This window comes from Hemitrygon akajei, chromosome 10 (assembly GCF_048418815.1).
Source record: "Hemitrygon akajei chromosome 10, sHemAka1.3, whole genome shotgun sequence".
Classification (NCBI taxonomy): Eukaryota; Metazoa; Chordata; class Chondrichthyes; order Myliobatiformes; family Dasyatidae; genus Hemitrygon; species Hemitrygon akajei.
This window is the reverse complement of record NC_133133.1, coordinates 21349944-21494122: the sequence shown is the minus strand read 5'-3', so window position 1 is coordinate 21494122 and position 144179 is coordinate 21349944. Positions and strand designations below refer to the sequence as shown.

The 144179-nt window shown below is 41.7% G+C and overlaps 1 protein-coding gene across 1 annotated transcript; it reads right to left on the bottom strand.

The window, feature by feature from the left end:
- Positions 1-51249: 51249 nt before the first annotated feature.
- eda2r (ectodysplasin A2 receptor) lies at positions 51250-122355 on the bottom strand. The gene is made up of 11 exons (XM_073057892.1): positions 122339-122355; positions 107477-107551; positions 100017-100127; positions 91083-91261; positions 86343-86428; positions 77061-77225; positions 74582-74722; positions 71043-71142; positions 61248-61737; positions 57120-57154; positions 51250-52147 (listed from the first exon to the last, which is right to left on the bottom strand). Exons 2-10 carry the CDS (start codon positions 107513-107515, stop codon positions 57131-57133), a joined length of 1335 nt encoding a protein of 444 aa, XP_072913993.1. The 5' UTR covers positions 107516-107551; positions 122339-122355; the 3' UTR covers positions 51250-52147; positions 57120-57130.
- Between the last annotated feature and the right edge of the window lie 21824 nt (positions 122356-144179).

Sequence of the window (144179 nt, the reverse complement as noted above, 5' to 3'; positions counted from 1 at the left end):
AATACCCAATCATGATTTAAAGAAGTAGACCTTCATCTCTGCCCAATCTGCCTCCATCAGCAGCACCCCAAAACATTTACATTCCAAAAAATGCCCAGATAGCCCACCAGAAGCTATATTAAGGAGACAAAGAAATGGCACAGAATTGGTGCCAAGCCAGGAAACAATATTCTCTCCAAGTCCTCAAAGTAACATAATCACAAATTTACAGCCACCCAAATATATACCCTTTAACTGGATTGCTTACACTTTCAGGAATTCGATCACCACTTCATTGAAATTTATTGGAATCTATGCCAACCTTATACCGGGCAGTATATCAGGTCACCATGGACTAGATAGGCTGAATGGCCCTTTTCTATGCTGTAGTGCTTTATGACTCATGTATTTTTATTATCGTTGCGAGAGGACAGCCTGTCATTGAATTTCGCTATTTATTCTAGTTGCATGCTCCCATCCATTTGACATGATTTGATTGGAACCTAGTCTCTCTGCAATTTAAAATTAGTTACAATCATATTCTCTTTTGGCAAACGTTTTTGTGCAATTTATTGATTGGTTGAGCCATCCTTCATTGATGCTTGCATTTAAGGTGAAAGGCTGCCAGTCCAAAGATTATCAGGACATGTTTATTACAGAGAGAGGTGAGATGAACTGCCAAGGGCAGTGGTGGAGGCAAATAAGATAGAGCCAATTATGAGGCTCTTAAATGGGCACAGGGATGTGCAGTAAATAGAGGAATATGGATATTGTGCAAGTCGTGGACTTGTTGTGTACCATTGTGCTGAGATGATGCATGGTCAAAAAAAGGTGCGAGAGATTGTTTTGAACATTTTTATTGTGATCACTAGACCCTGTGGGACATTGATAATGTAGAATAGTGCAAGCCCGGTTCATGGGTTCATTGGTGACATCAACAGCAAGGTTTTGTTGCGCGGACAAAGCCCACATGACTCGGAGTCACCTGTTGGGGGTCGCTGGCAAAGGAGACAGTGAAGCCACTGGATTGGGCCTGGTTACTCCCGTCAATGCTGCCCTCCAGTCTTCACTCGATGGAAGAACAAACTGCAACAGGTCAACTAAAGTACTTGGAGTGTATTATCGTTTTTTTCTCTTTGTGACTGTAGTTCTTTTGAAACAGCACATGTGTTATTTGTGCTATGTGCTATGTGCAGTGTGCTGTTGGTTATGTGCTTTGCACTTTGGCCCTGGAAGGACACTATTTCTTTTGGCTATATTCATGTATTGTTAACAATAACTAAACATTAATCTTGAAATTTGAAACTTGGACTTGAACTAGAAATTCAAAGCTCAAAGTAGGTTTATTATCAAAGTAGGTATATATCACCACATACAACCCTGAGATTCATTTTCTTGTGGGCATTCACAGTAGAACAAAGAAATACAATAGAATCAATAAAAACCTGCACACAAAGACTGACGAACAACCAATGTACAAAGATAAGCTGTGTAAATGCAAAAGAACAAATAATAATTAATCAATTAATTAATACACATGAGTTGTAGAGTCATCAAACTTGAGTCCGTAGGTTATGGAATCAGCTCAGTGTGGAGGTGAGTGAAGTTATCCATGCTTGTTTAGGACTCCGATGGTTGAAGGATAATAACTGTTCCTGAATCTGGTGGTATGGGACCTAAGGCTCCTCTACCTCTTTCCTGATGGCAGTAGTGAGAAGAGAGGGATTAGACTAGTTAGGCATTTAATTACCAGCTGAACTAGTTTGACACAACATCATTGGCTGGTCCTGGGCTGTGCTGTTTTATGCTCGAAGAATGAGAATTAGATTTTTCTATTCTCCCCAGAGTTCTGCTGCCTCTGTGAAGTAAGAAGGGAAAATTGTTGTGTCTATGCACAACCATGTATCAACTAAATAAAAGCAGGCACACAGGAGATGGCTTTAACTGGTGTATTCACATTGCAGAGAGAGAGAGAGAACAATGCGCATGTGTAGACAACAGTACATGCACAGACAACAGATCAATATGTAGTGCTGGAGGAAGTCATTGCTCGAAAGGAAATACATCCATTTATTACACTTCCTCCCCCTTTAGATTAATGTAACATAAAACCATATATGTACAAAAGATTCAATTTCCTTTTCATAAACCCATATTCCAAATAAACATGCTTTCACGATAATAGCCCATGACTAACTTCACAGTTTTAAAGGTTCAGTTTTTGAGTGGCACTCTGTTTTTTCAGGATAGTGCCTCTGTACCTGTGGAGTATCATTAGGTTCGGTAGGTGTCTTGTCAACGATAACATTTTCATCACACCTCTGGACCTGTGGAGTAGCATCAGGTTTGGCAGGTGTCTTGTCAACGATAACGTTCTCATCACACCTCTGGACCTGTGGAGTGGCATTAGGTTTGGCAGGTGTCTTGTCAACGATAACATTCTCATCACACCTCTGGACCTGTGGAGTGGCATTAGGTTTGGCAGGTGTCTTGTCAACGATAACATTCTCATCACACCTCTGGACCTGTGGAGTAGCATTAGGGTTGGCAGGTGTCTTGTCAACGATAACGTTCTCATCACACCTCTGGACCTGTGGAGTAGCATTAGGTTCGGTAGGTGGCTTGTCTAAGACAACATTCTTGGTTTCCAGTGTCATGTTGCTGTTAGTGAAATGATCATCACTGAGGTAAGTCCGGGGACTGTAATGCATCCGTCTTATTGGACACAGTCAACTCAGGTGCGTTCTTCGGTTGAACATCCAGTACTTGGTCCACATGATGACTCCATGTCTAATCTCAACATCCACTCTGTACATCAGTGGTCCAGTTCTTGTAGCTATCTTACAAGACTACATGACATCCACTGGTCTTTTCAGTAATCACATGCTAGGACTTCCTGTCCAAACTCAAAGCTCCTTACTGCTTCACTTGGCAACTAGCTGAACTGTTTATTCAGTACTTCCATACATAGTTCTGGTCTCAGGAGGTCTGTGTGAGATCTCAGATTCATGCTCATGAACAGCATTGCCAGTGTTTGACTTGTCATCGCATGAACAGAGTTCCAATACTCAAAAAGGAAGCTGTCCACCTTGTGCTGCAGAGAAACGTCCTCCTTGTCCATTGCTTTAATGAACTTCTTGAAGGTTTGGATAAAACTTTCAGCTAACCCATTTGTCACTGGGTGTTTAAGAGCTGACTTGAAATGTCTGATGCCATTTTTCTTCGTGAACAATCAGAATTTTTCTGATGTGTATTGTGGTCCATTGTCACTCACAATTTGTTCTGGTAAGCCATTTCTGGTGAAGGTGGTCCTCAGAGCAAAGACAGCCTTTGCTGAGGTGGTTGACTTCATTGGTATAATCGCTGGTCACTTCGAAAGACAATCCACAGCATTCAGAAACATGAAGCTCATGAGTAGCCCTAGAGCTGGGTCACAGTATGAAGCATTTTCTTCTTCAGTTGCCAACAGCAGAAGATATGTCAAGCCATCAGCATTGCTGTGTTGTTTGGTACCCTTGAACTCTATGTCAAAAGAGTGGGCTTCTTAGAATAATGTCCAATGTTGTAACTGGGCCATCAACACAGGAATTCCCTTCCTAGGTTTAAAAATGGACATTTTTCTGAAAGTAGCCTTGCCATCTTGAGAAGTAAAGCACAATATTTGTAGCCTTATGCTTTGCTGGTGTAATTGTATAAACTAAAATCATTTTTCTTTTTCTCTGTTGATAGCATACTTTAATAAATGCAGAGTTTATAATCTCCAGTCCTCCTTGAATGGACTGTCAATGAATGCAACAATCTCCAAGAGCTGGAAGGGGAGAAAATAGCTTTAGAATGATCAGTATGGTCATTACCAATCAGGCAGCGACGTCTGTTTCAAGCACTTTCTGATAGTGGAATTTCTGATTTCTGTTCAAGGAGTTGTCACTAAAATGGCAGCTGGATATTGGGAAAAGAAGATTTATATTACAAATCAGTTAAGATGAAAACTGCTTTGGTAACTTACAAACTGTTTGGATTGCTGCAGTTTAACAAGCAATTTCATATTCCCTAAAGAGCTTATGCCAGAAATGAGTTTGGAAAGAAGAAAATAAATCAATGCTGGCCTGAACTCCCCTTCTATACATGTCATCCATATTCATTAGTTTCTCCATCTTTCAAATATTTATCTACCTCCACCTGAAACATATCTGATGAACTAGCCTTTAGCACCTGCTGAGGATTCTAGAGCTTCTAAAAAACTAGCTTTAGCTTTAAATGAAGTAACACATAGGAATTGCTGGAGAAACTCAGCAGGTCAGGCAGCATCTATGGAAAACAATAAACGGTCAGCGTTTCGGGCTGACACCCTTCTTCAGGACTGGAAAGGAAAAGGGAAGATGCCAGAATAAAAAAGTGGGGAAGGAGAATAGTTCGAAGGTGATAGATGAAGCCAGATGGATAGGAATGATAAAGAACTGGAGGAAAGCATTTGATAGGAGAGGAGAGTGGATCAGAGGAGAAAGAGGAGGAAGGGACCCACGGGAGGGGATAGGCAGGTGAGAAAAGGTAAAAGGCCAGAGAGAGAAGCCAATGTGATGGCATGAATATCGATTTCTCCTTCTGGTAAAAAAAAAATCCCTCCTTTGCCTATCTTCTTCTATTCCCCAGTCTAGCCTCTTACCTCTTCCCACCTGCCTATCTTCTCCTTTTTATTCTGGCATCTTCCTCTTTCCTTCCAGTACTGACAAAGCGTCTCATCCCAAACACCAACTGTTTATTCGTTTCCACAGATGCTGCGTGACCTGCTGAGTTCCTCCAGCATTGTGTGTGAGTGGATTTGCAGCATCTGCAGAATTTCTTGCGTTTATGATTTTCAGCTCTAGGTGACCAGTTCTTTACTTTGTAACAATGATCCCTTGTTTGTGACTCCTCCCGGTAAAATCATCTCAACATCTACCCTATCCAGCTCCTTCTTCTTAACTCAACCTGTCTATGTAGCTTCTCTTAATTGGACAGACCTCCCATCCCAGGAATAAACCTGGTGAATCCTGTTTGGATTAGGTCCAATAATACTGTATTAATGTTTAGGTAAGGTCTAAAACTGTGCCCAGTACTCTAGGTGTAGGTTTGCCAACACTTAGGACAACTGTATCAAAACTTCCCTACTCTTACAAGCCAACCCCTTCTCAACAAAGGCCAAAATTTCAAATTGCCTTTGAAGAAATGTTAACTTTACATATGTAGCCTTGCATCCACCTCAGAGGAAAGCATCTTCTGAAGAGGCAGTAACCTCTACAGTACATTCATCAGCCACTCTGCTCTTAAGAGATTTACAACTTGGGAGTAGGTCTGAGTTTTTTTTTCATCTTTTTGAAGGATTGGCTATGCTGCATGTTTATTTGGTGAAGCTAAAAACTGCATTGGTGTTTGTGATTTTATTTATTTATGTTTAGAGATACTGCGTGGTAGTAGGCTTTTCCTGCCCAATAGGCCCGCACCACCCAATTCCACTCATGTGACCAATTAAACATCCTCAACTGTACATCTTTGGGACATAGAAAGAAACCAGAGCATACAGAGGAAACCCATACAGTCATGAGAGGAACATACAAACTCCTGACAATAGTGGTGGGAATCAAATCTGGGTCACTGCCGCAGCACTACTCTACTGCACCACGTTATAGCTGGAGATACAACTTTCACCATGGGACCAGCTTTGGCACAAATTATGTAAAAGCACAAAATATGCACAAAGGATGTTTCCAAAGGATATAACAATCATAGGACATTCCTTCTTCTTCAATTCCACAGTTTGGCCCTCCTGTTACCACCTCTCCTCACCTGCCCATCACCTCCCCTGGTGCCCCTTGTCCTTCACTTTCTCCCATGGCCTACTCTCCTCTTCTATCATATTCCTTCTTCTGCAGACCTGTACCTTTTTCATCCATCATCTCCAAGCTTGTACCCCTTCCCCTTCTCCCACCTTCTTATTCTGGCATCTTCCTGCTTCCTTTCCAGTCTTGAGGAAACATTGACTGTTCATTTCACTTCTCACCTATCACCTCCAGTCTTCTTACTTTATCTCCCTTCCCCCACCCACTAACATTCCCACTCACCTGGTTTCACCTATCATCTTCTAGCTTGCACTTCTTCCCTTCCCCCCAACCTTTGTGTTTTTCTTTCTTTCCCCTTCCTTTTTGGCCCTGTTGAAAGGTCTGGCCCAATACTTTGACTCTTGATTCATTTCCACAGATGCCGCCTGACCTGTTGAGCTCCTGCAGGTACTTATCCTTGCAAGCAGAACAAGTGCCCCTATGCCTCCCACCTCACTACCATTCAAGGCCCCAAACAGTCCTTCCAGGTGAGGTGAAACTTCACCTGTGAGTCTGTTGGGGTCATCTACAGTATCCAGTGCTCCCGGTGCGGCCCCCTGTATATTGGTGAGACCGATAGATTGTGAGACCGCTTCACCGAGCACCAACACTCCGTCTGCTGGAAGAAGCGGGATCTCCCGGTGGCCACCCATTTTAATTCCACTTCCTGTCCCCATTCCGACATGTCAGTCCATGGCCTCCTCTACTGTCATGAGGAGGCCACAATCACGTTAAAGGAGCAGCTCCTCATATTCATTTTGGGTAGCTACCAACCTGGTGGAATGAACATCAATTTTTCGACCTTGCAATAATGCCCCACCTTCATCATTCCCCATTCCCATTTCCCTCTCTCATCTTATCTCCTTACCTGCCCATCACCTCCCTCTGGTGCTCCTCCCACTTTCTTTCTTCTGTGTCCTTCTGTCCTTTCCTATCGATTCCCCCTTCTCCAGCCCTGTATCTCTTTCACCAATCTACGTCCCAGCTCTTTACTTCATCACTCTCCCCCCTCCCAGTGTCACCTATTACCTTCTGTCCCTCCCTCCCCTCCCCCCACATTCTTACTCTGACTCCTTATTTTTTAATCAAAGTTCCACATTTCAGGAAATTCATTGTCCTGGTGAAGGGTCATGGTCTGAAATATTGAATGTATTCTTTTCTGTTGATGCTGCCTGGCCAGCTGAGTTCCTCCAGCATTTTGTGTGTGTTGCGTAGGACAAACTTCCTTCTAAAACAGAAGTACTGAAGACTCTGACTATTCAAGAAACAACAATGAAATTCCCAAAATGTGGAACTTGGATTAAATGAATGAGTTGCCAATCTACCTGATATTCTTAGTCCATTAAGAATTGGCCATCCATTCCCAAATCAAGGAAAATCTTCAAAATCTATATCCTTATTTTAACTTTTGAATGGCAAATGCAGCTGAAAGACAGGTACTATAGCTGTTGTTAATTTTTTAATGAAGTAAACTCAGGGAAAAAAATAACCTGAGTAGTGAACATCCAAATCATCTAATGTTAAAAAAAACTTTCTGATTCAGACTAAAAGTTAATGGTCAATCTTAGATACTGAAACTTACACCAAAAGGATTCTGTATGTGCTGAAAATCCAGAGTAACTCATACAAAATGCCGGAGGAATTTAGCAGGTCAGGCAACATTGATGGAGAGGAATAAACAGTCGAAGTATTGGGCCACACCCTTCAGCAGGACTGAAAAGGAAGGGGAACGAAACCAGAATACCAAACTGGGGGAGGGGAGGGGCAGGCAGAGTACAGGCCAGAAAGTGGTAGGTGAGCCCAGGAGAGGGAGAAGGTAGGCAGGTAGGGGAGGGGGGAATGTAGTAAGAAGCTGGGAGGTGATAGATGGAAAAGGTAAAGGGTTAAAGACTGAGGGTGGCCTCATTGTGGCAGTAGAGAAAGCCATGGACTGACAGGATGGATGCTTTGTAACAAGCTCTTCAGGCCTATGCAGGAAGTTGGAGAGCTTTGGGCTCCAAGGTTTTCAGAGCACCGGATTGTTTAATTGTTATGAGAGTCGTTAATTGTTTAGAGTTCCTTGTGTTTTTCCTCAAGGTGACTCAATCTTTATAATATGGTCACCTGGTACCTTCTGTTTAAATTTGTAAAATTTATTTTAATAAGCCCAGGGATTCCATGTTACTTATGTTGCCTATATTACTTAGAGCTAATCGTGGGGTTCTAGTTTTGAGAATGTTACGTCTTGTGGTGTCACTCAGCCAAGTCACTGATGTTCCGTTGGAATTTTTATGAATAATCTCTCGTCAATGTCTCTACATCAGAGACCTCTACATCATTTTCATTCTCTCACTGTTACAGGTGGAAGTTCCCACTTGCTTCAAAAAGGCAACAATTATACCAGTGTCTAAGAAGAATAATGTGGGCTTCGTTAATGACTATCGCCCGGTAGCACTCACATCGACAGTGATGAAATGCTTTGAGAGGTTAGTCATGACTAAACTGAACTCCTGCCTCAGCAAGGACCTGGACCCATTGTAATTTGCCTATTACCACAATAGGTCAACAGCAGACACAATCTCAATGGCTCTCCACATGGATTTAGACCACCTAGACAACACAAACACCTACGTCAGGATGCTGTTCATCGACTATAGCTCATCATTTAATACCATCATTCCCGCAATCCTGATTGAGAAGTTGCAGAACCTGGGCCTCTGTACCTCCCTCTGCAACTGGATCCTCAAATTCCTAACCGGAAGACAACAGTCTGTGTGGATTGTTGATAACATATCCTTCTCGCTGACGATCAACACTGGCACACCTGAGGGGTGTGTGCTTAGCCCACTGCTCTATTCTCTATATACACATGACTGTGTGGCTAGGCATAGCTCAAGTACCATCTATAAATTTGCTGACGATACAACCATTGTTGGTAGAATCTCGGGTGGTGACGAGAGGGTGTACAGGAGTGAGATATGCCAACTAGTGGAGTGGTGCTGCAATAACAACCTGGCACTCAACGTCAGTAAGACAAAAGAGCTGATTGTGGACTTCAGGAAGGGTAAGATGACGGAACACATACCAATCCTCATAGAGGGATCAGAAGCGGAGAGAGCGAGCAGCTTCAAGTTCCTAGATGTCAAGATCTCTGAGGATCTAACCTGGTCCCAACATATCGATGTAGTTACAAAGAAGACAAGACAGCGGCTGTACTTTATTAGGAGTTAGAAGAGATTTGGCATGTCAACAAATACACTCAAAAACTTCTATAGTTGTACCGTGGAGAGCATTCTGACAGGCTGCATCACTGTCTGGTATGGAGGGACTACTGCAAAGCGGCTGCAGAGGGTTGTAAATCTAGTCAGCTCCATCTTGGGCACTAGCCCACAAAGTACCCAGGACATCTTTAGGGAGCAGTGTCTCAGAAAGGCAGCATCCATTATTAAGGACCTCCAGCACCCAGGGCATGCCCTTTTCTCACTGTTACCATCAGGTAGGAGATACAGAAGCCTGAAGGCACACACTCAGCGATTCAGGAACAGCTTCTTCTCCTCTGCCATCCGATTCCTAAATGGACATTAAAACTTTGGACACTACCTCACTTTTTTAAAATATACAGTGGTTCTGTTTTTTGCACTTTCTTAAATCTATTCAATATAAGTAATTGATTTACTTATTTATTTATTTTTTAATTTCATCTATTATTTCTCTGCTAGATTATGTATTGAATTGAACTGCTGCTGCTAAGTTAACAAATTTCACGTCACATGCTGGTGATAATAAACCTGATTCTGATTCTGACTCTGACTGTCTTTCCTATGCACCTGAGTTCTGACATTGCCAGGGCACATCACGACACTCTTAGATACTAATTAACATAGAAACATAGAAAACCTATAGCACAATACAGGCCCGTCGGCCCACAAAGTTGTGCTGAACATGTCCCTACCTTAGAAATTACCCAGGCTTATCCATAGCCCTCTATTTTTCTAAGCTCCATGTACCTATCCAAAAGTCTCTTAAAAGACCCTATCGTAGTCAGCAGGAGACGCTCATGGAGTGAGCACTGTTTCAGATTTGCTCCATAACCTTTACTTTTCTTAACCTATGTTCGCCCTTATTTAACTTACTTTTACCCACACCAAAAGATTCTTGCTACTTTTTTGGACTTATCTTTTAGAGTTTATTGTGAATTTTTGAAGAAATGAATACAAAAATGGCTCTTAGATCTAAAGGGTGAGAACCTGGGAAGGATCCTAATGGGAACGGGAAGAAGAAAAAGACTGATCCTAAGCGCACTGAATTGACTTACAAAATATTATTGGAGGTTTTAAATGAAAAATTTGAAGAACAACAACAAATTTTTAAACAAGATATAAAGGCTTTTCAAGATTATATGGATAAGACGGATTCAGTAGTTAACCAGCAGCAAGTTCTAATCGCAACTTTGCAAGAGGACGCTCGGAAGCAAGACTTGATAATTGAAAAACTGGAGCAGAAATTACTTTCGACGATTAAACAGGTGGAAACACTTAAAGCCAAGAGTGTCGACTTTGAGAATCGGTCCAGAAGACAGAACTTATGCATACTTGGTCTCCCGGAAGGTATTGAACAAGGGGACCCCTCGAAGTACTTTGCTCAATTTTTAAAGGATGCGTTCCCTTCTGTATTCCCAGACAGTCCTCTGTTACTTGATCGCGCTCACAGAATTATGCGTCGATCACCAAGTGCTTCAGCTAAACCACCGGTTGTAATTGTCCGATTTCACTATGTGCATGTTAAAGAGCAACTTATTCGTGTGGCTCGGCGTGTAGGGATGGTCAAATTTCAAGATCACAATTTTCGATTAGTGGAAGATTTTAGTCCAGAAGTAATGAAGGCAAGGCTTCTTTTTAAACCTCTGATGTCCGAATGTTATGAGAAAAATCTAAAACCTGCACTCTTATACCCTGCGAAGCTCAGAATCTCGCCTCCCAATGCATCACGGCGTGTTTTCCTTTCTACATCTGAAGCGAGGAGCTTTCTGAATGAGAACTTCCCTACTGCTACAGATTCTCATCTCTAATAAATGAGTGATTTTGATCGTGCAAGATGGTTTTTGTTTCCAAAACCAGATTTTGTTTCTGGCTGTTGGTGTAGGTTTACTCTATATTTTATATTCTAATTAAAGTTTTTTTTTCGACATACTAATCTTTTTATTTTACTTACTTCAACCACTGTACTTTATCTTTGGTCATTGTTATTAATCCTTCGAAGGTGAATTTTTTTTTTGCTAAGATGGTGGTTTCTTCTCTAAAATATTTTTGGCTTTTTTTTTGATTTCGCCATTTTTTTCCTCTCGTCTTCTTCCTATAATGCATTTCTTATCACAGTTTAAATTTTTTTGGTTTGTTTGGGTTTTAACCCGATTTATAAGTTACTAGTGATTATATTCTTTTTGCTTTTTGTACTACCAATTATATTAAGAAGTTTGGTTTTAGTGTAGTGATTATTATTTCTTTAGAGTTTGGGTGGATCTTTTTTTTTTAATCCTTTATATACGGAGTTGTCTTCTGCTGATATGAGGGTAGATTTAGTTTCATCTCTCCTTTTTCCCAGCCTTTTCCTGGCTGGGGTGGTCTTTTTTTTTTCCTTTTGGGTGGGGGGTGGAGTTTTTTTTCTAAATCTTATGTTCTTTTTCTCTTTTTTCTTTTTTTGTTTTTTTTCCTTATTAGTTATTAGATTATTAGATTAGTTTTTTTACATAATTTTTTTCTTTTTCTTTTTTCTGTTTTTTTTTAATATATATTATGATATACCTAGGTTTGCCTTGTTTATTTGTAAATTGTATCGTCCATGATTTGGGAATACTTATTTATACTGTAACCATTGCTTATGTATTCTTTCATGTTCAGTTGAAATGTGTATATTTGTAATCCCATTATCTATGTATCAATTTTATTTTGTTGATATTAATAATAATAATAATAAAAAGATTGAAAAAGAAAAAGAAAAGATCCTATCGTATCTGCCTCCACCACTTTTGCCTGCAGCCCATTCCACACACTCACCACTCTCTGAGTAAAAAGCTTACCCCCGACATCTCCTCTGTTACTACTCCCCAGCACCTTAAACCTGTGTCCCCTTGTGGCACCCACTTCAGCCCTGGGAAAAAGCCTCTGACTATCCACACTCACAACATCTCATACACCTCTGTCAGGTCACCTCTCATCCACCGTTGTTCCAAGGAGAAAAGGCCGAGTTCACTCAACCTATCCTCATGTTCCCTAATTTAGGGAAAAACAGTCTAAAACCGGTGACAGACAGTTGGAATTCTCACCCAAAGAGAGACAAATTAATTTTGAAGCAGAGATTAATGGATTTTGCTAACCACTTGAATTGAGAAAAACAGGACAAAAGTGAAGTTGAATTACAAACTGCCAAGTTCCCACCAAAAATCTCAGAAGGTTTAAGACACGAAATGGAAAAATATGCTCTTATATACAATATGAGGGTGGTAGATGGATGGGAAGAATATAAACACAAGAGATTCTGCCAGTGCTGGATTCAAGCAAACAGTTTAATAGCTTTTGCATCTTAGCTGATAACAAGTTAGATTATTGGTGGAGCACACACAAAGTGCTGTAGGAACTCAGCAGGTCAGGCAGCACCTATGGAGAGGAATAAAGATGAAGATTCTCAGTCCAAAACATCAACTCTTTATTGCTCTCTGTAGATGCTGCATGATCTGTTGAGTACCTCCACCATTTTGTGTGTGTTCCACCAATAATATAATCTGTTATCAACTGAGATCTAGAAGGTTTTAAGCTGTTTGATTGATTTAATTGATTCAAATGGTTCAAGATGCATTTATTGATTAATAATCATTTAGCTAGCATCTTTAACAAAGCCAACTTGTACTTAAACAGCCTTTTCAGCGTAGTAAACCGGTTCCAGAACACTTCACAGAAAAACTCTCAAGTAAGTTTCTTTAGCCAGAGGATAGTGAATCTGTGGAGGCCAGGTCACTGGGTACATTTAAGTTCACAGTTGATAGGCTCTTGATTAGCCAGGATGTGAAAGGTTACGGGGAGAAGGTACAAGAATGGAGTTGAGAGGGAAATGGATCAGCCATAACAAAATGGCAGACAATAAGCCTATATGATATATGGAAAACTTTGACACCAGGATATTTAAGGAAATGCAGGAGTAGATGGGAAAATACACGCTGGTTAAAGAGACAGCCTGTGGAGATACAGAGAAGGGATTCCCAACTTTGACACACTTGTAGATGAGTTCATTACTATCAGTGACGGGGCAATTGAAAGCAGGAATGATCAAAGAAGGCAAATGCTGTGGATGATGACTATGGTTTAAAATCAGCTGGTATTTGTACAAATCTCATCCAATTTAGCCAAGAAGAATGATTGCATTTCAAGACCTATAAAGTAGTATATTTTGAAGGAAGCAATTTGTAATCTGATTTCAATTTATTCTTTCTCAGGGGCTTTGCACTATTCATTATTTTGCCAATATCTCCCTAATCCTGTCCTATATTTTATCTGTCAATAGCTCAGAAGCATTGAGCTGGAACAAGAAAAGCCTTTTTTCATGGTGTCAAAAAGCAGAAGAAAGAGACTAAAAATCTGAAATAAGAACAGAAAGTGCTGGAAATTCTGAGCCATCAGGAAGCATCTGTGGAGATAGAAAGGGAATTGATATCTCAGAGACCTGATGACAGAACATTAACTCTGTTTCTCTCACCCTATCTGTGATATGACAATTGAGTACTTCTAGCATCTCAGATTTTATGGGGTAATTTCTTTTGTTTATTTGCAAAGGAAGGTAAACATGATCAGTGAAATATACATTCTTCAATAAGCACCAAACAGGTGATGGAGGAACTCAGCAGGTCAGATCTCAGATTTCTGAGGTAGATTTACTTAGCACAGCTTCATTGATACATACAGTATAAATGTGTCATGTGCTTTAACAACTAACACATCCAAAGTTGTGCTGGGGGCAGTCCGCAAGTGTTGCTACACATTCTGGCACCAACATACCGGAGCAGGCCCATAATGCTCAGTTAGAACAACAGAGAACACAACAAAACAGACCATGCCAAGCAACAAAACAACTCCAGCAAAACAAACCCCATTTGTCCTTCCCACCAACCTATGCAAATGCACAGACCTCCAACCCCAGGAAAGACTGTCTTTGGTTTCCAGGGGAGGGGAGTAGGGTGGAGCAAGAGCTGGTGGATGATAGGTGGATCCAGATGAGGGCAGTGATAGGTGGAGGAGGGCAAGAAGCTCCAATAATCAGGTTGCTCTCTCCAACCTGGACAAAGCTACTCCAGTGTTCGTCCCTACTGTGTTAATCCTGGGATTCTTCCATCACATAATGAGATAAAGTAACCTGATAGGTTGCATTTCAACCTTATGTGGCCACTGCTCTGCTCTGGACTATTGAAACCTGAGAACAGTAATAATCGCTGCCCAGTCCACCAGAGGTTCATCACTTCCTTCTATCCAGTCCATCTTCAAGGTGAATATCATCAGCAAAGCTAATATTATCATTAAGAAACAGCTTCTGCTCCTCTACCATCAGATTTCTGAATGGACAATGATCTGTTACGTATGTGCCAGAACTCTGAGGGGCCGAAGGGTACAAAGTCGCCCCCTCCTTCTTGAGAATCACAAGATCACTATTAATTTGGGTCTTGGACCCAGGAAATGAGAGAGAATCCTCAAGGTTTTGGAATGTGTCCTGGCCCCTCAGCAAGACAAAGCCACGGATAACGGCCATTGTCTCTTGGAGACGGAATTGTGTATTGAGTGCTGTACTATTCATTGAAGCCCTCAGGGGATGACCAGAGTGGGCTGGTTGAGGGATTGCATCATCCCAACCTGATTGACATCTGAGACCCCGTGACTAAGGATAAAAGAGGGTCTGGGGAACAACCCCTTCAGACGCACCAGGAGAAACGTATGAGACCGGTGGGGACTTGTGTGTGTGTGTCCATCCTTGCCCGGATGACAAGTCCTCCACGGAACGGCCTCGCTAAAGGACGAATACGGGTCAAGATCAGATCAAGGAAAGCCGGCAAGTTTCTTTTCTCAAAATCTCTCTCTCTCCAACAATTGCAAACCCAGCTGAAGCCAGCAAACCAAAAGGCTGCAGCCTGCATGAACTGAGTGACTTTTATATTTCCATCGGACAATACATTTCCCCTAGACAACGATAGAGCTATTTCTTATTGATTATTATTATACCCGCACTTTCAGATTTAGTATTGACGATGTATATTATCTGTATGTTTGCATTGATATTATTTTTGTGTCTTTTTACTAATAAATACTGTTAAAAATAGTATCAGACTTCAACGAACCTCTCCATCTTTGCTGGTAAGTGACCCAGTTACGGGGTTTGTAACAGATCCAACCCATGAACACTACTTCACTATATATGGTCTCTATTAACAATACTTACTTAATTTAATTTTAAATGTTACATAATGTCATTTATTTATTTAATATTATATGTGAGTGTGGGTGTGTGTGTGTGTGTGTATATATTTCTTACTGTAAGTTATAGTATTCTTTATATATTGCTCTGTACTGCTCCAACAAAACAGATAATTGTATGACACATATGAGTGATATTAAACCTGATTCTGATTCTGAAGGAGGCCTGCCACCCTGGACTTGCCATTTTTTCTTTTCAACCTTCTAGAAGAAGACATCAGAGCTGAAAAGACTGGACAACCAGAATGAAGAACAGCTTCTTCCCCACTACTAGCAGACTTCTGAAGCAATTACCTCTTTTACAGCCCCTTCCCAGGGGTGCAGCCACATTCTCAAACCTTTATTTCCACTTCTTCCAGTTTCTGTCTTCTTCCCCTTCCTTTCCAAACCAGATTAAGGGTCTCAGACTGAAACAGCAACTGTTTATCCCTCTTCATAGATGCTGCCGGACTGGTTCAATTCTTCCAGCATCTTGTGTGTGTTACTCTGGATTTCCAACATCGACAGAATCTCTTGTGTGTCTGCTTCTTCTGTTATACCACTTTAGCATTTCATTTTGGACTGTCTCGGTTTGCAGTACTATACTTTGCACTATTCCACTGCCTTGCGCTTGTTACTGTATTTATCACTGTACTGATTATTGCCAATGCATACTGTTCAGACTGAGAGTTACACATGAACAAGAAATGTTTGGTTTCCACTCTCCTTTCCTCTTTGGATCTGGCTAATTCAAAGTTCAACTTCAAAGTAAAATTTATTATCAAAGTTCATATACAAGGGGTGATTGATAGTTCGTGGCCTAAGGTAGAAGGAGATGAGTTATACAGCTCTCGTTACATGCACATGCAATTCAACTCTGAGTGATTATGCAGAAAGTTTAAAGTTAGTAACTCATCTCCTTCTGCCTTAGGCCACAAACTTATCAATCACCCCTGCTGTGGACACTTTCTGGAGGTCCAAGATCCGTATGCTCCACGACCGCTGGTCTAAGTGTGTAAATGTAGGAGGGGACTATGTTGAAAAATAAATGTGCTAGGTTTTCTAAAATTGACTCCTTCTACCTTAGGCCACGGACTTGTCAATCACCCCTCGTATATTATCATATACTATCTTGAGATTCATTTTCTTGGAGGCCTTTGCAGGAAAATAAAGAACTATAAAAGAATTTATGAAAAACTATGCATAAGCAAAGACTGACAAACAACCAATTTGCAAAAAAAAAACAAATTGTGCAAATAAAATAAATAATACTTAGGACATGAGTTGTAGAGTTCTTGAAAGTGAGTCTATAGTTTGTTGAATCAGTTTAGATGTTCAGGCGAGTGAATGGTTCACAATGGTTCAGGAGCCTGATGGTTGAAGGGTAATAATGGCTCCTAAACTTAGTGATGTGCGGCCTCAGGTTCCTGTACCTCCTTCCTGATGGTAGTAGCAAGAAGACAGCATGGCCTGGTAGGGGTCTTTGGTGATGGATGCTGCATTCTTGTGGCGGCACTCTATGTAGATGTGCACAGTGATGGGGAGGTCTTTGTCTATGATGGACTGGGCTGTATCCACCACTTTCTGCAGCCCTTTCCATCCCTGGGCATTGGTGTTTCCACACCAGGCTGTGATGCAACCAGTTAAAAGGTGGACCATGCACCACCGTGTCCAGGCTAATACCTATACCCAGTACGAGTATAGGTGGAAACCCGAGATAGAGTCCCTTCATAAGTGAGTCTAGTTTTGAAGTTTTAAAGCTCAATTTTTTAATTTCAAGTACCACAGTAAAGACATTTTACTCACTGCATTAATTAAGTTAATGGTTCCAAATGCTGTACTTTAGAAGCAATTACTTTTTAGATAAAGTAAAATTACATTTATTTGTCACATGTACATCGAAACATTCAGTGAATTGCATCATTTGTGTCACCGCTTGCGATGCGTTGGGCCAGCCTGTAACTGTTGCCACACTCACAGTGCCAACAGAGAATGTGCAAAACTTACTAACCCTGACCCTAACATCTTTGAAACGTAGGAGGAAACCAGAGCACCCAGAGGAAACCCACGCAGTTACTGGGAGAAAGTAGAAACTTCTTACAGGCAGCAGCAGGAACCAAACCCCAATCTTACAGCCAGTGCTGTAAAGCATTGTACTAACAATGATACAATAAGGTCTTTTAAGAGGCTCCTGGATAGTTACACGGAGCTTAGAAAACTAGAGGGCTATGGGTAACCTGAGGTAATTTCTAAAGTAAGTACATGTTTGGCACAGCATTGTGGGCAGAAGGGCCTGTATTGTGCTGGAGGTTTTCTATGCTCTAACGGCTACATTATCATCCTGCCCCATGTAGTTGTCGGATAGTTACTGATAATCACTGAAGGGGAGAAATCGTTTGAAAAGGTTGTTTAGAGTTGCTTGAGTAAAAAGCATTTAATGCAAGACCTAAAACATACCTTTATCTAATGCACAAATGCAACAAGAAAAATAATTTTGCTTTCTTTCTTTATAGTTAATCTTTGAAGTCATAAGTTAACACATGTCCCAGCATTGACTGTTGTGGCACTAAGAGAGGTTCCCCACCTGGTGGGGGTGGGGTGTCCATGGACCCCTAGATTAAAGGTAGGAGTCCATGGCATGAAAAAGGTTGGGAACCCCTGCACTAAGGCAAAAGTTATGGAACTACCACTAGTTTAGTTAACTAAATCATTCATCACACTGAGTTCAGGATGGTATTTCTACTGTTTAGATGCTGGCCACCTCTGTAACATCCAAACACATCACCTTTCAGTCAGAGTCACACCACAGGCTCTTTAATCCACCAAAGCTGTGCCATTCCCACCACTGTCTGTGAGGAATTTGTACATTCTCCCCGTGACCACGTGGGTTTCCTTCAGGTGATCTGGTTTCATCCCACTTTCCAAAGATGTACTGGTTGGTAGGTTAATTGGTCATTGTAAATTGTCTCATGATTAGGCTAGATTTAAATCAGAGGTTGTAATGCGGTGCGGCTTGAAGAGCAGAAGGCCCTGTTCTGCGCTGTATCTTGTTACGTACCCCGTAACTGGGTCACTTACCAGCAAAGATAGAGAGGTCCGTTGAAGTCTGATGGTACTATTTTTAACAGTATTTATTGATAAAATACACAAAAATAATATCAATGCAAACATACAGATAATATACGTCGTCAATACTAAATCTAAAAGCGCGGGTATAATAATAATCAATAAGAAATAGCTCTATCGTTGTCTAGGGGATAATGTATTGTCCGATGGAAATATAAAAGTCACTTTAGTTCAGTCAAGCTGTAGGCTGCAGCCTTTGGTTGGAGAGAAAGACGGGTTAAAACTTGCCCATTCCTTTTATGATGTCAATCCTTCGAGAGTCGTTGGGCGACTGATTTCCCCTTCGAGGTTAGCTAAAGCCGTGCTTCCGTGGCAAGACCCACCAATTCCGAGGCAAATGGAAAAGGACGCACATGGGCTGGTTCCACTGGCTTTCGCTGTTACGCTGTTACAGGAGTTCTAGCATTTCTTCTGGTGCGTCTGAAGGGGCTGTTCCCCAGACCCTCTTTTATCCTGACTCACAGGGTCTCAAATGTCAATCAGGTTGGGATGATGCAATCCCTCCACCATCCCCCCCTCGGTTCATTGCCTGGGGGCTTTGATGCATCGTACAGGATTCAATACACAATCCCGTCTCCAAGAGACAATAGCCGTTATCCATGGTTCCGCCTTTCGGAGGCCAGGACACATTCCAAACTCTTTGTGGATTCTGCATGTCTTTCTCTCATTTCCTGGGTCTCCTGAACTGACTTAATAGTGATCTTGCAATTCTCAAAAAGGAGGGGGCCACGGACGTAACAATCTCAATAAATTAATAAAATAAAAATCATCGAACACCCTTTTACAATAATTCTACCCTAATGCATTTTATTCTTTTCCCTTACCACACAAGTGATTTACTGTAGAAAATTAATCCACCAACTCATATATCCTTGGGATGTGTGAGCAAACAACGCCATGCTGAGAAAACTCATGTAATCATTGGAAGAACATGCAGACTCCACATAGACAGCACAGAGGTCAGGATTGAACCCAGTCGCTGGAATGTGAGGCAAGAGTTCTGCCAGCTGCACCATCACTGATTAAGACTGGATTAGGAGCCGCTTTATTTGTCACATGTAGATCAAAACATCGAAGCACACAGTGAAATGCGTCATTTGTATCAATGACCAAAACATACGGAGGACTGTGCTGGGGGCAGCCTACAAGCGTCACAATGTTTGCGGCGCTAACATAGAATGCCCACAGTTTACTAGCCCGAGTTGGTACATATTTGGAATGTGGGAGGAAAACAAAGCACCAAGAGGACACCCATGCTTTCACCAGGAGAACATGCAAGCTGTTTATGAACAGCGACAGGAATTGAACCCTGATCATGATCGCTGGCAGTGTAAAGTGTTACACTAACTGCTATGGTACTGTGCCACCAACAGCCCTTCACCAATTCCAAACGCACCTCTAAGATGGTGTTAGTCTATATGTTAATGGTTTGAGCTCCATCATCACAGTTACTTCCCATTTTTGTCCTTTCTAACTCCAACTCATTTGAAATTGGTAATTTGTAGTGGTCTATTATTGTCACACGTACTAAAATACAACGAAAAGCCTTTGCTTGCATTTCGTCTGGACAGATCATTGCGTACTGCAGGTAAATAATCAAGGTAGTTCAAAGGAAACCCAAGCAAAAAGCAGAATATGACGAAGTCTGCAGATGCTGGAAATCCAAAGCAACACACAAAAATTGATAGAGGAACTCAGGTCAGGCAGCATCTATGGAAATGAATAGGGCTGATACCCTTCTTTGGGACTGAGGAAGAAGGGGGAAGATGCCAGAATAAAAATATAGGGGGAGGAGTGTGGTGAACTACATATACCTGTCTGGACACGCCCCCCCGCTGACTGCTCCTGTGGCTCCTCCCACAGACCCCGGTATAAAGGCGATTGGAGCCTGGGCCCTGCCCTCAGTCTCTCAGGATGTAGTACGGTGGTCAATTGCTGCTTGTTCTTTCTTCCAACCAATAAAAGCCTATATCTCGCCTCACGTCTCGGAGAGTTATTGATGGTGCATCAAGGAGAAAAGGCTAGCTGAAAGGTGATAAGTGAAGCCAGGCAGGCGTGAAAGGTTAAGGACTTGAGAAGAAGGAATCTGATAGGAGCAGGAGAGTAGTCAAAGGGAAAGAGGAGGGGACCCAGGAGGAAGTGATAGGCAGGTGAGAAGAGGTAAAAAGGTCAGAGTGAGGAATAGAGGAAATGGGGTGGGAAGAGGTGGAATTTGTTTACTGGAAGGAGAACTCGGTATTCATGGCATCAAGGTTGGAGCTACCCAGATGGAATACAAGGTGTTGCTCATCCACCCTGAGGGTGACCTCATCCTGGCACAAGAGGAGGCCATGGACCGACGTGTCGGAAAGGAATGGGAATCAGAATTAAAATGCTTGGCCACCGGGAAGTTCCACTTGTAACGGATGGTGCAGAGGTGCTCAATGAAGTGGTCCCCTAAATTATAACAGGGCTCTCCAGTGTAGAGGAGGCTGTCTTGCAAGCACCGGACACAGTAGGTAACCCCACCAGATTCTCAGGTGAGCGTTGTCTCACCTGGAAGGACTGCCTGGGCCCCAAATGGTGGTGAGGGAAGAAGTGTATGGGTAGATGTAGCACTTCGGCCACTTGCAGGAAGGAGTCCTGGGAGAGAGATTTGTGGGGAGGGTTGAATGGACATCCCCGAGGGAGAGATCCCTTCAGAAAATGGAGCAGGGCTGAAGTAAAGTTTTGTGGTATGATCCCTTTGGAGATGGCAGAGGTTGCGGAGGATAGTGTGTTGGATGTGGAAGCTGATGGGTGATAGGAAAGGACAAGGGGAACTCTAACACTGTTAAGGCTGCGGCAAGATGGGGTGAGTGTGAATGGACAAGAAATGGAGGATATGTGGATGAGAGCAGCATCAGTAGTGGAGTGAGGGAAACCCCGGTGTTTAAAGAAGGAGGTCATCCCTGATGTCCTGGAATGGAAAGCTACCTCCTACCTGTTGTTCAGGTGAAGAAACTGAGAAAGGGGAAAAGTAGATTTACAGGAGATAGGGTGAGAAGAGCTTAGTCGAGATAACCACGAGAATCAGTAGGTTTATAAAAGATGTTGGTTGACAGTTTGTCTCCAGAGATGGAGACAGAGAGATTGAGAAAGGGAAGGGAGGTGTCAGAGAAGGACCAAATGTATTTAAGGGCAGTTTGGAAATAGAGGCAAAGTTGATAAATTTGATAAAGTCAGCATGCGTGCATGAAGCAGCACCAATGCATTTGTCAATGTAGCGGCAGAGGAGCTGGGGAGTATAACTAGGGAAGGCTTCAAGCATGGACTGTTCTATGTAGCTAATGAAAAGGCAGGCATAGCTAGTGTCCTTGTGATTGCCCATGGCTACTCCTCAACTTTGGAAATACAGTGGGACAATTACAGAGAAAGTGCAAGGCTGACAACAAAGTCTGATAACCTCAGGATCAAAATTGCCTTTGACCCTGATGGTCCACATTCTCAAGACACTGTACCTTCACTCAAGCTTGTATATGTTTGCACGAGTTAAGGTTGCCTGACTGGATGGGAAACTTGGAAGCAAAAATACTGCATTAACACTTAATAGAAGTGCTACATTTACATCCAGATTTATCACACTTTGTAGGAACTCTTCCCCCCTGAGTTCCCATAAGTTAGGACAATTTATATCAGTGCCAATGGTTTACTTAATGTACATTTCGAAACTTCAATTAGATCTTCATTTCAGCTTGCACACTTTTTATGCCATTTATCATAATTATTTTGGGTGCCATCCTGTGAATCTAATTATCTTTTTGTTTTCTTTGACTTCTGTCTGGGAATATGGAAAGCTTCACTTTGCCAATCCATATCCAGCCAATAGCTTAAACAGATTCAACAGAAGATTCATTACCACATTTTTCTTCTCTAACACATCATAAATAAGACCTGAAATGCCATTTTGTTTCTGACTTTTCTCCTCTGGACTCCTCCCATTAGACCTGATGTCAATATTTTCCGTCTCCGTTGCCAATTTTACTGTCATGGATATTACCATTGTATGCTGCTTTGCCCAAACATACAATTACACAATTATCGCTGTTGGACATAATTTGTCAAGCATCTGCATATTTTCTAATTGATTTTGTGGAGTTGTACATTGCTGGCAAGGGCAACATTTAATTTTGGGTTTAATTGCTCTTGGACAGTGTGGCTTATAGGTAATTCCAAAAAGGAGATGCTTTGGACCTGAAGTTGCAACTGGGTTAAATCAGGTAAGGACTACAGCATTCCTTCCCTATGAAGAAAATAAATTCTGAACAATTCTTTAGACCTTTGTTGGTGTTTGTATTGTTTCATTATCATTATCACTGAAACACAATTTCCAAGTTTAAGTTCTATGTATTTTAATTAACTGATTTTAAACCTCCTGTTGCTATGATACAATAGAAAATAGAACAAGAGAGCACAGGGACAGGCTGTCTGGCCCACAACATTGTGCTGAAACAAATTAAATTAGTAATCAAAAGACTAACTAAACAAATCGCTTCTACCGACATAATGTTCATTTCCTTCCACGTTTCTCATATTCATGTGCCTATCTAAATGTCTCTTAAAAGTCTCTAATGAATCTGCATCTGGCCAGGCTCCACATTTCAGGCACCACCATAATCTGTGTAAACAACTAGCCATCACATCTCCTTTGAAAATAACCCCTCTCACCTTAAATGCATGCTCGCTGGTAATTGACACTTCAGCTCTGGGAAAAAGATACTGTCTGTGCCTCTGATAATCTTATAAACTTCCATCAGATCTCCCCTCAGCCTCCACTAGTCCAGAGAAAACATCCACTTATTATAGCACATGCCTTCTAATCCTGGCAACATCCTGTTAAACCTTTTAGACCATAAGGCAATAAGATATAGGACAGGATTAGGCCATTTAGCTCATCGAGTCTGCTCCACTATTTCATCATGGCTGATCCAATATTCCTCTCAGTCCCAATCTTCTGCCTTCTTCCTGTATCCCTTCATGCCCTGACCAGTCAAGAATCTATCAACCACTGCTTTAAATATACATAAAGATGTCATCTCCACAGCTACCCGTTACAAAGAATTCCACAGCTTCACCACTCTCTGGCTAAAGAAATTCTTCCTCCTCATCCCCATTGTAAAAGACATCCCTTTATTCTGGGGTTGTAGACTCTCCCACCAAAGGAAGCATCCTATCCACATTGACTCTATCAAGGCCTTTCACTACTATTTGGTTTCAATGAGATCACCCCTCTTTCTTCTGAATTCCAGTGAATACAGGCCCAGAGCCATCAAATGTTCTTCATATGACAAGCCATTCAATCTTGGACTCATTTTTGTGAGCTTTCATTGAACTCTGTCCAGTTTCAGCACATCCTTTCTAAGATAAGGGGCCCAAAACTAATCACAATGCTCCATGTGAGACCTCACCAATGCTTTGTAAAGTCTCAAGATTACATCCTTGCTTTTATATTCTAGTCCTCTTGAAATGAATGCTAAACATGTATTTGCCTTCCTCACCACAGTCTCAACCTGCAAATTAACCTTTAGGGAATCCTGCACAAGGACTCCCAAATCACTTTGCACCTTAGTTTTTTGTACTTTCTCTCAATTTAGAAAATAGTCAACCCTTTTATTTCTTCTACATGTGCATGACAATATATTCCGCAACACCATAATCCATCTGCCACTTCTTTGCCTATTCTCCTAATCTGTCTAAGTTCTTCTATAGCCACTCTACTTCTTCAAAATGACTTGCCCTTATACCTGTCATCATATCTTCTGCAAAATTTGTAACAAAGCCACCAATTCCATCATTCAGATCATTGAGATATATCATAAAAAGCATCAGTGGTGACCCCTGTGGAACACCACTAATCACCAGCCAGAAAAGGCTCCCTTTATTCCCACTCTTTGCTTCCTGCCAATCAGCCACTGCTTTATCCATGCTAGAATCTTTCCTATTATACCACAGACTCGTAGCTTGTTAGACAGCATCATGTGTGGCACTTTGTCAAAGGACACCCGAAAATCCAAGTACACAACATCAACCAATTAGTCTATCTTGCTTCTATTTCTGTGGTTCAGGAACCTCCCCCTCCTCCCCAGGTTAATGGTAAGTCTCAATGGCATAAAAATGGTTGGGAACTCCTGCTCTAGATACTGTTTGCAAAAATAATAGATGCAAAATAAATAATAGAAAATATCATCTAAGCAACACACACAAAACGCTGGTGGAACCCAGCAGGCCAGGCAGCATCTATAAGAAGCACTGTTGACATTTCAGGCCGAGACCCTTCGTCAGGACACTATCATCTAATCATCTAAACTAGTTCTAGAATCATAGAGTCATACAGTACAAAAACATAGAAACAGGCCTTTCACCCATCTGGTCCATGCCAAACTATTATTCTGCCTGGTCCCATCAACCTGCACCTGGACCATAGCCTTCCATACCCCTCCTATCCTTGTACCTACACAAATATCTCTTAAATGTCAGCGGAGTTTAGGAGGATGCTGTTGGAAACAGCTTTATTTCTATCCTTAATATCTCTTTTTTTTTTCCTTTCAAGGTTCTTTTGAAGAGCCTGGCCTGGAGTTGCACGCTGAATTTGTTTTTTTGCGGAAGAGGAACCATCTGTCAGGGACTCACGACCGGCCGCTTTTCGATATGCCAAGGACTCGGCCTGGAAGACTAGTGAACCTTCAGGGTGCTGGATTTCCGTGGCTCTGGAGACAGGCTGATTCGAGGGCAGTGCTTCCACCTGATTGCCGCGGGAGACGGAAGATCGAAAGCAGTGAGCTGACTGCTGGCGGTGTGCCCAGGGACCCGAGTTCTTTGGGTCCAGAGCTCGGAAAAAGTGACGCAACAGAACTTATAACACCATAAATCAGCGAGTTGTTTTGTTATGTCTCCCCTCTTGCTGTAAAATGGGGACACTTTTTCCCTTACTAGGGAGAGAGAAAGCCTCTGGTATGTTGAATACCTGGTGATTGAGTAGTCTTTGGGGTACTGCAAGCCTGTGTCTTTGTTGATGCCTTGCTGCACACTTAGGTGCTCGGTGGGGGGGGGTGCCAATGCTTTTTTGCTGGTGGAGAGGGGGGTCATTGCTTTGCTGCTGATTATACATGGGAGGGGGGAGCTGGGAGGCTTTGGGGTTCTAACATTTAATGGTCACTCATTCTTTGTGACATTCCTCTGTTTTCGTGGATGGTTGCAAAGAAAAAGAATTTCAGGATTGTATACATATATTGCCTACATTTCTCTGACATTAAATGTCCCTATTGAAATGCTGAAGCCAAACCTGCATCCACCACTTCCACTGGCAGCTCGTTTCACCCTCTGAATGAAAAAGTTCCCACTCATGTTCCCCTTAAACATTTCACCTTTCCATGACTTCAAGTTCTAGTGTCACCCAACCTCAGTGGGAAAAGCCTGCTTGCATTTGCCCTGTCTACAGCATTCCCCTCATAATTTTGTATACTACTCTCAAATCTCCCTCATTCTCCTACACTCTAGGTATAAAGACCTAACCTATTTAACCTTCCCTGATAACTCAAGTCCTGGTAAATTTTATCTGCACTCTTTCAGTTTCATAAATATCTTTCCTGCCATTTTCAAGGAATCCTCTGAAATCTTAGACTAGTAAATAACAATTATGCTACAGTGCCCTTACTTTCTCTTTGACTTCTTCTACAGTTTCCCTTTCTTCCTCTTTTATGTTCCTAATTTGACACTACGCACAAATTCCTGTATTACCTCTACTATGGTTGCTGCAGCTCTATAAAACCCTGGTTAGACCACATTTGGAATATTGTCACAAACAAGAGAAAATCTGCAGATGCTGGAAATCCGAGCAACACACACTAAATTCTGGAGGACCTCAGCAGGCCAGGCAGCGTCTAGGAAAAGAGTACAGTCGACATTTTGGGCATAAGAGAAAATGGCGGCGTGACGGCAGCGCAAGTGGCCACTCCAGGAATGAATATCTGTTATCTGTAAGTAGGGGCCATGCACAATCATGATTTGATGGGGATGGACGTGAAAAGCACGGAGGAACATCTGGTGAAGCTTCTGACATGCCTGTTTCACTGCCGCTGCTACAGTGCAATCAAAAAATCTCCAGAGGGTAAGGCCCCGAATCCTTGGCTTTGCCTGTTGCTTGGCAGCCGGGGCCAGTGTCGAAGTACTCGGCAGAGATGGTGCTCGGTGTCGGAGGGCTGGTCGGAGGCTTGAAGTTTTTCGGAAGGACACAGAGTTGGCTTTAGTCGGATGCTTCCAGAGGCTGCATCGGGAAGCTTTGCAGCACTGGAGGTTCATGGCAGGAAGAGTTTTTCTTCCTTCTACCGTCTGCGTGAGATGATGGGCTATCGAGGACTTTGAGACTTTTTACCGTGCCCATGGTCCGCCCTTATCAAATTACGGCATTGCTTTGCACTGTTGTAACTAAATGTTATAATTATGTGGTTTTTGTAAGTTAATCTTGGTCTGTCTTGTGTTTTTGTGATATCATACTGGAGGAACATTGTATCATTTCTTAATGCATGCATTACAAAATGACAACAAATGAGGACTGAGTGTCCTCACAATCTAATACATTGACTGCCCTCTTTTCCTTGGAATATAGTACTGTGTTCAGTTCTGATCACCTCATTACAGGAAGGATGTGGGAGCTTTAGAGAGGGTGCAAAGGAAATTTACCAGGATGCTTCTTAGATTGGTGAGCAAGTCCTATGAGGATAGGAGGAACGTGGAACCCTTAGAGTAGGTGCAGAGGAGATTTACCAGGATGCTGCCTGGATTAGAATACATGACTTATGAGGAAAGGTTGAGCGAGCTAGGGATTTCCTCTTTGGAGCAAAGAACAGTGTGAGGTGACTTGATAGAGATGTACAAGATGATAAGAGGCATACATCGAGAGAACAGCCAGAGACCTTTTCCCAGGGAAGAAATGGCTAATAAAGAGAGTATAATTTTAAGGTGAAAAGTATAGGGGGGTCAGAGGTACATTCTTCTGACAGAGAGTGAAAGATTCTTGGAACATTCTGCCAGGGTGGTGGTGGAGGAAGATACACTAGGGACATTTAAAAAACTCTAAGATAGGTATGGATGATAGAAAAATGGAGGGTTATGTAGGAAGGAAGGGCTAGATTGAGCTTACAGTAGGTTAAAAGATTGGCACAACATCATGGGCCGTGGAGCCTGGACTATGCTGTAATGTTCTATGCTCTATAACAAAGCTTCACTAGAATGACCCTTGATAGTACTTGAACAGCTGGTGACGAGTTGGCATCTTGAGTCAGAATAGTGATGGTACACCCTTTTCATGGGATTATGTATGAAAAGTTTTCTAAAACAAAACTGTTTCAAAGAAGAAAACAATAAAAAAATCACCCAGAAAAGACTGATTATCCTATTATAATATTATAAAGAGCAGATGCTGTTTAATTAACTTGATCAACTTCAACAAGCATAATGGCAACACAGGGTTTATGGCATATTTGGCTGAATGTCAACCACAAGTGTTGCAGTGATATTCTATACCAGTGACATTATTGTGCTATGCAGTGAACAAACCAGTACACAATGCTCAAGATGCTGTTCAGTCACCGTTATTTTGACAGAGCGAAAGTTGATGTGCTAGCTATCCACCGATCCATTTTAATGCAATCTTATTGCATTATAATAATGGGAAGTGAAACACTAGATTTCCCCTCTGCACCTTTTAAATCTTTTCACAGGCTAATGCATTAAACGTTTCAATATTTTTTCCCTCTATTCAAATTATTCAAACTTCAGCTAAACAGTTGACAAGTGTCTAAAGTGGTACATCTTAAGGACATATTCACTTAAAAGACTCACAAAAGCTGTTATCAGGCATTTGTTGACAATTTTTCCCAGTTATAATGGAGGCTGGCTGAACAAGACACATCATGACAATATAATTATATCTATTGTTCTCAATTCTCCTCTTGTTCCTTTTGACCTGCAACCTACATATTTTTCTTTGCCCCATAATTTCTCTGATGAAACTAAGACATTACAATCTGGAATCAAAATAACCTATTGCACAAGAGGACTTGTTTGGTACATATGTCCATACAAGCCAAAAGAGATCTATTACTCATTTCACTCTCTGGCTCGCAGTTGTACTCTTATCAGCTGCAACATGTAAATACATTTTAAATGTGATGAGGATTTCTGCTACAATCATATTTACGGGAAGATAGTTCCAGATCCGATCATCATCCAGGAACTCTTCACATCCATCATGAGCTACCAAAAAGAAATTTACAAGTCAGTCAAACAGCCAAAGTTTTCAGATAAGATCTCCAACTCTCGTGAATTATCCAAAATCAACAATAAAAATAAAAGGTGCAGGAAACATTCAACAGGTCACATGGCATCTATGGAAAGAGAAACAGAGTTTACATCTCAGCTCAAATACTTCATCAGAAATGAGGTTAGTATGTTGTAATGTGAACAAAGTCACCAGGGAGTCACAGCTAGTAGTCTTTATTCGGGACACACACACACACACACGCTGGCAGCCTTTAAAGTCAAAAGAGAGAGAGAGAGATAGACAGACACAAAGACAGAGAATGAGACAGAGTGAGACAGGGGTAGAGACAGAGACTCCCCGAGCCTAAATTGCAGCATATTTTTATATGTTAAAGAACAAAAGTAACAGGACAATTTCTATAGTTACAATGCCCTCATAATGCTTCTTTTGAGTTGCATGTAGTTTTCTGGCCTGGATCTTCCCAGAAACCACATCCAAAATGAGTGTTAATTACTGCGGTCTTCCAGTCATATACATGCAATGGAACATTGATTGCATTCATGCATATGCATACATATATTAGTTACAGCAACTGGGTGTTTCCTGGTCTGCAACTTACAGTTCTGAACTGCATTTTGAACTCAATCCACAATCCATATTCAGGTCTGAAAACTAGTTGCTGAAGTTAACATTTGCTATAGTCAGAGGCTTTTTCCCAGAGCTGAAATGGCTAGCACGAGAGGACATAGTTTTAAGGTGTTTGGAGGTAGATACAGAGGTGATGTCAGGGGTAAGATTTTTATGCAGTGAGTGGTGAGTGCGTGGAATGGGCTGCCGGTGATGGTGGTGGAGGTGGATACGATAGGGTCTTTTAAGAAACTCCTGGACAGGTACATGGAGCTCAGAAAAATAGAGGGCTAGGGTAATCCTAGGTAATTTCTAAGGTAATGACATGTTCGGCACAGCTTTGTGGGACGAAGGGTCTGTATTGAGCTGTAGATTTTCTAATCTATGTTTCTATATCCTAACTCTAGAATACAACCTAACAGTAAGTTTTCAGTTTTAATGAAGGGTATTGGACCTGAAACATTAACTCTATTCTTCTTTCCACACACACATTGCCTGACCTGCCTAGTGTTTACAATATTTTCCGGTTATGCATATTTCAGATTTCCAGTCTCTGCCATTTTCTTTTTGATTTTTAATTATCCTAAATCTGTCTTATCAATACCTACCAGGGTTAATAGGTTCCTTGTGTTTGTGCTATTTAGGTGTCAATTAAATCTCCACACAAGCCTCTTCTGTTCCAAACTGAACAACCTTAGCTTGGACAGAAAACACTCCAGCTTTGCAAGTCTCCTCTTAACTTTCTCTCATGTTATAACATCTTGACAACATCACAGCAGGTCTCACTTCCAACAGTCCAAAATAAAGATAGCTTTATAACTTAAGCATGGCTGGACTTAATCACTTTTAATACTCTAAATCAATATTGGTACTGCTTTCTGCAATCAGTGATGCTGTAGAGGCTTTCATCATAAATTCTGGCACAGGGATTAGAGCTACCTGTGTTCCAGAAGGCACTGTTTGTTAAAACTTCTCTATCATGAAGCAAACAAAGTTCAAGGAATAAGCCTCACAGATATAATTCAGGATCAGGAACTGGAAAAAATGTTCGGCGGAAGACAATGGCTGAGAAACAATCATTGCCGTCATTAATTCAAACGAGAGGACATGATTTGAGAGTTAGGGGGCAAAAGTTTAAGGGAAACACGAGGGGGTATTTCTTTACTCAGAGAGTGATAGCTGTGTGGAATGAGCTTCCTGTAGAAGTAGTAGAGGCCAGTTCAGTTGTGTCATTTAAGGTAAAATTGGATAGGTATATGGACAGGAAAGGAGTGGAGGGTTATGGGCTGAGTGCGGGTAGGTGGGACTAGGTGAGATTAAGAGTTCGGCATGGACTAAGAGGGCCGGAATGGCCTGTTTCGATGCTGTAATTGTTATATGGTTATATATGGTTATAAGGCACAGGAATAGAATTAAGTCATTCAGCTAAACGAGTCTGCACCATTATTTCATCATGGCTGATTTATTATCTCTCTCACCCTATTTTCATGCCTTCTCCCTTTTCCTTCGACACCTTTACTAATCAAGAATCTTTCAACCTTTGCTTTAAATATGCCCAATGATGGCCTCCGCAGGTGTCTGTGTCAATGAATTCCACAGATCCATTACCTCGGGCTAAAGAAATTTCTTCTCATCTCTGTTCTAAAGGGGTGTCTTTCTATTCTGAGGCTGTGCCCTCTGGTCCTAGACTCCCTGACTATTGGAAACATCATCTCCACATCCCCTCTACCTAGACCTTCAATAAGTTTCAATAAGATCCTTCCTTGTTCTTCTAAGCTCCTGTGAGTGCAGAACCAGAGCCACCAAATGCTCCTCAAACATTAACCCTTTCATTCCCAGGATCATTCTTGAGCACCTCTGATGCCAGCACATTCATTCTTGGATAAGGGACACCAAACTGCTCACCACACTCGAAGTATAGAAACAGAATCAGAATCCAATTTAATATTGCTGGCAGATGACATGTGTTATTTTGCTGCAATGCATAATAATAAATACTATAAATCACAATAGGAAGAAGATAGCAAAATATAAATTTAAAAAGTAGAGCAAAAAGAGAGGGAAAAATGCTGAGATAGTGTCCGTGGCTTCTTTCAGAAATCTATTGGTGGAGGGGAAGAAACTTTACGTGAAGTGTTGAATGCATGTCTTCAGACCCCTATACCTCCACCTTGATGGTAGCAATGAGCAGAGGGCATGTCCTGGGTGATGGTGGTTCTTAATGATGGATGCCACTTTCTTGAGGTATTGCCTTCTGAAGGTGTTCTGGGTGCTGGGGAGGCTAGTGCCCATGATGAAGCTGGCAGAAGTTACAACTTTCTGCAGCTTTTTCTGGTCGTGTGCATTGGCCTCTCCATACCAGACAGTCATCATCGTAGTTTGTCACACCAAACAGTCAGCCGTTCTTGTCTGGCACGTGGTGTCAGGATTGGTCTCCTTTCGGATTAATCGGGTCACGATATGAATGTTCCTGACTCGACCCTTGATTTTTACGAGGCCAAGTGGCTAGCTCGGCGCTCAACCCGGCACGGATGGAAAGCGTGCCTGGGCGGGGGCCGACTGGGTTGAAACTCAGGAGCCTTCGCTTCCGATGTCCGGTGCTGATGCCACTGCGCCACTGGCCGGCTAATACCAGACACTGATGCCACCAGTTAGAATACTCTCCATGATACATCTGTAGAAATTTGTGATTGTCTTTGGTGACATGCCAATTCTCCTCAAACTCCTCGTGAAATAAAGCTGTTATTGTACTTTCTTTGTAACTGCATCAATATGTTGGGCCCAGGACTGATCCTCAGAGAAGCTGACATCCAAGAACTTGGAACTGCTCACCCTTTCTCCTTCTGATCTTTTGTTGAGGACTGCTGTGTGTTCCCTTCTTGAAATCCTTCTTGAGTTGTGTCATAGAAATATAGAAAACCTACAGCACAATACAGGCCCTTCGGCCCTCAAAGTTGTGCTGAACATGTCCCTACCTTAGAAATTACTGGGCTTACCCACAGCCCTCTATTTTACAAAGCTCCATGTACCTATCCAAAAGTCTCTTAAAAGACCCTATCGTATCCGCCTCCACCACCGTTGTCGGCAGCCCATTCTACGCACTCACCACTCTCTGAGTAAAAAACTTACCTCTGACATCTCCTCTGTACCTACTGCCAAGCACCTTAAACCTGCGTCCTCTTGTGGCAACCACTTCAGCCCTGGGAAAAAGCCTGGGAAAATTTTTAGATGGTGTTTGAGCTGTGCCTAGCCACACTTTATCTAGAGAGAGTAGAGTAGTGGACTAAGCATGTGTCCTTGAAGAGCACCAGTGATAATTGTCAGCGAGGAGAACATGTTATTTTCAAAGATTCAAAGTACGTTTATTATCAAAGTGCGTAGGCAGTATACAACCCTGAAATTCATTTCTGATCCGCACAGACTGTGGTCTCCCATTGAGGAAGAAATTCCGTGTGCCCCTGCCACCCATACAGTACCTACACATGCGCACATACATACATTAGCCGTTTTTTTCTCTCATGACAAGGCCTCCACATCTTTTCCTACACAGAGATTGTTGAGGCTTTAGAAAGAAGAAGTTCACCAGGACATTCCCTGGCTTTACCGGTTGTTTCCTGCGGAGCATCAAGGGCTGAGAGCAGAACTGACAGAAGTTTATGAAATTATGAGAGACACAGAGAGGATAGATATTAGAGGTCAGAATTTTTAACTAGACTGGAAATGTCATATACTAGAGGGTGTAGGTTTAAAGGTGAGAAGGGAGACATTTAATGGAGAGGTGCGAGGCCTTTTTATTCCCAAGCCTGAAGCATGCCTGCCCTGTGAGCTGGTGCTGTCAAATATAGGACCAACTTTTAAGAAGCATTTAGAGGGACACATGAGCAGTCAGATGACCGAGGGATATACAGGCAGAAGGGATTAATCAGGCTGGAATCATGATTAATACAGACATTGTGGGCTGAAGGGTCTATTCCAGTGCTGTACTGTCCTATGTTCACACACAGTCACACTCTTTCTGTTGGTCTCCACTGGGTGGTGCCAGTGCAGCAATTACCAAGGAAGTTAAACAATCTTCCTCAAGGAAACAGTAATTTACGTTGGCACTCAAATGGGGCCAGATCTGAGAAAGAAGTGTCTTGAGTTTTCTCTCGAGCTAGCTTCCAGAGAAATTGCAACTAGTACACTGTATGAGCCAGCCAGCACTGTCAGAAAGATTTCCATAGTACAAATACTTTACCATAGTCAGCATGGAACTTTTCTGTGTTACACTGCCCTGCCAGAATTTACCAGGTAACATTCTCCATTATGAAAGCAAATACTTCACTTTCCTGGCAGGAAAGCTGCTCTGTCTGTAATGCAATGAGAAACACAGTACAATGTTACAGAGTGACAATGAAGCACCCGTGCAGCGCAATGATGCATTACAGCTTGCATCGCACCAGGTGTGAACCAAACGGAAACCCAAAGTCCAACCGCACTGGGTTTAAGATCAGCTAATTCCTTTCAACCATTCAGTTCTTGAACTAACCAGCACAATCCCAATCACAAAAGTTTAGCAACGCTATGACCATTCTGATCACTGAAGAGAAAATCACAGTTGCTCAAAACAGAAGGGAAAGAAGTGCTGGGATCCTTGTTATTCATTATTTTTAGAAACAATTTGGATGCAAATATAGAAGGCTTGATCACGTTGTAGAACATTGGGAGGTATTTTTGACAGTGAGGAAGGTTAGCGTAGATTACAGGGGGATTTTGATCAGTTTGGGAAGTGACCCAAGGAGTGGAAAATGGATTTTAGTACAGGTATGTGGGAGGTGATGCATCTTGAAAAGTCAAACCAGTGTGGGACATACACTATGAAAGGTAGGAAACAAAGGACAATACCGGAACAGAGGAACTTAGGAGTACAAGTATGTAGCTCATTGAAAGCTGCATCAGATGCACGGTAGGCAGGGTGGTGAAAACAGTGCTTACTGCGCTGGCTTTTACTAGTCAAGGCATTCATTATGACATGGTTGTAAGTCAGCGGGAAGAACAAATCTGAAGTACTGTGTACAAATTTGGTTGATATGTTGTAGGAATGATGTAGTTAAATTGAAAAGAGTGCAGAAGAGGTATTGCCAGGGCTAGAGGGCCTGAGTTCTTATAAGAGGTTATCCAGGTTACAGCTTTATTCCTTGGAGAAAGATGGGTGACCTTACAAAAATGCTTAATATTATTAGAGACAGGGATAAGATGGATGGCAGCAGTCATTCCCCAAAGCATTCCACTCAGAACTTTGCCATATTTTTTGAGGAATGGTCTAAGGGTCACTATTTATGCATCCCAGCCTACTGCACAGAAACAGCACTGGGGGATCACAAATAAGTCTGCTTTTTTAAAGACTAAATCTGATGCTAGTGTAGTGGTTATCACATCATTTTGCAGCACCAGCGATCACCAATCTGGGCTCAATTCCCACCCATAAGGAGTTTGTACGTTCTCCCCATGACTGTGTGGGTTTCCCCCGAGTGCTCTGGTTTCCTCCCACATTCCAAGGGTTAGGGTTAGTAAGCTGCATGCATGCTATGTTGGTCTGGAGAGCTCGGCAACATTTGCAGGCCCAGTACAATACTTGGTGATTTGATTTGACGCAAATGACACATTTCATTCGATGTCTCAATGTTTCGATGTACATGTGACAAATAAAGATTAGCCATGCAAAAACCCTAAGTAGAATTTTAAAATTCCTAGATAATAAATTCTCAAGTTTGTCAAATATTTAATTTCCAGGTGTTATATCAACTTCACAGTGACAAGTTATGCACTGATTACAAAATTTACCTCAGACACAGAACCTGCAGAAAATTTGTAACTTATGAGGAGAGAGAGGGAAAAATCACAAACAAAAGCATTCTGCTGCATTGCACCAATCACTACCTTCTAGATTTAAATATTATTCTGTGAAATCAAACCCAGCAGAAAAATTCTGTTTGAATATGTTGCCTTTGGAGAAAAATGAGCTGCTATTTACCTGACAGCTTGGGCATGTTTGGAATGTATTAACATAATTCAGTGGCCAGTTTATTAGGCACACTTGTACACCAGCTCTTTAACGCAAATATTTAATCAGTCAATCATGTGGCAGCAAATCAATGCATAATAGGATGAGGACATAGTCAAGAGCTTAAGTTATTGTTCCAGACCAAACATGTGAATGGGGAGAAATGTTTTTTAAGTGACTTTGACCCTGGAATGGTTGTTGGTGCCAGATAGGGTAGTTTGAGTATTTCAAAATCTGCTGATTTCCTGGGTTTGCATGCACAACAATCTCCAGAGTTTACAGAGAATGGTGTGAAAGACAAAGACATCCACTGAGCAGCATTTCTGTGGGTGAAAATGCCTTGTTAATGACAGAGGTCAGAGGAGAGTGGCCAGACTGATTCAAGCTAACAGGAAGACGACAATAACCCAAATAACAACTGTGGCATACAGGAGAGCATCTCTGACTGCACCAAGGTCAAACTTTGAAGTGGATGGGCTACAGCAGCAGAACACCATGAGCATGCACTCAGTGGCCACTTTATTGAGGTGCCTAATAAAGTTGTTATTGAGCGTACTTTAGAGCCGGAAAATGACATTGAAATTTGCCACTTACTAAACGGTGACTACACTTGAAATAGGTATAATAAGTCTTGTAATTCCACAGACAACTGCCACCGCTCAGTCACCAACACAAGACGTCAGCCTTTCTATCATATGTACGAAGAGTGAGCCAAAACAAACCTCCAGCCTATTATATGTGATATATTTCTGTTAGAGAACCCATGGGTGGTCAAAGATGAGCTTGCAACTGGGACTATGATTCAGACTCATCAAGAGATTAGATTAAACAGCAATCTCCCTTGGATATGTGACACAGAAGGTGAAGAGGGAAGGTTCAGATTCAGATTCAGAATAATTTATCACTTGGACATGGAAGCATACAGTGAAATGTATTGTTTGCATTAACTGGGAGCAGCCTGCCCTACATGTCCTGGCACCTCTCCTACATCCCTGTCTCTAAACCCCAACATGATCTCCAATTCCCCTCTCTGTCTCCCAAACCATCCCTAACTGCCACAATCCTGACAGAGAACACAGCTTGGAGCCATCTTGACCAGAAGGTTCAGCCATAATTTGAACTCCTTAACATCGTCTGAGTACTGGCAGCTTGGTTCCTACAATAGGTAGGACAGCGGTAAATGTTTTGGAGGATGGATGAACTGTGGGCAGAGCTAGATCACCAACTGCCTCACACATGAAGAGGAACATTCAGAAGATAATTTGAAGGGTGTTTGGGAGCGTATCATAGAAAAAAAAGGTAGCCCAGATTAGGAGGAGCCTATATTTGCTGTCCTTCACTTCCAATAATAATATCCATTAAGTGACCTCTTTTGCTCTTTGATTCTCTCACCTGCTCAGACCATTCTGGGTAGGGGGGGAAGATAGGAAGATGGAGAGGGGAGTAAGAAGTGAAAATGATGCAAGAAGCTGGTGGGTGACAAGTGGAAGAGGCAAGGAACTGACCAAAATGGAATTCCCTCCCACCTAGATTCACCTCCTCTCACTGCCTCCACCCTTTTAATCTGGCTTCTGCCCTCTTCCTTTCCAGTATTGATGAAAGTCTCGGCCCAAAACATCGACTGTCATCTTCCCTCCTTAGATATTGCCTGACCTGCTAAGTTCCTCCAGTGATTTCTGTGTGTTGATCCATTCCAGCATCTGCTGTCTCTCTGTGTCTCCAGGATGAAATTAAAGTGTTTGTATTTTGTAACCTTTTGGAATGTAAATTCCATCTTGATTTTACTTGGCACCTGAACAGTATTAGTTTAGTTCCAGCTCTCTCTGGCAGATGGAAGACCTGTTAAGTGTTACCACTTTAGTTCCTTTATAATAAGGTGCTGTAAAGAATGTACATTTATGAAGTACAATAATCGTCCAGTACAGACCCACCCAGCAAAAAAAATGTAAAATCTGATAAAAGATCTAATTGACAGCTTCCGTACTGATTGAGCTAATAGAGTTCTCACAAACTGAATTATTAATTTGAAGAGATTACAGAAGTCCAAGATTCCTCTCCATTTTGGATCAGGTTAACAGCCAGCTGAAATACATTATCAATTATTACCTCTGCTTTAGGGCGAGTCCCAAGACCCGATTGTATTAAGAAAGAATATGGTTGTCAGAGAGGGCAATGCCAACAGGCTCCATGTTCATAGTCAAATGTATTTATTTCACTCACTTTACAGACTTGTGCACACAAAGAACAGTAACTCCAGCTAACAACTGGAAAGCTTGCCAGAATACAAACGGCTTCATTCAATAGGAGTCTGAGAGTTATAGTTCAACAATTTGGAAAACATGATTAAGACAGTGAACCGAGATTAAGGCAGTGACATTCACAGCATGTCCAATCTTCCAACAAAAGGTAACAAATCCAGCATCCCTCAGACACTTCTTGAGCAAATGCAGAAGTCCATTGCCCCTGCCTTGGTGGTCATAGATCAGAAGTTCCTCAAACACAAAGACACAGAGATAAGAACAGAAAATGCTTCAAGTACTCAGAAAGTCTGATAACATTTGTGCATTGAGAAATAGTGTTAATGTTTCATATTGAAGACATTTATTTGCAATTATGAAAAGGCAGAAATTATACTTAGAATATAGAACAGTCCAATACATTATGGGCCCTTTGTCCCACAATGTTGTACTAACCTTTTAACCCACTCCAAGATCAATCTTCTCTCCTATACAGCCCATAGCCCTCCATTGTATATCCCCTAAACTTTCCTCCACTTCTCTACGCATCTTAAAATGATAACGTTTTGTGGCAGCAGTACAATGCAATACAAAAAATTACTACAGTACGGTGCAAACATTTTAGGCACCCTAGCTATATATCTGCATGCCTAAGACTTTTGTATAGTTCTGTATTTCTCTTATAATCTTATACACCTCTATCAAGTCACCTCTCATCTCCTTCACTCCAAAGACCAAAACAGCAGCCGACTCATCCTTTCCTTATAAAATGCACTCTCTAATCCAGGCAACATGCTGGTAAATGCCCTTTGCACATTGTCTAAAACTTCAACATTCTTCCTATAAAGAGGCAACCAGAAATTAAATCTTGATTTAAGTTGCAGAGGTGGGAGGGTTGGAATGCCTGTGATAGGTTGTTGATACCAGATTTGAGAGGGTGGTGGAAGTTTATTAATCACAGCTGATCCAACCACCATCATTGGGCTACCGAGGATAAGTAAGTGGGCACACATCCACAAAATGTAGTACGCTATGAGAAAATGACAATAGTCTATTTTGGCAAAAACAATAAAGAGCAGCATATTTTCTAAACGATGACAGATTGCAGAACGCTGAGATTAAAGGAATCTGTGGAATGGAGTGCATGATTCACCAAAGGCAAGTATGCAGTTTTACAAATAATTAGGAGAACTAAAGGAATTTTTAGGGAACGTGAATAAAAGACATGGGTAGAATAGCAATGGCGGAATGGGTTGAGGAGATGGTTACCCTTACTCCTGCATTAGACACTAATGGTTATTTTGTAAACAGGAGATAAAGAAAAACAGGGATACACCTGATTGGGAGGTGAGATGCAGTTCCCAGGAATCATTAGAAGAGTTAGTTACAGGGCTGATAATGAGATTTGAGGACCCGAGTTATAGGGAAAGGTTGAATAGGTTAGCACTTTATTCCCTGAACCATAGGAGAACGAGAGGTGACTCCATAAAGGTATACAAAATTATAATGGGTATAGGTGGGTAAATGCAAGCAAGCTTTTTCCACTCCACTTAGGTGAGATGAGGACTGGAGGTCATGGGTTAAAGGTGATATATTTAAGTGGAACATGAGTGGGAACTTCTTCACTCAAAGGGTGGTGATAGTGTGGAATGAGCTGCCTATAGAAGTGATGGATGTGGGTTCAATTTCAATATTTAAGAAAAGCTTGGATAAGTTTATGGATGGGAGGGGTATGGAGGGGTATTTTCCAGGTGAAGGTCAATGGGACTAGGCAGAATAATAGTTTGGCACAAATTAGATAGGTGAAGGGCCAGTTCCTGTGCTGCAGTACTCTTTGACTCTATGAATGGAAGAGAATGAGGTGAGAGAGGTCATAGTGGGTGTGAGATTCAGGGTGCACTGAATGCAGTACACTAAAGGGACGTGAAAGCCTTAGAGAGGGTGCAGAGGAAATTTACCAGCATTGGAGAAAACATCTAATGAGGAAAAGTTGAGTGAGCTTGGACTTTTCCTTTGAAATGAAGGAGGATGAGAGATGACTTGATAGAGGTGTTTAAGATAGATACAGGCATAGCTTAAGTGGAGAGTCAGCGGCTTTTCCCAAGATGGCAATGGCTGTGCAGTTGAATTATCCCTTTACTTGGTAAATGCACTTACGTCCCAGGAAGTGATACAAGGTAAGTTTTGTATCTCCTTGGGGTGCATGGGAAGATAGGATATCGGCATTATGAAAAATTAACCAGAGCATCACAAGATCAATGTGATGGTGGCATCTTATTGAAGGAGATGGAAATTACAGAACTGATATGTTGGAAGGGTGAAAGGAATCCCATCACAGCTGTCAGGCCATAAGACACAGGAGCAGAATTATACCATTCAGTGCAATGAGTCTGTCCGCCTTTTGATCAGGGCTGATTTAAAGTTCGAAGTTCAAATGATCAAAGTAAGTTTTCTGAATACAACATTGAGATTCATCTTCTTGCAAGCAGCCGCAGAACAAAGAAACACAATAAAACCCACACAACAGAAACTATCAAATACCCAATGAGCAAAAAAAGGACAAATCATGCAAACAATAAAAAAAATGCATGCAGGATATTAACCGTAGAATCCCTTAAGTAAGTCCACAGCACAGTTCAATGCTCAACTTCCACTCAACCCCATTCAACTGCCTTCTCCCCAGATCAGAACTTTTAATGCCCTTGCTAATCAAGATCCTACCATCCACCAATTTTAAAATACCCAATGGCCTGTCCTCCGCAGCCACTTGTGGCAATGATTTTCACAGATTCACCATCATCTGGATAATTAAATTTCTTCTCATCTCTGTTATAAAGGAACATTGCTCTATTCTGAGGCCATGCCCTTTGGTCCTAGACTCTCCCACGACAGGAAACATCCTCTGCACATTCACTCTATCTAGGCCTTTCATATTAGGATGGGAGGAAACCAATAACCTCATGCAGCAGGAAACAGGCCCTTTGGCCCATCTTATCTATGCTGGTCAGAACACCCAACTAAACTACTTACCTTTTCTGCAGTTATGTGCGGCTCTGTCCAAGCTGTTGTGTATTTCAGCCTCTCGTTGTTCAATTTCAGATGTTCTGCATCTGCATTTGTTTACATTTCAATAAATAAACAATTTCAAGTTAGAAAGAGATTACTTGGATGGCATCCTGCATTTGAAACCTGCTACTTTTGTTCTTTCAGGCAGCATAGTTATAGGATTGGGAGGTAATTGTATCCTGTGCTGGGAATCATAATTAGAGACCGAATCAGTAATAAATCTTCTCACCCAGAAAACTGAAGATGCAAACACTAATCCTGAAAAAAATGTATGGAAGAATTAAACTGAACAGACAATTTCAGGGCAATGCTGAATGAACAGAGAAGAGCGACTTGGGATAGCTCCAGTGGAAATTGATGCAGACTTAATAGATTGAATGTCCTCTTTTTCTTAACTTTCCTTTTTTTTTAAAAGTCATAATAACTTGGTAATGATTTATTATTGTCACAAAAGATTCTTGCAAATTTCTGCAGATGTACAATAAAGAACATTCTGACTAGTGGTATCACTGCCTAGTAAGAAATCTCCAATGCAAGAGGCTGCAGCGGGTTGTAGATTCAGCCAGATGCATCATGGGAACAATCCTCTCTGTCATCAAGGACATCTGCAAGATGTTCGTCAAGAAGACAATATCCATCTTCAAAGGCCTTCAGCATCTGGGGCATGCACTCTTTGTGCCATCAGAGAGAAGACACAGGGGCTTAAAGATATATACACTCACCATCTTAATAACAGCTTCTTCTCCTCTGCCATCAGATTTCTGTACAGTCCAGGATTCTGCCTTCTTCCTGTAACATTTGATGCTCTTTCAAATTGAGAACCTACCAACCTCCACTTTAAATATAGCCAACAAGTTGGGCTCCACAGCCATCTGTGGCAATGAATTACACAGATTCCTCCTCATCTCTGTTCTAAAGGGATGTCCTTGCATTATGAGACTGTGCCCTCTGGTCATAGAATCCTCACTATAGAAACCATCCTCACCACTTTACCTTGGCCTTTCAATATTTAATAAGTTTAGGATGGGAGGAGACCAGAAATCTCATGCAGTATGTAAACAGGTATTTTAATAGTTGGTAGTGTTCTATAAATTAATTTATTTGAAGTACAAGCTAGGTGCCTGAATTGATCTGGCAGCCTATTTTTACTGCATTAATTAGTTCATTATTATAAACATACCCAGTTCTTGAACTCACTGTGAGCCAGAATTAGCAGGACTTGTCTCCTACTCCAGAGAGAAAGAAAATGCTTAAGGGTTCAACAGCAAATGATCACACATCTTTAAACTGTAAATTGCAGAACTCAATTTATTTCCATTGGGGAAAATAAGTTATTGCAGATTTTTTTTTCATTGAGAAGAACATAGAAGAAGAAGACATGCATGAATTGGATTGTTTACCTAAGATTGGAAGGGCAGTTTCAGAATCAACAGGAGCTGAAGTTTCAAGCAACAGATTTTGTGAAGAGTCATTGATACACAGAATAATCTTTCTTAATTGGCTAGTTACATATGTATCAATTAGCACTTTTAAAAATAGGCCTGGTTGAATATCTGGTTAGGAATGGGGCTGAGATTTCAAAAACAAGCACAGATATCAAATGTTGAGTGGAATGTGATGGCCGTTGGCTCCTGGGAACACACAGGAGCTTGACAGGTGGAGGGGCTTTTGCTTGTTTCATGTCAGCATAAGCAATCTTGGACCTTACAAACATATAATGAGGAGCAGGATTAGTCACATCATTCACCATTTAATCAAATCATGGCTGCTCTGATCAAAGTTTTTGTTGTTGCCTGCTTATAGTATCTTCATTACATACATTCCCATCCATCATCATCGGCTAATATAACAACCATATCTCCAGTGCCTTCACACAAGTAATTCTATATAACTTGCAAAATTACTGGCTGATCTCTCAAAGTTTCCAAGCAAGTTGATAGGGTACATAAAAAGGCATATGGCGTGTTTGCCTTCATTAGTTGGCTGATTGAGTTCAAAAGCCATGAGGTAATGTTGCATCTCTATAAAAGTCCGGGTAGACCACAGTTGGAATATTGTGTTCATTTCTGGTTGCCTTATTATAGCAAGGATGTGGAAGCTTTAGAGAAGGTGCAGAGGAGTTTACCAGGATGCTGCCTAGATTAGATGTCTTATGAGGATAGGCTGAGTGAGCTTTTGTCTTTGGAATGAATATGAGAGGGAACTTGACAGGAGTGTGTTAGACAATAAATGACATAGATTGAGTGAACAGCCAGAGACATTCCCAGAGTCCAGATGACTAAAACGAGGGGGCATAACTTTAAGGTGATTGGAGGAAAGTATATGGAGGACATTAGAGGGAGGTTGTTTTTTTTTTCCATAGAGAGTTGTAAGTGTGTAGAAAGTACTTCCAGGAGTGGTGGTAAAGGCAGATACCTTAGGGACATTTAAGAGACTTTTAGATAGGCACATGGATGAAAGTAAAATGGAGGAATATTTGGGAGAGAAGGGTTAGATTGATCTTAGAGTAGGTTAAAAAGTTGCCTAACATTATGGGCCAAATGGTCTATACTGTGCTGTTGTGTTCTATGTTTTATGTTCTAAATATAGAGGATCCGGTCTATATCCCTATTTCATATTACTGCTTACTTTACAACAACCAGAAAAGAACTATCTTTTTCCCATTTTCTCATTCCTGTTAGCCAACTCATCATTCATTCATGCCTATATGTTACCTTCTAAACCATAAGCTTTTCTTTTCAGCAATAACCTTGGGTACGATACCTTATCAAAGACTTTTGGAAGTCTCAATATGGTAACCTCACCAGTTCACCTTCATCTAAAATACATGTTTCTCCTTCAGAGATTGCCAGTAAGATACACAAATATGAATCCCCTATCACTATAGCATGTTGACTTTGACTGTTTCCTGAGAGTCACATTACTAAATCTCGATTAATAATCTCTTGCATTTTCTCCATGACAAATGTTAAGTTTACTGGTTTAGACCATAAGATCATAAGAGACAAGAGTGAAGCTATGCCATTCAGCCCATTGAGTCTGCTCTGCCAAACCCATTCTCCTGCCTTCTCCGTGTAATCTTTGATACTCTTACTATAAGCAAGAACCATTCAACCTCCATTTTAAATACACCTAATGACCTGATCTGCACAGCCATCTCTGGCAATGAATTCCACAGATTCACCACCTTCTGGCAAAAGAAACTCCTCTTTAGCTCTGTTTTAAAGGGGCAATCTTGTATTTTGAGGCTGTGCCCTTTGGTTCTAGACTGCCCAATAAAGCAGAAATTTTTGATTTGTTTGTAGCACAAAATTTGATTTCAGAGCAATGTTTGTGGAGTAATATTTGATCTGATCACCCTGCTAAAAGGTAATGCTCTTTTAATTTGAACATGGTTTCATTACCCAGTGCAATCAGATGTGCTGATTGAGAATATATGAGGTAGGTTCACTATTTAGAAATGCCAATAACCCAGGACTTTTGGAAAATTCTCCAAAAGGTCAGGCAGTATCTGTGGGGAGAGAAAAAGAGCCCACATTTGAACCTGAAACATCAACTTTTCACAGGTGCCAACTAACCTGCTGAGATTTCTAGACTTTTCACTTGATCTACATAAAACAACATAAGAAAAAGCCAAGAGAAGTTGCTCAAAATTACATTAATCAAACAGTTTTAGGCATTTGTGTGTTTCTAGAGTTTTAATTCCTCAGAGAAACAATGTTTAATTACACAGCAAATTAGAATGCTGATCAGGTGGAATTAAGTCCTCACCTGAAGATAATTAAGTAAAATTTCTGGAACAGGGAAATTGGTGAAAATTGGCTTGTTGCATAAATCAACCGACTACTGTGTTGTGGAGCTATTTGAATCAGAATGAGGATCAAAAGTGATAAAATTATACAACACTGAAAATAGAGCCTTCAGCCCTACCTACTCTACTAAACAAATTGCTTAACTGAGCTCATCCCGGTGTGCCACGTTTGGCCAATTCCACCTCTAAACTTTTCCTATGGTAGTAATTAGAAGAGGACATATCCTAGGTGGCGGAGGACCTTAACGGTGGATGTTGTCTTTTTAAGACACCACTCATTGAAGATGTCCTGGACACTATAGAGCATAGTGCCCTTGATGGAGCTGACTAATTTTACCACTCTCTGCAGCTTACTTCAATCCTGTGCAATAGCTAACCCCTCCCCCCCACTACCAGAGGGTGCTGCAGCCAGTTAGAATGCTCTCTACTGTACATCTGTAGAAATTTGTGAGTCGTTTCGGTGACATACCAAATCTCCTTAAACTTCTAAAGAAATATACCATTGTCTTCTTTATGGCTACATCAATATGTTGGGTCCAGGTTAGGTCCTAAAAGATACTGACACCCATGGATTTGAAATTGCTCACTCTCTCCACTTCTCATCCTCCTATAAGGACTGTGTGTTCCCTTGCCTTGCCCTTTCTGAAGTCCACATCAGTTCTTTGGTCTTACTGACGCTGAGTCTTACTATTGCTTCCTCTGGAAGCTTGCTCCACACACTCACCTTCCTTCATATGAAAGACTTGCTTGTCAGGTTCTGTTTAGATTTTTTCCTCTCACTTTAAACCTATACCATCTAGTTTAGAACTCCCATACCTTGGAGACAGTGTCTCAGAGTTATAGAACTGATTTCTGCAGGAACGGACTTCTACCTGATGTCTGCAGCAAGAAATGACTGGTGACGATCTCTGATGATGGATGCTGCTTGCTATGACAGTGTTTCATGCAGATGTGCTCAATGGTTGGGAGGGCTTTACCCATGATGAACTGTGTGGCGTTGCTTCCAAAGTAAATCTTTGGAACATAATACTGAAGTAGAATAAGATTAATCTATTCTCTCTTAGAGTAACAGAGTCTGCTATTTTTATCCAGTCAGTGCAGAAGTGGCCATTTTAACAATAAACTTCTAACTCACAACTAAACACACATCCTGAGTCAGTAGCACAGAGCTTGGCAGCTGTCCATTACGAGCTGGTTATATAACAGCAGCTCATCTTTAAATATTGTCTCTTCATTATTCACTCCAGAACAGAAAAGAAAGCTGGAGCTGCCAGCTTCAAACAAAGCCTACAAATCTCTGATCAAACAGCTGCAGAAGATCATTAACATCAGAAGGCAATTCCATCGATAATTGCATCTTGAATAGCTCATAGGATCTAAATCCTTGTACTTTGTGAGATTTCATTCACACAGGAAAACAAGTACACTGGATCTGATCTTCACAAGAATTCTGAAACACAAGGAAACATGCTATCAGCTGAAAACAATTTTTGGATGGATACGTGTTTGCTCCATTTTTCCACTTGACCTTGCCCTCTGGGTTTCACATATGCTCCAAAGAACTATCCCTCGCACACTGGAAAATTGGACCATATCATCCAGCAGTACAGCACGTAGATGGAAAAGTGTTTAGATTTGATCCCTGCTTGGCTAAGCATTCATCTGGCTACACTCAGAAGTAGAAATATTAAACATGATACCCACTTGAAGCCATACAGCATATGGATCTACATCTGTGTGGATAACAGCCGAGAATAAGATTGGGCTCAGTTCTGCAAGGTTTATGACTAAGTATCACTCCTTTCTCGAATCCAAGCTTACACATGCAAAACACTGAATTGGACTCATAGAGTACTCCAGCACAGAAACAGGCCAGTCATTCCATTCAATCTATGCTGACCTGACCTTCTGCATATTCCCATCTACTGCAACTGGACTATACACTCCTAAACCCCTCTCATCCATGTACCTATCCAAACTTCTCTTAAATGTTACAATTAAATCCGCAACTACTGTTAGAGTAATTTTTGGGTTTAACACATTTTCATTTAGCAAATGACTTCATCCACCAATCCTGAAATCTGAATATAAATTGCAGCTCTAAGCAAGAGGTTCCTAAAAGCCTTGAAACTCAGACCAGACATTGCTGATTAAAATTCATTTAGGTGTCTGTGGTGTGAGTGCGAATTGGAAGGCATGACGTTTGTGTGTAGTTTCAAAGAAAGCATTGTGAATGCATTGTAATTATGGAATTGTCCTATGATGTTTAGCACACCAATATCGAGCCCCATGTTGGCCAGGCAGACCTTTCAACGGAAAAGGCCTCATTATGATGCCTGCTGTATCTTGTTTTGTCGAATAAAGAGGCAGCTTCATAATCTACCAGTACTTTTCTCCGGTGACATCATTCACACAACAACCACCACCACTTCTGCTGACAGCTTTTTCCTCTGAGCAAAGAGGTTTTCTCTTGCATAGCCCTTAAATATTTCACCTTTCACCCTAATGAGCCAACCTGAGGGGAAAAATATAACCACAATATTCTGCAGATGCTGGAAATCCAGAGCAGAACACCCAGAATGCTGAAGGAACTCAGCAGGTCAGGCAGCATCTGTAGAGAGCATTAAACAGTCCCTTCATCCTCACCTCAAAACTTATCAGAGGGAAGGTCATTGCCTGAAACATCAACCACACTGGATTTCCAGCATCTGCAGAATCTCTCATGTTTGTGTTTATGATTTGCTGCGCCACTGTGAAGTCTCTTCAAGGTATGCCTACCATGAAGAAGCTTAAATCCAGATGCAGGGTCTTGGTCCAAAACATCGACTGCAAATTGTTACGTTGTGGTAGCGCAAACACTCGAGTATGATGTTCTCCAAAGGGATTGTCTATTAATGGGTTCTCAGAAGGTTGATCTGGGAGCCACATATTGCTGAGTGTTAGGATGGATTCTCTTAATGGAGGATGTCTGTGCATGACTGATCCAAAGAGACACCACACGGTCTTTGACAGATTAGGGTCAGGGTCCAGTGGCATGGAATGCAAGATGACCGTGGACCTTTCTCTGCCATTGTGATGTGTCATCATCTTCTGCTAGCTCCACCAATGAGGTATTGAGTGGATCATTCTCTGTCTGGAACTTCCCCTTTGACCTTACCCCCATGGGTGACCCTAGCAGGAGCTAAGTGCGAGATGGTTAAACTCCAGACAGCTCAGCTATTGGGATCGCAGGAATACACAAGCCTCTCCACCACAACAAAGTGACAATCTTTGGAGTAGTGTTATATATTGTGCAACTTGAATATAACATTCCAGCTCCTGTAGTCAATGTCCCAATGCCTATTTGTTACTTGCTTCAGAGAGATTTTTATTTATTCATTTCAGGGATGTGGGCAATGTCAATATTTACTGCCCTCCCCAGTAGCCTATCTTCCGTGGATAACTTGGAGTCCAAGAAACTTCCATAATTCTGAGTTTCTGTGGACAAATTGAGACAAACAAAATGTGAAATTGGACAGAGAAATGTTTTTTGTTGTTGCCTGAATACAGGAAGAGAAACCTTACCATCTCAACACCCCTCGAGCCACACGCTGTCCTCGATAACTTGCGGCCACTGGGACTGCAAAGAGACCCAAATATGAAATACTTCCCAACAAGAACCTCAGATGTCCAAGTTGACCATCATCTTAGATATATTGTTCAAAACGAAAAGAGCTGGTCATTGACTTCAGAAAGGGAAGGGGATGTACATGCTCATTTCTACAACGGCATTGAGACCGAGATAGTTGAAAGGTTCAATTTTCAGAATCAGAATAAGAATCAGGTTTAATATCACTGTCATATTTCATGAAATGTGTTGTTTTGCAGCAGTAGTGCAGTTCAATACATGAAAAACTATAAATTACAAATATATATAAATTAATTAACTAGTGCAAATAGAGAGCAAAGATAGTGAGGTAGTTCTCATAGTGTATGAATATCACTAACAGCTTGTCTGGTCCAGTCACATTGACATCACAGCCAAGAGAGTTCACAACACCTCTATTTTGTCAGAAGGCTAAAGAAATTTGTCATGTCCTCATCAACTGTTACTAATTTGTATCGACACACAGAAAACATTCTAAATGGATGCTTAGAACAGTAACTGCTCTGCAAATAATCACAAGAAACTGCTGAGATTTATGGATACAGCTCAGTACATCACAGGAGCTGGCCTCCCCTCTGTCTATGGTTCTCACTGCCTCAGTTAAGCAGCCAGCATAATCAAAGACCCACACCTCCTGGATATTCTCTCCTTTCCCCACTTTCATCAAGCAGAGGATACAAAAGCCTGAAAGGATAGAATACCAGGCTGAAGGACAGCTATGATCCCTTGTTATCAGACACTTGAACAATAAGAAGGACTTTCGGCCTCATAATCTACATTGTCATGATCTTGCACTTCATCATTGACCCGCAAGGCACACTTCCATAAGTTTTTACACTTTATGCAGCCCTGTCATTCTTTTACCTTATTCGAGCTCAAAGCACCATGTAGAGGTTTGATCTGTATAAACATTATGCAAGACAGATTAATAGTTCGGTACAGACTAGATGGGCCGAAAGGCCTGTTTCTGTGTGGTAGTGTTCCATGACTTTACAAACATTGTATTCTATCTTGGTGAATGTGACAATGTTTCTAGTGGGCTGCATAGCCAACTCCAGACTCCATACTAATAACCAATAACTTGAAGAGATTTCAAGGAAGCTTTACATAGATGAAAGGTCATCATCTTGAAATGTTAACTCTATCTTCAAAGATGCAGCTCGACCTACAAAGCATGTACCGCTTTTATTTCATATTTCCAGCATCTGTTGTACTTTTTTTTCGTTTTACATCAGAATCAGGTTTTACATCACTGGATTTTGTTGAAATTTGTTGATTTGTGACAGATGTACAGTGCAATATATAAAAGTATAAATACAATAAGAAATTATATATATGTATATATACACATACATACATTAAAAATTGAATAAGCAGTGCAAAACAAAAGCAAAAAATAATTGAGGTAGTGTTCATGGGTCAGTTTACTGTCCATTCAGAAATCTGATGGCAGAGAGGAAAAGGTTGTTCCTAAAACATAGCGCATGTTTCTTCAGGCTCCTGTACCACCTCCTGATAATAGAAATGAGAAGACGGTATATCCTGGGTGAAGAGGACATCGCCTTTTGAAGATGTCCTCAATGTTGGGGAGGTTAGTGCCCATGATGGGACTCACTATTCATCTCTTCCTTCAACTCTATTCAGGGCCCCAAACAGTCCATCCAGATGAGGCAATATTTCACTTGTGAATCTACTGGGGCTGTTTATTGTTTCTGGTGCTCCCAATGTGACCCCCTCCTACAACGGAGAGACCTATCATAAATCACGAGACCGCTTCGTCAAGCACCTTAGCGCCATCTGCCAAAAGCAGACCTTCCTGCTAGCCAAACACTTTGATTCCGATTCCCATTCCCTTTACACCATGTAGGTCCATTGCCTCCTCTTTTGCTAAGATGAGGCCACCCTCAGGTTGGAGGAGCAACACCTTATGTTCTGTCTAGGTAGCCTCCAACTTGATGGCATGAGCACTGATTTCTCCTTCCAATAAAAAAAACAACTTTCCTACCCTTCCCCTCTTCTTCTATTCCCTACTCCGGTCTCTTACCTCTTCCCACCTGTCTATCACCTCCTTGTAGGTCCTCACCTCCTCTTCTTTCTCTGCCCACTCTCCTCTCCTATCAGATTTCTTCCTCTCCAACCCTTTACCCTATCATCTTCTAGCTATCCTCTTTCCTCTTCCCCCAACCTTTTTATTCTGGCATCCTCCTTCCTTTCCAGTCCTGAAGACGGGTCTTGGCCTGAAACGTCGACTGTTTATTCATTTCCATACATGTTGCCTGATCTGCTGAGTTCCTCCAGCATTTGTGTATGTCACTTTGGATTTCCAGCGTCTGCAGAATTTCTCGTGTTTATGATTTACAACCCTCTGCAGCTTTTTCCAATCCCGTGCAATAGCCCCTCCATACCATACAGTGACTCAACCAGTTAGAATGCCTCCACTGTATTTCTGTAGAAATTTGCTGGAAAAGACTGCCAGTCATTGATACCTCACAGTCACCATCACTGATCTGAGAAAGAAAATATGACTTTATTTTTAAAAAAAAGCTGATTTAATTAAATGCCCCAGTCATCAAACTAGGATTCAACTTGTTTTACTTATTCTCTTGATAACCAGTCCAAAAGCACAGTACTACCATTCCATAACCAAATTAATAATGTTGGGGACATTATTAAGCTATTAATTGTAGAATAAGCACTTAGTGAGCAATAAATTAGAAGCTTAAAAATAAACAGACACCAACTCCAACAGTTGGCTACCTGGAGAAAACAGCTTGTTTAGTGGGTTGGGAAGGCTAGAAGTTCAAAAGTGGAGGTATAGAATGGGAGATGAACCTGGATCCTATTTGTTTTGAGTGTGGAAGGACAGCTGCTTGAGGACCTGAGTGAGGTTGAAAAATGTACTCCATTGGCCCAAGCTCTTCTCACACCTTTCAGAGCCCTGATACTAGGTGCTGGAGGCTTTGATAAATGATAAGATCTCCCTCCTGACTGTGCTCTGAGTCCACTCTTCCTTTGCTTATAGGAAAATTAAACATTAAACATCTTACATCAACATCAGTAACTATAGTTTTGTTCAAAAAAGTTGAATATCCAGATAAGTGTTTTTAGTCTTTAATGTTAGTGTAAAGTTATTGAAATAATTTGCAAAAATGGAATATCAGCACACAAACAAATAAACAGTCAGTTCAATGCAAGAAACTTATAGTAGAAGATGACAGAATATAAAATTCCACAGGGTTAAATCACAGTATTGAGTTCATTTCTTTCCTGAATGCCCTGCAAAATATTTCAGACATTTTCTTTAATGGTTAAATGTTTTTCCCAATTTCCCCCAGAAGATAACTCATCTTACGTTTTCACCTTAAGGCTAGTGGGAATAATGGCTCGCTGATTGCTTCTTGAGCCCTTGCTCAGCTGCTGCTATTACAGGTATTTATTATGTAGTATTACTGGGCTACTGGCAATGAATACCAGCAATATGTAGAGAACTGAAGTTCCACATCTTCCAGAAAGTAATCTCGTTACTGAAAAGTATCACAGGAATAGCAGAGACAAGAATTGTTCCTCAGTAACAAAGTTGGATTGTCTAAATGGTCCTCATGCCCCTTTTTGAGATTGCAACCAGATTTTGTATCACTGGTCCTCAAATCTATTAGGCTTCATTACCTCACCATTCTAGAGAAAAACTTAAACCCATCCCAAATAACTACAAATTAATTGGTCCAATCAATGTCCATTAATTATGTTCCACTGATGGAGTTGCCAAGATGATCCAAATGTCACATCACTGTAGTGGCTGAAGGGTCTTCAAGGGATCCGGCACCAATGTCAGAGTACAATAGTCAAGGTAGCTAAAGAGGCTCAGTTCCCTTCCTGTCATTCTCCATCTTTCTATGAGATTCCTGTTTTCTAAATGCCTCTTCCCCTTCAGGCTCAATGCGGAAAATTCCATCTTGAGTACTCAACCTTCCCACAATCTCCGCAGGAGCTAAATGCACACACCTGGAACAGCTAGAAAAGGTGAAAAGCTCGCATTAAAATTAGGAAATGGTGATAATTTAACATTACAATTAAGAAAAAAAAAATTACTGTAACTAAATTACACTAATCAAACATTCAAGTTAGCCCCCCCACCCCCTACCTCTATTACCTCAACCACTGCACTGTAAACACTTTAAACCACTGTTTATAAAGCTGTTTATATTATAAATGTGTTGGCACGTGGCCTAGTGGGCAAGGCATCAGACTAGTAACCTGAAGGTCACTGGTTCGAGCTTCAGCTGAGGCAGCGTGTTGTGTCCTTGAGCAAGGCACTTAACAACACATTGCTCTGCGACGTCACCGGTGCCAAGCTGCATGGGTCCTAGTGCCCTTCCCTTGGACAACATCGGTGGCGTGGAGAGGGGAAGGCCTGCAGCTTGGGCAACTGCCGGTCTCCCATACAACCCTGCCCAGGCCTGCCCCCTGGAAACTCCAGGCGCAGATCCATGGGTTTCTCAAGACCGACGGATGCCACCACCACATATTATAAATACAAGCTGGTATTTATGTGTTTATGCATATTTTATTCCATATCCATACTTCTGACATTATTATACAATTACTTATTCTTTATCATTAATGTTAGTATCAATGTTGCTTTCCTGTTGCACGTCTTGCTAATACATGGCAGCAAATTCCTAACACGTGAATGTACGTGGCAAATAAAGTTGATTCTTGATAAAGTATTTTTGTTCTGATGCAAGCTGATCCCATCGTCATGAAGCCAGAGACAGTTAGCCTTTCTCCTTTACTCTTTGAGGTGTATTTCTCATTAAGCTACTCCCAAATTAATGCATCCTTTACAACTTGTATTTCTCCTCAGCACCACTGAATCCTGTTCCATCTATGCTTTCTTCATTCCACCTCGCACCCAGATCTAGTATCTAATATCGCTGCAGATCTACCACTATAAATATCCTCTGACAATCATTTTTCAATGTAAAACCACTTGCTCATTAAAGATTAGCTTTGTTTGTCAAATGCATATCTAAAGATCAATGAATACAATGAAACGCGTCATTTGTGCCAACGACCAGCACATCTGAGGACGTGCTGGGGGCAGCCCGCAAGTGCTGTTAACATAGCATGTTCACAACTTAGTAGCCCTAACCAGTTTGTCTTTGGAATGTGGGAAGAAACCAGACCTCCCAAAGGAAACTCCTGTGGTCACATATTGTGCTGTGCTAACCACGTATCCACTGAATCAAAGTTGTTTTCCGAGTAGTTTTCAGCTAGACTTGTATTATTAAGGGAGTTTACCTATGAGTAATCATTTGTCATTGGGAAATTAGTCTATGTGGAGTTCGATAGAATATTTTGAAAATCCACTTGGTGGCCACTTTATTAAGTGCACCAGCTTGTTAATACAAATATCTAATCACCTAATCATGTGGCAGCAATTCAATGCATAAAAATATGTAGACATAGTTAGGGGGTTCAGTTATTGTTGAGACCAAACATCAGAACGGGGAAGAAATGTGACTTTGACCATGGTACCAGACGGGGAGGTTTGAGTATCTCAAAAACTGTGAGCAGCTGTTCTGGGGCTGAAAATACCTTGTTAACGAGAGAGGTCAGAGGAGAATGGCCAAACTGCTTCAAACTGACAGTAACTCAAATAAACATGCATTACAACAGTGGTGTACCAAAGAGCATTTTTGAACGCACGACACATGAAACCTTGAAGTGGATGTGCTACTGCAGCAGAAGACCACGGACATGCATAGGGGCCACTCTATTATAGTTGTAAGGTAGCCACTGAGTGAATGCTTATATAACACGCAGGGAGGCTGTTGAGTAGACAAAGAGGTTTGGCTGCATGAAACAATGCAAAGAACAAAACGCTGGAGGAACTCAGCAGGTCAGGCAGCAACTCTGGAAATGAATCAACAGTCAATATTTCAGGCCAAGACCCTTCTTCAGGACTGGAAAGGAAAGGGAAAGATGCCAGAATAAAAAGGTGAGAGGAGAGGAAGGAGGACAGCTAGGTGATAGGTGAAGCCAGGTGGGTAGGAAAAATAAAAGGGCCGAGAGGAAGGAATCTGAGAGGGGAGGAGAGTGGACCATAAGAGAAAGGAAAGGAGGAGAGGACCCAGGGGAGGTCATAGGCAAGTGGGAAGTAAGAGGCCAGAGCGGGAACAGAAGAAGAGGGAAGGGGAATAGTTTTTTAACCGGAGAGATCGATATTCATGCCATCAGGATGGAGGATACCCAGACAGAATATAAGGTGTTGCTCCTCCACCCTGAGAGTGGCCTCACCTTGGCATAAGAAGCAGCCATGGATTAAGACTTTAGAATGAAAATGGGAATGGGAATGGGAATTGGAATTAAAATGTTTGGCAATCGGAAGTACCACCTTTGGAGAATGGAGCAGTGGTGCTAGATGAAGCTGTCCCTTAATACAAGGTATTGTGTAAAATAGAAAGGTGGACATATGCATTGCTTACCTATCATGCAGTTTACCTTCTCCTTCATTCTCCCACAAAACTGGCCTGACCCTCCACCCCAGTTACTGTTTTAGCATATTCTTCTGGGTGTGCTATGATATTCTGGGCCAAGAGTCAGCAATACATAATCACAATTTATAAATTTGATAATTGGTGTCACTTCCAGAATTTGAATTCGAGTTAGATTACAGGAAATCTCAATACATGGAAGTTCTGTATTGCAGAAGGCAGCTTAAAAATATCCAGTTCATTGTTATATAGAAGTTAATTATATTGTTTGTAGACTTTGATTCTGACCCAACAACTTGCCCTTAATCAATTCTTCCAAAACATGAAGCAACTGATCAATTATCTCTTGGCTTTTTGTTGGGTATCTCTGGCACTAAATAATTGATGCAGTATTTCAACACAAGTTACAAGCAACTGGAAATATCCTATTAACTTTTGTGTGATATACGCATAGAAGAAACAATAAATCTTACTAAAAACTCTCCAAAGAGATATGGCTCATTTGATTTCCCAGCTGCATGAATACTGCAAACATTACATGCCTCCTGATTTAATAAAAGGAGCTTGCATTCAAGTATTAAATATCATGGATCAAAAGTTAGGAGGAGTGGTGGTTTTAAGGTGGGTCCTAACCATTCAAAGATGAGTGAAAAAACAAAGGAAATACACAGTTGGGGAGTTAATAAGAATATTCAGAGTACAACATAGCAGGTTAAAGAGAATCAGGGAGTAATTTTAAACACAAAGATACCTATTATAAAGACAGATACCAACGTAGACTAGTAATGACAAGAGTGATATATGCTCGATACTTGTGTAATGCAAGACTCAGGCAGCAGCATTGTGAATAGACTGAAGTTTACTTTGGATCGAGGGTGGGTGTCTAGCCAGGAGACCTTTCAAATAATTTACTTATGGAAGAAATAAAATTCTGGATGAAGCTTTTGAGTATAGACAGGCTGTGTTATAGACAGAAGCATGTGTTGTTAGGGTGGTAGAAGTGAGAAAAGCTCATCTTGAAATGGACAGAAGGTCAGAAAATCAATTGTGAAGAACCTGGTTTGGTCTAAACCTCAGACTAGGAAGGATGAGAGCGGCAGGAGGGCAAGGAGTTTATGTCAGGGGTTGAAGATGATGGATTTCCAGTGATCAGGCAGAATAATTGAAAATTCAGGAGAAGGTATATCCTCCTTCAATAGCATCGCAACAAATGGCCTCCTCAAAGAGGTGTTTTATTGCCAATTAAAGTGGTCATTATTTTAATTGGTGTAGAAGAAATGAAAGCACAATGGAGAAGATAGTTATCTCCAGCTCCAATTAAAATCAACCATGGCATTTGAGTACCAGTCAAATATTTTGGACCAAAATCCAGTCAGTGAAGGGCAAAAACAAAAGGTGTGTGACAATGTGCCCTCTGTCCCTTGACATTTATCACACATTGGCGAGGCAGAAGGGTAAATCCTGTGCAACCTGAGTTTAGAATAATGAAGATGGTGGACAACTTCAAACTGGATCAGTTGGTGTCTACTATTAACAAAGCAAGCCTGTATCAGAGACAAACTCTTGTCCCAGGCAGCCTCAGATAATTCAATGCCCAATTCCTCTCTCCAGGCCTCCCTGATCTTCACAGTAGAGGTTATAGTACAACCATCAAACAAATGTACAAACTTAGAAACGAGATGCTTGGAGTCAGGAGGGTTCTTTAAAATATCAAAAAATATATGCCTCCCTGGTACTATTTGACTGGCACGCAAAGGCCTATAAAAGATTCTTCCCCTTGGAAGCTGGACTCGCCATCTTTGGCTGTTCCCAATCCACTCTATGCTTCCCTACAGCCATACAACAGTCTCTGATGCTGGGGATGACTGTTGCCAAAAGACTTATTTTGAGGGAATGGAAATCACCCTCTCCCCCTTCTTTCCGGAATTGGATGACTGACATGATCTCAGTCATAGAGATGGAGAGACTCAGGTTCTTGAGAACCAATTCAATTATAAAATTATATAATTAAAATTGTAAAATTTCAGGCGATCTGGGATCCATTTCTTGCCTACCTAGACGAGGCCGGGGGCAGATGAACAATTTCCCCCCAGCTAATCTCTCACGGTCCTCATTCGAGACTTAATGTTTAGCATTTTTGAGCACTCTGTACACCACGCATCCCTCTAATGTTATGTCCCTTTTTTCTTTTTTCTTGCTTATTTTATTTTTATACATGCCTGACCTTATATGTTCCTGTAGATTTTATTGATTTTTGAAAACAAAGTATTTAAAAGAAAAAAAAAATCAACCATGGCAGTTCAATATTGATTATCAGGAGGAAAATGCAGATGTACATTGTTTCTTTTTGTAGAGACAGCAATTTCCAAAAAATATTTCACTCTGTTGACCATCCAAAAAGAGAATCAATTCAGAAAAGAATCCACAAAGGTAGGTAAAGTGGTAAATATTGCAGAGACTGGGGGAGGGACAAAGGAAAGACTTACCTTGAGTAGGTTCATGGGTTTTTCAAATCAGGCATCTAATAAGAAAAGATGTACATTAGCTGGACAGACTGAATCAAATGGTACAAATCCACAAAAGGATGCATACGCACATTCTAGAAAAAGATATTCTTCAAGATTCTAGAACTGGTAGCAGGCTGCACAATGTGGCTTTTGATCTTTTGGCAAGGCGGTGACCAGCTCTAGAATCTTGAAGAATATCTATCACAGTAACCTTATCATAAAAAGGAACAGGTGATCACACAGATATCGCAGAACACAAGGTTCAAATATCTGGGACATCTACATAAAGCACCATGAATCTGGGCCTAATTGAAACCAAGGAATTTCACCAGAACACAGATGAAATAATAGTTCAGACGAAGGTTCTCAGACTGAAACATCAACTGTTCATTCCTTTTTATAGATTATGCCTGACTTGCCAAGTTCTTTCAGTATATTCTGTGTGTTGCTCTGAATTTCCAGTATCTACAGAATCTCCCATGTTTAAAATGAAACAGTTTGATCAATATCCTCAAGTGCCCAATTCAACTTTGGAGATCAGAAGGATCTGCAGTTTTATGCTTGTGTTTCTCTATAAGTGGGGAAAAAAAACACCTTTGGTTTTCAGTATTAAATCCTTGCATAGATTTTGACTGTAGGGTGCATTCAGCTCTACAAATCTAGTTCCACTAAAGTCAATAACCAGTTGAGCATAAAAGATACAATTTAATTCTAAGTGGACTGTTCTGTTTGGTGTTCAGGCTGACAGTTAAATGTAAAACTAACCTTAAATAATTGACCTGTTTAACACATTTTGTGGCGTCTTAGTCTGTGCATTTAGATGCCTTGTCCTCTAGTTTACAATGTTGTCTACACTTCTGAACCACTTAGCACTTCAGGATCTCCTGATGTCATAAAAACTCTCCTTAAGAATGTCAATCTTTTCTTTCCTTACCTACAACTAGGCAGCTTACTTCAGGAAACCCTCGACACTAGATACAAAAGCAATATAAAATAGGTTCATGAGAAAAAATAATTTCACTCTGAAGTCTGAAATTTTCCAAAAGTAATTGCAAAAACAAAACCAAGTTCATAACCACAGATAAATTGAAACAAGTGGTGAAAATACACAGCAAATAGAGATCCAACTACTGATTACAAGTGGGAGCAGAGACTGATTAAGTCTTGGACGATGGTCCAAAGTGAATTTCTGATGTAATTCTACTGATCAGCTGCTAGAATGAAAAGGTTGTCCGTATGAATGGTGAGCTAGGGAAGATGGTGATGCTGGTGTTATGCAAGCTGGTCCTGGGGATCACTTCAGAAGCCACATTTTAGCCCAGAGTCTATCCCATAGGCTTTAAAGAGGAACGAGAGAGAGAAAATTGGACCACAACAACTGTGCACTGGGTGTAGCCATCAGAAGTCTCACAATGACCTAATCCTCCAGTAGCAATGGAGGAACAAAGGAAAATTCAGAGAAAACAAATGGTCATAGCATCTTTTATGAAGTTAAAGGGCAGTGAAAGTAAAATGGAAATAACCAGAGAGAAAGAAAATTGCTGGTCTGAGGTGAGAGAACTCTCAGTTAACAGATTGTTGCTTGGCAACGTGTGCAAAATGCCGGAGGGACTCAGCAGGTCAGGCAGCGTCTATGGAAAAGAGTACGGTCACCGTTTCCGGAGGGACTCAGCAGGTCAGGCAGCGTCTATGGAAAAGAGTACGGTCAACGTTTCCGGAGGGACTCAGCAGGTCAGGCAGCGTCTATGGAAAAGAGTACGGTCACCGTTTCCGGAGGGACTCAGCAGGTCAGGCAGCGTCTATGGAAAAGAGTACGGTCACCGTTTCCGGAGGGACTCAGCAGGTCAGGCAGCGTCTATGGAAAAGAGTACGGTCAACGTTTCCGGAGGGACTCAGCAGGTCAGGCAGCGTCTATGGAAAAGAGTACGGTCAACGTTTCCGGAGGGACTCAGCAGGTCAGGCAGCATCCATGGAAGTGAGCAGTCAATGCTTCAGGCCAAGACCCTGCTTCAGGACTGGAAAGGAAGGGGGAAGATGCCAAAATGAAAAGGTGGCAGGGGCAGAGGAAGAAAGATAACTAGAAGGTAATAGGTGAAGCCAGGCAAAGAGTTGAAGATGAAGGAACCTGAAAGGAGAGGAGACTGGATCATAGGAGAACGGGCACTGAATCATTTTCCCACTAAGTGCCATTTGGAGATGTCCAGTTACTCAGATGCCTATGAGACCATGACCTTTGCAGGTCTCCCATACATCACACACAAAGCCAGTTTGACTTATTTTTGCTCTAAGCAACACAGGTCACTGCAGTTCCATATACTTAGAAGGGCTTGGAATTGGTGCCACTCCTAGTGAACATAAATCTCATGATCAACAGTTTCCTAATGTAACAAGTTTGGGCTGTCGACCAAGTTCCATGACAGCATGACTCAGAGTGCTACAAGGACAAAGAGTATGTGAAAGGAAGCATCACATGTTAATGCAAAAATACAAGAGCAACGGAAATAAAGAAAAACTCTTTCAGCTTTCCAGGAGATGAGGTACGAAGTGTGTTATCGTTGGTTATTTTAAAACAGGTAACACAGCCAAGAGAAGAAAACTCAAAGTTAAAAGCAAAACACTCCAGGGTCTCAACGATACACTATTTGATCCTGTTCTGTTGAACTCTTTAAATTATGTTTTTATATTTCAAATAAAACATTAATGACCTGAGCTCTCTGCTATAATTGATAATTTCAAAGCCCATTGAGTTGCAGTCTTCCTAAAAATACAAGATGGAATCACAGAATACGATCATCAAAACAAATCTCTATAATTACAAATATTTAATTTGACTTGCTATTAATGTAATTAATACCCCTAGTTATAAATAACTGGAAATTGAGCTATTTATTTTTCAAGTGCTGGATTTCTATATAATGAAGACACAATTTGAACTTATTTGTCATTGTAATAACCTCCTCATATTTGACTGATTAAAGTGGTACCACTTATCAGACACTTATTGAAAGAGTTAATTGATACACCATTAGTTGACTTTGAGTAAAGACCTTTCCTTAGTAAAAGATCTTCTTATGAGAAAATGAGGACCTGAGGTAGAATAGTGTGGCAGGATCTCAAAACTAACAAAAATCATTGAATTCCATTTAAAGATAAATAATCTGAGATTGCATCATCAGGCTCTGTACATGCCTGAACAGCCCCACACACTAAGCAAGGAAACCTGACCAGCAAAAACCAGGCCCAACCAGGGAAGAGCAATGGGGGCAAGGATAAAGGAGGATGTTTCCTTCGAGAAAGGAGGAGCATGTAGAATGTGAAACTTTGCAACTTCTGGACACAAGTTGTGATTGTACTCTGTTAATTCTGCTTGGCTATTTGTGGGTCTGAGCACTCCATGGGGCTCAGCTTAACAATCGGTCACTTGCAGATTTGTACTCTTTCCTCTGCCCCACAACTTCTCACTCTAGCTTCTGCCTCCTTCCAGAACCAATTAAGAGAATCGACCCGAAACTTTGGCTGTTTTGATACCTGACTTGTTGGGTTCCTCCAAAATTTTGAGTGCTGATGCCAAGGTTGCTAACCCTAATGCTAAGAATCTCTTTCTAGTGCATTCAGCAACGCCAAAATAATTACAGATGTCTTCCAAACAGCAGGAACGTGTACACTTGTATTCCTTTATACACATCTCCTCTGTTGTCTGGTTGTGAACACCCACATCACATTGCCATACCCTTCATAATCAACATTCTGCATCTTAAAAGAGAAAATTTGCTGTTAAGAATGTGAAAATGCTAATCAACAAACATCCTTTCTTGTTTTACATTTTCAAATGTTTTCAAGTGTTTATTAACGCACATGAATGCTTAAAAACATAGCATATTTGATTTATTTGTGTTGGTTATGTGGAAGGAAGCCTTGGTGATACAAGTGATTTTTGTGTTTTCCGCAGTAAGTCCCCCACCTTTTTTCGCTCAGCATAGTATTTGCCCATTTCTCACTTGGAGAAAGGAAGAAGGAAGGTAAAAGGGCAAAGAGAAACAAGTTTCCAATCATTTCCAAATGTGCCTGAGACATTAACCAATCATTTTAATTGAAACAATTGCTCACCCGGTTATTCCCAGTGGATGGACCGTAAAGCTGAACGTTACCACTTCTAACACTGTGGCATTCCTCTGATCTGCTCTCGCTACGCTTCCACACCCACGGCTCCTTTACACTAGGATCGGCTGTAACGCTACCGGAGGCTATATTAGGCCTTGAGGGCTGGTAGTGTGCTGCAGTCTCATGGGCCACGACAGTGCATTCATCTTGCACATCTGCCACATACTCCTGTAGGTCCAGCTCAGTGCATTCAACCGGGACGTGCTGCAGTCTGCTTTGGTACCTTGAGGCGCAATGCACCAGAGTGGTGCTGTAGCCTTCGCCCACAGGCAGAATACTGACACTTTCATCGCATTCCAGGAGGAATGTGCCATCTAGTCCACCATTTGAAGATCTTGGGGTTGGACAATCACTGCAGCTGGTTGCTTGGACCAGAGGTTGGCCTTCGGGAGAACCGTGTGGAAAGGAGCTAGGGAATGTAGCACATGTAACGGTGCTGTAAAAACCAAAAAAAAAGGTTATTAATAAATAATTACCAACAAAATCTTACTCAGTGACCACTTTGTTAGGTACCTGTGCTTGTTAATGCAAATATCAAATCAGACAATAACGTGGCAGCAACTCAAAGCATAAAATCATGCAGATATGCAGACACGTTATCACAGAAATGGCGGAGGATTCCATGCACTGCCTTCTGAATACTATCAGATGAAGTTGCATGCAGAACTAGTATTCTGCTTTCCATCAGCTCACTGAAAATGGGGGGCTGTTTTCCAGATCGAAGAGTAACCATTAATGCAGCAAGAACCAGGGATTTTCTTGCTCTGCATGGACTAACACGTGGCCACACTGACATTTCACCTGTCGTGTTTAGCAGCATCGTAAGTGGCACCTTGTCAAAAGCCTTCTGAAAATCCAAATAACCAATATCCACTGACTCTCCTTTATCTATCTTGCCTATTATTTCCTCAAATAATTCCAATAGCTTCGTCAGGCAAGATCTCCACAAAGAAAACTATGCTGTCTTTGGTCTATTTTATCAAAGTAGTCTAAAACTTCACCCTTAATAATGGAATCTAAAATATTACCATCTATTGAAGCCATGGAACTATCTGGTTAAATCACATCCATTCTTTCAAAAGCATGCATGCTGCGGAGGACACAGGTAAGAATGCGCCATTCTGAGAGTCCAAAGCAGAGGTGGATAGAATCTCGGTTTCAACGTAGTGAGGACAGAGTGTGAGAAGAGGTTGATGAGCTAGAAATCAGCAGAAACCCCAGAGGGAGAGCAGCAAGAAGTTCCGACTGCCATTTATCTCTCCCCTCATGGCTCCCATTCTTAACTGCTTTACTTACCATAGTCCACCACTGGTGGCCCTTTGTGTTCCACTTTATCTCCCTCCGTTAGCTTCTCCACTTTCCCCTTACAGCACCATCTTCTCTTCTCAATTCGGCCATTGGGGAAGAGATACAGCTGCCTGAATTCATACACTCAACGTTTTAGAAACTGATTCTTCCCTTCCACCATCAGATTTCTGAACAGTCCGTGAGCCCATGAATCGTTATTTTGCTCTCTTTTTGTCCTACTTATTCTTTATATTTTTCTTATTGTAACTTATAGTATTGTTATGTATTACACTGTACTGCTGTCACAAAACAAATTTCATGATAATAAGCTGGATTCTCTTTCTCCATATTTTCTCTCTTTCTCTGTCTCCATCTATCATTTACCTGCAATAGTCTCCCAACTCCACGCCTCCTCCTTTTCCCTAATGACACAATTGGTCTGTCACCTTGTACTCCCCTCCTTAGTCCACCAGTCACCTCAGACTCCTTTCTCACTCCCTTTCTCCTCTTTATACTAGCCACCTTTCCTCCCCAACCTCAGCCCTGTTGCAGGTTTTCACCCGAAACATCGGCAATTCCTTTCCTCATACAGGTGCTACTCAACCCGTTGAGTTCCTCCAGCAGATTACTTGTTGATAGTGAGGAAAAACTAAAGCAATTATTTTTAAGTTCAGAAAGAAGGGGTTATAATCGAGGAGTTATGGTACTGTAGTAATATTAAAAACAATAGCATGATCATTGTTTGCTCTGGCAACCTAATGCTGATTTTTATTTCTGTACCTGCATTAGGGAAACAGATAAAGTATTATGCAGACTTTGTTTTGATGTGAACAGGTTCTAGGTAGTTGCCTGGAGCCCAAGGGGCTGGATATTCCAAAAGGTTCACATGAAATCTGTTTTGAGTAGCATGAGGTTACACACAAAAGCAACATTCTACTAACCACATGCACAGACCAGTTAATCTGCTGTTGAATGGAATTTAAAATAGGGCAAGCAAAGGTCAACAATACTCTGATTACTTTTGTTGAAACAACTGGAGTGTATAATTCCAGAGTCTGCTTGCTTGAAGTTAATCAAATGTTAAATTTCACCTGTTAATTCTTTGTGGCTTTTGTGATATTCCTGATACCAAGTCCAAAAGTACTGTATGACCACTTCATTTTCTTCTCCGTTGAAGGCCATTGACTAAATTATGGCAAACAGGATTGGTATAGATGGGTACTTGATGGTTAGCATGATAAAGTAGGCTATGGGGTCTATTACTGTGCGCTATGATATTAAAATAGAAAAAAAACCTCTTCTTCCTGCTTTGTCCTGCTGTCCTAGTGACCCCATAACAAAAAAATGAGATCCATGATTCACCTGACTGCCAAAGTAACTTTTCCCAATGTTAACAAGTTAAAATAGTGGGGAGTTGTCATTAACTTCAAAATGTCTTGACTAAACTAGCAAAATGCTTACAGATACCACTTGGAGACCCACTGTAACTTGCTCCTGATGGGCACTACATATGTGGCTGTCAGCACAGAGGGGTAGGAGACACTGCAGATGCTGGAATCTGGAGCAGCAAACAATCTGCTGCCAAGGTTTCAAGTTAAAACCACAGGGTTTTGATGGAAAATATTAAAGATTCCTTTCTTCCCACAGATGTTGCTGAACCTGCTGAGATCCCCCAGCACATTGTTTGTTACAACAGCTCAGAATCAGATTTAATATTTTAAAAAAATCAGAAATAAGTAAGACTGCAAGATCTAGGAGCAGAAATAGGCCATTTAGCCCATTGAGTCTGCTCCACCATTTCATCATGGCTGATCCAAATTTCCTCTTAGCCCCAATCTGCTGCTTTCTCCACGTATCCTTTCATGTCCTGACCAATCAAGAATCTTTCAACTTCTGCCTTAAATATACATAAAGGATTGGCTCAACAGCAGCCTGGGGCAAAAAATTCCACAGATTCACCACTCTGGCTAAAGAAATTCCTCCTCACCTCCGTTCTAAAAGGATACCTCTCTATTCTGAGGCTGTGTCCTCTGGTCTTGGACTCTCCCACCATAGGAAACATCCTCTCCACATCCACTCTATCAACATTTCTATAGGTTTCAGTGAGGTCAGCCCTCATTCTTCCGAATTTCATTTAATACAGGCCCGGAGCCATCAAACACTCTTCATATGACAAGCCATTCAGTCCTGGAATCATTTTTGTGTACCTCCTTTGAGCCCTCTCCAGTTTCAAAACATGCTTTCTAAGATAAAGGCCCCAAAACTGCTCACAATGCTCCAAGTGAGGTCTAACCAGTGCCTCAAAGTTTCAACATTACATCCTTCCTTTTATATTCTAGTCCTCTTGAAACGAATGCTAACTTTGCATTTGTCTTCGTCACCACAGACTTAACTTGCAAATTAACCTCAAACAAGAAAAAAATCTGCAGATGTTGGAATTCCAACAATATACACAAAATGCTGGAGGAACTCAGCAGGCCAGGCAGCATCTATGGAAATAAGTACAGTCAACGTTTTGGGCCGAAACCCTTCGGCAGGACTGGAGAAAAAAACGCTGAGGAATAGACTTAAAGGTGGGAGGAGGGGGAGAGAGAACTACCAGGTGATAGGTGAAACCTGGAGTGGGGGGGGGATGAAGTAAAGAGCTGGGAAGTTGATTGGTGAGATGAGGTGAGAAAGGAAAAGTGGGGTGGGAAAAGAGTATTTGAGGGGCATTTACCAGAAATTTGTGAAATCAATGCTCATGCCATGAATTTGGAGGTTACCCAAACAGAACATAAAATGCTGCTCTTCCAACCCAAGTGTGGCCTAATCATAACAGTGGAGGAGGCCATAGATGGACATATTGGAATGGGAAGTGGAATTAAAATGGGTGACCACTGGGAGATCTCGTTTGTTCTGTCTGCCAGAAAGTTTGATAGAGTGGATGTGGAGAGAATATTTCCTATGGTGGGAGACTCTAAGACCTGAGGACAGAGCCTCAGAATTGAGGGTCGCCCTTTTAGAATGGAGGAGGAAATTCTTTAGCCAGAGGGTAGCGAATCTGTGGAATTCTTTGCAAGTATCCAGAATGAATCCACAATTCACTTTTTACCAACAGAGCAATGCCACCCCATCTGCATTCCTGACTATCCTTTCAATACAATGTGTATCCTTGGGCATTAAGATCCCAGCTAGAATCTTTCAGCCATGATTCAGTGATTCCTAATACGTCATACCTGGCAATCTGCAACTGAGCTGCCAGTTCATCTGAATACTGCACGCATTCAGATACACCACCTTCAATCCTGTATTCCCACTTTTCTATTTTGTCACACCATGCTCAAACTTTTGATTCCTAACCTTGTTTGAGATCTTACCAACATCTGCCTCTGAAACCTCTCCACTATCTGTTCTGGCAGTCTGGTTCCCATCTTCCTGTAACGCTAGTTTAAACCCCACCATGAAGCATCAATAAAGTAGTGAGGTAGTGCTTTGCAGGTGCAGCAGGCTTTCAAGAAGGCAAATAGAATGTTGGCCTTCATTGCTAGAGTGATTGAATTTAAGAGCAGGGAGGTTATGCTACAACTGTACTGGGTACTTGTGAGGTCGCACCTGGAGTACTACGTGCAGTTCTGGTCTCCTTACTTGAGGACGGATATACTGGCTTTGGAGGTGATTCACCAGGTTGATTCCAGAGATGAGGGGACTTTAGACTATGAGGAGAGATTGAGTCGCCTAGGACTGTACTCCCTGGAATTCAGAAGAATGAGAGGAGATTTTATTGAAACATAAAATTAGGGAAGGGATAGGTAAGATAGAGGCAGGAAAGTTGTTTCCACTGGTAGGTGAGACTAGAACTAAGGGACATAACCTCAAGATTCAGGGGAGTAGATTTAACATGGAGATGAGGAGGAACTGCTTTTCCCAGAGTGGTGAATCTGTGGGATTCTCTGCCCAATGAAGCGGTGAAGGTTACCTCGGTAGATATATTTAAGACAAGGTTGGATAGATCTTTGCATAGTAGGGGAATTAAGTGTTTTGGGGGAAAAGGCAGGTAGGTGGAGATAAGATCAGCCATGATCTTATTGAATGGCGGAGCAGGCTTGACGGGCCGGATGGCCGATTCCTGCTCCTATTTCTTAGGTTGTTCTTATGTTCATAGGTTCAATGTCCATTTAGAAATCAGAATGTAGAGGGGAAGAAGCTGTTCCTGAAATGCTGAGGGTTCACCTTCAGGCTTCCGTATCTCATTCCTGACGGTAACAGTGTGAAGGGGGCATGTCCTGGATGGTGGAGAAGTGGCTGTACTTAGCCATAATGCTCCCTACCTTCCTCCAAAAGCTAACATTTAAATTTATACCTCATTCTTCATGAGGCCTTACCAATAGAACCCCATCACAATCTGGCTCGGTGCCTTCAGAATCATAAATAAATCTTGGTAGGGCACTAAGTCAAAATAGAAGAAACAGAATTCTTCAGAATATGACCCTGTCAATTACATTCATGTAGCTATCTTCAGGTAAAAATCACACTGTAACCTGTGGGGTCAGTGTGAAGGCACCAAATAAAGAAAGCCTCAAAATGGCACCAAGCTGTGACCTCCGCTAAGTCGCAGCTCAGATGTAGTTGTTTTTAAATTGTTTTTTTCAGGTTTATAAAGATGGTTTTGGAGGCAGAGAGGGAAGTTAGTGTTCAGGATAGGGTTTAAGGACAAGTCTGTGGGGGAATTAGAGGTCAGACAGAGTCCAAGTTTCCACTCCATGCTCGAAGACCAGTGATGCTGACATGGCTTATCTGCGGTCAGATGTCTTCTGTTGGCCCAGCAGAGAGCAGAAAAAGGCCCCGTGAGGTTAGTGAATGGTCGGCGTTCCAGAGTCAGAGTTTCTCATGGCCAAGAGAAGTAAGTTCTGATGCCCCCCCCACCCCCCCCCCCCCCGGTTCATGACTCAGTGAGACTGGAGTTTAATGCCTAGTGTTCAGTGAATCGAGGCCCGAGGGTCAAATCGGAAAGTCCAGAGGTCAAGGCCCATTGGACGGAGCCGAGTCCGTGAATCTCTACAAGTCCACTGGGAAAGTCAACACCCAATGTCAGTGAACCCAAGTTTGAGTCTGCTGGAGACTGGTAGCCTGTCCTGGGGTGAGAAGACTGTGTGCGTGGGTGAGAGGGATGAACATACCCTGTTCTGCTGTTGTTTTATTGCTTTCTGTAGATGGAGTTTGTCAGCCTGGGAAGGCAGTCCATCTAAGAGAGGGAAAACTCTGATTTCAAACCTCCGCTGCCTTGTGGCCATACCCACTCATGGGAAAGGCTCTGGGAGTAAACCCTGAGGACAAATCTGGAGCTGGAGTCCATAAGGCAGTCCGATGTTGTCTTCAGCCTCACTCTGGCAACTCCTGTGACGTCACTGGTGCCAAGCTCCCTTGCCCTTCCCTAGGGGTGGCGTGGAGAGGGGAGAATTGCTGCTTGGTCAACTGCCAGTCTTCCATATAACCTGCACAATGGAGATGCAAGACTTTCCAGGCGCAGATCCATGGTCTCGCAAGACTAACGGATGCCATCATCATTATTGCTTGCTGTGTTGGGCCTTGTTCTGCTGAGCAACGTTGATAAGCTAATTTGGCATCGGAATGCGTGGCAACATTTGCAGGCTGCCCCCAGCACACCCTTATGCATGGTGGTTGTTAACGCCAATGGCACAGTTCACTGCATGTTTTGTTAGACACGTGACAAGTAAACTTGAATCTTTAAAATGGGTGAGAGGATGTTACAGACTGGTGCTTGTGTAGAGCTTGCAGCTGTACACTCAAGCCTCTGCCTGCCTTCAAAAGAGGGATTCCTATACTTTCCCTGCCCCATCCTCTTCCAGGCTCAGACTGAATCTCACTGCCAACAATAATCCATGTGAAGGATCCTGCTCCTCCCTCTTATTCATGGACCATTTTCTATGGAACTCCTGGGGTAGGAATGCCTGCCAATGGGAACTGCTATCCCAGCCCTTCCCCCCCCCACCCCATTAAAGTACACAACCTGAGAAGAACAAGGTGCCGTTGCTTATAAGGAAGCTGTTGAGAGGATTAGCTTTATTTGTCAAATGGACATTGAAATGTTGAACTATACAGAGAAATCAAATCAGCAAGGATTGTGCTGGGCAGCCTGCAAGGGTGGCCATGCCACTGGTGCCACCCAGAACTCACTAACCCTGCCATATGGTCTTTGGAAAGCGGGAGGAAGTGGGAGCATGTGGAGGAAATCAAAGAGGTCATGAAGAGAACATACATACTCCTTACAGACAGCAGCGAGGATTGAACCCCATTCGGTGATCACTGGCGCTCTAAAGCGAAGCACTAACCGCTACACTGCCATGCTTGGTGTTGGGTCTCCTCTTGTTTCCCATCAGTCTCTCACAAGAGCTTCTGGTGGAGGACATTTATATGATACGGAATACCAAGCCACATGCTCAAAGTACATCATTACATCATGGAAAGAGTTCAGAAAAGGTTGACGAGGATGTTGCCATGACTCCAGCGAAAATCAGAATCAGGTTCAATATCACCGTGGTGAAAGTTGTTGTTTGCAGCATTAGTACAGTGCGATTCATAAGAAAAACTATACTTTACAGCAAGAAATACAAATATATATAGTGCTAAAAGAGAGCCAAAAAATAGTGAGGTACTTTTCATGGGCTGGTTCATTAGCCATTCAGAAATCTGATGGTAGAGGTTAGGACTTTATCCCTTGAAGCGAAGGAGACAGAGGTATGATTTTATGGAGGTGTATAAGATCATGAGGGGCATAGAAAGGGTGAATGCACACAATCATTTTCTCCGAAGGAAAGGACCAAAAACTAGAGGACATTGGTTTAAGGTGAGAGGGGTAAAATTTACAAGGGAGCTAAGAGGTAATTTCTTCAGAGAGTTGTACATATCTGGAATGAGCTGTCAGCTTTGAGGACCTAACGAGCACAGTGGATAGAGGGGAACAGATGGACGTTATTTACTTGGATTTCCAGAAGGCGTTCAATAAAGAGCAGCATAAAAGACTTATCCATAAGGATGCACAGAGTTAGCATGGATAAAGGATTGGTTAACTAATAGAAAGCAGAGAGTTGGGATACATGGGTGTTACTCTGGTTGGCAATCAGTGGTGAGCGGTGTGCTGCAGGAGTCGATGCTGGGCCTGCAACTGTTCACAATATACAATAACGATGTGGAAGAGGGGACCGAGTGTAGTGTATCTAAGTTTGCTGATGACACTAAATTGAGTGGAAAAGCAAATTGTGCGGAAGATGCAAAGTGTCTGTAGGGAGATATGGATAGGCTAGGTGAGTGGCCAAGGGTCTGGCAGATACAGTACAATGTTGGTATATGCGAGGTCATCCACTTTGGTAGGAAAAATGGAAGATCAGATTATTATTTAAATGGTAAAAAATTGCAGCATGCTGCTGTGCAGAGGGACTTGGGAGTGCTTGTGCATGAATCACAAAAGATTGGTTTGCAGGTACAGGAGGCTATCAAGAAGGCAAATGGAATGTTGCAGAGGGATTGAGTTTACAAGCAGGGAGGTTATACCACATCTGTACAGGGTACTGGTAATTAAGGGTTATGGGGAAAAGGCAGGCAGGTGGAGATGAGTCCATGGACAGATCAGCCATTATCTTATTGAATGGTGGAGCAAGCTCGACAGGCCAGAAGGGCTATTCCTGCTCTTATTTCTTATTTCAATAAAAGCATTACAAATACATTTGGACAGTTAATTAGATAAGAAGAGCTAAAGAGATATGGGTCAAATGCTGGCAAATGGGACTAGCTTCAATGAACACTTTGGTCGGCATGCTCCAGTTGGACCAAAGGGCATGGTTTCAAATTGTTTGATTCTTTACGCCACAGCATTGTGCACAACGAGATCCATTGAAAGGTAGTTATCACTAATCCAAGTTATTTATAGAATAACTTATTAAGGCAAACTCAATACTGGGTGCCACAATAGTGTAGTGGTTAATATAATGCTTTTATAGTTCAGGGCATCGAAGTTCGGAGTACAATTCCAGCTTCCTCTGTAATGAGTTTGTGATATACATGGGTTTCCTCCTGGTGCTCTGGTTTCCTCCCACAGTCAAATGACATACCAGATGACAGGTTAATTGGTCATTGTAAACTGTCCTGTGATTAGGCTATGGTTAAATAAATGGGTTGCTGGGCCAGAAGGTTTGTTCTGCACAGTATCTCTAAATAAGTAAACCACTGGAAGATTAGCATTCGATTAACCTGGGAAACATGTTGACAGAAATTTAATTGTGTTACTGCTCTAATTGGGAAAATCAGGTTTTCAAAATTCCATTTATCACCACCTAATCACTTCCATAGACTAAGTTAATATTTCACCAATCACTGTGGTTAATATAATCACCACTGGCCCCCAGCTCCTTACACACACCAGATGACCACCTGTTTGTACCTTGTTACCAAGTTTACCTTCTGTCCTGGTCATCCGATCCCGATGGACACAGATAGGTCACGAAACACGATCTCAAGGTAAGTGGTGCATCTTCAGGCTGAACCACATCAGCTGGCCCTAAGTACAAGGACAGCAAAAATGACTTGTGGAAGTGAAATGACTGGTTTTATCTGCTCCTGGTAACCAGTAAATCAAACTTTGTTGCAGTTCATTTGGAGAAGAAAGTAAACGCTACTCATTCCTTACTAAATTTCTTTCTTTAAAAGACTGATCATTATCCAGACCAGAAATTCAACCCTGTAGTGTAATATTTTCAAGCATGTCATAATAGAAATCTGTAAAGTGACCAAGTGGAGCTATATTTGGCAGGTACTTTGGGAATGATTAAGGTAGCCATTGTACATACAATAGTTACTCAGTAAATTACAATGATGTGGAGTAATGTGCATTGCTATTATGAAACTATACCATTAAAGCACATGAGTGATACAGCCAATAACTAAAGAGCATGCTTCAACTAAAGGCCGAAGAGTTCTCCTGCAAAAATGGGAGGACCTTTTCCAGTCCCTGAGACAAAGAGATGATTTCGTTCTTCCTGAGGTAGATAAAACAAAGACATTTAAAATCCATCCATGGATAGGGAAGGTTTAGAGCAGGAGCTTCCAACCCTTTCTTATGCCAAGGACCCCTACCATTAACTGAGGGGTCCACGGACCCCAAGTTGGAACCCCTGGTTTAGAGGGATACAGTCTAAATGCACGAAAATGGGGACTAGCTTGGTATAGATGAAAGGGGCCGAGAGGCCTGTTTCATCCTGCATTATTCCACAATTCTACGATTGATAGCCAATATCCCACTTTCAATTAGAGTGCATTTTGCCCATCTCCATGGCAACCTACCACTTTGGGCCAAGTCTGTACCAAAGCAGTACCACAGCTTTAAGTGGCAATCCTAATGGAAACTTCTACTTTAAGATCTCATACCAAAGAAATTACACTGCAAATTTTGCACAAAAGGCCCTAGCTCATAATCATAAATTCATAATGCATTGTACATTATGTGTATTAAAATCTAATCTCCACAAAGCTTTACATAAAACCTAACAGGTTAATTGGTCACATGGTGTAATTGCGAGCTCATTGGGTCAGAAGGGCCAGTTACTGTGTTCTATCTCAAAAAAAATGTGAAGAACAATGTTAGTTCAAAGTATGTTTTTGTAGACGCGGAAGAATTTCTATCATTTAGAACATAAAAAATAAGAGTAGGCTATATTGCCCCTCAAGTTCACACTACAATCAAATACAATCACGACTTGTAGGATCTTTGATCTCTGTTCTACTTTCCTGCTTATCCCTCAAATCCTCTGCAGTGAATATACTCAATCGCTTGGCATCCTAAACTCTTTAGGAAAGGTTTACAACCCTGAGAGAAGAAATTAGTCTGCAGCTCAGTCTTAAACATGTGCTAATTTATCCAGAGGTAATTTCCCCAGGGGTGTATGGGGCATCAAAGGACCGGTAGTACCTCTGGTGAAGAGGCTTGTTGTGTTTATTCTGGGGCAGATCAATCACCTTTCCGCTAGTCTGTACTCTCAGCTCTTACCTGGGGCTCCAAGTAGCTGTTTGCATGTGACAGTGGCCACACCCCGGTACACCACTTTAAACTTTGACACACTTTCCAATTTTCATTCTCCATGTTCTTGCAACCAAGGCCAATATTCCACTTCACTCCCAAATATACTGCTGTTGCTGTTCTACCTGAGTATGGCCTCATCATGACAGTGGAGGAGGCTATGGATTGACATATCGGAATCGGCATCACAACAGTTGAGGAGGCCATTCCCATACTTCAACCCACGGCCTCCTCTACTGTTGCAATGAGGCCACGCTCAGGTTGGAGGAACAACAGCTTATATTCCATCTGGGTAGCCTCCAACTTGATAGCATGAACATTGATTTCTCAAGCTTCCCTCTTATGTGGGAAGTTCTCCTCCCTCTGGTGTTCCCCCCCTTTTCTTTCTTCCATGGCCTTCTGTCCTCTTCTATCAGACTCCCCTTCTCCAGTCATCTCTTTCACCAATCAACTGCCCAGCTCTTTACTTCATCTCTCTCCCTCACAGTTTCACCCTTCACCTTGTGTTTCTCTCTTCCCTCCTCACCTTTTAAATCTACTCCTTTTTTTTCTCCAGTCCCGCCGAAGGGTGTTGGCCTGAAACTTCTGTCTGGCCTGCTGAGTTCCTCCAGCATTTTGTGTGTGTAACTTTTAAAATATGTTTTGATTTACATTTCCATATCCATATGTAAATACCAATCTCACTATATTCGAGATTTATTTTTCATGGCCTGTAAACTGACCACCCGATCTAATTCTCTTTCAGTTAGATACACAGCTAAGAATTTAGTCTTGCAGTGGCATACTCTACACCTCAGACAACTCCTACCATTCTTACATCTAAACGATACAGTGTACTCTCTTCAGCACCATGTCAAACTATCCTTTATACAGTTTGCTTCAGCTGAGAATGCATTTCATTTGAGCTAGAAGCCCCAAAGATTAGACTTCTCCTCACTTTTAACTTTTAGCATAGTACTGAACTGTACTGCAGTTCTAGAATTGCCAGCCATCGAATCTGAAGTCAAACTGAGCTTCCAATAAATATTAAGGCCCCATGAAGTTATATAGCAGCAGGAGATTTTCTCATGACCTGATGAAAAATCAACTTCCTTTAACAAGCAGATTGACTTCATTCATACCATTTTCTATCAATTAGGAGCACGCTGTGCACAGCTTGACTGCAACATTTACTTGTGTGCAAGCCAGCAGCTGAGAGATGAAGAAACAATCCACATTGGACACAAATTACTGTTAAATTATTTCTCTTGTTTGCATGTTGTGCAAAATGTAAGCACATATCCAATGGTATATCAAGCATAATACCCACTGCATAATGTTGTTCTGTCTCATCCAGTATGAATTTCCATGCATCTTTTGTATCCTGACTGACACTTATATTAACAAATTATTTTGTTGAAACGCACAAGATTCTAGGAAAGTTTGACAGTGTAGGTGCCAAGACATCATTATCTTTGCTGTGGAGAGAAAAATCAGGGAGCAGAGTTCTAGAGCCAGAAATTAAAAAGGAGTTTCTACACTCTGAGTATGCTGAATCTTTAGAATTCTCTGCATGGGTTCCTAACCTTCCTAATGGGCCAACACCATTAAGCAAGGGGTCCATGGACCCCAGGTTGGGAACCCTGCCACAGCAACAAGCTGTGGAAACTGTCATGAACTTATTCCAGACAGTGGTTAATACATCTTGAACTCTAAGGAAATCAAGGGATCTGGAATGTGGCAGGAAAATGGGAAAGTCATTGACTTTAGTGAACACAAAGTCGTAACCTAACCTTAAACTCTACTATTGTTTTTCTTTTGAGCGTTGGATTTGGGCTCATTGGTAAAGCCAGCACTTATTGCTCATCCCTGTGTTCCCCTACAATGATATAGTGTCAGCTTTTATGCCATTGCAGTCACAGTTTTCATAATGGGCTTCTCTTACCGGGAGATTGTAGCGAATTATTCACAGCATCGGCATTCTGACAGTACTTCACCAATCCTTCAGTGCTTGTGTTACCCAACTGTCCCTCAGAAGACAAAGACTCCACTCTGGCTCGCTCATGCATGGGGGGCCTCTGAAGTCCTACAAGAAGAAGTGTGAGTGAATGAACTTTGTTGAGGAAGGACAGTGACATAGATGCATCTAGCTAAAATTCCAATATACGTCATCAGAAGAAAAGTGTTTCTTTAACATTACATTAAACTCATTAAACTTAATAGAAGGGTTCAATGCACTTCATAGGAGAAGACCACCTCATTTATAAAATTACTTTCTCCACAGCTGGACAGTTCTAATTGCTTTATAGGTAATGAGAAAATTTCAATTGTAGTGGCTGCTCTGTCCAAAAAAGCGGCTGAAAAGAAGACTAAAATATAAAGAGTGCAATGGGTCGGCATGGCTATGCAGTGGCCAGAATAGCGTTTTAATGTACCAATTGAATTTCTGCCGCTGTTTGTAGTAAGTTTACATGTTCTCCCCCGACCCGTGGGTTTCCCCCAAGTGCTCCAGTTCTCCCCCCACATTCCAAATGCGTTAGAGTTAGTAAGTTGGTACCAGAAGCACGGCAACATTTTCAGGCTGTCCCCATCTCACCCCGAAACGTCGACAGTGCTTCTCCTATAGATGCTGCCTGGCCTGCTGTGTTCCACCAGCATTTTGTGCGTGTTGTTGGAATTTCCAGCATCTGCAGATTTCCTCGTGCATCCTCGGACTGTGTTGGTCACCGATGCAAACTACACATTTCACTATGTTTCAACGTACATGTGACAAATAATCTCGTCTCTCTGATATATTCTGCACTGTAAATGCTGGAAACAGGAATCAGCTACATCACTGTCACCGGAATGAACATATTAGAATTAGGTATCAGTGTCTGATGAGGAAAAGCACGCAATTCAGCATTAAAACTAAGGTCTTTAGAAATTTATTCTCTCAGAAGGTAGTGGGTCTCTGGAATTCTCTGCCACTGAGAGTAGTAATCTGGCCAGATCTTAAGAAATACTTAAGGAAGAGATAATTAAATATCTGAAAGAATAAGAAATTGAGGGCAAAGGAGTTAAGGCTACCATGCTCAGCCAAATATTAAACTGCTGAGCAGGGTTGAGGGATGATAGCCTACTTTTCTTGTGTTTTTGAGACTGTTGCTCTAACAGGAGTTGGAATGTTATTTTTAAGTTACATAAGTTGGTGAGTCTAAATTTGGATTATTGTGTGTAGATCTGGTCACCAATCCACAGCAAAGATATCAATAACCTCAAAGTAGTAGAGAGAAAATTTACAAAGATGTTACCGGGACTTGATAACATGAATTTAATCCAGGCAAGAGTGAGGTTTTACACTTTGGGAGGACAAACCAGGGTAGAACCAACATTGTGAATGGTAGGGCACTGATGAGTGCCGTAGAATAAAGGGACCTGGGAAGACAGATCCATAATTCATTGACAGTAACTTCACAGGAAGATGAACGTGTAAAAGAGAGTTTTCGGTGCATTAGCCTTCATAAATTTGGGCATTAAGTATACGAGTTGGGATGTTATGTTGATGTTGCAGAAGATTTTGGTGAGGCTGAATTTGGAGTATTGCTTGCGATTCTGTCATAGAGGAAAAGTATCAACTGGAAAGAGCACAGAGAAAATTTACAAAGATGTACTGGGACTTGATGACCTGAGTTACAGAGAAAGTATGATTGGTTAGGACTCAATTTTCCCCCTTGGAGCATAGGAGAATGATGGGAGATTTGATAGTGACATTCAAAATTATGAGGTAAATAGATAGATTGAAAGCATGCAGGCTTTGTCCCCTCTGGTAGGGTGAGACTAAAACTAGAGGCCAGAGGTTTAGGGTGAAGAGTGAAATATTTAAAGGGAATCTGTGCAGGAAGTTCTTCACTCAGAGGGTGGTGTGAGTGTGGAATGAGCTGCCAGTGGTAGAGTTCAACTGCAACAATTAGGAGGAGTTTGGAAAGCTACATGGATGAGAGGGGTTTGGAGGAATATGGTTTGGGTGCAGGTAAGTGGGACTAGGCAGAACATGAGGCTGGCCTGGACTGAATGGGCCGAAGGGTCTGTTTCCACTCTGTAGTGCTCTATGACTCTACCTAGCAGGACAAGCGAACATGACAGCACAGTGGTTACTGTAACACTTCACAGTGCCAGCAATTGCAGTTCAATTCCCTTCACTGTCTGTAAGGAATTTGCACGTTCTCTCTGTGACATGTGGGTTTCCTCAGGTTGCATTGTTTCTGCCCACATTCCAAAGACATGTGGCTTAGGGTTAATGAGTAATGGGCACATTATTTAGTGCCAAAAGCATACATGCAGGCTGCCCCCAGCATGTCCTCAGACTGTGTTGGTCATTGATGCAAATTATGCACTGCACTGGATGTTTCAATATATGTGAGACCAATAAAACTTTAAGTTACCATTGCTCTGCTTTTCTGCAATCAACCGTCGGCAGTAGATGAAACAGAGAAGTAGCGCAGCCAGTAGGACTGTCGTCAGGGCACTGCAGATCACAGCAACGAGGGCAGTGTCATATGGGGGAGAGGCAGAGCTCAGAACCCTCACCACATTTGTTCTGGAGGTACCTGGGAAGCAACAGAGGAAGAGGATGCCGTAAAACTCCTGCGCAATGCAGACATTCTATTCTTGGGTTGAAGATCCATCCCAGCACAGATAACAAGCAGTTCACCAAACTTCCATGACTTTGCTGATCAGCTGCTGTCCATGAAATCGCAGGGGTACATTGCTGGCACGCTGGACCCTTTCCAGGTACACCCCAGCACTTGGAGAATGCAGCATTCACAACTTAAGTACAGACATAGCATAACATTGTGATCCTGCACTCGCTCCTCAATGCTGTCAGATAAACTTGCATGCAACACTTGCATTCTACTTTTATTAGTTCACTGAAAGGACAGAGGTGTTTTCCAGTTCAAAGTGTAACCGTCAGTACAGCAAGAACTGGGGAATTCCTTGTTCTGCATGGACTAACACATCACCACACTACTTCATCCAAAGGTGAATTATTGACCAGGATTATTTTAAAGCCAGCTTCCATCATATTTTATGTTATTTATTTATTTTGAAATACATTATGGAACATGCCCTTCTGACCCAATGAGCCACATCACCCAGTAACCCACCTATTAACCCCAGTCTAATCATAGGACAACTTACAATGACCAATTAACCTACTAACTGGTTCGTCTTTCGACTGTGGAAGGAATCCAGGGCATCCGGAAGAAACATACGTTTCATGGAAGGACATACAAACTTCTTACAGACTGTGTCAGAAATGAACTCTGAACTCCAATGCCCCAAGCTGTGGTGGTGTTCTGCTAACCGCTATGCTACTATGGCACCCATTTTAGAACCTAAAATTGGGATTAATTCCCAGTCAGTAGAGAAACATTATGACCACTTTAATCACTTAGCACTACAATGCACTTTCATTCTAATTGGTATAGAGTCAAGAGTGTCATGGAAAACTATAGCACAAAGAAAGGCCTTTCGAAACACGTAGTCTATGTGGAAGCATTTAAACTGCCTAGTCTCGTTGACCTGCATTTTGACCATACCCCTCCCATCCTTCACATACCCAAACTTCTCTTAAACCTTGAAATCAAGACGACATCCACCACTTGCGCTAGCAGTCCATTCCACACTCAATTCACTCTTTGAGTGAAGTTGTTTCCCTTCATGTTCCCCCAAAGCATTACACCTTTCACCCTTAACCCATGACCTCTAAAGTCTCACCCAAACTCTGGAAAAAGCCTGCTTGCCTTCACCCTATCTACACCCTTCATAATTTTGTTTCCCTCTTTCAAATCTCCCCTTAATCTTTTACGTCCTAGGGAATAAAGTTCTCACCTACTCAATCTCTCCTTATAAGTCAGGTCCTCTAGTCCCTGCAACATCCTTGTGAATTTTCTCTATACCTTTCTTGTAGGTAGGTGACCAATTTATCCTACAATACTCCAAATCAGGCTTCACCGACATCTTGCACAACTTCAACATAACATCCCAAATCCTGTACTCAATATACCAAGGCCAATATGCCAAAAGCTTTCTTTATGACTATCTACCTGTGATGACACTTATGATGAACTATGCGAATTGTGTTGTGAAAGTGTATAATTTGTGTCCAATGTATGTTTTCTTGTGAATGCTGCTTATATGATGCTATGTGCATGTGAGGCCGCTGCAAGATCATTTTTCAGTGCACCTATGCATACACGTACTTCTGCATATAACAAACTCGACACTGATTTTTAATTCTGTGCAACACTGATGGAGTACAATTCTTGTCACTGCATTACAGGCAGGATGTGTTGGCTTTGAAGAGGGTGCAGCTGAGGTTCACTAGCGTGTTGTTTGAACATAGACCATAGAACATAGAATAGTACAGCACATTACAGGCCCTTCGGCCCACAATGTTGTGCCAACCCTCAAACCCTGCCTCCCATATAACTCCCCACCTTAAATTCCTCCATATACCTGTCAGGTAGTCTCTTAAACTTCACTAGTGCATCTGCCTCCACCACTGACTCACCCAATGCATTCCACGCACCAACCACTCTCTGAGTGAAAAACCTTCCTCTAATATCCCCCTTGAACTTCCCTCCCCTTACCTTAAAGCCATATCCTATTGTACTGAGCAGTGGTGCCCTGGGGAAGCGGCGCTGGCTGTCCACTCTATCTATTCCTCTTAATATCTTGTACACCTCTATCATGTCTCCTCTCATCCTCCTTCTCTCCAAAGAGTAAAGCCCTAGCTTCCTTAATCTCTGATCATAATCCATACTCTCTAAACCAGGCAGCATCCTGGTAAATCTCCTCTGTACCCTTTCCAATGCTTCCACATCCTTCCTATAGTGAGGCGATCAGAACTGGACACAGTACTCCAAGTGTGACCTAACTAGAGTTTTATAGAGCTGCACCATATAACTGTTTGGATTAGGTAGAGTTAGTTGCAAGGAGAGATTGGACAAATTTGGATCATTTTCACTGGAACATAGGAGTCTGAGGGGCAGCCTAAAAGAAACATATAAAATTACACTGGACAACAAATTTTTTCAGTAGTGTTGCTTCCTCAGAATTTTTTTTTGTTTATGATACTCTGCTTGAAGATGAACACAAATATAATTTCAAACTACTTGTATCATGTAGGATTTTGGAGAAACAACAAATTAACTTTTATTGAATATAATGTGTTTAATTGTATAATGGTGTTGATGCTTTGCAATAGTTCAACTATGTTAAAAATACTTTGTTAATGATTTTCATTTGTACTCAGTGTCTGAGACTTCTCGCTTAAGTGTCCAACAATAATTCGCTAGCATTGATGGATTCCAGTTGTCCTGGTATCTTTCCTCCATGACCACAATGTCCTGGTGAAAGCTTTCACCATGCTCGTCACTAACAGCACCAAGATTTGCAGGGAAGAAGTCTAACTGGGAATGCAGAAAATGAATTTGTAGTGACATGTTACATTTCATGGTTTTATGTGCTTGAAGCACGCTTTCAACCAGCTGCATGTAGCTTGGTGATCTGTAGATGCCGAGAAAAATTTCAACAACTTCCTTGAATGCCTTCCATGTGATTTTCTCCAGTCCCACTAGAAATTCTTCAAATTGCCTGTCACTGATGACCTGTTTGATTTGTGGACCAACAAAAATGCTTTCCTTAATCTTGGCATCAGCTATTCTGGGAAGCATCTATCTCAAATATCGAAATCCTTCATAGAAATTTTTGTGCCTGGTGACAGCAAATTCCATCGTTACAGTCCTGAACCCAATAATTATTACTAAAATCTGTCCTGCCATGTAGCAGCCACGCCACCTAAGCATGCCTGGACAAGATAGAAAACTTTCCCAGCTTACATTTTAATTGACTTGAATTATGAATTGAAATAATAAACATAAGTGATTTCAAAAAATGGTGCATGTTAGGGAAATTTCATGATCAGTAGCCCAAAATTCATAAGATACACCTAAAGGTATTAAGGAAGCAAAATCTTTGTTGTCCAGTGTTATGAGAGGCATAAAAAAGTCAAATATTAGAGGGCATAGTTTTAAGATGAGAGGGGAAATGTGGGTCCCTTGAGCTTGCTGCCAAGTGAGAAGTAGTAGAAATAGATATAATCCCAACATTTTAGAAACATTCAGACAGACACACAAGGCGGCAAGGAATAGAGGAGCAAAAACCTCTTGCAGATGGGGTTAGTCAGATTGGGATCGTAGTTGGCACAGACATGGTGGTCCATAGAATTTGCCCCTGTACCACACTAACAAACCTGTGTTCTAACAACAGAAAACAAGATCATTAGACCACAAGATATAGGAGCAGAATTAGGCCATTTGGCTCAGCCATTTCATTGTTCTCCCACTCAGCCCCAATCTCTTGTCTTCGCCCTGCATCTCTTCAAGCTCTGACTAATCAAGAATCTATCAAACTCTGCCTTAAATATACCCAGTGACTTGGCCTCCACAGCTGCCTGTGGCAATGAATTCCTTAGATTCACCACTGATGATAGGTGGTTATGGAGAAGTACAGAATTGATCCAGTAGCCCATGGATTCAGTGATTCAGGACATTGAGAGGGGGAACGGAAAGGTGATGATCTTTTTTAAAAATGTACATAAATTCATCTTTTACGAAGTGTGGAATTTAAAAGCAAAAAAAAAAACACCCTGTAATTTTTGTTTGTACCCTTCAGCTTCCTTTCAGAACATCCTTAAACACTGTTCAGTAATGAAGTGCTTTGAGCGCAGGGAACACTGCAGAAAACCACCACGTAGAAAATAGCCTCGCAAAAGCACTAACACGACAATGATCTGACAATCAATGACAATAATCTGTCCTACAAATGGTGACAAGAGGTTAAATATTGGCCAGAATACTTTGGATAAAACCCTTTGTTCTTTGAAATAATGCCTTGAAATAAATGATCAGTTTCTCAGCTTACACCCAAAAAAAACAGCATTATTCAACTACGTACCACTCCCTCAAAGCCAGCATGGATTATAATGCTCAGACTGGAGGGGTCTCAAACACAGAACCTGTAGGTTTAAACTCAACGTGAATGCAAATGAGCCACAGCTGACGGTATGTAATTGATACTACAGTCAAAGAACAGATCTCTCACTATGCACACAATTTCATGTTGGAATAAGAGTGTGCACATTGATATTCTCCCTGAAAGATTAAGTCACACAACTAAAGTCTAGAATAAGAAACAAAAAAAAACACACAGATGGTACAACTCGGAGATATTTTCTGCTTTTGTTAAGAACTGGTATGCTTCTGTAGACAGCACTAAGGTACTTTGCTGAATTAACTTTTATCTTGATTTAATCATTATTTATACATGGGACAGTATAAATCATCTGATTCAGACCTGCTATGAGTCAATATCATTCATTGTACCTTTCATCATCTCACTCAACCCCAAAGCCATTCTTTTTCCTTAAAGTTCAGAAGGAAAATATTTTCTTTCGAAGATTAAATGGGAGGTTTGCAGACAATTCCTTATCCAAATTAAAATCTACTCATACGAGTATTTGATGAGTGCCTCATCATAAAACAAAACTGGGAAACAGAGTATATTTGCCCTCCACGGTTACAGAAACTTAATGGCCTCATTGCACGCCATTAATTTCTATTGGCTAGAACTTAATTTACCCAATTCTTTTTTCTTGAAGTCACACAATTGAAAAATCAAGTCTCCCCAGAGATAATAAGGGCAAAATTGACAGAGGTATACAAAATTATGAGGTGCATAGATAGGGTAAATGCAAGCAAGCTTTTTCCATTATGGTTGGATGAGACTAAAACTACAAGGGTGATGGGTTAAGGGTGAAAGGTGAAATATTTAAGGGGCAAATGAGGGAAAGCTTCTTCACTCAGAGGGTGGAGAGGGTATGGAATGAGCTGCCAATGGAAGTGGTGGATACAGGTTTGTTTCCAACATTTAAGAGAAATTTAGCCAGGTACATGGAGGGGAGGGGCTTGGAACACTATGCTCTGGGTGTAGGTCAATGGAATTAGGCAGAAAAATTGTTCAGCATGGACTAGATGGGCTGAAGGGCCTGTTCCTGTTCTGTAGTGCTGAATAACTCTGTGACAACCACCTTTTACCTGTCATTTTGCACTACAGGGACAATTTATAACCCAGGCCCGAAGTCTAAAAACAGTAACAGAATGTGCCCCAGAACTGGGCTTCAGGTTAGTTAGCTTAGTTAATTAGTTTATTTTATCATCAGGGTGCAATACAGTCCCTTGCTTGCATGAGTGAACAGTATACATGGTGATGAAAAAAATCCAACAATAAATATAGCGATCAGCACAAATGTGTGGGAAACAGTATGGGGAGGTTAAATACAAAGTACATTGCACACTTGGCAATAAAGAGCAGGAAAAGCATAAAAGGTCAACACAACAGCCCATACCCGAGTCCACAGGAGATGTCAGGATTCAAAAAGTTACAAGTGGTGCGTGGGAGGTGGGGGCAACTATTCAGCAAACGGTCTGGGGAATATCTCTACCATTACTAAGGTACAGTAGTTAAAATACAAAAAAAGGTGTGTGTCTGTTGAAAGTACTGTTGTAGTGTAAATAAAACTCTTGGATTTAGAGAAAGGAAATACATGAAGGGCAAGTCATTGCCGCATGGCATAGTCACATGGAATGTTGCTCTGGGACAATGGAAGTCAGAGATGCTTCCGGTGCTCATGACGACATTTCCAATAGTGGGTGATTCTAGGACCAGGTAGCACAGCTCCAGAATACAACGATGACCCTTGAGAACAGAGATAGGAGGGATTTTTTTTAGCCATTGCCACAGATGGCTGTAGTGGCCAATTGGTTGGGTATATTTGAAACGGAGGTTGATAGGTTCTTGATTAGTCAGGCATCAAAAGTTACAGTGGGAAGGCAGGAGAATGCAAGTGAGAAGGTTAACAAATCAGCCAAGTTTGGGTGGTGGAACAGACGCAATAGGCTGATTGGCCTTATTCTGTTCCTTTGTCTTATGGTCTAATGGTTAACATACATGCAGCCATGATGTCTGCTCTGTAGAAATGGAACTGTGGCTGGAGTGAATGTGGAGCAACGACAGAGCAAGGCAAGCCAATTTAGAAAAGAGGTTAAGAAAGGGAACAAGAGATTGCCGGGAAGAGAGGAATGCAATAGCTAGTACAGGAAACCCCAAGGGGCATCTCCCTCTCAGGCAAGTCCACCATTTTGGGCCTCATTGTGGGGAAGACGTCTTCTCAAGGAAGTGGACCACGGGTGTTGGGCTGAAGAGGAAGGTAGGAAAAAGAGTGGGGTTTCAAAGATAAGGGAACAAATAGATGTTTGGGAAAGGATGTCCTGGCAAAGTTACAGAACATTCTGGAAGAAGGTGAGGTATCCTTGGTCATGATACATATTGATATGGGGGAAGGCAGGGGAGTAGGATCGAGAGGGAAAATAAATCAGGCATGATTGAATGGCAGAGCAGGTTTGATGGGCCAAATGGCAAAATTCTGCTCCTATGTCTTATGGATGAACAACTTAGATGAAAAAAGCGATGAGGTCACACAGACTGAATATAAGTTAAGAGATAATTTTTTTAAAATCCTCAAAAGATAGCTATCTCAGTTGCTTTCATGCCTCCTATATCCATGTGTAAGTGGGTATAGGAGGATGAAGAAAATGACTGTGGCAAGAGAGAGGGTGTGGGAGGATGGGATTTAGATTCCTGAGGCAATCTGGGGGAAGTGGAACCTGTACTAACTGGACAAATTTACACCTAGGTTGGTCTATTCCCTCTGCCATTGCTCTGGGTTAACTTGGACCACATTGTCCCAGTATTATACACAGCTTTACATGCATACTTTCAGTGCTGGATTAGAGGTAAATGCTTACCTAAGTCTTAGCAACCCCTCACTCATGCCTATTCCAAATCCCTCTTTTCTGACTGGTGGTGCTCCATTTCTAATTTGCTGTCTTCATCCAACCTATTCTCCCCAGCCTCCAATCCCTTTCCCCCACCATTGCTCTTACCAAACACTCCAGTCCTCATCTCTCCCCTCCCTTCACGACACACAAACATGTGCCAAGGTGCCCTCTCAGAATGTCGTGGCGTGTCCAACGAGGACCACACTGCACAACTTTAAACGCAAAACCGTGCAACACCTGACTTCCTGTGACAGACACCCGACACAGTGATACAACCACACTCTTTACCCCATCTCATCCAACCTCGTCCACCCATTTGACTGCTTTGGAGCATTCTGGTCATAAAGAACACCATTCAGAAGCAAAGATAGACTGAGCTGCAAATTTGGCAAAAAATTATCTTCAAAGATAACACAGCACTGAATATTTGTTGTCTGTCTGGAGATTATCTGCCTTACTTATATAGTATTTTTTCTCCTGCACTGACATACATTATCACTGTACAACCTGTTCCGAGTTCTCTGCCAATACCATTCTATTAATAGTCATTGTGAAACATATGATAGTGATTTTCAGTTACTGTCTGTGGGGATATGACCTGACCTGTGCTTGACTCCTCCCTAAAATAAGGACTGAGATCAGAAGGCTGAAATGTGGGGGTGGGGGAGCGTGGTGGGTGTCTATGAACCCAGATGAGGTACTCCACCTGTCCTACGGCACCTAGAATATGTCTCGTAGTGTGCACGGCCCAAAATCTCCAGGAAATGAAAATGTTCCACTGCTGGCAACCCAGGAGAACATTCATTCGGTTTTCCTTTTGGCTACACTTCTTTAGTCCATTTGTGGAACTAGAATAAGAGTACTAGGGTGTGGAAACAGCCCTTCATGTCCTGGTTGTCCATCCAAGTTAGTCCCCTTTGTCTGCATCTGGCCTATATCCCTCAAAGCCTCTCCTATCTGTGTATCAGTCCAATTGTATTTAAGTGTTACTAATGTACTGTATCTGCCTCAATCACTTCCTCTGGCATCTCATTCAATTTACTGACCACCCTCTGGGAGAAGAAGTTGCCCCTTGACCCTTTTAAATCTTTCCTCCCTGACCTTAAATCTAAGCCCTTTAGTATTGGATTCCCTTTCTCTGAGAAAAAGACCGTGTGAATTAACCCTGTCTGAGCCCTTCATGATTTGATACACCTCTACAAGGTCAGCCCCTCCATCTCCCACACTCCAAGAAGCAAAGTGCTAACCTGCTCAACCTCTCCATATACAGTAACTCGGGCAATTTTTAGATAGAAACAGATTGGAGACGGAAGTGGATGTGGAGAGGATGTTTCCTATAGTTTGGGGAGTCCAGGACCTGAATACAGAGATAAGGAGGAATTTCTTCAGCCAGAGGGTAGTGAATCTGTTGGATTCATTGGCAGCTATGGAGGCCAAATCTCTGGGTATGTTTAAGGCAGAGGTTGATATGATCTTGATTAATAAGGATGTCAAACGTTATGGAGAGAAGGTAGGAGAATGAGATTGAGAGGGATAGTAAATCAGTCATGATGGAATGGCAGAGCAGACTTAATGGGCTGAATGGCCTAAATCTGCTTTCACATTTTATGGTCTTATGGACCAGATACCCAACAGGTGTGGAAGAAATAGGATTATTGGGTCAATAATGGTGGCAGAATGAGCAAATGAATTAACTATATATTCTCGAACTATGCATAGTCTCGAGCCCAGTTTGAAATCTGCAGAGAAGCAGGCACCTACACTGGGATTGACCGGGACTGACTGGGTCACTGCAGGGAATGCATTCTGTGTCCAGCAATCCTCCAAGCCGGGTTTTCCTGTAGAATCTGGAAAAGTATAAAGGAGAAGATTAATTGAGGACCTGAAGACCAATAGCAAACAGGACTGCAGAAGAGGAATGATGATCGGCATAGTTCTAAAAAAAAGCGCCAATAAAAGTGCATTTATGATTTCACCACACATGAATCTCATAGCACTTTTCCTGTGGATGCACATTCAACATTGCAGGATCAGAGTTTTCCCCTCCACCACAGATTTCTGAATGGCCCATGAACACTACCTCACTAATTGCTCTCTTTGGCTTGATTAATTTATTTACTTACTTACTTAATTCATTCATGCGGGATGTGCCGTGTCGTATGACGTGAGCAATCACGGTCTTTCCATGACCATGAATGATTTGGCAAATGTTTCTACAGAAGTGGTTTGCCACTGTGACCCCAGCCATTATCAATACCCTTCGGAGATTGCCTGCCTGGTGTCAGTAGCTGCACAACCAGGACTTGTGATAGGCACCTGCTGCTCATATGACCATCCACCACCTGCTCCCGTGCTTCACGTGACCCTAATCAGGCGAGGTCAGGGAAGGGCTCAGGAAGTGCTGCACTTTGCCCAAGGTGTGACCTGCAGGCTAGCGGACGGAAAGAGTGCCTTACACCTCCACCTTGCCAGCCCACTCACTTATATACACCAGGGGCAATTTACAGTGGCCCATTAACCTATAATACTCCCCGTTTTTTGAATACGGGAGGAAACTGGAGAACTGGGAGACAACCCACAGAGGAGACCATATAAACTCTATATATAGACAGTAATGGAGGTTAGGATTGAAAACAGTTCGCTAGAGCTGGGAGGCAGCAGCCCTACAAGCTGTGTCCCTGAGAAAGAGTACCACTAACTCTGGTTATGCGATAGCTGACCCTGATCACGGGGATAAGCATGTGCTACACCTTGCCCAAGGGTGACCTGCAGGCTCACGGAAGGAAGGAGCCTCTTACACCTCCTTTGGTCAAGACGCATCTCTACCCCACCATCCTTTACTTACTTATATATCTTTTTTTTATTCATTTGCATGCTTGCTGGTTATTTATTCTTGTAACCTATAGTAATTTTATCTGCAATGCCCTGTACTGCTGTTGCAGAACAACATATTTCATGACATATGCCAGTGATATTAAACCTGATTCTGATTGTGATTCTGACATTTACAAAATGATGCGAAGAACTCCTGCTGTTTCACAGTCAGTACAGAGCGTAGGAATGCTACCCAGTTGTAACCTGATACTGGGGAAGACCTGGAAACAGAGACAGTGCTAAAGGAAAAGGATATGTATGTTGACAGTTAACCTACCGCTCTTGGTTAACTGTCAACATATATATCCCTTTCAAGCTCTAAATGTGCATTCTCCCATTTGTAATAAGGTAATTGCTGTCTTGTAACAAGCCTGAAGTATTGATGGCTCTCCAAGTGCACAAGCTGCCTATGAAATTCACTGCTTCATAATCTAAATGAGTAAACCGTCTCGCTGTTGTCAGTGAAACTGTTGCCATAAAATAACGACATGTCTTTGAGTCATAGAGTCAGAGCTGTCCAGCACAGAAATGGGTCATACTGCCCCAATGTACATGCAGACCATTTTACTCATGTACACTAATCCTATTTAAAGAGAAATGTTAGCTTTATTTGTCAAATGCACATTGAAACACTATTACAGTGAAATGTATCATTTTGCACCACAGCGAATCAAATCGAACCAGCCCATTAATGCAAGTATCTAATCAGCCAGTCATGTGGCAACAATTCAATGCATTAAAGCCTACAGACATGATCAAGAAGTTCAGTTATTGTTCAGGCCAAACTTCGGAATGGGGAAGAAATGTGATCCAAGTGACCTTGAGCATGGAATGATTGTTGGTGCCAGATGGAAACAGCTGATTTCTTAGGATTTTTAAGCATGACAGTCTCTAGAGTTTACAGAGAATGGTGTGAAAACAATCCAGTGAGTGGCAGTTCTGTGCGCGAAAATGCCATGTTGAGAGGTCAAGGGAAAATGCCCAGGTGAGTTCAAGCTGACAGGAAGGTGACAGTAACTCAGACACCCGCACCACAACAATGGTGTGCAGCAGAGCATTCCTGAATCCACATTAAATCAAAGCTTGAAGTAGATGGGCTATAGCAGCAGAAGATCACTTTATTAGGTCCAGGAGTCCACTGAGTGCATGTCCCTTGTAATTTTGCGTGCCTCTGTCAGGTCACTCTTCAGCCTCCTTTGTTCCAGGTAAAACACAAGAACATCAGAAAGTAAGATCAGGAGCAGGTGACTTAGCCCTTTACGCTTTCCCCTCAGTACTCAGTATGAGCTTGGCCAATCAATGCAGGCCTCAACTCGGGCCTGTCCCTTCTGGTACCTCATCTTTAGCTAAGATGCAAAAATTACTGCCAGAGCCCCATCCACCTCCTCCCTTTCTCCTATAGCGACCTTGGACAGATCTTGGAATATTCAGTATAGTGACTGACACTCCAGTTCAGAAGGTGGCGGTAATGGGAGGGGAGGAGGGGAGCAGGGGAGGCACCCCTCCCCCCAAGGCAGCGGACACTCTGTCTGGCTAAAGCTGAGGTGAAGTTGACACTGGCCAGAGACACCACATGCAAAGCTGCGGGGCCCAATAATATACCAGGTCAGGTTCTGAAAAAACTGCGCAGCCTAGCTGATAAAGGTGCAGACAGACATATTCAACATTTCTTCGGGACAATCCATTGTCCCCTCGATTTTCAAGTTGGCAGCCATCATTCCAGTGCCAAGGAAGGCCACAGTAACCTGCCTAAATGACTATCGTCTGGTAACATTAACATCAACCATTATGAAATGCTTTGAGCAGCTGGTCATGGAGCACATTAAAGCCCTTCTCCTGGCTACAGTGGACCCTTTCCAGTTTGCTTATCTCTGGAATCGATCCACTGATGACGCAGTAGCCTGTGCCTTCCACTCTGTCCTGTCTTGTATGCCAGACTGCTGTTTATAGTCTTCAGTTCGGTGTTCAACACCATCATACCCCAGAAACTGGTGGGGAAACTGTCCGTGCTGGGTTTCAACTGCTACCTCTGCAATTGGATACTGGACTTCTTAACAGTAAGGCAACAGCCAGTATGCGAGGGCAGGAATGTCTCTCATCTTATTATGCTGAGCACTGGCGATCCCCAAGGCTGTAAGCTCATCTGCTACTAAAGCAATGACTGTGTCGCAGGATCCAGCTCAAACCGCGTCATCAAGTTTGACGACCTTGTTGAGAACAATGACGAGATGGCATATAGAGAGGAGTGAAGTGGCTGGTGAATTGGTGAGGGGAGAACAGCCTAAGCCTACACGTGAAGAAGATAAACCATTGTGGACTTCAGGGAAGTGTGGATGAACCACACCCCCCTCTACAAATACTTGGCTCCTCTGTAGAGGGAGTTAAGTGCACCAAGTTCACAGCATGGATGGCCTCACCTGGTTCCTTAATATCATCTTCCTGATAAAGAAGGCACAGTGTCACTTCCACTTCCTAAGAAGATGGAGGCAAGCAAGGATGTCCCCATTTTACAGGAGCACCATTGAGAACATCCTGACAAGTTGCATCTCCATCTGGTATAGGAGCAGTTGAGCATCAGATCTGAAGTCCCTACAAAGGACTGTGAGAACAGCTGAGAGGATTTTAAGGTTCTCCCTACCATCCATTGGGGACATTTATCAGAAGTGTTGCATACACAGGACCCTTAGTGTTATTAAGGATCTCACCCATCCATCCAGCATCCTCTTTGACTTTCTACCATCAGGCAGGAGACTCCGGTGCATAAAAACAAGAATGGTCACGATAAGAAAATACTTCTTTCCCCAGACCATTAGGCTTCCGAACTCCCATCCGTATTGTATTCAAAGTGTCACTAGTTAATCTGTTACATACCTTACAATATTTAATATTAATGCACTTTTGTTTATCTGTTTGTAGATTTTATCCTTACTGTCATAAATTATTGTATGTTATGTGTACTACTGTGCTTTTCACCTTGGTTTGAAAAATCATTATCTCCATTCTATATACAGTGCCTATAAAAAGTATTTACTCCCTTTGGAAGTTTTCGTGTTGTATTGTTTTTAAGTGGCCATGTCAGAGTCCAGACTTCGATTCAATTGAGAACTTGTGGCTGAACTTGAAAAGGACTGTTCACTCATGATCCCCATGCAATCTGACAGAGCTTGAGCAGTTTTGTAAAGAAGAATGGGGAAAAACTGCAGTATCCAGATGTGCAAAGCTGATAGAGACCAATCCACACAGACTTAAGGCTGTAATTGCTGCCAAAGGTGCAGCTACTAAATACTGACTTGAAGGGGGTTGAGCAATAATGCAATTAATTGTTTAGTAATTGTAATAAATTTGGATCACCTTGTAGAGATCTGTTTTCACTTTCACTTTTTCTGTTGATCAGTGTCAAAAAAAGTCAAATTAAATCCACTGTGATTCCATATTGTAAAACAATAAAACATGAAAACTTCTGGGGGGGGGGGGGCAAATACTTTTTATATTTTAAGTTAAATGACAATAACTTGACTTGATGGAACATATCAGTGATAAATCCTCATTATTTTTGAAACTCTGGTTTCAATAACATTGGTGTATCAAGGGAAATGCACATCAGTTGAAAAACCCCAGCACACTTACCCAGGCAAGCATTTCCCGCACACAGCATTACTAGAGACTGTGCAATTCACTTCCTGAAATCGATTCACAAGGGAGCAAGAGAGACACCGTTTGCACTTCTGCCGTCCCCAACCTTCCTTGTACCTGTTGGGTCTGCAGGCCACACACTGAGCATCAGCCCCAACTCCAAAACCGCAGTCCTGCAACAAGTGGACAATTGCAGAAAGGTTACGGTACGGACAAAGGTCATTCACTGTAGTGTCTTTATGCTACTCTGTGCTTGTCCATATCTCCTACCAACTTCTCATAGCCCTGCAATATATATATATTTCTTATTTCAAAAACATATCCACCTCTTTTTGAAATTGAGAATTGCATCAGCCTAACATCCCCTGGCAAAGTTGTCCATATACTAAGTATCCAATGTATTAAAAGTGCTTGTTCTCACATCTCTTTGAGTTGTTTCACTGGTTACATTCACTCCATTTCCTCTGCTTTTTTTATATCAAAAGAAATAGGAGCAGAATGAGGCCAAGCAGCCATTATAGTCTTCTCCGCCATTCGATCATGGCTGATTCTTCATCCCTCTCAATGCCATTTTCCTGCTTCCTTTCAGTAATTTTTGATGCCCTGACCAAACAATAAGCTGTCAACTTCAACTTTATACAGTATATACCCAATGACTTGGGCTCCAGGATGTCTGGGGCATAGCGTTCCACAAATCCACCATCCTCTGGTTAAAGGAATTCTTCCTCATCTCTGTTCTAAAGGTAAATCTTTGAATTTTAATGTCCAATAGTGATGGAGTCTCGGGAAAGAAGGCACCCTGATGAAGGCACCCTCTTCGCATTCTCTATGTCGGCCTTTCAATTTTCAATAGGTTTCAAAAAGGCCCCCCTCATTCGCAGAATGATCAGTTTGCTTGTAATTGTCACCCTCTAGACCAGTGGTTCCCAACCTTTTATATGCCATGAACCCCTACCAACAGGATGGAAATCACTTCTCTGGATTCTTGACAATCAGTACCTTCATGCCTTTAAGTATTTTCAAAAAAGATTTATGAGAATATTCTCAGGACTCAAGGCAAGGACTTTATTCCCTGTACTTTGGGAGACCTAGATTATAAATGTCTCTAAACATTATGAAGGGTGAAGAGATGAGATATGAGATAGGGTGAAAGCACAGAGTCTTTCTCCCCCAGGGATATGGAACAAGCATCTCAGGCACGTAGTTTTAAGGTGAGAAGGGAAACAATAGGGGCTGAGGAGCAATTTCATCATGCATATGGTGATATGCGCCAATGCAACAAGTTGTCATGGGACGTGATAAAGGCAAGTATAATAATAACGTTTAAAAAGCATTTGGCTAGGAAAGGTTTAAAGGAATGCATTCAACTGCAAGCAGATAGGACTAGCTTTAGGGCCTTATTCTGTGTTGTATTGATTTATGACCCTACATACCTTTGTTTGATCCCCTCTCTGCCTCTACAATTTCAAGGAAAACAACATAACTTCTTTCAATGTTCTTCATCTCTGGAGTAATGATAATAAATCTCTTCTGAATCTTCTCTATAGCTCTTGCACCTTTTCTAGAGTAAACTCAGAGAGCATATGTAACATGAAGAGGAAACCCACACCGCTGCAGACAAGGCTATTATTGCAGGAAAGCTGATTGGATGCAGACATCTGGTTGGATTCCATCCTACTCAGCCAATTGTAAATGTTTTGTATGCTCTGCACGACAACCAAGAGAGAGAAGGCAGCTTTGATCTCAGGTCTGGTTACTTAATGAGCAGAGTACCCTAACAGATGCACAGAACCAACCTTTTGGTGCCCAAGCCTCAACCCCTCCAAATGTGCTGCTGCTATTGTCAAACTATATAGTTACCAATGGTGTCAAAATGGTTGTTGAGATGCATCTGGTGTGGTAGTGTAGTGGGCAGTGCTTGTGGCTCTCACTTTCAGTTTCCACAGCTGGCTAGCAGTCTTGCTGAATGTGTAAGTCTCTCCCTACCAGTACATAGCCTCTCCATCTCTCCAACAGCAAGGCTCATGTGCCTCCTCCCTGGCAACACACAGAAACTGAACTCCTTTCAGACTCGGGCTGAACTACAGAGGACGGGAAGGAGGTCTGGCCCCTGCACACATAGCACGCAGGCCCACCGGTGTGTGTGCACACACACTGGTGCTCATGAACCACATCCCCAGCTATGGGTAAACAGACCCACTGCCTTGTGTGCCACCTCAGGAGAGACAATGGCTACCAGACAGCAAATCCAAAGTGGAGCCCCTAAGGCAGTTGGACATCATTCAACATCCGTCCGGCAGCTCCTGCAGCCAAGCTGGAACCGAACGTATTGCTTCATAAGCTTTCCTTTAGACTACACTGGTGAGGCCGAAAGGCGAAAGGTGAGGCTTTTCAGGATCTCCATACCTTCCGCCCAGGCTTGTGATGATGATGATCATAACTTATTGTCCTTCCAGACAGATGGATGATAACCAACCTATAGTTACCAATGCTGTAACACCATAAGACATAGGAAAAGAATTAGGCCATTCAGCATAAAGAGTCTGCTCCACCATTCCTGACTGATTTATTACCCCTCTGAACTCCATTCTGCCTTCTCCCCTAACCTTTGATACCCTGACAAATTAAGAACCTATCAAACTCCATTTTAAATACCCACTGATTTGGCCTCCCTCTCCACAACTGACGGTGGCAATGAATTCCAAAAACTCTATTCTGAGGATGCACCCTCCGGTTCTAGACTTCTCCTCTGTAGGAAGCATCCTCACCACATCCACTCTATCTGGGCCTTTCAATATCCAAAAGGTTTTAATGAGATCCCCCCTCATTTTTCTAAACTCCAGCAAGTACAGACTCAGGGCCATCAAATGCTACCTACACATTAACCCTTTCATTCTGGAATCATTCTCAGGAAAGTTCCCTGGACTGTCTCCAACGCCAGCAATTTTTTTTCTTAGATAACATCATCATTACATGCTGTGTTGTATGACATGGGTGATCATGATCCCATGACCATGATTGTTCTGGGCAAACATCTCTACAGAAATGGTTTGCCATTGACTTCTTCTGGGCAGTGTCTTTACATGATGGGTGACCTCAGCCATTATCAATACGCTTCAGAGATTGTCTGCCTGGCATCAATGTTCACATAACCTGGACTTACTAGATAAGTGGCCCAAGTGTAGTTTGACCAATGCCTTACAAAGCCTCAGCATTATATCCTTGCTGTTATATTCTAGTCCACTCGAAATGAATGTTAACATTGCATTTACCATCATTACCAATGACTCAACCTGCAAGTTAATCTTTATAGAATCCTGCACTAGGACTCCCAAGTCCCTCTGAACCTCTGATTTTTTTTTTTTAAACTTTCTTCCTGTTTAGAAAATAGTCCATGCCTTTGTTCCTTCTACCAAAGTGCATGACCAAATACTTCACTACGCTACATTCCAATCTGCCACTTGCCCATTTTCTCAATCTGTCCAAGCTCTTCTGCAAATTCCCTGCTTCATCAACACTACCTGACCCTCCACCTATCTTTGTAGCATCCACAAATTTGGGCACAGAGCCAACAATTATGTCCTCCAAATCACTGTAATATAACGTGAAAACAGCGGTCCCAATACTGACCAATGTGCACCAGTACTAGACGTTGGCAGCCACCCAGAAAAAGCCCCTTTTATTCCCACTCTTTGACTCCTGCCTTCAGACAATCTTCTATTCATGTTAGAATCTTTCCAATAATCCCATGGGCTCTTATCTTGTTAAGCAGACTCATGTGCAGCATCTTGTCAAAGGGCTTGTGAAAATCCATGTAAACAACATCCACTGAATCTCTTTTGTCAATACTGCCTGCTATCCTGCAAAGAATTCCAACAGATTTATCAGGCAAGATTTTCACTTGAGGTGAACATGCTGACTTTAGCCTATTTTACCAAGTGTCTCTAAGTACCCCAAAACCTCATCCTTTATAATGGACTCCAAAAGCTTCCCAACCACTTAACTCAGATTTACTGGGCTATAATTTCCTTTCTTCTGTCTTCCTCCCTTCCTCCAGAGGGAGTGGCATTTGCAATCTTCTAATCCACTGAAAACATTCCAGTATGTAGTTTCTCCCCTCCTTCCGCTCCCCCACCTTTTTATTCGGGCATCTTCCCCCCCTCCTCTCAGTCCCGAAGAAGAGTCTCAGCCCAAAACATCGACCGTTGGTTCGCTTGTTCTCTTCCATTGTTGCTCCTGGCCTGCTGAGTTCTCCCAGCACTTTGTGTGCGTTGCTTTGAATTTCCAGAAGCGACAGACTTTCTTGTGCATATGATCATTACTAATGCCTCAACAATCTCTTAAGCTATCTTTTTCAGTATCCCTGGAGTATAGTCCATCTGGTCCAGGTGGCTTATCTACCTTCAGATCTTTCAGCTTCGCAAGCACTTTCTCCTTTGTTATAGCAACTACACTCACTTCTGCCCCCTGATACACTCACATTTCTGCCATACTGTTAGTGTATTCCACCGTGATGTGACATAAAATACTCATTAAGTTTGTCCGTCATTTCTTTGTCCCAAATTACACCTCTCCAATGTCAGTTTCCAGTGGTCTGATAACTGCTCTCGTCTCTCTTTAGCTCTTTACATATCTGAAGAAACATTTGGTATCGTCTTTTATATAATTGGCTACCTTACTTCCTTACTTCAATATTTCTTTCCTTACAGGTTTTTTTTACTTGCTTTCTGTTGGTTTTAAAAAGCTTCTCAATCTTCTAACTTGCCACTAATTTTTGCTATGTCATATACCCACTTTTTTGTTTTTATGCTGTATTTGTCTCTCCTTGTCAGCCATAGTTGTGTCATTCTCTAATTAGAATACTTCTTCACTGTTAGAGATGTATCAATTCTGAATATCTACCAGCCATTGTTATTCTACCTTCATCCCTGCTAGAATTCTCTTTCAATCAGCTCTGGCCAGCTCCTCTCTCATGCCTCTGTAATTCCCTTTTCTCCACTGTAACATCGATACATCTGACTTTATCTTTCCCCTCTCAAACTGTAGGATAAATTCTATCATATTATGATCACTGACCCCTAAGAGTTCCTTTACCTCAAGCTCCCTAATCAAATCAGGTTTATTACACAACACCCAATCCAGAATTGTCTTTCCCCTAATGGGCTCTACCACAAGCTGCACTAAAAAGGCATCTTGTAGACAGTCCAGAAATACTCTCCCTTGGGATCCAGCACTAATCCGATTTCCCAATCCATATGCATATTGAAATGCACCATGATTATTGTAACATTGCCCTTTTTACATACCTTTTCTATTTCCTGTTGTAATTTGTATCACACATCCTTGGCTGCTGTTCAAAGCCCTTTATATAACTTCCATCAGGGTCTTTTTACCCTTGCGGTTTCTTAACACTACTCACAAGGATTCTACATCTTCTGATCCTGTGCCAATTCTTTCTAATGATTTGATTTCAATTTTTTACCAGCAGAGTCACTGCACCCCATACGATACAACACTTAGGATCCCAACTATGATCTTCTTTCAGCTATGACTCAGTGAGGCCCACAACGTCATACCCGCCAATCTCTAACTGCACTAGAAGATCATCTACCTTATTCTGTATACCGTGTACAATCAAATATATCCTCTTCAGTCCTGCATTCCTTGTCCTTTTCCATTTTACCCCCATGCTACAATGTAGTTCATTCCACTGACTAAAATTTTGCCCTACCATCTGCCTTCTTCACAGTCTTATTAGCTGCTTAAATACCAACTGCCCATCCTTAGCTCTATCACATTGGTACCGATCCCCCTGCCAAATTAGTTTAAACCCTCCCCAAAACATCTAGCAAACCTTCCTGCAAGGATGTTGATCCCCCTCTGTTTCAGATGCCACCTGTTCTTTTTGTACAGGTCATACCTTTCCCAGAAGAGCTCCCAATGATCCAGAAATCTGAAACATTGCCCCTTGCTCCAGTTCCTGAGCCATACATTCATCTGCCAAATCATCCTATTCTTACACTCCCTGTGCTTCAGTACCCTCAATGTTAAACAGGAGTAATTGCTGGAGATAAAGAATGAGGCAGAGGCATTATCAAATTAATATTCGCAAGCTGCCAGAGTGCCACTGGGTTTCTGGCAATATTTGAGCAACCTGTGCATTGTGTAATAAATTCAATGCCCCAAAATTGCCAACATTTACTCCCATTGATGTGAGGAAGCTTGTGATCCAAGGGAGTCATGTGAAGTTGGAGAAATTCCAAGCATCTCCACAGACAAGTCCACCATGGCCACTTTGAACGGCAGAGCACAGTTTGCCTCAGAACCCAATGTATTCCTACCAAGTTCAACTGATGTACATTCAACAACCCCATTCATTTGTACAGAGAGGAATGTCAATGAGGGAGAGATACAAGTTCCAATTAACATTCAGCTTGTTGAAGGAATTGACTTGATTTGAAAATATGCAAATTTTAAGTGTTTCAAGTGCTGTATTTTAATTGCCAAATTCATGCAGTTAATTTGTATTTAAAGAAAGATTAGCTTTATTTGTCACATGTACATTGAAACATCAAAACATACAGTGAAATGTGTTGTTTGTGTCAAATCAAATCAGCGAAGTTTGTGTATGGGGCAGTCCACAACTGTCACCGTGCTTCCAGTGCCATCATTATAGACACGCAACCTGCTAACCCTAACCATACATCTTTGGAATGTATAAGAAAGCTGGAGCAACCAGTGGAAACCCACAGGTCACAGTGAGAACGTCCAAACTCCTTGCAGATTGTGGCTGGAATTGAACTCCAATCGACGATCACTGGCACCCACCAAAATTGAACATTTGCCAACAATATGTTGGGTGGACCACTAACTCTGAAAATACAGTGGATTCTGATTCATTGGAACATCAGTAAATCAGGGCAGCCAATTTTTTGGGACAACTCTTCAAAGAACAAAAACTAATCAAGAAAACATTTGGGACTCCTTTTGTTTATTTGGGACATAATGCTGCTTAATTGGGGCAGGAAATTGTTGCCAAACAGTTTATAACTAGTGTCAGTCATGTTCACCCCTGTAGCTGTTAGAAACTGCACTCTTAGAGTGAACAGTTTTTAAATACTGTCGGTTATGTGTTGGTGTTCAAAAAGAATAATCAGTGAATTTTGTCACTGATAGTTAGCAAGAAATAAATAGTAAGACAATTCAGAACTTTTGCTCATTGTGGTTCAAGACTTGAAGATGCCAAAAACAGCTAGAGTGAAAATGAAATTATTTCACTACTTCAACAAGTTAGAAACTATGAAGAATTTAAAGGTATCGACTATCATCTTGAGTGTTACAATGAATATAAAGATTTGGAGGATACAATCATCAAAAAGATTGTATGAAGGCAGTTCATTATCTGCTCCAGATGTCTACACTGATTAAGTTCATTTACTGTCAATCAAAAGGTGACTTATCTACCTTCAGACCTTTCAGTTTCCCAAGAATCTTCTCTCCAGTAATAGTAACTTCAAATGCTTCATGACACCTGACACCTGGAACTTCCACCATGCTACTCATGTCTTCCACAGTGAAGACTGATGCAAAATTCTTAATCAGTTCGTCTGACATTTCCTTGTTCCCGATATCCACTCCTGCCTCTCTTTTACACTTTATGTATCTAAAGAATCTTTTGGTATCCTTTTTAATATTACTGTCTATCTTAGTTTCGTATTCCATCTTTACCTTCTTAATGATTTATTTACAAACGTTTGTAGTTGCCTTCTGTTGGTTTTTAATAACTTTCCAATCTAACTTCCCACTAATATTTGTACTATTATGTACCCACTCTTTGGCTTTTATGTTAGCTTCGACTTCTCTTATTAGCCACAGTTGTGTTATCTTGCCTTTAGAATTCTTCTTCCTCAATGGAAAGTATATATCCTGTGCCTTCCAAGTTGCTTCCAGAAATTCCAGCTGCTCTGCCGTCATTCCTGCCAGTGTTCCTTTCCAATCAATTCTGGCCAACTCCTCCCTCATGCCTTGGTAATTCCCTTTACTCCACTGTAATACTGATACATTTGACTTTAGCTTCACCTTCTCAAATTTCAGGGTGAATTTGACCATATTATGATCACTTGCCCCCAAGGGTTCTTTTACCTTAAGGTCTTTAACCAATTCTGGTTCATTGCACAACACCCAATTCAGAATAGTTGATCTTCTAGTATGCTTAACCACGAGCTGCTCTAAAAAGCCACCTCGTCGGTACTCTTGAAATTCCCTTTCCTGTAATCCAGCACCAATCTGATTTTCCCAATCTACCCACATATTGAAGTCCTCCATGACTATTGTAATATTGCCCTCTGGCATACATCTTCTATCTCTCATTGTAATTTGTAGACCACATCTTTACTAATGTTTCGGAGTCTGTATACAACTCCCATCAGTGTTTTTATACCCTTGCAGTTCCCTAGCTCTATCTACAATGATTCACCAGTCAAGTCAGAACTCTCCTTCCTTACTGAGATTCTCATCCCAGTTCCTTCATAATATAGGCAGTCACCAAACCACTTGCTGCCAATTCTAAGCCGATATATCAATTTATTTTATTGGTTCTTAGAAAAACTTTAGAATTGATCATGTCAATGCAGTAAAGGAATAAAGATTCGTATATCAAAGGGTTTTCTCACCATAAGTAGTTCACACTTTGGAGTCAGAAACACAGTTAACGGTTCAAGACAATGGCTTTCCTATCAGAATTGATATGAGCAGCCATTTCAAATCATTGACCTGAATTTTTTTTGTTGTGTTGCCCTGTACTCGCAAGCTTGACCTGGTGAGCATTTTTGGCATTTTTGGCTGCTAATTTTAGATCACCACTTCTGCAGTACATTTTGCAACCCTTGCAGAGTGGACACATTGCAAGCTCCCTGGACAGCTGCATACCTTCGACACTTCTTGTCCTGGTCCACACTCCTTACACAATTTGCAGTTTCTGTCGACATCCACGTACTCATTCTCCTGGCAAGTATTCAAGCTCGCAAAGACATTGAGTAGCTGGAGAAGAAGTCAAAAAGAGATAGATTATGCATGTTTTAACTTTGTACTTTGTACAGGTACTTCCTTGGCACACAGCTAGTACTCATGAACTAAGAGTCTGATCATTTCACTGTTTTTTTTAAATGTTGTTTTAACATATTTACACAGGGACTGTATCAATAAGAACAAAACACTTCTTTCAGGTGATGACAGCTCCAATTACATTAATACCAAGTTGTGGCAGTTCTGACGTGGGGTGAAAATATACGAGCAGCTCTGACAAACCCTCAATAGAATAAAAGAGCTCTCAAATGAAAGGTTAACCAAATAGTCTGGGCAGTCATAAATCCAGCTGTTCTGTGGGTAAACTCAAGGAAACAGTCCAGGCCTGGTCCAATCCTGGTGCGTACATTTCCAATCCCAGAACGGCATTTTGGCAAGGTTCAAAACCCGCACTGAACGAAACTCAATGCTCCATTTTTCTATGCCTGTGCTCAGCAGAAACTCTTTGCACGGAGAAGGTCAAAATGACAGCCAGGTGTCAGTGTGCCCCTGTCATCATGAAACAATGCTCCTCCAGCCCCAATCCGGGGATAGTGAAGTTCACATCCACACCAGCGATGACAGCTCCAGTAATAACAGGTAGTGTTAGTTACCGGATTAACAGCCAAACTCTGGAGCACTGGTCCAAATAAAGGAGTGTGAATTCCCTCCCAGGGTAACTAAGGGTTTTAAATTCAAGTACAGGGAAACTGTATAATTCAGCATCATGTTCAGCACAGCCACTGAGGACTGAAAACCTCTTCCTGTACTGTATTGTCCTATTCTATACAAGCCATTCTCTGCAATAGTTGCACAGACAATTGGTGCTGAGACAATAGAAGTGTTGTGTTTTCTCTTGGAAAAGTGATTTCATTCCTCAATGTTGGCATGCAGCACAATTATATAGATTGTGCCATTCAGACAATGCTCTTACTTTGGTTATATGTATATTATATGGTTAGTTTTAGTGTGCAAGTCCCTCAACACGTTGGATGATGTGTGCAGTGTGTACTTGACAGATTATCCAGTAAATCAGTACTTCCTAACCAAGTGTATGTTTTTAATTTTATAATTTTATTTTATTGTTTTAGTGGTGCTATGACGTTTATGAACCCTGTCGAAGTTTCTCTATTTTTGCACAAGTATGACCTAAAATATGATCAGATCTTCATGCAAGACCTAAAACTAGATAACACAAAACACATTATACTCATTCATTTATTGTGAAAAATGATCCAATATAACACGTATTTGTTGGAAAAAGTATGTGAAACTCTGGGGCAATGCCTTCTAGTAAAGCTATTTGGAGTCAGATGTCTAGCTCTACTGTATGTTATCCCGTGTGACATCTCACAGTTGTGACGAAAACACAGCAGGAGAGGCAAAATTCAAACCAGGCTGAAGCATAGAGGGATGAAGCCTCCTTTACCTATCATCTTGTTAGCGAATGTGCAGTCACTGGGATAAAAAAGATTGATCATCTCATGTCAAGGCTACTGTATCAGAGGCAAATGAGATCAATCTCAATTGTTTGTTACACTGAAACTTGGTTAAATGTGGATACACTGGATGCAGTGATATGACCAGAATGTTTTAGTTTTCAGAATGGATCGAACCGTGAATTCCTGTAAGGAAAGAGGTGGCGGTATATGCTTTTTAATCTGTTCCTGTTGGTGCATGGACATTGGTGTTATGTCAACTTCTTGCTCCTCTGATTTAGAAATTCTAACGATTAAATGTAGACCATTTTATTTGCCTCAGGAGTTCTCAGCTGTGACCCTGTCTGCAGTTTCAATACCACCAACAGCCGATTAAAGCAAGCACTCGAGAAACTGCACAATGTTGTCTGTAAACAAGAAACAGCTCATTCTGACACATTTCAAATTATAGATGGCGACTTTAAACAGGCCCATTTGAAGAAAACGCTGCTCAATTATCACCAGCATGTAACCTGTAACACCAGAGGTCCCAACACACTAGACCACTGCTACACCATGATAATGAATGCCTATCATTCCTTCCCAAGACCGCATTTTGGCAAGTCGTATCATTTGGCTGTACTCCTACTACCTGCATACAGAATGAGCCTGAAGAGCAAGGTTCCAGAGAGCAAGACAATTAAGAGGTGGTCATGGAAGGCTGAGAAATGGTTACAGGATTGCCTCGAATCAGTGGACTGGGCTGTGTTCAAGAACTCATCTGAGTATCTGAATGACCACAAGGGTTCTGTGTGTCCCCACAAAATCATTCAGGGTTTTCCCCCAATCAGAAGCCCTGGATGAACAATGAAATCCGGAATCTGCTGAGAGCCAGATCAGAGGCATTCAAGTCTGGAGATCAAGAATGCTACAAGAAGTGCAGGTATGATCTCCTGAAAGTCATCTCTCAGGCAAAGTGGGGATTCTGGACTAGACTGGAATCAACGAAGGATGTTTGAAAGCTCTGGTATGGTTTGAATGCCACACCCTCCCACAAAGCTAATTCTTGTGACATTGGGGACAGAAGAGCTTCACGTAGATGAGCCCAGTGCCTTCTATGCTCACTTTGATCCCCAGTACTGGACGGAACTATCACCACCCCCATATCTCCTGATGATTCTTTCGTCTTAGTATCTGAAGTGACGAGCAGTCTGCCTTCAAGAGAGCAAATCCAAGGAAAGCAACTGGTCCAGATGGAGTACCTGGGTGAGTACTGAAGACCTGTGCCAACCAACTGAACTGGCTGGTGTATTCACTGACATCTTCACCCTCTTGCTCTGGCTACGTGTGGTACCCACCTGCTTCAAGGAGGATTCAGTTGTACCGGTGTCCAAGAAGAGCGTGGTAACCCACGAACATCTGGACAGCAAAAATGCATACATCAGGATGCTCTTCATTCATTAGAGCTCAGCATATAACACATCATCCCCTCAAAACTAATCAGTAAACTCCAAGACCTAGGCCTCAATGCCCCCATGTGCAATTGGATCCAGGATTTCCCCATTTGTACACCCAGTCAGTTCAGATTGGCAAAAACGTCTCCTCTACAAATTCCATCAGCACAGGAGCACCACAGGGATGTGTACTTCGCCGCCTGCTGTACTCGCTTTACACCCATGATTGTGTGGCTCAGCACAGATCCAACACCACATCCAAGTTTGCTGATGACACCACTGTTGTAGCCTGTATCGAAGATGGTGATGAATTAGCAGACAGGAGGGAGTTTGGTGTCTTAACAACAACTTCTCACTCAATATCAGCAAGATCAAGAAACTGACTGTAGACTTCAGGAGAGGGAAACCAGACAGAGGTCCATGAGCCAGTAATCACCGGAGGATCAGAGGTGGAGCTGGTCAGTAACTTTAAATTCCTGGGTGTCACTATCTCAGAGGGCCTGTCCTGAGTGCATCATATACAGAAAAAATATAATTGTGAAGAAAGCAAGACAGCACCTCTATTTCCTCAAGAGTCTGCAAAGGTTTGGCATGTCATCAAAAACCTTGACAAACTTCTATAGATGTGTGGCAGCAAGTGTGCTAACAGGCTGCCTTACGGTCTGATATGGGAACGCCAATGCCTTTAAGCAGAAAATCCTACAAAGGTAGTGGAATTAGCCCAGTACATCACAGGTAAAACCCTCCCAACCGCTGTGCACATCTACATGAAAAGCTGCCGTAGAAAAGCAATAATCTTCAAAGATCCTCACCACCAAGGCATGCTCTTTCCTCGCTGCTGCCAACAGGTACAAGGTACCAGGTTCAAGAACAACTACTACCCTTCAGCCATCAGGCTCTTGAACAAAAGGGGATAGCTACACTCATTTAAGGACTCTGCTATATTGTTATTTCATGCTCATTATTTATATCTGCATTTGTTTACAGTTTATAATTCCTGGTGTTCCTAGACTACTGGACAGGTATATGGAGGAATTTAAGGTGGGGGATTATATGGGAGGCAGGGTTTGAGGGTTGTCACAACATCGTGGGCCAAAGGGCCTGTAATGTGCTGTAATATTCTATGTTCTATGTTTACAGTTACTGTTCTATAGATTTGTTAAGCATAAATAAGAATCTTAGGGTTGTATGTGGTGATATGTAGGTAACCCAATAAAAAAATTCACTTTGAACTTTGATATAAATGACCTGCAGTAAAAGTTGAAACAGGTAGCAAGTTGAACTTGCCACACTTCAAGTGCATAGATAAGCACTGGAGATGTTGAGACATTAAGGGCTACAGACCAATTGGTGATAAAAGGGATTAATATTAAGTGGGTGTTTGGTGGTTGCCATAGTCAAGTTGAATAACTTTAATGGTAATATTGCAGCTCTATAAAACCCTGATTACACCAAACTTGGAGTATTGCGTTTATTTCATGTCGCCTCATTATAGGAAGGATGTGGAAGCTTTAAGGAGGGTGTAGAGGGTTACCAGAACACTGCCTAGATTGAGGATAATTTGTGTGGTTTGACTTTTCTCTTTGGAGGGAAAATGGATGAGATACGAATCGATACAGGTGTATAAGATGATAAGAGGCATAAATCAAGTAATTTTCCCCATGGCAGTAACAGTTAATACAAGGGGAAATAACCTTAAGGTGATTGGAACAAAGTACAGAGGGCATGTCAGAGATAAGCTTTTTTTTTAAAATATAGTCAGCCCTCCTTATCCACAGGGGATTGGTTCCAGGACCCCTCGCGGATACTAAAAAACGCAAATGCTCAAGTTCCACATATAAAATGACACAGTATTTGAATATAACTTACGCACATTCTCCCGTATACTTTAAATCATCTCTAGATTACTTATAATACCTAATACAATGTAAATGCTATGTAATTGGTTGCTACACTATATTGTTTAAGGAATAATGACAAGAAAAAAGTCTGTACACGAGACGTGAGGCAAACAAGCAATGCTCAAACAACGGGTGCTGGAGAGAGAACTTCCAGGTTTTCCCGATCCACGGCTGGTTGAATCCACGCATACGGAACCCGCGGATAAGGAGGGCCGACTGTATATACAAAAAGTGGTAGATGTATGGAAAGTGTTGCCAGGGGTAGGGGTAAGGGTAGAGGCAGTTACATTAGTGACATTTAAGAAACACTTTTACAGGCACATGCATGCAACAAAAATGGAGGGCTCTTTGACAGGGAAGGATTTTATAGTAGAAGGATTTTAGACTGATTTTGGAGTAGATTAGAAGGTCAGCACATCATAGGCTAAAGGGCCTGTACTGTGATGTGCTACTCTACCTCAATGTAAGGTAGACAAAAGGTCCTGTTCCTTTAACACTAGAACTCTAACCACTGTTTTGTGGCTTCATGTCATACAACCATGACTGACCAAAAGCTCATGCTGCCTCTGCAAGATGGACTGGGTCTCTAGACCCTCTCACACGTCAGCAAGGTATATTCATACATCTCCATCAAAGGAACATTCCTGCAAGTCCCCAGCAACTTCCTCACCCATCACTGAAAAATCATAGTCAACAGCCTGCAGCTGTAAAGTACCCAGGTCCAAATAATACTGCCACCCCTCACAAGCAACTGGGTTTCATCTCCACCAGTACTTTGCACTGAGGCGCAGTACTCAAAAATGTGGTTCAGATGTAACAAATAGTCAGGCAGTCCCAGACTCTGGAATGGCCAACTTTGGTTTGAAATTTGCCAGAGTGGTTCAGAACCTATGACCAAAGTGAAAAGATGCCCAACAAATGAAATCTGAAATTGGGTAAAGCCAAATTGATGGCCGTAGCCTCTCTTGCTACCTTCACAATTTCCTCACTGGCGGCGAGGGTGTGGGAAGCAGACACAGTCGAGAACTCACTGCCCGAGTCCATCATGTAGGTGATGGCTACACCCATCCCATAACTAAAGGAATATCTTTACTTGAAGCACTTTAATCATTAAAAGGTCCTCTTCATAAGGTAACCTTGTGCAAAGCACAATTGTCACACTAACTTCGACATGCTGTCGTGGACCTGGGTGGACTCACTAATCTCTGCTGGTTGATATGCGCTTCAAAGAGTCAGGGGCCCCCTTTGTTTAACAACTTGTGAATGAGATTCCTATATGGTTGCTAAACTCTAGCTCCTCTGGCAAGGTCTGAAATATACATATAGACAGGAGTAAATTTCAATAGATTAGTCAGCTCTTTCACATCCAACACCACCATCACCACCTTTTCCACCCCCCAAATAAGTTTCTGCCCTTTCCTCCTTTTCTATTCCCCTCTCTTCTAACCTAGCTATTACCTGTCATTTGAAAAACAAATGGATAGATATATGGACAGGAAAGGAATGGAGGGTTATGGGCTGAGTGCAGGTAGGTGGGACTAGGTGAGAGTAAGCGTTCGGCACGGACTAGAAGGGCCGAGATGGCCTGTTTCCATGCTGTAATTGTTATATGATTATATTATCAACCCCCATCCCCCTCCCCTTTCTCCTATGGCTCACTTTCCTCTCCTATCAGCTTAAGTGCAAAGGGCACTGGTCCTCTGATAGGAAATAGCTTGGCTCTCAAACAAATGAAAAAATACGCCCATACTCAGCAATGCCGTTGTACAAGTTGAAGAAACACTTGCACAGAAGATACTGGAGATACCCGAGCACTACTCCAACACTATGAATTGCCACCAAATTAAAGCACAATGTGAGTGGCATCCATATTTGTCATCTCACATATCATACTGAACAATGCCAGACGTTTCCCCAACAGTTTGCAGCCCCCTCCCCAGTGTATACCTGGTTTTGGGGTCCACCAATCGAGTCACACTGAAAACTGCTCAGGAATGCAGAGAAATTTTAAAAGAATGCTACCAAGACCTCAGGACCTGAGTTACAGGGAAAGGTTAAATTGATCAGGACTTTATTCCCTGGAATGTAGCAGAAGGAGCAGAGATTTGATAGAGGCATACAAAATTATAAGGGGCATAGATAGGGTAAATGCAAGCAGGCTTTGCCACTGAGACAAGACAACTGGTTATCGGTTAAGGGTGAAAGGTGAACTAGAGGGGAACTTCTTCACTCAGAGGGTGGTGATAGTGTGAAACCAGCAGAAATGGTGGATGCAGATTCGATTTGGATGGGAGGGGAATGGAGGGCTATGGTCAAGGTGCGGGTCATTGTGAATAGACAGAATAATAGCTTGGCATGGACTAGATGGGTGAAAGGGCCTGTTTCTGTGCTGTAGTGTTCTGATTCTCTGATACTATGAATGTTACAATCTATTAAGTAATGATCCACACCCACGTCAATCACAATCTTCACTGGATGGTCATCCATCATACCATATGGCACACTCTATACTTAAAGGCATCTCCACAATTCCACACACTACAAATACATACCAGACTGAAGAAAACGAGGAGCTCACACAGCAGTCCCATTTCCAATTCTTCTTCCTGATAGCCAGGACTTCCAACCTGAAAAACAAGCACAACTTTTAGCATCTGGTTCTGGAAATCCTTCTTACTACTGGTGTGAGGTAAGCTTTTTTCCCTTATTTATGTATAATTAGAGAACTTTGAAGCATGATCCAATGGTGAATTGACTGGGTTATCCCCCTCCCCCCTGCTGTGTTGCTGAACGTGGCTATAGCATTAATTCACACAAAGTAAATCTAAGCATGTGTCTTCCAAGGAATCCTGCATGCATTCTGGCATCCTGGTTGTGGTAAACCATGTATATCTGTCTGGACACGTCCCTCTGCTGACTGCTCCTGTGGCTCCTCCCACAGACCCCTGGATAAAGGTGATTGTGTCACTGCTCCTCCCACAGTCATCCGGCATGGACGTGCTCCATTTTACAGCTAATAAAAGCCTTTCAGTATTTAGTCTACTTCCAGTCTTTTGGAGTTATTGATTGTGCATCACTGGTACATGTCTATAAAGGTTCCTAGTCACCCAGGTCATTGTATATCAAGCAATAGTAAATCAAGGCAACTAGACTTGCAGTGTAGTCTAGAAGACATTTTGCCACTCATCTGAGAGGCTTTGTCATTCTAATCCATGGCCATCAGTTTTCCGACTTATAAACTGTACGAGTAATTTAAAGTTATAACAATCACATGAGGATCATTAAAAGTCATAGAGGTAATGAGAGGGTCATTAGTTTTATCTATGCCTAATAGATAAGGGACATTCCTTTGATGATAACAATATGCACATTTTGGACAGGGAGGACAAGTGGTTTGAAAGCAGGGCTAAAGAAGCCTTCTTTGTCAGACTGGAAAACCCACCCCTGAATAAAGGGGATGGGGTACAACAGTACCTATCAGATACTTACAATGCAGTCAACATAACATCTCTACCCCAGCGTCTCCACAACAGTTCACACCTCCATCCATGCAAAGATGACCATCTCATTACCTCTAAAACTTTTAATGACCCTCATGTGATTGGTATACCTTTAAACAACTTGCAGAGTTTATAAGCCGGAAAGCTACCCACCGTGGATTAGAATTGAAAAAGCTTCTCGGATGAGTGGTGAAACAGCTTCTGGACGACAGAGCAAGTCCAGCTGCCTTGACTTACTGCTGCTTGGTATCCTGGTATAGTTAAATTTTGTATGTTAACCCATGCTATGTTAACCTGTTGTAGTAAGTGTCCAATTTACCCACTCATTGAGAGATGCTCCCCATGGGAGGTGGTGTTTTTAGCTGATGACATCATGGCGCCAGTAGAGTTTAAATCTAGCACACAGTAACCTTTTCACTCTCTGAATCACCTTGGACTAGGTAGTCAAGGGTGCCAGGGAAACGGTCAGTAGTGGCGGTGTGCTAAGGTAAAGAGGGCCCAGGCTAAGTATTTGCAACTGTGTGTATGTTTAGTATTTGATTTGTCCTGCTACTTCAGGCACTCAATTTAAAAAGTTTGTAACCGAGTGTAACTCAAAGGGTTCACTGAATGTTTAGTGTCTGCCTTGTCCTGTAAATAAATAATCTACTTAACAGTAATGTGTCTTCTGTCCCCACTCACCAAACCTGAGTTCACACAACAAAGCAATAATTCTACTACTTTAAAAAACAATTTTTGTCTTCATTGATCATAGAGTAGGATGTGCCTCGAGGTTCATTGTGATATGCTTTATAGAACATAGACCAGTACAGCACAAGAATAGGCCCGTTGGCGCACCATGTTGTGCCAAACTAACTAAATTAGTAACCACACAGTTAATTAAACTGATCTCTTCTACCTGCACAATGTCCAAACCCCTCCATTTCCCTCAGATTTGTGTGCCTATTAAAGGGTCTCTTAAAAGTTTCTGATATTTCTGGCTCTACCACCACTCTAGGCGGGGCATTCCAGGCACCCTCCAAACTCTGTGCCAACCAAGCTGCCAGTCTAAACTGATCCACTTTGGCTGCACTGGGTCTATGTTCCTTCATCCCCTTCTGTGCTTGTGCCTGTCTAAATGCCTCCTAATGACTTCTATCAAACAGTGGAGCTTAGGAGATGATGGCACCTAACGGCGACTCTTTTGCTTGCATCTTCAGCCACAGCTCTATTTCTGTCTTTAATGTCTCTATTTTTCCCTTTCTGGGTTCTTTTAAAGACCCTGACCTGCAGTTGCACGCTGACTTTGGTTCTCTGCGGGAATGCTACTTGTTAGGCCAAGAACGTGGCCTAGAAGACTGGTGCGCCTTCAGGGTTCTGAGATCTCATGGCTCTGGAGGCGGGCGGTCTCAAAGTCGGTGCCTCGGCAGGAACCTGGTGTGTCGCGGGAGTACATGGAAGATCGAAAGCAGCTGGCTGGCTGCTGGCTGTGTGCCCAGAGACGCAAGTTCTTTGGACACAGAGCTCAGAAAAGTCGACGCAATGGACTTTTAGCATCTTCAATCAGGTGAGTTATTTGTGTCTCCCCTCTCGCTGTGAAATGGGGACACCTCTTTTTCCCTTATTAGGGAGAGAGAGAGCCTGTGGTATGCAGAATTACTGGGTGAACGAGTAGTCCTTGGGGTACTGCAAGTCTGTGTCTTTATTGATGCTTTGCTGCACACTTGAGTGCTCGGTGGGGGGGGTGCTGATGCTTTTTTTGCTGGTGGGGAGGGGGGTCGTTGCTTTGCTGCTGCTTATACATGGGAGGGGGAAGCTGAGGAGGCTTTGGGGTTCTAACATTTAACTGTCATTCATTCTTTGGGGCACTCCTCTGTTTTCATAGATGATTGCAAAGAAAAAGAATTTCAGGATGTATATTGTATACATTTTGCTGACATTAAATGTACCTTTGAAACCTTTGATTTCAGCTTCCACAGCTTCAGCTGGACTCACCACTCTGCATTAAAAAAACCTTGTTAAACTTAAACTTTCCCTCTCTTACATTTAACCCAAGCTTTCTAATAATTGACACTCCCACACTCTGACAATGTTTCTTATCCACATCCTTTATGATTTTATAAACTTCTGTCAGTTCACCCTTCAACTTCCGAAACTCCAGAGAAAACATTCCATGTTTGTCCAAACTCTCCAAACAGTTAATACTCTTTAATCCAAGCAACATCCCAGTGATCCTCTTCTACACCCCTCCAAAGCTTCCACATTCTTCCTATAATGCGCCAACCAGAACTGCATACGATATTTCAAAGTTTTAATGGCTGGACTGAAAAAACAAGTCAATCACGCTGCTGGAACTAGACATCCAAATGAGAGAGACAGAAGAGCAAAGTTGTGGGCAGACTTCTGATATAGGAAACAAAAGAAATTGGAGAATATTAGTGAGGTGTTTCAATTATTGAAATATTAACTATAAAATTTACAGAACCATAATCAGAGAATTGCTAAAGGATGTCCTTTAAGGTGGGTGAGCCATGGAGAATACTACACAAGTATCAGATAATGAAGCCAGGCGACTGGAGAATAATCAGTGAGAGAATAATTGAATTATAATTGCTGCCAAAAAAAAATTGTACAATTTACCATAGCTTTGGAAAGGATGAAGATAAAACAGGAATTAAAACGTCTATATTGTTGCAAGGCAAATCCTCTTTTGATAAGATGTGATGTAGCAAAGGCAGACTGGAGACACGTACTCAAGTAGAAATGAATGACACAGCAGTGGGAAAGAGTCAAGGAGGGAATTCAAGGGGCTCAGTGTGAAGAAAAAGGGTGAGATTGTACTATCTTTTATCCCCTGAACGAGATGCACAGAATGATAACAAGAAAGCTTATCTCAGGCAAGAGTTTAACACTGCCAAAAGATGGGAAGAGAATAAAAAATGCTAGGATGGCATTAAAAGAGGTATTAGGAAAATAAAGGACATGAAGAAAATCCTACCAAATAAAATAAATTTCAAAGGTTCTTTTTAATCATCAGTTTAAGTGCAAGAGGATCATTCAAAGAGGACCTATTAGAGATTAACAAAATAACGTTTAGAGATGAGATAAATTTCTCACTGAACATTTTCAATTGTTCCTCAAAGAATATGGAGCTGATACCAATGTTATGGTAAAGGTTTACCACTGAGAATTATTAGACCAATTTAAAAATAATAAAAAAGAAAAAGTTTTAAGAGTAATAGCATTTTTGGATTTAGATGAATCACTAGGCCTAGATGAAATGTGTTCCAGACTGCTAAAAGGAGGAAGGAAATTACAGAGTCTCTGACAGTCATTTTCCAATCGCCTCAGCTTCTGGACAAAGGCCAGAGATTGGGAAACCTGCTGACATTGTACCAAGTTTTCTTTTAAAGAAAGGGAGAAAGAGATAAACAAACAGTTACAAACCGATTGGTTTAACTTTGGTGGTTGAGAAATTATTTAAACCAATTCTGAAGGACTGTATAATCCTTCATTTAAGAAAGGCAGATATTAATTAGTGACAGTGACAAAGGCATTCTTAAAGGAATATTATGTCTAACTATGGATTGTATTTCTTGAGACAATTATACGGTCCATGAAGGCAGTGCATGTGATGTGATCTACACAGGTTCCAGCAAGGCTTTTGATGAAACTCCAGTTGGCAGCTGGTCAAAAGTAAAAGCTCATGGCATCCAAGGAAGAGTTGCAAACTGGATCCAGAAGCTACATATGCTCAGTGGCCAGTTTATTAGGAACAGGTACCTGGTGTGGGCTTCTGCTGCTGTAGACCATCCACTTCAAAGTTCAATGTGTTGTGCATTCAGAGAAGCTCTTCTACACACCACTGTTGTAATGCATGGCTACTGTCACCTTCCTGTCAGCTTGAACCAGTCTATCCATTCCCCTCTCCCATTAACAAGGTGTCTTCACCCACAGAACTCCACTCACTGAAAGTTTTTGTTCTTTGTTTTCACACCATTCTCTGTAAACTCTAGAGACTGTTGTGTGTGAAAATCCCAAGAGATCAGCAGTTTTTGAGATACTCAAGCCACCCCGTCTGACACCAACAATCATTCCACTGTCAAAATCACTCAGATCACTTTCTCCTTATAGGTATGTCTACTAAAAAATGTGATTTGTACTACAGTCCAATTTTAAGCCATATGCTACAAGTGTTTAGAGCAGCAGAAAAATTCCTAAAATTTAAAAGTGTATGGTGCAAATCATCTCCATTACGGAACAGTAATCATTTTCTATCTGGGGGGAAACCATTCACTAACAGAACTTGGGAGGATAAAGGTATTACTACTCTTCAAATATTAATGGGGCAAGTTCTATCCTTAGCTTTCAAGAACTGGTATCTCAATATAATATTAATAAACACTCTCTTTTCTTCGACTTTAGAGTAAGATCAGCTTGTAAAGCCTATGGGGTTCCCTGGGGGTCAGATTTAAAGGACCATCCTATTTAAAGTTGAATACAGAGTGCTCCAAGACAGATAGTGTCATATATCTGTGACAAATTAAATTCCCAGAAATATATGCCCACATCAGGAATGAAAGCCTGGGATAGGGACATATCTGAATTGGGACAAGACTTGGACTGGGATGCGATTTGGGATAGTGCTGCCGGTGCTTCGAAAAACCCAAATCAGCGGTATATACACTTGAAATTTTGTCATAGAGCATATCTAACACTGAGAATTAGACATCAAATGGAACTGGTTCCTGACCCATATTGCTCATTTTGCTCCCACGGAACCGTTGGCTCTTTTATACATGTTGTATGGGAATGTCCAGGGGTTTTTGGTTTATGGGGGAAGGTTATTAGTACTGTTACAGAACTAACGGGGGTACAATTACCAATGGACCCCGCTGTACATCTTCTAAATGATAACTTCCACCTTTCCCTTATGGAAAAATGCATGCAAAATCTGGCTGGCAGATCTGACTGCAGCTAAGAAGATTGTAGTCCAGCGTTGAAAACCTCCTCATGATATTTCAAATACTCACTGGCTTTGGAGCTTTTTGGACATTTCTTACCTGGAATTATCATCAGCAAGAGTAAATAATGCACCCCCAAACACAATCTTAATGTGGACAGATTTGATATCTAACTTAAAAGATCTTCTGTTAAAATAGGAATGCTCTGTTTGTGTATGCACTACTATTCAGTTGGTTGGTGGAGGGGAGAGGGGGTTGGAGATGAGGGTTGGGGGGGGGGCTGGGTTAAACAGTCAAAATGTAATCGGCAACTGGTTGTATTGAACGTAATTTGTCAATGTTGCAATAAAAATTAGTGATTTTTTAAAAAAAATCACTTAGATCACATTTCTTCCCCATTGAGATATTTGGTCTGTACAACAAATGAACCTCTTGACCATGTCTGTGTGCTTTTATGCATTAAGTTGCTGCCACATGAATCGCTGATTAAATATTTGCATTAACGAAGCGTACAACTGTACCTAATAACATGGCCACTGAGTGTATTTTGCCCTGCTGTCTTGTCTATCAATGTTCTCCTGTAACTTAAATCTACTTTCCACTCTCCCCCACCCTACTTTCAATCCCTTTGCCAATTTTTGATTTGTCTGCAAACATCATTCTATTTCAAATTATTAGTCAACTGATTAATAAATATAACAAACAATGACAGTGAAGTAGTGTTGCTGTGACTGGGAGGCTGTTTTCAGTAGGGATCCCAAAGGCTCAGAATTTGGCTTGTGTCGCCTTTATTAATGAATAAGTTAAAAGTAGGAGGAATAAATCTTTAAACAGAAGGATAAAATTGATGGAATGTTCAGCTGGATTGAAATGCAGCCAGTATAATTCCATTCAAGAGTCAAGATTGGTTAATGTCATTTGCTGTACACAAGTGTAAGGGAGACCAAAATAATTGTTACCTCTGATCCACTGCAGCAATGCAGCACAAAAAAACCCCAATAAGATAAAGAGCACAAAAGTTAAATAAAAACAAAAATTTTAAAAACGATACATAAGATTCCACCTGATGAAGTGTAAGACACCAGAAGACAGAGGAGTTTACAACAAATGAGAAGTTAGTGCGAGGTGTGGAAAATCATGGACCTTGGAATGCATATCTGTGGATATGGAAATGTTGTGGAATTGGTTGATAGGTTAGTATTAGTGATGTACAAAATGCTTAGTAGAGACATAGAACACAAAAACTGGGAACTCAGGCTAGAATTGTATAGACTAGGCTAGGCACACCACAACACGAACACCATATTCCATTCTGGTCACGATAAAGTGATGTATTACAGTGGGTGTAAAGAATTAGCTTAAGGATCTGCCAGGAATGCAAAGAACTCAATCCTGATTTAAAGGCTTCAGCTTGAAACATCAACTGTTTATTCCTCTCCATAGATGCTGCCTGACCCGCTGAGTTCCTCCAGCATTTTGTGCAGTATGTATTGCTCTGGATTTCCAGCATCTGCAGAATCTCGTGTTTACGTAAAATATTTTCAATGAGAAAGGATTGGATTTGGCTCTTTGGATGTCAAGGGAAGAGTTAATTAAGGTATATAAAATTATGAAGACACAGAAGTCTGCAGATGCTGAAACCTGGAGTAAAGAATGAGCTGCTGGAGGAAATCAGTGAGTCAGGCAGCATCTGTGGAGGGAAAAGTCAACGTTTGGGGTTGACACTCTTCATCCGGATTCTGTGAGCAAACAGGAAGAACTGATTTCCCTTAGCAATGATGAAAAATTTTGGGGCATTACATTAAACTAATTGAGAGGGGAATTGGGGAAATTAAGGAAAACTGATTTCACCAGTAGGGTAGGAGTCACCTCAATTGTGAACAGATTCCACAACTTATGGATTCATTTTCAAGGATTCCAACTCACGTTCTTGGAAGTATTTATTTATTCGATTGATTAGTTGATGGCATATTTTCTCTTCTTTTGAATATTGGTTGCTTGCAAGTCTTTGTGTGTAGTTTTTCCACTGGTTCTATTGCATTTGTTCTTTTGTGAATGCTGATGCTGGCAATGAATCTCAAGTACATGGTGACATAAGTGTTCTTTAATAATAAACTTACTTTGACTTTGAGTCTGGGACATACAGCTTGAAAGTCTGGTTTGAAACCCTTCTGATCATGCAATGCCCATGGAGGAAAACATGAACTTCTGCTGAGATTTTTGTGGTCAAGACTCTGGAGTAGGGCACACATGCCACACCTAATGATTCAGAGGTGATATCACTACCAGCGGAGCTACAAGAACAACGAATATATAACTAAAAGCAATAAGAACTGAAGCTGCTGGAAATTGTAAAGCAAAAGTGAAAAGGCTGAAAACAGATCAGCAGACCAGGCAGCAACATTTCAGGTCAAAGGCCATCCCTCAGAACTGGGCACAATTAGAAGTAAAAAAAAAAGGCACAATTAAACTTGCAGAAAAGGGGAAAGGAGGGATAGAGGGAACACGTGTCTGAGATAGGATGGAGATCAAGGGACGATGACTGGTAACATGGATTTGATAGTGACCTCAAGATACTACCAAGAACCACGTACTCAAATTACACATTCTAAAAACAAACTTCATTATTTTGGGTCTTTTGTAAAGAAATTAATCAGTATATGATGTAATACTCAATCCCATGATGAAAGGAGAGCGGAAGTAAATTTCCTGTAAAGATTGATCACAGGGGTACATAGCGATCTGTTGAATTATGTGATTGTAACAGAAAAAAAAACTGCTGCTAACTTAACTAAAATTAGCATTTGCCATCCTATTTACTTAATTTGTCACCGATTCCACTAACAGTATACTTTCCCAAGATCACTTACTTTAAGGCAGGTTCCCTATATTCTGCACTTTATGTTTACAGACATCGGGATTCCAAAGTACTTCACAGCCACATGCACTTCAATCCATTGGTCAGTTCCCACACAGTTCCAGAGCAATCCAAAGCTAACATACACCCTTGTTATTCATTCCTCTACTTCAAACATTTATTTAATTTTAACTTAAGAAGCAGTTCATTCTGGCTTAACCACCCTGTGTGTCAGAACAACTCTGCTTCACCAGTAGGCTCTTTGAAGGAGTTCCACCTAATCCACTCCCCTGTGCTCAATGACAATACTGAACTGATAATCTGTCAATCTGCTCAGTCTGAAGAAATCATATTTAACTCAATGAATGCTTAAGTTTTCAAAATTTTAGTCCAAAGCAAAACAAAATTAGAATCAAAGTCGGGTTTATTATCACTGGCATGTGTCGTGAAATTTGTTAACTTAGCAGCAGCAGTACAATGCGATACATGATAATATAGAAAGATAAATAAGTAGATCAATTACAGTAAGTATATGTATATTAAACAGCTAGATTTTAAATAGTGCAAAACAGAAATTATATATTTTTAGAAAGTGAGGTCATGTTCATGGGTTCACTTTTCATTTAAGAATCCGATGGCAGAAGGGAAGAAGTTGACCCTAAAATACTGAAAGTAACAATGATGGTAACAACGAGAAGAGGGCATGTCCTGAGTGATGGGAGTCCTTAATAATGGACGCTGCCTTTCTGAAGCATCATTCCTTAAAGATGCCTTGGATATTATGGAGGCTGGTACCCAAGATGCAGCTGACTAATTTTACAACTTTCTGTAGCTTATTTCAGTCCTGTGCAATAGCTCCCTCCCCCCTTACTAGAGAGTGATGCAACCTGTCACAATGTTCTCCACAGTTTGAGTGTTCAGCTGACAACCCAAATCTCTCCAAACTCCTAATGAAATATAGCCGCTGTCTTGCCTTCTTTATAGCTGCATCAATATGTTGGGACCAGGTTAGATCCTCAGAGATCTTGACACCCAGGAACTTGAAAATGCTCACTCCTTCCACTTTGGACCCCCCCTAAGGACTGGTTCCTGTTCCCTTGTCTTGTCCTTCCTGAAGTACTGCTCCCAAAAGCCTAACTAGAACATAGGCTTTTTTCACCAATGATATTACATTCTGGCAATAAATGTCAGTCAGGTATAATTTGTACCTCCACTCATTTTGCTTTGGAATGCAGCATGAGATTTCCAAAATGTTCACACAGACAAGTCTCATATGTTCCATTTGTCTGTAGGACACTGGTTAATGGAGTACTAATGGTGTAAATGAGAACAAAAGTGCAGACAGAAATGAAACTTGAAGCAAATTGTCTTCTTGATTACATGAAACAAAATGATCTCTATAATTTGTAACTATTATTACCAATCTGGATCTCCTTGAGCTTTTAAGAAACTGAAAGTTAATGCAATTCAAGTGAATTTTTAAAGTAATTTTCTGACTATTAAAACACACAGTAGGACTGCAAGAAATATATAAAATTTTAAAAAAATTCAAGACCAGGACACATCTGTTAAAAGCTCATTATGTATTCCTCTGTTCTGGTGGAAATGATCCCTTTGAATCGAATCTCTGAGAACAAGCGGCAGGTAATCATCTAGCCAAAGTAAAGTCTAAGAAGTAGTTTGAAATTATTGGATAACTCAGATTTGTTTTGTTATACAATTTCTACACAGATATGAGTTATGTTTCTCTTGGCTTAGCCCATTTCATGGATATGGTCCTTGGTGCAGTTTAACAACAAGCATAATACCAATCAGTTTCTCGCCTTTGTCTCGTATGTCCACTGACTGGTTATTTAACACCCCAGCTGTCTGATGAGGCACAGAAGGAAATTAAAGGCATAGCCATATAGACCATAAGATATCAGAGCAGATGGAGACCATTTGACCTATCAACTTTGCTCTTCCATTCAATCATGGCTGAATTTTTTCCAACTGCAGCCTTACACACATAACCCTTAATCCCCTTAACAATCAAGATAGATAGATAGATAGATAGATAGATAGATACTTTATTCATCCCCATGGGGAAATTCAACTTTTTTTCCAATGTCCCATACACTTGTTGTAGCAAAACTAATTACATACAATACTTAACTCAGTAAAAAAAAAATGATATGCATCTAAATCACTATCTCAAAAAGCATTAATAATAGCTTTTAAAAAGTTCTTAAGTCCTGGCGGTAGAATTGTAAAGCCTAATGGCATTGGGGAGTATTGACCTCTTCATCCTGTCTGAGGAGCATTGCATCGATAGTAACCTGTCGCTGAAACTGCTTCTCTGTCTCTGGATGGTGCTATGTAGAGGATGTTCAGAGTTATCCATAATTGACCGTAGCCTACTCAGCGCCCTTCGCTCAGCTACCGATGTTAAACTCTCCAGTACTTTGCCCACGACAGAGCCCACCTTCCTTACCAGCTTATTAAGACGTGAGGCATCCCTCTTCTTAATGCTTCCTCCCCAACACGCCACCACAAAGAAGAGGGCGCTCTCCACAACTGACCTATAGAACATCTTCAGCATCTCACTATAGATATTGAATGACGCCAACCTTCTTAGGAAGTACAGTCGACTCTGTGCCTTCCTGCACAAGGCATCTGTGTTGGCAGTCCAGTCTAGCTTCTCGTCTAACTGTATTCCCAGATACTTGTAGGTCTTAACCTGCTCCACACATTCTCCATTAATGATCACTGGCTCCATATGAGGCCTAGGTCTCCTAAAGTCCACCACCATCTCCTTGGTCTTGGTGATATTGAGACGCAGGTAGTTTGAGTTGCACCATATCACAAAGTCCTGTATCAGTTTCCTATACTCCTCCTCCTGTCCATTCCTGACACACCCCACTATGGCCGTGTCATCAGCGAACTTCTGCACATGGCAGGACTCCGAGTTATATTGGAAGTCTGATGTGTACAGGGTGAACAGGACCGGAGAGAGTACGGTTCCCTGCGGCGCCCCTGTGCTGCTTACCACCGTGTCAGACCTACAGTCTCCCAACCGCACATACTGAGGTCTATCTGTCAAGTAGTCCACTATCCAATCCACCATGTGAGAGTCTGTATCAATCACTGCCTAAAATGCACCCAATGTCTTACCCTCCACATCTCTCTATGGCAATGAATTCCAGAGATTTATCACCATCTAGCTAAAGAAGTTCCTCATCCCAGTTTTAAGGGAGCATTCCTTTTCTCTGATGCTGTCCCCTCTGACTCCATAATCTCTCCACATCCACTTGATCCAAGCCATTCATTAACTAGATACACAGAAGATTCTGCAGAGCCTGGAAATCCAGAACAACACACACAGAATGCTGCAGGAACTGAAGTCAGGCAGCATCTATGGAGCTGGAAGAAACAGCGGACCTTTAGGACTGAGTCCCTTCATCAGGATTGTATCCAGTCCTGATGAAGTGTCGCAGCCCTAAACATCAACTGTTCATTCTCCTCCATAGATGCTTTCTGACTACCTGAGCTCCTCCAGTAGACAGTATCCAATAGTTTTCAATGAGATCTCCTCTCATCCTTCTGAACTTCACTCACTACAGCCCAGAGGCATCAAGCACTCCTCAAAAGTTAAGCCTTTCATTCCTGGGATCATTCATGCAAACCTTCTCTGGGCCCTCTTCAGGGCCAGCATATTTTTCCTCAGATATGGGACCCAAAATATTCCAAGTGCGACCTAACCAACACTTTATAAAGCCTCTATATTGCATCCTTGGTTTACTATTATAATCCTTTCAAATTTGCCTAATTTACTTCTCATGCATACACCAACTTAACATTAAGGGAATCCTGAACCAGGACCCCCAAGTCCCTTTCCACCTCCTGTTTGTGAATTCTTTCCCCATTTCACCATTATTCTTCTTACCAAAGTGCGCAACCCCACACTTTCCAACACTGTATTCCATCTGCCATTTTGTTGTCCAGTCTCCCAATCTGTCCAAGTTCTACTGAAGACTTCCTGCCTCTGTAATGCTACTTGCCCCTTCACCTATCATCTGCAAATCTGGCCACAGTGCCATTGGTTGCTTCATCCAGATCATCACTGTATAAGGTGAAAAACTGCAGTCCCAACAGTGACCCATGTGCAACTCCACGAGTCACCAGCAGTCATCCTGTAAAGGGTCCCTTTATCCCCACTAGCACACACAAAGTGCTGGAGGAACTCGGCAAATCAGGCCGCATCTATGGAGAGGAATAAACAGTTGGTGTTTCGGGACAAGTCCTTTCATCACCACTGTCTGACTTCAGACAGTCAGTCAATCTTTTATGCATGCTAGTACTTAGCTTCTAACAAGGTTAATACTGACTTGGGTGGTTTTGACCTGCTCCTGCTTGCTGCCATTTTAACTTTGCCCTTTGTGGACGTCAGGTAGGACTCGTTACTTTTAAATCAGTGTCTAAAGGCTCAGTTACAGCCCTTGTGTGATTTTACCTGATGCCTAACCAGCTGGCAGTCAAAAGAGGCTAAGAAAATATTTACAAACAAGAGAAAATCTGCAGATGCTGAAAATCCAAGCAACAGACACACAAAATGTTGGAGGAACTCAGCATACCAGCAGCATCTACGGGCCCAAAACATCAACTGTACTTTTCTCCATAGACGCTGCCTGGCCTGCTGAGTTCCTCCACCATTTATATTTACTATGCATTTCTTTTTCCCCAATTACTTGAAAGTCAAGAGCAGCAGAGACACTCTCTTGGCTCCCACAGGATCTCCCAGCTGTATTCTCCCGGTAACAGCCATTTAGAACTTGGGGGTCTTTAATGAGTGTGGCCAAAGGGATTGAAGTTCTGCAGACATAGTAGGTTCAGAGAAGTTCATAGAAGCTTGTCAAAGTTTTAGATGATATACCGAATCTTCACAAACTCATCTGATTCATACCAGCCTTGTGACTGATCTGTGGAATTCTCTCTCTGAACCTACCACCTCTGCAGCTCCTTCTACTAATATTCACCTCTTTGGCCACAAAGACCATCCAGGGCATCCTTATTGTTACCATCAGGGAGAAGGTACCGGAACTTGAAGACAACACACTCAACATTTCAGGAACAGCTTCTTCCTTCCGCCAGATTTCTGAATGGACAATGAATCCATGAACATCACCTCACTATTTTGCACTCTTTTTGCAATTTTTAAAATATTTCTTATTTAACTTACTGATATATATACACACACTAATACATAAATATTGCATATGTATCTCTGTACTGCTACTACAAAACAGCAGATATCACAACATTTGCCAGTGATAATAAACCTGATTCTGACACTCATGGTCACCTCTCTTAACAGTTCTTTCTTCATGTTGGTTTCAATTTTTTGCTGTAACATCTCCTGAGCAGAGGCACTGAACCTTCCGCGAGTTTGGCGAATGTACAGAATTCCACAATTTAACACCAGTGAAAAACAAACTGGCAACACTTAAGGCAGGGGGGGAAAAAATTAAAGACCAAACGGAACTTGCCAAATATTACTGTGAAGTAATCACGTCCCAGAATAACCAGGTCCCGGAATGTCCAAGAGTGTTGCGTGCATCGCTCTAGAGTTTTGTTAAGTTGAACCTGCACCGCTTTTTGACATCATATACCCGTGCATCGGCCCACGTTTTTAGAGAGACTGAAATCTGCAGATCTAACACGGCACGTATAATGCGGCCGGGGCGTCTGAAGCCAGTGGGATAAACTGCGAGCTTTGCCCTCTTAGTGCCTCGGTACATGCCCCAACTTGTTCAACGCACGGAACTGCTATAGCGGAAAAGTGAAAGGGGAGGAATTAAATCAACACTTCCTAAATAATTTAACAAATTATACGGATGTATGAAACAGCCAATTACCGAGAGAATGAAGGTAAGTTACAATTATTCGATCTTATGCACCGTAGCCTGTATTGCTGGACAGTTACTGAAGTATACATCAGGAATGAATTAAGTTTGCATGCAGCAGCGCTAACTTCATCATTCATAACATGCCCGGGCTAGCAAATCCAAGTCGTTAACTCAAAATTAATTTAAGGAAAAATAAAATTCGGAAATGTAAGAAATAATATTTATATACCTGTGCAAAACTTTGGTCAAAAGAGTTATTTCTTAATTCTTAATGTTTGCTTGTTTAAACTTCCTGTCAAGCAATTATTTCAATCGGTGGAATATTTAACCACATGATATTTGTACTGAATCGCTGTTCTTTCCATTCAGCAGTGAACTTTATTAGCTCCCAACTTCTTTTTACCTTGGAACTTGCAGGACACAGTAACCGTAAGATTTGACCCCTTCACGCCACGCACCGGACAACCTTTGGAGCCTGGATTTCTGTTATTCCTGCTTTCAATTCTCCCCGCCCCTTCTGGCTGAATGATGCTAAATCCTCTTTTAACTATTGGAGAACCACACACTTCCTTCTCCTGTCCTTGTTTGGCCTCAGTTTTTGGGAGAGTTCCCCTGAACTCTCAACGGTGAACAGACCTGTAGACTTTTATACTGTCTGCTTGGTGCATTTCTTTTCCAACCCTACTATCAAGGTTCAAGATAGTTTATTGTCATTCTTTAAGGAGAACAAAATAATTGCTGCTCTGGATCCAATGCACCATTAAAAACAATAAATATAAAAGCAATCCTATGAAACACAATGTAAAAGTAACTGTAAAGTGGCAGTACATGGGGGGGGGGTGCTGAGGGGCTGTGGGGAGGTGTGGCTGATATGGATGTAGTGATGGTGGGGCGGGTTAATGGATGGAGGTGTTCACCTGATGGCTTGGAGGAAGTAACTGTTTTTGAGTCTAGTTGACCCCAGCGTGGGTGCTGTGCAGTTTCTTCCCTGATAGGAGTGGGACAAACTGTCCTTAAGCAGGGTGGGTGGGAACCTTAATGAAATTATTGGCCTTTTACCGGCACCTCTCTGTGCATATGTCCTTGATGGTGGGTAGACTAGTGCCAGAGATGCATTGGACAGTTGTAGAGACTTCTTGTCCGCCTCAGGCATTTTCCTGGCATGCCGTGACGCTCTCAGCTGCACACCTGTAGAAGATCATGAGCAGCAATGTGCTTAGTCCAGCTCTCTTCAACCTCCTCAGTAATTAGAGCTGTTGATGTGCTTTCCTAACTGTGGAGGATGTGTTTTGGGGCCATGAGAGATTGTGCGAGATGTGCTTTTTGTAGGAACTTCTCTTCAAGGGCAATGGTGTTTTCGTACCCGGATGTGATGCGACCAACCAATCACTATGCTCTCTAGCACACATCCATAGAAGTTTGTCAAGGTTTCAGATGTCGTGCAAATACAAATACTGCACACCACAGATCTCACCAAACCCTTTTGTAATTGCAATAAGAACCCATGATCCTTTCCCTTCTCTAGCTCTGTATCCCTTTTGCTAATCACCTTTCTGGCTCTCAGCTTCACCCCACCCCCTCCGGTCTTCTCCTATCATTTCGCATTTTCCCTCCCCCTCCTACTTTCAAATCTCTTACTATCTTTCCTTTCAGTTAGTCCTGACGAAGGGTCTCGGCCTGAAACGTCGACAGCGCTTCTCCCTACAGATGCTGCCTGGCCTGCTGCGTTCCACCAGCATTTTGTGTGTGTTGCTATCTTTATTATTTGTCTGTTCATAATAAATGGCAACATATTATTTGTCTTCCTAATTGGCCGCTCTACTGTATGTTGACTTTCAGGCACCCTTGTACAGGACACCACGTAAAAATAATCTGTCTTTCTGTTATCGGCACCAAAGTATAGATAATTTTACATTTTTTTCCACTTTGCCAAGTACTTGCTGGTCTATGTTTGAATTGTAGCCTCCTCCCTTCTGATATTCCCAACCAGTCTGTAGAACATGGAACTGTGCTGCACAGGAGCAGGACCCTTAGCCCACAACACCTGTGCTGAACACAATGCCAAATTAAACAGAATCTCCTCTGCCTGGCATACTCCTACCATCCCTGCATATTGATGTGTGCACTTCAAGGTCTCTTAAATGCCACTATCATATCTGTTTCCACCACTATTCCTGGCATCCCAATCCAAGAACTGACCACTCTATGTTTAAATTAAAACCTGCCCCACGAATCTCCTCTAAACTTTCCTCCTCTTACCTTATAATCATATAACAATTACAGCACGGAAACAGGCCATCTCGGCCCTTCTAGTCAGTGCTGAACGCTTACTCTCACCTAGTCCTACCGACCTGCACTGAGCCCATAACCCTCTATTCCTTTCCTGTCCATATACCTATCCAATTTTTTTTTTAAATGACAAAATTGAACCTGCCTCTACCACTTCTACTGGAAGCTCTTTCCACACAGCTACCACTCTCTGAGTAAAGAAGTTCCCCCTCGTGTTACCCCTAAACTTTTGCCCCTTAACTCTCAACTCCTGTCCTCTTGATTGAATCTCCCCTACTCTCAATGGAAAAAGTCTATCCACATCAACTCTATCTATCCCCCTCATAATTTTAAATACCTCTATCAAGTCCCCCCTCAACCTTCTACGTTCCAAAGAATAAAGACCTAACTTGTTCAACCTTTCTCTGTAACTTAGGTGCTGAAACCCAGGTAACATTCTAGTAAATCTCCTCTATACTCTCTCTATTTTGTTGACATTTTTCCTATAATTCGGTGACCAGAGCTGTACACAATACTCCAAATTTGGCCTCACCAATGCCTTGTACAATTTTAACATTACATCCTAACTCCTATACTCAATGCTCTGGTTTATAAAGGCCAGCATACCAAAAGCTTTCTTCACCACCCTATTCACATGAGATTCCACCTTCAGGGAACTATGCACCATTATTCCTAGATCACTCTGTTCTACTGCATTCCTCAATGCCCTACCATTTACCATGTATGTCCTATTTTGATTATTCCTACCAAAATGTAGCACCTCACACTCATAATATACCTCACACCCTTATATGCAGGTCCTCTAGCATTTGACATTTCCATCCTGAGAACAAAGTTCTGCTTGTATACACTATCTGTGTATCTATGTCTCTCATAATTCTATAAATTTCTATCAGCTTGGATGAAGTTCTGGAGAATACAGCCCAAGTTCATTTAACCTCTGTTTATGGTTCACACTTTATGGAACACACTTATCCAAGCAGTGTTCTTGTAAACGTCTTTTGTACCCTTCCAAAACTTCTACAGTGGGGCTAGAAAGTGTGCAAACCCTGTAGAATTTTCTCTATTTCACATAACATAGAACATAAAAATCTACAGCACACTTCAGGCCCTTCAGCCCACAATGTTGTGCCAACCATGTAACCTACTCTAGAAACTGCCTAGAATTTCCCTAGTGCATAGCCCTCTATTTTTCTAAGCTCCATGTATCTAAGAGGCTCTTAAAAGACCCTATTTTATCAGCTTCCACCACTGTCGCTGGTAGTGCATTCCATGCACCCACCACTCTCTGTGTGAAAAACTTACCCCTGACATCCCCTTGGTACCTATTTCCAAACACCTTAAAACTATACCCCCTCCTGTTAGCCATTTCAGCCCTGGGTAAAAGCCTCTGGCTATCCACACGATTAATGCCCCTTATCATCTTACACATCTCAATCAGGTCACCTCTCATCCTCCATCACTCCAAGGAGAAAAGGACAAGTTCACTCAACCTATTCCCATAAGGTACGTCCTTCAATCCAGGCAACATCCTTGTCAATCTCCTCTGCACTCTCTCTATAGTATCCACATCCTTTCTGCATACATATTACTTAAAATGCGATCAAATCTTCACATGTCCTAAAACTAGATAAAGAGAACCAATTAAATAAATAACACAAAAAACATTATTCTTGTTCATTTATTTATTGAGAAAAATGATCCAATATTACGTGTATTTGTTGGAAAAAGTATGTGAACCTCTAGGGTAATGCCTTCTACAAAAGATATTTGGAGTCAGGTGTTCCAATCAATGAGACGAGATTGGAGGTTTAGGTTGTAGAGGTGTCCTGCCCTATAAAAAAGATACACAAAGTCAGGTTGCTGACAGAGCCTGCTCTTCTCAAGAAAGATCTGCTTATGTGCACCATGTCTCAATCAAAACAGCTTTCAAAGGACCGTAGAAGAAGAATTGTAGAGATGCATGAGGCTGGAAAAAGCTACAAAAGCATTTCTTGGGACCTGAATGTTCATCAGTCCACAGTAAGAGAAATTGTCTACAAATGGAGGAAACTCAGTACTGTTGCTACTCTCCCTACGAGTGGGCTCCTGCGAAGATCACACCAAGAGCACAATGTGGGAGATGAAAAAGAATCCAAGGATAACAACAAAAGACCTGCAGAAATCTCTAGAACTTGCTAAAGTCTCTGTTCATGTGTCCACTATAAGAAAAGCACTGAACAAGAATGGTGTTCATTGAAGGCCACTATGGAGGAAGCCACTGCTCTCCAAGAAAAATACATTGCTGCACATCTCAAGTTTGCAAAAGACACCTGGATGTTCTAGAACAATGTTCCGTGGACAGATGAGACAATTTGAACTTTTTGTCAGAAATGCATATTGCTATGTTTGGAGGAAAAAGGGCACTGCACACCACCAAAACCTCATTCCAATTGTGAAGCATGGTGGAAAGAGCATCATGGTTTGGGGTTGCTTTGCTGCCCCAGGGCCTGGACAGCTTGCAGTCGTTAATAGAATAATGAATTCAAAATTGTATCAAGACATTTTACAGGAGAACGTCAGGGTAGCAGTCCATCACCTGAAGCTTAATAGTACTTGGATAATGCAAGAAGACAATGATCCTAAAGACAGGAGTAAATCAATAACAGGATGGTTTAAAAAGAAGAAAATTGTGTTTTGGAATGGTTGAGACAAAACCCTCACCTTAATCCTATAGAAATGTTATGGAAGGACCTGAAGCAAGCAGTTCATGCAAGGACACCCACCAACATCCCAGAGTTGAAGCAGTTTTGTAAGATAGAATGGCCTAAAATTCCTAAAGCCGGTGTGCAGGACTGATCACCAGTTAGCGGAAACGTTTGATTGAAGTTATTGCTGTACTAGGTGGTCACACCGGTTGCTGAAAGCAAGAAATTCATGTAATATTGGATCATTTTCTCAACAAGTATAATGTTTTTTGTTTATTTAATTGGGTTCTCTTTATCTAGTTTTAAGACTGATGTGAAGATCTGATCACATCTTAGGTTATATTTATGCAGAAATAGAGTAAATTCTACAGAGTTGACAAACTTTTTAGCACCACTGTATATCCTTCTTGACTCTTATACTCAAAGCCCCAGTCACTGAAGGCTAACATGCCATGTGCATTTTTCATGTCCCTATCTACTTGTTTTCATATCATCAGCAAATGTGGTCCCTTTGGCCAATTGTTGTTAATAAAACAAGAATAGCTGGGGTCAAAGCGCCAATCCTTTGGTATCCTGGCAATCCTAGCCTGTCAGAGGAAGGAACCACATCCCACTCTTTACTTTCTGTTTGATAACCATTTCTCAATCCGTGTTGGCATTGTTGGATCCGGAAACAATTTTGTCCAGAAGGTTCTTCTAAAGATATGAATGAGGCTAAAATCTTCTGGTTGCAGCCCTTGTACGAGGGGTGATTGATAAGTTTGTGGCCTAAGGTAGAAGGAGTCCATTTTAGAAGACCTAGCACATTTATTTTTCAACATAGTCCCCTCCTACATTTATACACTTAGTCCAGCTGTCGTGGAGCATACAGATCTTGGACCTCCAGAAAATGTTCACAGATGGGTGATTGATAAGTTTGTGGCCTAGGGTAGAAGGAGATGAGTTATACAGCTCTCGTTATATGCACATTCAGGTCAACTCTTTGAGTGATAATGCAGAAAGTTTGAAGTTAATAACTCATCTCCTTCTACCTTAGGCCACGAACTTATCAGTCACCCCGATGCGTTATTAACTGACGAGTTATTGACTTCAAACTTTCTGCATAATCACTCAAAGAGTTGAGCTGCATGTGCATGTAACGAGAGCTGTATAACTCATCTCCTTCTACCTTAGGCCACAAACTTATCAATCACCCCTGCTGTGGACATTTAAGTGTGTAAATGTAGGAGGGGACTATGTTGAAAAATAAATGTGCTAGGTTTTCTAAAATTGACTCCTTCTACCTTAGGCCACTAACTTATCAATCACCCCTCATATAAGAAATAACTGTCGAGTATAACAGCAGGCAACCAACTCTCACTATAACCAACACTCTTTGGTAAGTAAGCAGGAAAGGAAAGGACAATGAACTTATATCATTGTCTGTCTTTATACTGAAAACTAATTCAAGCTGGATAGATGAGGGAATTCTCTGATAGGAACAGCCTAGGAGACAAACAGGATAGCTTTGATTTACTTACACTGCCATGACATCCCAGGCTTACAGACTAGAAACTACAAAAACATAGAACCAGAAATACCACTAAAAAAGACAAAACACAATACCACAGACAAACCGGTAGTCAAACAAACATACAGTATAAGTCATCATAAGTAAATTTAATCTACCAGAAGAATGACAATACAGGCTCTAATGCAATGTTCTATTATCCCCAACTCTGTAACTGTTGAGTGATTTGTTGTTTGGAAGTCTTAGCCAGATGGGACACATGGTTGAAACCTACATCAAGGAGTATAGGAGGTATATCTGTTTGGGTTACCTGGAGAAATTGGTGGTAGCAGAACATTGCATTTGCAATGGTCATAGGATTGACTTTGATGGCACAAAACTATTGTGCTGCGCCAATGGCTTTTTGGACCCCTTGGTAAAGGAAGCCATTGAAATAAAACTAGAGAAAAAGAATTTTAACAAAGATGAGGTCTCGCTCTAAGTAAGAACTGGAATTCAATTGTAAACAAGGTGGGTGAGCAGAAACAAGAGAAAACCCGCAGATGCTGGAAATCGAAGCAACACACACAAAATGCTGGAATGGGAATGACAGTGGAGGAGGCCGTGGATGGACATTTCAGAATGGGAATGGGAGTCTCCCAGTGGCCACCCATTTTAATTCCACTCCCTATTCCTATTCCAAAATGTCCATCCATGGCTTCCTTCACTGTCGGGATAAGGCCACACTTAGGTTGGAGGAATCAACACCTTATATTCCATTTGGTTAGCCTCCAAACTGATGGCATGAACAGCAATTTCTCAAACTTCCAGTAATGCCTCCACCACCACACCCGCTTCACCATTTCCTATCTCCTTGTTCTTATCTCATGTTACCTCCTTGCCCACCTGTCGCCTCCCTCTGGTGCTCCTCTCCACCCCACTTTTCTTCTTTCTTCCATGGCCTTCTGTCTCTTTCACCAATCAACTTCCTAGCTCTTTGCTTCATCCCTCCCCCTCCAAGTTTCACCTATCACCAGGTGTTTCCCTGTCCCCTCCCCCCATCTTTCAAATCTACTCCTCAGTTTTTTTTCTCCAATCCTGCCAAAGGGTTTTTACTCAAAACGTCGACTGTACTTTTTTTCATAGATGCTGCCTGGCCTGCTTAGTTCCTCCAGCATTTTGTGGTAGAGCAGAAGCTTGATTGGATGAGGACTAACCATTCAGGAGGGACAGACGAGGGGATATAAATACCACTGGGCAAGACATGCCCGGGAATCATCCCTGATGAAGACGGCAGAGTTTGTCATCGAAGAGTTGGTTATAATCAAAACTTGTACCCAGCTGGAAGCCCAAGAAGCGTTTATTCATAACCAGTGTTTTGCAAAGTTGCAACATAACAGCCCAGTTTTTATAGTCTGTACACAGCCTGTGAAGGCAAGCATGCCATATGCCTTCTTCATTGCCCTATCAATCTCAAAGTCAAAGTCAAGTTTTATTGACATATGCACAAGTACATGTATGCACAAATGTAATGAAAAACTTACTTGCAGTAGCATCAGAAGCCCATAGCATCATGTAAGCAGCATTCACATCCACTGCTGACCTTTCAATGAGATCTGGTGAGTGTTCTCTCAACCAGACAAGCACACAATATTCCAACTGCACCATAACCAAACTTTTATACATCTGAACCGAACAGTTTCTCAATCATAAAGCAGCAGTCACACACACGAAGAATGATGTTAATAAGTTTATCAGTCCTGATTTTTATCCCAAGATGGGTCACTCACTCCAGGGAAGAAGAGGAAGACAACTAATATTACTGGAGCGTTGCTAATTTTCAGCCTTTTTTTAGTGGCGCAGTCACAGTCAAATTGGCAGAGGCGGCCTCATCCAGGTCTGGGAGTAGAAGATTTAAAAAAGGAGGTTTTGCAGGATTTTGGCTTTCATCGGCAGCGTAGTCACAGTCAAATCGGCGGAGGGGGTGTCATGCAGATCCAGGTGCAAAATATTTTAAAAAGGAACTTTCACGGGATTTAGGCAGCACAATCATGATTCATTAGCAAGGGCAAATAAAAATGAAGCAGTGACAAGCAGAGCAGCCATTGTGTGAGCGGACCACTGTTAGAGTGGAGAGACTTCAGTAAAAATAGGCTTGGGCAAGGTAAATATCTGATGAGTTTCCTCTTCTTCCTTCTTCATTCTTCATCTGTCAGTGCATAGTTAGAGCAGTGAGAATGACACCAGGGACTGGTGTGTTCTACATGTGAGATGTGAGTATTCTGGGAGAGCTCCAGCCTCCCGGATAACCATATCTCCACCAGGTGCACCAAGCTGCACCTCCTCGGGGAATGTGTTAAGGAGCTGTGTTTCATACAGGAAACTGAACAGCTGATAGGAACTACAGGGAGCTAGTCACCCTGAAGTTACAGGAGGCAGGAAAATGAGTGACTATCAGGAGAGGAAAGGGAAATGGACAATCAGTACAGAATACCCCAGTAGCCATTCCTCTCGATAATAAGTATTCTGTTGTGGATACTGTTTTGGGGGGGGGGGGGAGTGATCTACTGGAGCAGAGCCACAGTGACCAGGTCTCTGGCACTCATTCTGGTGCTGTGGCTCAGAGGGGTAGGGGGAGAAGAGGAATGCAGTAGTAATAGGGGATTCCATAGTTAGAGCAGTAGATATGAGATTCTGTGGACATGACAGAGTCTCCAGTTTGGTAGGTCGCCTCCTAGGTGCCAGGGTTAGGGCCATCTCGGATCAGGTTCAGAACATTTTAAAGAGGGAAGGTGGACAGCGAGAAGTCTTGGTACACATTGCCGCCAATGACATAAGTAGGAAAAGTGAGGAGGTCCTGAAGAGAGAATTCAGGGAGCTAGAAGCTCCAGGGTAGCAATCTCTGAATTGCCACATGCCAGTGAGAGTAAGAATAGGATGATTTGTCAGATGAATATATGGCTGAGAAACAGGTGCAGGGGGCAGTGTTTGAGATATCTGTATCACTGGGCTCTCTTCTGAACAAATTATGACCTGCTCAAAAAGTGTGGGGTTACACCTGAACCCACAGGGGACCAATAACCTTGTGAGAGCTGTTGGGAACAGTTTAAACTAATTTCTCAGGAGGGTGGGAACTGGAGTGATAGGGTTGTTGGTTTACAAACAGAGGTAGCGTGTAGTGAGAACGTCAGGAAAGACAGGCAGAAGATAGGGCAACATTGCAGTCAGTGGGATGAGTTGCAGAGTAAAAGGGGGACAGAATCGAAAAGGGTGATGAATACAAAACTGAAGGTGTTATATTTGAATGCCCACAGTGTACGGAATAAAGTACAGTTAGAGATTGGCAGGTATGACGTTGTGGGCATCACTGAGTTGTGGCTGAAAGAAGGTTATATTTAAAAGTTTAACATCCAAGGGCACACGTTATATCAGAAGGACAGGCAGTTAGGCAAAGGGGGTGGAGTGGCTCCACTGGTAAAAAATGAAATCAAAACCTGAGAAAGATGTGAGACAGGATCGGAAGACATAAAGTCCTTTAGGGTTGAGTTAAGAAACTACAATGATAAAAAGACTCTGATGGGAGTTATTCATGGGCCTCCGTATGGGGATTTCAATATGCAGAAAATCAGATTGCAGATTGGGAAAATCAGATTGGTGCTGGATCCCAAAAGAGAGAATTTGTAGAAGGCCTTCAGGATGGATTTTTAGAGCATTACGTGGTAGAGCCCACTAAGGGATCAGCAATTCTGGATTGGGTGTTGTGTAATGAACTGGATTTGATTAGGTAGTTAAGGTAAAGGAACCCTTAGGAGGCAGTGATCATAATAAGGTCGAATTCACCCTGCAATTTGAAAAGGAGAAGCTATAGTCAAGGGAATTACAGGGGCATGAGAGAGGAGATGACTAAAGTTGATTGGAAGGGAACACTAGCAGGGATGACAGCAGAGCAGCAATGGCTGGAGATTCTGGGAGCACAGGATAGATATATCCCAAAGAAGAAGTATTCTAAAGGCAGGATGACGCAATCGCGGCTGACAATGAAAGTCAAGGTCAACATAAAAGCAAAAGAGAGGGCATATAATAGAGCAAAAATTAGTGGGATGCAAGAGGATTCTGAAACTTTTAAAAACTAACTGAAGGCAAAAAAATAAAGGCATATGTGTGGAAAAGATGAAATGTGAAAGTAAGCTAGATAATAATATCAAAGAAGATACCATTTGCTTTCAGATATACAAGGAGTAAAAGAGAGGCAAGAGTAGATATTGGACCACTGGACGACAAACCTGCTGATGAACTAAATAAGTATTTTGCATCAGTCTTCACTGTGGAAGACACTAGCAGTATGCCAGACGTTCAAGAGTGTCAAGAGGAGAGAAGTGAGTGCAGTTATGATTACTAGGGAGAACGTGCTTGGGAAACTGAAAGATCTGAAGGTAGATAAGTCACCTGGATCAGATGAACTGCACTCCAGGGTTCTGAAAGAGGAAAATGAAGTGATGGTGGATACCTTAGCACTGATCTTTCAAGAATCACTGGATTCTGTGAGGGTTCCAGAGGACAAGTTAAATTGCAAATATCACTTGAAGGGAGAGATGCAGGGAAAGGAAATTATAGGCCAGATAGCCAGACTTCAGTGGTTGGAAAAATGTTGGAGTCGGTTGTTAAGGATGTGGTTTCTGGGTACTTGGAAGCACATGACAAAATACTCCACAGTAAACATGGTTTCCCTAAGGGAAAATCTTGCCTGACAAATCTGCTGGAATTCTTTTGAGGAAATAACAAGTAAGATAGGCAATGGAGAATCAGTGGATGTTGTGTACTTGAATTTTCAAAAAGCCTTTGACAAGGCACAGCACATGAGGCTGCTTAACAAGACAAGAGCCCATGGAATAACAGGAAAGATACTAGTATGGATAGAGGGTTTGCTGATTGCAGGAGGCAAAGAATGGAAATAAAGGGAGTCTTTGCTGATTAGCTGCCAGTGACTAGTTCCACAGGGGTCTGTGTTGGGACCGATTCTTTTTACGTTATATGTCAATGATTTGGATGACAGAATTGATGGCTTTGTGACTAAGTTTCTGGACAAAACAAAGATAGGTGGAGGTTCAGGTAGTGTTGAGGAAGCAGGAAAACTGCAGAAGGACTTATAAAGATTAAAGGAATGGGCAAAGAAGTGGTAGATGGAATACATTGCTGGGAAGTGTATGCTCATGCACTTTGGAAGAAGGGATTTAAGCATTAAACTATTTTCCAAACAGGGAGAACATTCAAAAGTCTGAGTTGCAAAGGGACTTGGGAGATCTTGTGCAGGATTCCCTAAAGGCTAATTTGCAGGTTGAGTCAGTGGTGAGGGAGGCAAATGTACTGTTTGCATTCATAGAACATTGAAATCTACAGCACATTACAGGCCCTTCAGCCCACAATGTGCCGATCATGTAACCTACTCTAGAAACTGCCTAAAATTTCCTAATCACATAGCTCTCTATTTTTCTAAGCTCCATGTACCTGTCTTAAAGTCTCTTAAAAGACCCTATAGTATCTACCTCTATCACCGCCCTCAACAGTACATTCCACACACCCATCACTCTCTATGTGAAAAATTTACCCTTGACATCCCCTCTGTACCTACTTCCAAGCACATTAAAACTATGTCCCCTATGTGCTAGTCATTTCAGCCCTAGGGAAAAAGCCTCTGGCTATCAACATGATTAATGCCTCTCATCATTTTATACGCCTTGATCCGGTCACCTATCATTTTCCGTCACTCCAAGGAAAAAAGGCCAAGTTCGCTCAACCTATTCTCATAAGGAGCATGCTCATCAATCCAAACAATGTCCTTGTAAATCTCCTCTGCACTCTTTCTATAGCATCCACATCCTTCCTGTTGTGAGGTGATTTCGAGAGGATGTAATGCTAAGGCTTTATAAGACACTAGTGAGGCCTTAGTTGGAGTATTGCGAACAGTTTTGGGCCCCTTATTTAAGAAAAGAAGTCTTGACAATGGAAAGATTTCAGAGGAGGTTCACAAGAATTATTCTGGGAGTGAAAGGCTTATCGTATGAAAAGCGATCGATGGCTCTTGGCCTTTACTCACTGGAATATAAAAGAATGGGGAGGGATCTCATTGAAACCTATCAAATGTTGAAAGGCCTGGATAGAGTGGATGTGGAGGGGATGTTTCCTGTGGTGGGGGAGTCTAGGACCAGAGGCACAGTAGCAGAATAGAGTGGCATCCATTTAGAATGGAAATGAGGAGTATTTTCTTGAGCCAGAGAGTGGTGACTGTAGAATTCGTTGCCACATGAGGCTGTGGAGGTCAGGTCGTTGGCTGTATTTAAAGCGGAGTTTGATATTTTCTTGATTATTCCAGATGTGAAAGATTACAGGGACAGGAGAATGGGGTGACAGTAAAATGGATCAGCCATGATGAAATGGCAGAGCGGATTTGATGGGCCAAACGGTCTAATTCTGCTCCTGTGTTTTAGGGTCTTATTTATGAGCACAAATTGGGATGGGGGTTGGGAGACAATGAAGATAGAAGAGGTTGTGCTTATATAAAGTGACATGTCTGCAGCTTGCTTTGATGTGATTTGCATCAATACATTGTGTGCTTGCAAAAAAAAAACATTTGTTAAGCACTTTATCACAAAGACTGTACTCTGTTCAGTTAATAAAACTTATAGGGATCTTGACACATCAATCCAGCACAGATTGTAGCAGTGATAACATAATAATCCTTGCAGGGTTTTCCAGATTCGTAATCAACATCATATCTTTCTCTCTATAATCGGTGCCATCCCACTCAAAGTGTTTCTTATAAATGACTGTCCAATTTCCTGTCAGTTTCTTGTAAGTGAAAACATGCACAGAAATCATGAATTGTTTCTACAATAGACTTTGGCAGATAATGAGCAATAAGTTTGGATGATACTGTGAAATGGTCATTGTGCATTCACACCTGAAGACTTTTGCAGACTCGTGGACTAAATTGCTCCTTAGATCATAATGGTTGAATGTGAAAATAATTACCCATTGCCAAACAAGATGCTAATAGCTCTCTCCTGATTGTTCAGTTGTTAAAACTCACTTGTCAAGAGTTCAACTGAGTCATATGGACCAAATGTAGTTTCTGATCTTGGCTGAATTACCTGCTGTGTTGGTCATGCCAGCTCCTCCAAGACGACCACAACTTTGTCATGGGTTCCAGGCTAGCGTGCTTCAATGACCCACAGAGCTATGTTGGCTGGAAGAAAATAGCTTTGGTTCAGCAGATTTTTAGAGTCTGGGGTCAAAAAAGAGAGAGGAAGGTTGAGTTATTTTTGTCAGCCCCAAAACATTACTGCATGCTGAAAGAAAAGGAAGTATTTGTGCAATTGTTTATCAAGATGTTGAAGATACAATATTTTTCAACACCATTTACAAAAGTCTTGGCACTTATTGTAACTGCTAATGTGATATCTCTCTTAGAACCTATGGACTCATATTCCAAGCCGAGTACTGGGTCTTCTCACCCCGCCCCCCCATTCACTTCAAAGTGTTCAGCTTGTTCCCCATAAATACTTAACCAGTTTCCTGTCCCCTTTCTTGCAAACATATTTAATACAATCGAAGCAAACTGATTGTCTCAGTATTTGCCAAATATAAAGTAACAGCAAGTCTGAATGGTAAAGAGAATTGGGATTATCTTTCCTCTTTTGAGGAATGTTTTTTCTTAAATATACAAAAGGCTGCAGAAATCGGGCTATAATCATTTCCAGCCCCTTTTCACTGGCTATTTTACATGTGGGGAGGGGTTAAACTGAAGAAATGCCTGATCTTCATAACTCGCACAATCCCTCCTATATCGAGCCTAATCTACCGATGGAAATATACTTCTGCTGCTGTACCCATTTCTGTGATTTAATTGTTGGAGAAGTAGCCATAGTTCTGGACCACTGACCAAAAGCATGGACAAATCCCACAGGCATGAGATATAAATTAAAGTAATTGAATAAAATAAGTAAAAGTAGTCTTGAGTAGCAGTGGTTATAAGAACACTAGCTTGTTGCAAAAAACCCTTCTCCTTCACTGATGACCTTCAAGGAAGTAAATCTGGTGTTCTTACCACACATAACTTACAAGTATATGTGACTTCAGACAAATCAGTGTCATTAATCTTTACGACATAGGAGCAGAACTCACCCTATTGGATCTGCTCTGCCATTCCATTATGGCCGATTCATTATCTCTTTCAACCCCATTCTTTTGCCTTCTCCTCATAACCTTTGATGCTCTTTTTAATCAAGAACCTATCAATCTCCAGTTTAAATGTGCTGAATGACTTTGCCTCCATGGCCATCTGTGGCAATGAATTTCACAGATTCACTATGCTCTGACTAAAGAAATTCCTCCTTATCTTAGCTCTAACTTTACCTCACTCTATTCTGAGGCTGTGCCCTCTGATCCTGGACTCGCCCACTGTAGGAAACATCCTCTCCACATCCACTCTATCTAGGCCTTCAATATTTGATAGGCTTCAGTGAGGTTCCTCCACACCCCCCCCCCCCACTATTCTTCTAAATTCCAGTGAGTACAGGCCCAGAGTTGTTGAACATTCCTCATACATTAACCCTTTTATTCCTGGAAACACTCTCGTGATCCTCCTCTCGACCCTCTCCAAAGCCAGCACATCTTTTCTTCAATAAGGGGGTCAAAACTACGTTACAATACTTCAACTCCTTCAAGGAAGTAAATCTGGTGTACTTACCTGATATAACCTATATGTGATATCCAACCCATCAATGCGGTTAGTACTGAACAGTCCCCCTAACTTAGCGGCACTGAAGTATGAACAGTGAGTGCCAGTCACACAGGAATATCCTCATCCCATAAACAATAGAGGTTCATTATGACAATGAATCGTAATGCATGTAGATAGATGTATTCAGGTGGTCAGATCCATCCCCATCTGAAAAAAATATTCTGAAAGCCACCTTTTCCCAATAGTTACTGTCATCTTGTTTCCAATCTGCCCTAAAGTTAATATCAACCATTGCCCTCTGTCATTCTAACCTTGCAGAGAAACAATAGATCTCCCACCGCTAGACCGAAACAGTCTAGTAGAAGTCACTACATCTAGTGTACATTGAAATGAATGTCTTCAGAAAGATGGGAGTGTGGGCTGAGGCAGTATGATAGACAAGAGAACTATTCAGGAACAATAAAGAATGATGATGCTCCAGTGATTTAACAAGGCAGGTACGATAGCATAGTGGTTAGTGCCATGCTTTTCAGTGTCAACTATATGATCAGGGTTCAATTCCCGTCACTGTACCAAGAGTTGGTACATTTTCCCTGTGTCAGTGTGGGTTTCCTTAATTCCTCTGGGTGCATCAGTTTCCTCCATGTTACAAAAAAATGGACGATTAGGATCAGAGAGCTATGGACATGCTATGTTGACACTGGATGCATGGCAATACTTGTTGGCAGCCCAGCACAATCCTCACTGATATCATTTGGTGTAAACAGTGCATTTCAGTGTAGCAGTATGTGAGAAATAAAACAACATTCAGACCCCACATAACACTACCCTGATCTGTTGCAACGCGGCTATTCAATTCTTTATTGAAATTTTTTCAAAATGACTAAAAGTCATTCTAAACAAAACTTCTCAAGAGCAGTCACCAATACAGTAACATTCAATCAGCCAATGAGAGCGCTCTACATATGTTCTGAGCCACTCACAGCCAATCATGTATTAGTTCATGCACTGCTTCCCCCCCGCGTGTGTAAACGTTCTTGCTCTTTTGCAAATGTATTCCATTCTTTTTCACCTATAATGTCTGGAAAACAGCCTGCAGTGAGTGTAGTAAATCTAAGATGTCTAGGCAAAGAATTAGCATGGATGTGAAATTATATGAAATTAAATTAGCAAGTTATATGGCGTGAGGATGTTAACGATGGCGATGTTGAAGCATTACTGCATTCTCATGGTGAGAGCCTTAATAATGAAGAGCTTCCAGAATTGGCAGAGCAGCACATCCTGGGTGAATTTGAGGACACAGATGGAGAAGAGGAAACACCAACAAGAAACCTCACCACAAAATTCCTCAGCACCAGCATCACACAAATCGTGGACCAATTCATCAATAATGAGCCTGACTGGGAGCGAAGCAATAAGGCAAAGAGAGGTGTTCTCAACATGATTTCCTGCTGCCAAGAACTGCTTCATGAGCGGAAACTTGGGCAAAGATTGACTAATCTCGATGCCTGCTGGAAGAAGAAGCCAAAGTTCGAGGAGGACTGTCCTCTAAGATGTGACCACCACCGGCTTCCCTCCGCTGCTGCTGCCATGTGTTGTTGCTCCGTTGAGGTACAGGTTAGGCTTATTTGCATCTTTGTTACTCCACAAGTTAATGTGCATACATAAAATAATATAGCACACATGTCCATTTACGTAATGTTAGGATGACCCTGCACAGCATTGATTTGTGTAGCGCTCCAACTCCAAGAAATGCGTCCTCAGTGCTAAGCGGTGTCTGAGTGTCACCTCTTCAAAGATCTTTAACATTCGTCATCATGGATAATCAGCATTGGCCATTTAAGGCTGGCCTTGCCTGAAAGGTGTAAGTTTATAGGAATTAATATAAACCATGGTATTTTTTAAATAGTTGGTGTTTACTCAAATTTTAAACCCATTTGGCACAACAGGTCCACAGCAGATGTCATTTCATTGGCTCTTCACTCAACCCTAGAATGTCTGGACAGCAAAGATGCAAACATCGGGATGATCTTTATTGACTACAACTCAGTATTCAATACCATCGTTCCCTCAAAACTAATCAATAAGCTTCAAGCAACACACACAAAACGATGGAGGAACTCAGCAGGCCAGGCAGCATCTATGGAAAAGAGACCTTGGCATCAATACCTCCTTGCACAATTGGATCCTTGATTTCCTCACTGGAAGGTCCCCAGTCAGTTCGGATTGACAACAATACCTCCTCCACAATCACCCTCAGTCTGGGTGCACCACAAGGCTGAGAGCTTAGCCCCCTGCTCTACTCACTTTATACTTAGGACTGAGGCAAAGAACAGCTCAAATGCCATATTTCAGTTCGCCGACAACATCACCGTCAATGACTGAAACAAGGGTGGTGACAAATCAGCACGTAGGATGGAGATTGAAAATCTGGCTGCATGGTGCCATTGCCAGCAAGACCAAAGAGCCGATTATTGACTTCAGGAGGAAGAAACCAGAGATCCTTGAGCCAGTCCTCATTGGGGCATCAGAGGTAGAGGGTCAGCAACTTTAAATTCTATCTATCTATCTATCTATCTATCTATCTATTTTGGATGATCAGGTAGAAGTTACGGGAGCCTCAAAATCTACACCAGTAGGTTCAGAAACAGTTACCACCTCTCAGCCATCAGGCTCTTGAACCAGAGTGGATAACTTCACTCACCCCATCATTGAACTGTTCCCACAACCTGTGGAATCATTTTCAAGTATTCTTCAGCTCATGTTCTCCATATTTATCTTATTTTATTTAGAGTTACCGGGTGGAATAGGCCTTCCCAGCCCTTTGAGTCAACTCACAACAACCCCGATTTTACCTTTTCCTAATCACAGGAGAACTTACAATGACCACAATGAGTGTGGGAGGAAACCAGAGCACCAGAGAAAACCCATGCATTCCATAGGGAGGATATGTAGAAACTCCTTACAAAGGACGTAGGGATTAAATTCCAAATTCCGATGCATCAAACTCTAATATCGTTATTAGATTTTGTCATGTTTGTGGATGACACAAAATTGGTTGGCCTTATCAAGAATGATGACAAATTGGAGTTTGAGAGGAAGTGGGGCAGCTGGTGGATTGGTGTGCGAAGAACAACGTAAGCCTGAATATGGAGAAGACAAAGGAAATCATTGTGGAGTTCAGAAAGGTGCAGACAAGCCATCCCCCTCTGAGAATATATGGCTCCTCCGTAGAGAGCTAAGTTCTCCAAGTTGCTGGGTGTTCACATCATGGATAACCTCACCTGGTCCCTTAATGTCACCTCCTGGATCAAAAAGGCACAGCAGCACCTCCATTTTATAAGATTATGCCAAGCAAGCCTCCCAACCCTCATCTTAACTGTGGTTTACAGAAGCACCATTGAGAGCACCCCGACAAGTTGCATCCCCATTGGGTATGGGAGCAGTCGAGTATTGGACCAGAAGACCCCACGAAGGACTGTGAGAGCAGCTGACAGGACCATAGGGGTCTCCCTACCATCCATCGGGAACATTTATCAGATGCGCTGCATACACAGGGCCCTTAGTATTATTAAAGACCCCACCCATCCATCCAACATCCTCTTTGACTTTCTACCATCAGGCAGGAGACTCCGAAGCATAAAGACAAGAACGGTCAGGATGAGAAATAGCTTCTTCCCCCAGGCCATCAGGCTTCTGAACTCCTGGCTGCATTATATTTAAAGTGTCACTGGTTAATCTGTTCCATACCTTACTATATTTAATATTAATACACTTTGGTTTTATTTATCTGTGATTCATCTGTAGATTTTATCATTACCTTCATAAGTTATTGTATGTTATATGAGTTATGTGTACTGCTGTGCTTTACACCTTGGTTTGTTGCCTGATCATATACATAACCATATACATCATATGGTTATATGTTATATATATATATATATATATGTATGGAGTTAAATGACAATAAACTTCACTTCACTTCACTTGACTAACTACTACACTACCATGGCACCCCAGCTATTGTGTTTTTTCCCTTCTATATTTTCAGTTTGTTGGTTTTTTCACATTGGTTGTTTGTCCGTCCTATTGGGTGCGGTCTTTCATTGATTCTATTGTGTTTCTTGGACTTACTGTGTATGTCCACAAGAAAATGAATATCAGGGTTGTATGAGGTGATGTATATGTACTCAGATAATAAATTCACTAAATCCTTGAACTCTCTTATACAGGGGCTGAGGAGAGAATGAATAGGCTTATTAAACAAGATGATCCTTGGCCACATCAGCTCACTCTCGAAAATCAATGGAAATCACAGATGCTTGAAATCTGAAATAAAAATAGAAAATGCTGAAAATGCTCAGCAGTTCTGGCCATTGAGAAATGTTTCGGATTTAAGACCCTATGCGAGAACAAAAGAAACTTGTTAAGCTGCAGGGAGAATTGGAATCAGGCTTACTGTCACTGTCTGAAATGATGTGAAATATGTTGTTTTGTGGCAACAGCACAGTAGAAAGATGTAAAATTTATCTAAATAACAAAATTAATAAATAGTGCAAAAATGAGAAACAGATAGCATTCTTGGGTTCGTGGACAGAGGGAGAAGAATCTGTTTCTGAATTGTTGTGAGTAGGTCCTCAGTCTCCCATACCTCCTCCCTGATGGTAGTGACAAGAAAAGGGCATGTTCTAGAAGGTCCAAGTGAAGGAGGAGTCACCTTTCTCTGATAGGCTAAAAGCCGATTTATTAAGTAGGTTACAAAAAGGATAGAGTGGCAGGGTGGATATAAGTCTCTACCAAAGGAGGTGTAAGGCACTCCTTCCCTCTACTAACCTGCAGGTCACTCTTGGGCAATGTGTGGCAACTGCTTAGCCCCATAATCAGGGTCACGTGCAGCCACTTGAGCACGTGGTGGAAGGTCGTATGAGCAGATGGTGCATATCACAAGTCCTGGTTATGCGACTACTGACACCAGGCAGACAATTTCCGAAGAGTATTGATAATGGCTGGGGTCACCAGTCTTGTAAAGACACTGGTCTTTACAATGGCAAAACACTTCTGTCGAAAAATTTACCAAGAGCAATCATTGTCCTGGAAAGACCATGGTCGTTCACGTCAAACAACACTGTACATAATGAATGAATGATAAAAAAGTTAAAAACACGGGGATAAGCTATAAAGAAGATCATCTGGTCAATGAAGGAATGGGAGTAGTTAGAGGATGAGAACAGATACAGAAAAAAACTCCAGGCAAAGACCATAAGACATAGGAGCAGAATTAGCCCATTCAACCTATCGAGTCCACTCCACCATTTCATCATGGCTGATTCCGGATCCCACTCATGCCCTCTCATCACATGTCTTGATGCCCTGACCAATCAGGAATCTATCAATTTCCGCTTTAAATTTACCCACAGACTTGACCTCCACCACAGCCTGTGGCAGACCATTCCACAGATTCACCACTTTTTGGCTAAAGCAATTCCTCCTTACCTCTGTTCTAAAAGTTGACACTTCAATTTTGAGACTGTGGCCTCTAGTTCTGGATACCCTCCCCATAGGAAACATTCTCTCCATGTCCACCCTATCTAGTCCTTTCAACATTCAATATGTTTTGATGAGATCCCCACACATTCTTCTAAATTTTAATGAGAACAGGACCAAAGCTGCCGTACACTCCTCATATGTCAACCCTTTGATTCCTGGAATCATCCTTGTGAACCTCCTCTGGAATCTCTCCAATGACAATATATCCATTCTGAGATAAGAGGCTAAAAACTGTTGACAATACTCTAAGTGTGGCCTGACTAGTGTCTTATAAAGCCTCAGCATTATCTCCTTGTTTTTATATTCTATTCCCCTTAAAATAAATGCCAACATTGCATTTGCCTTCTTTACCACACACTCAACCTGTGAATTAACCATCTGGGAGTCTTGCATTCCTAAGTCCATTTGCACCTCTGATGTTTGAATTTTTTCCCTGTTTAGATAATAGTCTGCACTTTTGTTCCTTTTACCAAAATGCATGATCATACATTTCCCAACACTGTATTCCATCTGCCACTTTTTCCCCTTTCTTCTACTTTGTCTAAGTCCTGCTGCAATCGCATTGCTTCCGCAGCACTACCTACCCCTCCACCTATCTTCGTATCATCCATAAACTTTGCCACAAAGCCATCAATTCCACTATCTAGATCGTTGACAAACAATGTGAAAAATAGCAGTCCCAATACTGACTCCTGAAGAACACCCCTAGTCACCGGCAGCCAACTAGAAAAGGCCCCTTTTATTCCCACTCTCTGCTTCCTGCCTGTCAGCCATTCCTCTATCCATGAAAGTATCTTTCCTGAGGATTTTCCACAGGATTTTATCTTGTTGAGCAGCCTCATGTGAGGCACCTTATCAAATGCCTTCTGAAATGATATCCACTGCCTCTCCTTTGTCCACCCTACTTGTTACTTCCTCTAAGAACTCTAACAAATTTCCCATTACAGAAACCATGCTGACTTTGACTTATTTTATCATTAGTCTCCAAGTACCCCAAAACTGCGTCCTTAATAATGGACTCCAACACTTCCAACAACTGAATTTAGGCTAACTGGCATATAATCTCCTTTCTTTTGTCTTCTTCCCTTCTTAAAGAGTGGAGTGACATTTGCAATTTTCCAGTCCTCAAGGACCATGCTAGAATCAAGTGATTCTTGAAAGGTCATGACCAATGCATCCATTGTCTCTTCAGCGACCTCTCTCAGGACTCTGGGATGTAGTCCATCTGGTCCAGGTGACTTAGCCACCTCAAAATGTTTCAGTTCACTGCCACTTTTTCCTTTGTAATAGCGATAGCACTCATGGACCTCTGGCATAC

What these genes read in the sequence shown, in the direction of transcription:
- eda2r (XM_073057892.1), bottom strand. Translation starts at nt 107,515, where the DNA reads ATGGGACTGCTGTGTGAGCTCCTCGTTTTCTTCAGTCTG. An exon ending in CAGTCCCGGTCAATCCCAGT is followed by an intron (nt 77,226 to 86,342) that starts GTAGGTGCCTGC and finishes GTTGCTTCCCAG; the next exon opens with GTACCTCCAGAACAAATGTG. An exon ending in TAATTCGCTACAATCTCCCG is followed by an intron (nt 71,143 to 74,581) that starts GTAAGAGAAGCC and finishes CCTTGTACTTAG; the next exon opens with GGCCAGCTGATGTGGTTCAG.